At 36.0% G+C, this 144179-nt stretch overlaps 2 long non-coding RNA genes across 2 annotated transcripts; one reads left to right on the top strand and one right to left on the bottom strand.

Moving 5' to 3' along the window:
* Positions 1-95705: 95705 nt before the first annotated feature.
* LOC137476639 (uncharacterized) lies at positions 95706-97454 on the top strand. The gene is made up of 3 exons (XR_011000485.1): positions 95706-95964; positions 96662-96772; positions 96984-97454. It is a non-coding gene; the product is annotated as an uncharacterized lncRNA (long non-coding RNA).
* Positions 97455-97993: 539 nt separating this feature from the next.
* On the bottom strand, positions 97994-99530 carry LOC137476640 (uncharacterized). The gene is made up of 2 exons (XR_011000486.1): positions 98211-99530; positions 97994-98156 (listed from the first exon to the last, which is right to left on the bottom strand). It is a non-coding gene; the product is annotated as an uncharacterized lncRNA (long non-coding RNA).
* Positions 99531-144179: the final 44649 nt, after the last annotated feature.

Raw genomic sequence — 144179 nt, 5'->3', positions numbered from 1 at the left:
GCGCTGTGGTGATGACGAGGACCACGGCAACCAACGGGGATGCGACAGGAGCGGACCCCGGGCTCTGGGGCGAACGGGGTTGCGGAATCTGGATGACAGACACCAAAGTGTCCAGACAGGATGGGGAGTGGTTACAGGAGTGATGGGCTGAAGTTCCAACAGTGAGAGACTGGGAGCAGACTGACGCAGTGGGGGAAGCATCATGGGGGGTGCGTGTGGTTACACAGAGCTCAGCTAGCTAACACAGATTAGAACCCCTAATCTACACCCAAATCCGGGATGCCACAGATTCTTTTCATGGACAGTCTTTTAGGAACAGATTGCTCCAGAGTGGGTCCTCCATGGAGGACCATAATTCAAGTAAAAAAAGGTAATTCTGTGTGGCCTTCTCTCCACAGTCTGTAGTTTCTTCCAGGAGCCCCATGCAAAGTGGTCTCACCATGGTGTGCAGCTTCCTTCAGGCCACATCCATGTGCTGCATCATGGATTCCTTCCGGGGCTGCAGTGTAGATCTCTTCTCTGACATGGTCCTCTGGGGGGCTGCAGGCAGACAACCTGCCCATGGTCACCTCCACAGGCTACAGAGGAATCTCTGCTCCAGTGCTTGAAGCATGTCCTCCTTCTGCCTCCCTGACCTTGGTGTCCATGGGGTTGTTTCATTTTTTTCTTATTTGTCTCTTTTACAGATACTACAATGTGGTTTTTACCCTTTCTCAGATCTGTTTTCACAGAGGTGCCACTAACTTAATTGATAGGCTCAGCTTTAGCCAGGAGTGGGTACAATTTGGAGACAGGTGCAATTCACTTTGTCCAAGACTGGCTGTCTTCTCACAGAGGTCCCTCCTGCAGCCCTCCCTGCTATCAAAACCTTATAGCATAACCCCAATATAAATAGTTTCCAAAAAAAGTAAGTAAATTGAGGAATTCCTCAATCAAGAAGAGTACATTCCTGAAGTTCATCTTTAATTAATTAGTCAACAAAATACTAATTTATCCTTCAGCTTGAGATTTCAATTTCTGAGAAGACAAATCAGGCTGTTGAAGGATCACATAATGCAATGTGATATTCCAGTGAATAGGGTAAAGGAAAAATGGAAATCAAGGCTCTTATGCTATTTTTCTCTACCATTCAGAGTATGGTACTGCTTTATCTGGCAGTGATCTTTGATATTCTATGATCAAAGTATTAGAAGGGATTAAATTCTTCTCCTGCAGTTAATTTATAATTTTTACCAGCACTGTCTTTCAGAACAACCCTAAGTATGTTTTTCTTGGTTTTTATGCTGTGATCATGAACATTTCCCTTGAGATAAGTGCTTTATTCTGCTTGCACTCTTTTAAATTGCTTAGATTTCTATTGGCTTTCCTACCATCATGCTTCCAATTTATAATTCACAGATGTGACTTATTTTTGTTCCCGTTTCTTTCTCAGCTCTTAATGTAAAAAGATCTTGATGTACATGTAAATTACATATAAGTGCATATCGACGCCGCGCATATCAAAATCTCGATGATAACAGTCAAATAAATCTTTTACAAAAACTGGTCTCTGTCACAGAGATGTGAGTTCCTTATATACTTTTCTAGTTTAGCCAGAAATATGGTTTTGCTTCTATTTCTCTACTTCTCTTTCTTTCTTCGCCTTCCTACACCAAATTTGGACCAGATCTACTGGTAGTTCTTAAAAATACCCAGTAATTGCTGGATAGTTTCCAGTCATCTAACCCTCTAGCAGCTGCTCAAAAGGTTATAGGATTATATTTGTACAAATGTATTGATGTTACCAGTGGGGATCTAAAGAGTTCTTTTTCGAATATTGCCCATATCTGTTCCAGCCTTCCTCTGAAAAATGACTGTGAGATACCACTTGCAATTCTCTCTGTTGGATGTAATCTGCATTATAACTAATGTATCTTTATTAGAGTGACAACTCTCATCGGATATTTTGTGTGCTAGAATTTAGCTCCAAGGTAAGCAGTGATGAGGCTTGGAGTATGTCCCAAAACTGTGAGGTACACATATATTTTACTACTTTTTCAGCTGGCAACAGCCTATGTGAAGTTATTTATGCATTTACTTGAAATTATAATGCGAAGCTAAATAAATATATCTAGTTAAGTTCTTAACACATTTATTTTAAAATTAATTTTGGGCTCACATGGACTGCTGCCTTGTTCATAAAACTACTTTAATCTCTTTGTCAAATGTTTCATATTAACTAGGATCAATAATAGAAATATATTTTACAACAAGGACTTGGGACTCTTTTTCAAAGACCCTTGGATGTTCATGCAGTTCCAATACTACAAAGTATTGGCCTTGTTTTTTTTTTTTTTGTTTTTTTTTTTTTTTTTTTGTTTTTTTTTTCCCCTGGACCCAAATAAAATATCCAGAAACAGCTGTGTAAAAAGTAACATAATCCTGGTGTCAACCATCTTATACATTACTAGAATGGAGATACTTTGGACAAACCTACATTCCCACTGACTGCATTATGTTTGTCATTTAATTTTTTTGGTGAATAGGATGGAAAATTAATTGGAGCTTTTGATTCCTAGAAGGCAGACATTCTTAAACAACAGGAAATAAATTGTTAATTAATTTTTTTTAAATTCTAGACTGTATTTTCTGACCATGTGTAAAACAAAATAAACCATGTGTAATTTTCATTTTATGTGAATGAAAAAATATATCAGACATAGCTGCTGGCTTGTCCTTTAATATTATGTGAAGTTCAGACATGTTCTTGCAAAAAGTAAAAAAAAGAAGCATTAAAGACTACGTACCCTGAGGTTGACTTGCATCTCGAATGTTCATACTGCTAAGCAGTGTGATAAAGTTTATGTTCCATCACTGTGTGAATATGCTCTTTGGAAGTGTTTTTTCCTCATGCCTGAACAACTGGCAATAAAGAGACATAGCATGCGAAGCAGATCCCATCCATATGCTCCCTGATGTCTTTTCTCTGCACTAGGTCAGATAACGGACTGGATTGTTACCAGTGATTATCAACTTCAGTTTTGTGTTAAGTGGAAATGAAGGATTTAATTCTCCCCTCTCTTATGATAAAGACTTTCTCCTCTTTTTTTCACTTTTGTTTTTTTAAATAAGAAGAACCTAGAAGGCAGAAACTAGAGGCAGAACTTCAGTGTCAAGCAAAGCCAGAAAACATGACATAAACCACAAAGTGACTGAGCATGAACTTTGCTTACTGAAAATTCACAGATTATTTGAATACTGGATGCTAGCTGTTATGCCTAGCGCAACAGTTTTAACACTATCAGGATATGATTTCAATGTTTAAATTATAAGTTCAAATGAATGACAAAGTGGTACACTAAAGACTTAACCCCTGGGATCAATATGTGTTCCCAGCAAGTTCCAAAGGAGCAGGTTTTCATTAAACAGAACAACTAAAATTAGTTGAATTCCCACCCCAGCACTCCACAATAGGTCTATGGTCACAAGTCCTTGCCGGATGAAGTTAGTCAGAGAAGATGCCTATCCAAACAGCTTGCCTTGATCATGGATATTCAATGTAAATATCTAAACTTCTCTTTTGGGGGTTTTTTTTTGGGTGTTCTTTGGGAGCTTGTTTGTTTGTTTGTTTGTTTGTTTTTTGTTTGTGTTTTGGTTTTGTTTTGTTTTTTTTTTTTTAGGGGGCTGTAGTTTTATTTTGGGTTAGCTTGTTTGTTTGTGTTGTTGGTGGTGGGTTTTTTGTTTGTTTTGTTTGGGTTTTTTTGTTCTACATTCACAGAACACAGAAGATAACTCCACCTCTTCCTGCCTTCCCCCAAAACTAAATAAATAATTAGCTTTTTTGAAAGCAACACTGTGGTCTGCATCAAACCATAAGAGCTGATTATGATATTGGGGTATTCAGTTGTTGGGTGTTCTGAAGAAATGATCTTCTTGGTTGATATCTGATAATAAAGTAATTTTGAACCAACTGTCCTGCTTTTCCTATGTAAAAAGTTTTGGACAGAATTTCCTTCATGATATCTCCCTGCCCTTAACTCTAAGCACAAACTTGAGGGAAGAGTCATGCAGGGAATATCAGTTGCTTAAATTAACATTTTTGTCCCCTTTCTCAAAATGTCTTTCCTGGAATGGAATCTGGCAGAGGTTCTTGATTTTGGAGGATTTGCCTTTAATGATTCTAATAAATAAATATACAAATAATTTTTTTTCTCCCTTTTAGCAATAATAAACCATTTGGCTGTATTCATGATAAATTTTATGTAGAGGTTTGTGAGTTAGTCCTGAAACTTCAAGATTCACCCCATTTCTCCTAGCTGACCACTGCTTTTTGAAACAATCCTTTTTCAGGAGAAACAAGTGTCAATCCAGGCAACCAGCTGGAGAATTATGAACTACAGATAATCAGAAACCTGAAATTCTTGAAGGTAGGAAAGAGACCTTGGTCCTTAGAGTGTTCACTAAACATGAATAGTTATTATTAGATTGGACTACAGTTAAAATTCATACAACAAATTTAGGACTTATTGTAACTGGTACTATATATATGCTGTGTAAACCTGATTTCTCTTACATAAGTTACAGTAGTAGGGTGATATAGGTAGGATAAAATAAGAGGGAATAGGGTCATAAAAGTCATTGTACAAACTGTAATGCCTAGCACTTGCATAATTATGTTATTTCCAATCAGATTTGATCTGCAGTAAAAATAATTTAGTAAACCTAGCTATTCTTTGTAAAATTCTGACATTTGCAGGCATCATGATCTAGGAGCAGATCCTAAGAAAACTGGTTTGAAGAAAGTTTAGGCCCTGAATAATTAAAAATGCTTCTAAAGATGCATATGTAGCAGCTTTGCAAACATAAATAAAAGATTCTGTGGGTGAGGAATTGCAACAGGTAAAATACTGCATCCTCTTAATCTTTTGATTTTCCTGCTCATTCAACCATAGTGTCTTAAAAAATCCAGCCATGACTAGTGTCATACATAGATTCTTTTTCTCTAACAATCATCATCCATATTCATAAGGACCAATTGCTCTGAGGTGCATGACTACAGCTAGAACCCAATGGCTCTGCACATTTCACTCCCAGAAGAACAGTATCACATATCTTTAATTGATATAATGACATTGTGTTCTTTGATTCATCTCATGCTACCATGAAAGTTGGATGATTACCTAGTTAAACTATCTTAGCTTATAAAAAGAATTAGGTAAACACGGCTTTCTGGAAGAGCAATTGGTTAAGTGCCTATCTGGCAGATTTTTATTCCTCAAGTCATGGACTACACAGACAATAGAGGATAGCTTTCTAACTTTTTGTTCCCACTTTTTAAATGTACTGGGACTGGATTATAACAATCATTAGCAAAAATTCTCCTTGAAAATATATGAAGGTTTTCATCTAGAAAATTATGTGAAATAGCAACATAGAACAGCATTTGTCTTAGAAAGCTGATTTTTTAAAGTTTAGTGGTTTTTTTGTAGTCAGTCTTCAAGGCCTTTTGAACCTCTTCTGTTGTACATGCAATTCTACTTCTGCCAAACCTGTAGCCCTGTCACTTTCTCACTCTGATGGAAAAAATTTTCTGTAAATCCCTGTGAGATTAATATTTTTCTCCGTGTAAATATAAGAAATTAGATTTAACCTAACATAAGTAGTAGAGCTAGGTAATAAGGGTTTGGCCATCTCACAGTTTCCATTACAAGGCTTTTTCACATAAAGCTGCTTGAGTACTGAGTTGGTTGGGTTTTTTTAAATCTCATAGAGGACTATTCCAACCATATCTGAAAATAAATTAATGAAAACCTGTCTTTCTTTTCAATCTCAAATTAAAAGTGATTGCTAAAAATGTTGAAACAAGACATTGTAGCAGCCCCATAGTTAAAATTGGAATTTGAAATTTATCAAAACCCATACCCTTAGTGTTAGGGTTATAACTTATACCTTTTCTAACAACTAGAGACACAACACTAAGATGGAAATCTTTAAAGAGCCCCCATTTACATATGCCTGATAGAAACCTATTAGGCTGTAGCAAGTAAATTCACCTAAGACTTCATCTCTACTGAGCATGCTCTAATGTTAAAGAACATTTTGGTGTTCCCAGTTTAGTTATTTCAGATAGAATGAAGCATAATGCTGCCTGACTTCACTAGGTTTGTATGCACATTTAAGGTTATTACAGAGCTCAGCTTTTAAAAAGCATGTATGAAAAGTGAAAATAAATGTTTTGTAGTTTGAAGAAAAAAACCTCTGAATACCCCGACATGTGACATCACATGAAGAACCTGATATTTCCCAACTTCTGGAACAAGCTTAGCAAAAGTAATTAATTACAACTCTCTACACAATGAGCAAAAGACACCAAACTACAACTTTAATACTTAAAAATTATTTCTTTTAATTATATTTAACTTATGCCATTAATCAATTACTTAATTTTTAATCAACTGAAAACAGACAAAAGACACCATGATATGTGACTGTGGATGTGAATGCATAGGGGCAGAAAAGAACTTTTCTGATATTTATTTGGGAATATTCTGTAATGAAAAATATTATAAATTTCTTTCTCACAAGTTGCAACAATTCTATTGTATAGCCTTTAGATTAGCACAATGTTTGCATTAGGAAAAATTAGAAAACACACTCACAAATTTGCTATTAATTTCATTCCCAGTTTTTATTTTTTTGTTTGAGATATATATATAAATTATATTCTTGTTCAAGGAGCAAATAATTGTAAGTAATACAAGTGTCATTTTATTCTCCTTATAACAAAGTTCCCCTTCACAAATTCTACTAAAGATGTTTGACAGAATATATATTCTAGCTCAGTAACCTTGATTTTCTGTTGGTCTGGTCCTCTGCAGTTTGGAAGAGAGTGACAGCCCAAGGGCATAGTATAAAATGGGTTTCATATGGTTTGCATTTTTTTTTAGCTTTTATTACTTTACTGCAAATGTAATATTTTCCTAAGAAAAAGGAAAAGATTTTGCTCTATTCATTCTTTGCAGCCCTAACTTGCTTGGGATTTATTTGAAATAATGTTTTTTAAAATCAAATGCAGGGCTGTTCTAATTTCCTAAAGCAAAATCTTTTCAGATTTGGAAGATACATTTTTAAAAGCCCCTTGGGAACTGAGAGTTAAAAAAAATCTACCATCAACATTTATTTTCTGTCTGAAGAAGTATGATCTGTAACTTCTGCATATGTTAAAACTGCAGAATAATCTCTGGATTTTCAAAGGCATCACTTACACAATGATAAAAGTTTATTTTCCCATGAGAACAACATTCTTAACTCCTTCTGAAAACAGGCCTCAGAACAGGGAAAATGTAACTTTCTTCTGGAATTTTCATTTTCACCACTAAAGCACAGATAATACAGATATGTGTTGCAGAAAGGGAAGAGAAAAATTAAAGCAGTAATCATAAAGTAAAAATAAAGAGCAGCCTCAATTCATAACAGAGAATTGAATTATGCATTTTGAGAGTTAGTTTTCAAACTATAAAACTTTTTAAGGTTTTCATTAAAAATATATAGAAAGACACTAAATTTCTAAGAAGCATGTCTGTTGTATACAAAAGACAGGTATTTGGAGCAATTTTATCCTCCTTAATGTAGGCTTCCTCTCTAGGAACAGCATGTGAGCATCAGTTGAATTCATTTAAGCCCCACTGATGACACTAGCAATAAGAGGCAGAAATGTTTCCTCTACCTATAATGATGTGCACATAAACATGTTGATGGCTCTCTTATTTTGCAACCTCTTTCATTTTCCCATCTGCTATGACATCAAACCCATGACCCTTAGACACAGCACTACTGAAAACATTGCTCTCCACTGAAACTCCCCACATCTTCTTGCAGAGTACTTTTATCATCTGAGCTAAGGGCCTGTGACCAGGTCCCACATCATGGTTTTTTCCCACCTCTATGCATTCAGTTGTCTCCTCAAGCCACAGTCTTTTCTCTAAGGCTTCAGCTATGTGTTGTCTCTTACTGCAACATCAATTCTCTTACACCAGAACCCAGCTATGATCCACTCATTTGCAGATAAGTGTTCTCAACAAGCTTATCTTTCACATTCTGCTTCAGGGCTATGTGGAGCCTTGTCAGGACTCAGACTTTTCTGTAGATTGCTTTAGAATCACTTAACTGGGACCTTCACAATTATTTTTTTACTTAAGTATATACTGCCATATGTTCAAAACTCACCTGGACAAGCTCCTGTGTAACCTGGCTCTAGATGAACCTGCCTTGGCAGCAGGGTTGGACTGCGTGATCTCCAGAGGACCCTTCCATCCCTAGCAATTCTGTGATTCTGTGATTCATGAAATAAATTTGATTGATTTACACCATAGGCAAAATTCTATATTGTAAACTAGTTTAAGAGTCTTACAGTCTCTCTGTTTCCTATCTGCTTCCCTTGTTCCTCCCAAAGCAATTGACTATCCTGTCAGTTGTGTTGATACGGGTGTTTGAGATGACATGTTGCAAATTAGATTTGTGAAATCATCTAGATGAAAGAAAGAGTCAATCAGAGGAATCATCTACAAAATCTTAAATATTTTTTCATAAAGCAATTTTTCCATCCAATAATCTTTTTCCCTTGCTCTTCTTTAGATTGTCTACAGCTAATATAATTTCTTCTGCTATCAAGGGACCTGAAGGCTAGCATATTTATTTAAATTGTGAAACTATAGAAAGGTCTATTTTAAAGAATCTATGTGGTATATGTCCAACTAGTTTTTCAGATCACAGATGTCTGACTCCTATATTATGCAGCAAGACAGCATCAAAGTTGTTTACTGTGATCTTTGATTTCTAATAGAATCGTTGTAAGTTCAATACTGTTACAAAATGGACAGAGAATTATGCAGAACAATAGGCATAAACATACTTGGTGTCCTTAACTGCTACTAGAGTACTGCAAAAGGAAATTTATATATCTTACTGACAGCTGTAATGAGAATGGATATCTGTGCTGCTTAATGTCTTATATCCTTTTCACCTTGAACTGCATTTCATGTATAGTTAAAAGGTTAAAAGAATAGTTTTACATCTATTAAAGTATTTCTTTGAGTATTTTATTGCACCAAGGTGACTGTTCACTCATCTTCTGCTTAGATTTTAGCTAACCCAGCTCATGCAAAGGCCTGATGGATGCTGGAAGTTGCACAACTAGGTCAAATCAAGAGCACCAGGCAGGTAGGAAAGGTGGCCAGGAAGAGCTGAAGGGCTGTTATGCATCCATGGTCACATGCAAATTGATGTCTCCTGCAGCCACTATCTTTTTTCTTCCTGTTTCCTCAGAATTCACTAAGGTATGGCAATGGTCTAGATCAACCCTTCAAGCTTCAGGGTGCAAAACTGGTTTACCCAAAAAACTTTTGAAATGGATCTAATGGCAGCTGGATCACTGAGTCTTTCCTGCTTCCAAACGAGATACAGGGGGCACCCAGAATGAGATGGAGGAAGAAGGAGCACCTTCAACATCAACTAGCAAAAAAAAAAAAAAAAAACCAAAAAAAACCAAAAAAACTTTTGTTCATAGGTGCATGATATTAAGTTACAGGTTATAAATAATGAAATTTTATGACTTAAATGGATAATAAGTGAATTAATGTGACAGGCTGGTCTGGGCAAAAAGGGGACTGAGCCCTTGTTTGTCAAGTTTGTTCATTATGCTTCTTAATGAGCTCATTAACTAAGGTTAAATCATAGTGTACATTGTCCTGTAAATTTGAGAGATCCAAGCCCACTAATATATTTATCACATTTTTGTTTGTTTATTGTGTTGAATGTAGAAACTTTCCATTCTGTAAGCCCACATATGCTGAAGGTATCTTCTTTGTGTAAAAAAAAAAAAAAATTGTGGGTCCTAAAGCAGTTTCATAGAAGATGTTAAAGATATAATTTATAATGAACTATTAGGATGGTTCCCTACAAATGTGGCCTTTTCTCTGATGCTTTCACAGCTTCATTTTGATGTAGACACATGAATCTGGTCAAGTGGTTCCTCAGGAAGTTTTATGACTGTAACATTCTGTCTCTGAAGCGGCTTAGAGCAATCAACAGTGACAAGTGATACTTTGACTGTCAATTATCTTGCTTCTGCCCAACCATTCTACAGTTCATGCACCAAAGTACCCTTCTCACCTGAGACTGAAAGAAGTTGTTGCATTGTATTGCTTGCTAATGTATATCCAGTTTTAAAAATACGGAGAACTACCAATGTAACAGTTCTGGGTACTGAGAAAAGGAAAAAGATTGAAATTTGAATTCTTTGAATTCTTAAAGCTTAGCTAATTTTAAAATTTTATTAAATTATTTCTAGTTTACTTTAAGTGCTTTAGATGCACAATATAGAGGTACTTTAGTACTCTTTTATAGGGTACTTTAGGTGTATAGGTAGAATGGAACTGATTAATGATTAACTAATAAAGTTCTAGGGTGTAGATAGGTGGAGTTTTAATCTCTAGTCTTTACATGAGTGTTTTTTGTTGGTGTTTCAACTTCTTTGTTTGTACTTGCTCATTTGCAAGTTTATGTACACAGTGATTACGTGATGTATACATTTCACATGTTGAAGTTCAATTTAACTGGCAGATTATTTCTAAAATATTATAATAGCTATGTTTTCCCAATCACTACAGATAGACTTTTAGAGAAAGATTCCATGCACCATGCCAATATAGCTTGCTAAACTGATCTCTTGTTATTTTAAATAAGACAATGGAAGGTTGTTTCAGGCCTTACTGAATTGCATTAGACAATATTAAATAGCTACAGCCAGGTTGAAATTTCCATGTTTTGTGTTTTTTTCCCCTCCAGTTTATCTGGCCTATAGCCATTATCCCTGACAATTACACAGGCATTCTTATATTAAACACCGATTACATAATTTCTGTTACCATATCTTATGACTTAATCAAGAAGATATTTTCAGAGCCTTATTAATTCCAGAGTTTCAGCAGATACCCTTTGTGAGTAGAATATATAACTATATGTAGATATATTAACATGCAGATATACACTACAGGTTTCCCTGTGAAATAGTCTCACATAAGTATTTTCATTGGGAAAACATTGCTGTTTGGATGACTTTATGTGAACTCTGCAACTGCTAAAATGGCTGTCCCAACAAGCAATGTGGTAAATGTATGACTCACCTGGTTCATAAATTCTTATTGGATATTAAATGTTTGGGTCAGGTTTTCACTGGTCAGTAGTTTAGTGGCTTACAGTGAAAAATAGGTTTAGACATACTACTACTGGTCCCCATGTGTTAGAGGAAAAGAGTGTCAGAATGATAAAGTGCCCACCACAAATGCTATTGGAATTTCAGCAATTTACAGTACTGCTCAATTAGATTATGGCACCAGAAAAACTTAGGTTGTCACCCACTGACATTTGTTCAACATAAACCTGAAAGTAAGAGGGACTGGTCTCTCAGATGCTTATGCATCAATGATTTCTAGGTGTATAAAAAGAAAAAATACAGAGTAAGAATATACAAATGCATTTAATTCGAAGACCCCACCTTCAGAAGAAGATGGATATTCATAAAATTTCATAATTCTATGATTAGTTTTTTTAAGCTTGTTCTATACTCAGTGGATATCCTCAAGGGGATAACTGAGAACATGTAAGCTGGATGCTTTTGTACAGCATTTTAATGATTTTTTTAAAATTAAATTGTTTAAACCAGGCAACTAAGGGAGACCAATATTTGTACAGTAGAATATTTTGTATTTCTGTGATAGGAAACTGTAGTTGCAATGTTAGAGTATATAAAAATACATAATTGAAAGGAATAAGCATTGATTGGGTGATGACAGAGTGAAATGTTTATGACTTCTCAGAGAATGGGTTATGGGAACCCTTAATGCATTTGCATAGAAAGAATTTGAGTGTTTTTTCTTTGCAAATATTTCTCAAAAATTTAGGTAGCAAAAATGGGCATGTAGACCAAGAACATTCACTTCTATTCTTTAGAGATCTTAATCTTACAAATAAGTGAAAAATAAAACAAGTTTAACAGAAATAATTAAGTCTCAGTACTTTTTGTCAAGAATCCTCTAAGATCATTGAGTCCAACCATTAAATTAATATTATGACTGAATACTAACAAAAAAATGTGGGATCCAGGATTTACTAAATCATTGTCTGAATCCCTCACATAGACAAACAAAACAGAAAAACATCTAATCTTACACTCATTATATTAACTATCTTCAGGATGCTAAAGTAACAGTAAAAACAAAAGAGTAACAAATTTAGGACTTTCAGGTTCTGAGTCTGTTCTGCTTGCAAATATTTCTGTATTTTATTGAAGATTTAATACTTTTAAAGCACAGATTAATTTGATTGCTTCAGTTCAAGAAAACTTTCTAAGCTATACCTGAAAATTCTAGGAATTTAAATAAAAATAATTTTTTCTGATGCCTGCCTTGGTACAATTTCTTTCTCTTGGGATCCTTGGAACAACTTCCTTCTCAGCAGAGAATGATTCAAATCTGCATAAGTCAATGACTACTTGTCACTCTCACAGGATATGTTTGTTTACAGAATGCTTTAAAAATTTCATGCTTTGCATACTTCTTTAATTATGCAAGTTGGTTACTTTATCAACAGCAGTCATTATATTACAAATCACTGTATAAAAAAACTACCATAGAGGAAACTACTGAAGCTAAAATTAAACAGAGCTACTCAAGAAATTTTGTGGATCTTTCTGCTAAATTCTTATATCTCATTTGTTAAATTTAGTACTGTCATGGACACCTTGAATTTTTCACCTTCTTATTTTATGGCTTTCAAGCACCATCTCAGTTATTCTCAATGATTTAATCAGAAACACATGATTTATGAACTATTCTATCTTTTTGTCTTTCCCTATATTTTTGAGAGGCAGCCTCTTCATACTTTATTTATTAGTTCATAAATTCAGCTGAAATTATAGAACTTTCACTTACCTTTAGACAGAAAATAACTCATTTTCATGAGTTATTATGACTATAATTATTTCATTATTATTTGTATCAAATGATACAATATTTCTCTTTATACAGGTAACCTTGCTATTGACAATAAAAGTTAGTTATAGTGGAAACTGTGAAAATAAAGAGCCCTAACCACTATTACATTTGAAACAGAATGTCTTGATTATGAAGAATTTTATTCATTGAAATAGTAGCTATTTCTTTGAGTCTGCATAAATGTAATGTAAAGTTAAGTATAAGAAATAAAAATAAAGTTGACTTAAATTGTAAGGAAGTTACTTCAAAATGCCAGGTATATAATACCCCAACTTGGAACAAAACCACATGGAATTCATAAATGTAAAATATTTTTTGGGTAAACTCATTTCTGTACTTGATAAAAATGAGCCCATCTTGTGTACTCCACTGTGCTCATGAGAAGCTGAGAGTTTATGGCCATTCAATTTCATATGAGTTAGGTGTTGAATGAGTATCAAAAACTCAGGAGATTTCTCAATTTATATACAATACCAGAATCTCCGAATTTCATGGGCAAGGTTTATGCTATGAGAATTCTAATTTCATGAGTAACTGACTAAGAGGGGGACGATCAGACTAATTTGGTTTAATATTGGATTTTGTATTTAATGATGTTTCTTATACAGAATGCTGCAGATTATAAGGATATTTTTATCTTTTTTTTCTGGAAATAGCAATTTGCACTTTTTTCAGGAGTTAGTTCTTGGTGGAAAAACTTGATTTATAGTAGCAGAGGTTTCTATCCCTGTAGGCTTGACAGATTTGTTTCCTTCAAGGATGGATAGTTTGTTTTCAACAGGTAGAAAAGGAAAAAACCGTGGCATAGAAAATCTGAACCAACAGCTTAACTATAGGAAGAATTATGGTACAGAAATGCCCTCTCATGCTCACACTAACAAAATTTCAGTTCATTTCCACTATCTGGGAATGAGATTGTGGAGGAGTTTATGTGAACAGTAAATTGAGACTATTTCACACCTGCATCACCCACCTGTTGATGGATAGTGTCACTTAGGGCAGATTCATAGTACCTTTCGTAAGTGTGAAATCCTGTTTTAGGTTTTGTAAATGGAATTTTTTTAAATTCATACTAATGTCCATTTTTAATCTCAATACACATTATTTAACACAAAATAATTTTTTTAATTGATAAGTTTACGTCATTTATGTGGACTTTCCCTGGACCATGGGCTTCATTCAAACTTGAACAACAATAGTATAATCAAAGAAACTGAAAAATTTCTTAATAGGAAGTGAGAGGCACCCAGCATCCTCAATGACGCATTAGCTGGAGGTAGTTTTAAGCAGGAAAAAAAGTGATGGATAAACAAACATTCACAGATGAATGCAAGTCACCTATAGTGCCTTCTTTTTCTGATAAAACGGACAGTATATTACTATATTAAATTTATATTAGTATAAATTTATATTTATATTAGTATATAATTTATATTAGTATATATTAGTTTTATTAGTAGGATATAATTTATATTTATATTGGTATAAATTTACAGTATATTACTATATTAAAGTTACAACTTTAAAAACCCATGGAATAGCAGTAACCAGGAGTATAACAATAAATTTCTCATTATGTTCTGCACCCAATACAAAGCAAAACCAAAACAAAACAAATTTGGGTGGGCAGGGATTTTGGGGAGGGAGGCAATGTAATTCAGTGAGAGTTATATCTCAGTTTCATCAGAGGATTCTCAAACTGTCCAAATGTCTCAAATTAAAATTATCAGTATTGAAAATACATTAGAAAAATTTAAAAGTAGTAATCATCATTTGAAAAACTGAAATTAATCAAAGTAAGTTTAGAGAAACTATGGAGGAGAAGCTTTAGACTTTTTAAAATATGTGCTTGTTTCTTTGAATTTTCAATGTGATAAATCTTACCATGTTTTTATAACTATATTCTGACTATACTGTATAATACATATGTGCTGAGCAAGTAAATTCAAGCTTCCCTTCTCTTTTGACATAATCCAATTTTGCATTATGTGTCTGTCAGAAAAAATCATCTACTTTTAGAATGAGAAATGCTTCACACAGCTCTGAAATGCCTCTAGATGACCAGATTAAAGTATAGTTTGGCCTAAGAGTTTATCAAAGAAAACCACTTAATCATCCCTCTTTTTTATGATACAGTACATGAGATGTTTCTATTTTCTCACAAAATGTCCTAAATTGGGCAATTGACGAATCCACTGGAATTAAAAATTTTATTATATAGTTGAAGGAAAGAAAAATAGTAAGATTTAAACCAGTCTTCAAATTACCAAGTTTGTATTTTTCGCTACTAATTTTCTTCAAATGTATGTGGTAACAAAAGTCAAACTAGATAGCAAACTTTTTCTTGAAGTTCCAGATTCCATTCCGTCCAGCTGCATCCTTACTATCATCCCCACTGTTGACACTGCAGCAAAAAATAGGAGTTAGTGGACAGTCAGAGCTCTTCTAGTTTGGTTAAAATATTACCTATATAATACTCACTTTTCTGTATGGTGAGAGTATTATTTATAGTGCACTTCTCAGTTGAATTCTGTTTGAATTATATGTTTCTGGGCCAGTGATTCAAATGGCAGGGGAACAGTGAAGCTGAAATAGATCTAAAAAGATTTAGTGTTACTCAATGCATGGAGGGAAATCTATTCAACTGTTTAAAGATTCAATATTCTTCTCTCTAACAGACAGAAAGTTTACCCTCAAATTCACAAATTCCTCCAGAGATTCTGGGATCATTGGTTTGGGAAGGGCTGGTAGCCTCAGCCTCTCTCCATAACACTGCTGCAGAGGGTAAAATGATTGGGAATAAAGGTCTCCTTATAAAATTGCAAAGAATCTTTAGTGTCTTGTACTTATTAGAAGTAACTGAAAATTACCAGCTATATGAGTGTAACATAAATTGTGTAAAATTAGTAAGTAGTGAATGTTTCAAAACCAAAACATATGCAATAGGACATTCACATAGCATAAATATTTTTTCAAATTAATGTGAAATTTTCAGCCTATAGCTTTTGAATTATTCCATTGATACCCTCCTGCAGTAGTTTTGGCTGGGATAGAGGTAATTTTCTTCACAGTGAATAGCATGGGGCTGGGTTTGGATTTGCATTGGCCACAGTGATAATAATATAAATGTTTCTGTTTTTTGCTGATCAGGGCTTACATAGCTCCAAGGCCCTTTCTGTTATTATTACTGCCAAACTGGTGAGGAAGCTGGGGGTACATGGGAGGAGGAGACACAGCCAGGGCAGGTGACCCCAAATGATCAAAGGGATATTCCAGATTATATGACATTATGCTCGGTGCATAAAGTGAGGAGAAGGAGGAAGAAGTAGAGGGATGTTTGGAATTACGGAATTTGTCTTCCCAAGTAACCATTATCCACAATGGAGCCCTGATGTAGTGGAGATGACTGAACACCTGCCTGCCTGTGGGAAGTAGTGAATGAATTCTTTGTTTTGCTTTGCTTGCGTGCATGTCTTTTACTTTCCCTATTAAACTGTCTTTATCTCAATCTTCCAGTTCTCTCCCCAATCCTGTTGGTGGGGGAATGAACTAGTGCCTGTCTGGGACTTGGTTGCTGGCTGGAGTTATAACATGACACTTCTCTGTGTGCCCCTTCTTAAGAATGTATGTTAAAAAAATCAAAGTTATCTCTGTGATTTTAGTGCTCAACAATTTTATGGGTTTAGAAAATTTATCATTATTTTTTCTTTAATAATAAATGTATTAAAAATTATAGCAAAAAATAGGCAGTGTAATTTTTTTCAAGACTAAATAAGAGCCCTGCATGCTTTTTAGTGGCTTCCTTTGGACATGATTAAGATGTGTACATACTGTTGAAGGACAGTAAGGGTATGTGAAAGATATTCCACTGCATTGCTTACTCTGTAATCTTCATTGTATATCAGGTTTCCCAGTTTGATACAACATAACTTGTAATGAAGTAAATGTTTCACTTAAGACCTATGCAGCATTATATTGTTTTCACTCTTTGTCATCACAAAATGAACTTGAAGAAAGTGCTATGAATTAAAAATGCCAAGACCGGGCAAGTCTCTCTCTCAAAGTGTGGCCCACTATGAAAATATAAGATTGTTATCTATACAATTTCTATTTTTACATATTCTTGATTTTTTTTTCACAACTCAGGGTTCTTTTTTCCACCTTGACTTCACTGGAAGGTACAATCACAAAATATTTTTTCATCTGTTACAGCTACTACTATATTAGCACTTGCTGTGGCAGTACTGCTTGCCATTCCACACTAAAGACCTTTTAATGCAAAGCAAACATTTAAGGATCTTCTTTTGTAACAAAGCTATATTCTTCATTTTTTTCTGAAAATTGGAAAATAAGCTTTCATGGATGAGTTCTAAAATTTAACACAAATTACTTGGGCTTAGCATATGCTACTCCTTCATCTTCAATTATCCTTAGAATGAAAGAAGGGTAAAGATTTCCATGTCCCTTGGTTGAAACTCTTTTGTAGGATTCTTTGGTACAACCTGTCTTCATGTCACATAGAATAAAAGAATTTTTCATCTCATAGTCTCATTCCTGAAGTTGGTCCTTTCACAGGACTGATGAATACTTCAAAATATTCCACACAGTACTGTCTTCTTTCACCGCTTGCCAGCTTCTAGGTGATTATGCTGAAATAGTTATCTGCCCCCCATTGTTTTCAATTTGTTCTTAAGAAAGATGTCCACTGCCTTTTCTCTCTGGAAACAATCAGAATTTACAAAGAGAGCACTGCACCTTAACTAAATTTCATTAAGAATAATAGGAAATGGAACCATTTGAAAGGGAGCAATGGATGATCTTCTTTAAGGATTTTACCACTGATGAACATAGTGGTAGAAATAGTTATTTAACTTCTTCAAAAGCTTGAATAAACCCATCCATTATTTTTTTCTCCTAAGGCTTCTTTGAATAACCTCTCCTTTATAGGTTTATTGAATTTGGTTTTATATACTTCCAAGAAAAGACTTTACAAGCCTGCTCATTAACTGGTTGGTATATTTAACTATCCTTATAGTGATAAAGCCTTTCTGTAAACTAAGATCATTGTTTCTTGCCCTATCTAGTAGCATAGAAAGTGCTGCTGTCTTTACAGAAACTTTTTATTTGATACTAAAGAACTTTTATGCCTCTGAAATCTTCTGCAACCCCCAAAAATCAGTTCTTTCAACCTTTCTGTCAGTCAAATTTTATAAATAACTTGTCCTTGTAATTATTTTCTTCAGGACTGACCCCAGTTATTCTGTACCCAAAAGCATCATTGTCAAAACTGGTTGAAATTCTCTGTGAAAACTTATCAATGTCAAATAAAGCAGAATAATGATTTGTATGTATCAGTTCCATTGCCCCACAGTGAGTGAGCCTCCCTAAATGCATTGCAGAAGTAATTTATCCTTCCAGAATAATTTCCCATTTCCAGCTACTTATTTCCCATCTTTTGTGCAACTTAAATGCATCTGCTTTACTTTATCTAAGAACAATACTTTGTTATCCTCTGACTGAACTCCATTTTCTTGATTTTATATGTTTTCTCTTGTCTACCAAGATTACTCTGAATTCCAGTCTTCTTCTTAGTAGTGTGTCAGCTCTCCCAACCTGAGTGTCTGTAGTCCATGTGAACTTTTCACAGAATTGCTGTGAACCATGGAAAAGTTTGAGTGGGAAGGGACCCACAAGGATCATCATGTACAGCTCTTAAATGAGTGGCCCATGCTGAATGGGCCTTGGACTTAGTAGCATCATGCTCTAACCATCTGAAGTAATTATGGTTTTTTTCATCATACAAGCTAGTGATGAAAGTGATGACACACTTCAACAGACTCTCTAGTCAGACCATGGACTCATTCTAATTAATCTCTGGGTATGATTTTAAACAGGTTTTGTGCCTATATGGTAATTTCATCCCAACTTTTGCTTGCATAAATGTTAAGTGGAACTTTTCATTGCAACATCAAAATTTGCCACATCTATTGTCTTCTGTCTCATCTAGAGAGGTCATCCTTTAAGGAGAAGAAATTTGGCTGGTTTGACCTGATTTCTTTTTGACAAATCCATAATGTCTAGTTCTCACCTCATGTTTTCCTCTAGGTTTTTAAAAATTGATTGTTTACCACTTTGTTCTACTATCTTCTTGAGTATCATAGTTGGTCTGTCTGGTCCGCAAACTCCTACTCATTTTATTCTTTTAAATTAACATGATCAAATATTGGGCAATCCAACACTGCTTGTCGGGGCGAAAGTATATATTGCCAATAATTATTTTCAGATACCTGACTTTGCCATTTTAAATTGATGGAGAATAGTGTATTCTGTGGACATATTTTTAACAGGAAATTGCTTTCTACATCAGATCTATCCTAGATATATATCAGACGGAGGCTGAAGGGGAAAATCGGATTGGCCCAAAGCTTAGTCTAAACAGTAGAAAGCCTACCAGCTGAGGCTTCAGACTTTGGAAAAGGCTCTTAGTATGTGTCTGGCACTTGCATCAGTCTGGCACCTGCATCAGTTTGACAGACAGATCAATTTGTGAGCCTGGCTATGCAAACTGAAAAGTCTCTAGAAAGGCTTTGCTGCTATACAAAATGGGAAGCAATGACCAAATGGGAATGCTGACCACAATTTCATTGAAAAATGTAGCACTGCATGCTCTGTGGGAGTCCTCATACTAGTTTTCGTAATTAGAGATTTAATAATAAGTAGAAAACTACAATGTATTAAAGTAGAGAAAGAAAAGGTGAAGAATTTAAGAAATTCACTCTAACAAAATTCTCTAAGAATTCACAATGAAGAATAGACTCTAATAAAACCTGCAGCCAATAAAAATACCTGGAGACAATTTATGCACAATTTAGGCCCTGTTTCTTTTTTATTAAAAAAAAATAATAATACCCACTAAATATAAGCTAAACAAAATCAATCCACATTCAATTTGGTTTGTGTTTTATTTATACAATTGTAAGGCCGCCATCTGGTGGTTGCTTTAACATTAAAAAAAAAAAAAAGGGTTGTTTTTGAACAGTTGTTGCTATATAGAACATAGGATGACAAAAAAGATCAACCTGTAAGCAATGACCATCCTAACAAAATGTAGGGAATGGAGGTTACTATAATGACTTTAGCCAGGACACTTTATGGATTGCAGTGGTCATAGGTTTGGGTGCATATATAAAAACTCATATTCAGGAAAATTAATTTAATCAATTAAAATACTTGAAAATAATACATCTTAGATTCCAAAATCAGAGATGGGATCTGTCTGATCAACAACTGAAAAATTAAGTAAACTAGTGGTCTGGTGAAATAGAAATTCCTTGAAATAGAAATCCCTTTAAATAGCAATTTATCTTCACCTATTTAAGGCATGGGAGATATATATGATCACAGAATTACAGAATATGCTGAGTTGGAAGGTTGGACCCGCAAGGATCATCATGTCCAACTCCTGGCTTTGCACAGCAGCATCCCCAAGAGTCACATCATGTATTTGCAAGTGTTATAAACGCCAATCACTTGTTTTAAAAATTTATAAAAGTTTACTAAAAATAAAATGGAAAAAAATAATACAAGTATAGTAATAAAGATTAAACAATTAGAGTTAGGACAATTAAAGAGACAATAACAGCAAAAAGTTACAGCCCGGGCTGGGTACCTCTCTCTGGACAAAAGTGAGCCAGGAGAAGGACCCCGATAAAAAGAATTCCCTCCTTAAGAGGGGTAACCTGTTGCATACACAAATCACTTCATGAATATGCATATATTTATTTAAAACAAGAAGTTTGTCCGGTACTTGTTGAGGAATTCTTGTTAATCCCAGGCGCCTTGTAGTCTAAGTCGAGTTCGGAGAAGTTCGGTTTTTTGTTGATAAGGAGAGCCATAAATTCCTCTCCTCTGGAAGATTTAGGGGTTTTTGTAATTGTTATCTCTGTGTGAAGAATTCCTTGATTATCTTCTTCTTCTCTTGAGCAAAACGAATACCACACACACATATTTTCTATTTTAACTACTGAAGCTTAATTTCAATTACAAAACTACATTTACTATATTATTAAAATGTTACTACAGCATAACTTTCCAACCTAGCATAATACATATCGTAAATATCTGCGTAGAGCCATACATTCTGCATTTTTCACAATCCTTCCTCTTTCTTTTTATAATTATTTTGGCTCGAGCAATATTTACTGCTTTCTAGTCTTCACTTTTCGTTCATTTTCTTCATAAATCAATCTAGCCTCTTGAAAGGGGTCTTCTATATTATTTTGTTTCTTTAATACCATAATCTTTTGCACCGTTTTTGTTGTATCCAATTTTTGATCCATGGTCACTAATTGCATGCTTTGAACTACACTGGTGATGAGTCGAATGAAACAGGGGATCAAACAAGGAAGGAATATTAGACCAGCTGTAGCACATAACAGAAAGAAACCTAGCTTTTTCCACCATTCTATTCCCAACACGTTATCCCACCAGCTAGTATTTAGCATTGGTTCCCACCTTTGAACTGGTACATGGGCTATTTTTCTGATATCATTGACTATATCTAGGACAGCATCCCCGTTATCATCTATTTTCAAACAGCAATCTGATGTATTGAATTTTCCACAAACACCCCCTTCTTCCGCTAATAGATAATCCAAAGCCAACCTATTCTGATACACGGCTGCTCTGATTTGGGTCTGTTGTCTTGACATTAATGCCATTGCTCGACCAGTTTTGTTTGTTATTATTTCTACAGCGGCTTGGAGTCTTATAATGCGATTTAACATGTAAATTGGGGTTCGATATCCCCAACTCCCATCTTGTGCCCAGGTGGCTGGCCCATATGTTTCCAATATACGTTCAGGGGGCCATTCCTCGTCTCCCCATGTTTGGAACCCTCCAATTAAGTCTCTCTTGTTTCTTTTTAGATCCTCATAAACTGGTATCCCTAAGTGATCCCCTTCAGGCCCTGGCAAAAGAAAAAATCCTGGCTGTATGACTCCCAGAGTACAACTCCCTTTCCACTGAGAGGGAAGTTTTGGGTATGCCTTTTTTCCGCATATCCAGAATAAGCCATCTGGAGCTTTCCAATAGTCAAATGTTTGCTCATCTATATTCTCCCAAAATTTAGAAATCTCTGGGATGCCAACGTAAGGATTTTTTCCTGTATCATTACACTGAAAAAGCCTGATTTCATTATTATACTCACAATTTCCTTTTTTTACTTTTTCTTGGGTCCAATACATGGTAGGTTCTTCTGGGACCCACCATACAGAAGTTCCATTACTGACCTTATATCTTTTACAGGGAGTTTTTCCTACTTCATGAAGGAACTTTTTCCCATTGCGCCAAAGACATTCTTCCCCTATGACTACTGAACTCAAAACCCACCCCTCTGGTCGGTTTTCTCCCCTTATACTTGTCTGGTTCCACTTAAGGAGCTCAATTGGGCCTAAGCTGCTGCCTTTCCATGGCCATTCTTCTGACATCAGAGCCCCTCCACAGACCCAACAATTGGTTATGTTAAGTTCCTTACTTATTCTTTCTCCCAATTCTACAAACTGATTTTTACCCATCCTCGAAATATCTATCTCTTTTTCTAATTGTTGTTCCAGTTTTGTATACAAATTGTCAAGTGAGATTGGTACAGGTTTAGGTGGTGGTGCCAGCTTAGCTTTTTTGGTTATCAATTGCTCTTTTACTAAATCTTGTGCTTTATTCCCAATAGCGTATGTGAAACAAATCCATTTTTCCCCTTTTGGACATTCACTTCCCGCCCTGTTACCACTTATTCCTAGATTCTCAGTAATCCAGTACTTTTGTCCATTGTGCATGCAGTTTCCTAATTTGGATGGGTTATAACAGTGACTGTTGACATGAGTGTGAGAGATAAAGAAGGAACCTCGGTGTCTTTCCATATACAGCTTCTGGTAACACCTGTAGCATGGCTTTGTCAATATCCCAAAAGGGAAAAGACAGAAAATGAGTGACAGAAAAAGGAGAGGTCCAGTATGGCTTATACTCCCACCTCCCATGCCTATGGGGTTGCAACCCACAGCAGGTGTATGTGATCTTCTTGGTGGCGATTATAGCGGCCAATCTGGTCTTGCCCTCTCTTCTTTTGTCACTTTCTCTTAGCTAATTTCCAGGCAAATCGTTTTTGACACTCCTTAACGGTGGTCTCCCACTGTTCCTCAGCTATTTCCCATTCAACAGGCACTAATAATTCCCATCCACAAAACAAAGTTATTATTTCAGTTGTTTCAAGCTCTGCTTGGATGGGGGATCTAGTTGACACTCGACACTTCTTGCAATGGGGGCGTCACTTGTGTGAACTACAATACCAATTATTCCCACAATTCAAACATTTACATTTAACCCAACTAACATGCCCAGTATTTGGGTGAATCAAACAGGGTATATTACGTGGCACTGATTGAGGTTGTAATCCGCCCTCCTCTTTGTATAAATCACAGGCTAAGGCCAAAATACAGGAGTTTTTTTTTTTTTTGTCCGAAACAGTCCTGATCCTCCTGTCTGTGGTGGCAGTATTCCTTCCCAAGGAGGGTACCGGAGGCACCTCAAAGTTTGTCCAGGCAGTATTTGAAACTACTGATGTAACTCGGTCTTACTTCCCAGTTAGGTGTGATCCTGTGTATATTTCTTGGATCATTCAGGTCTTCCCAGTTCATTACCACCCATTCCCCGTTTAAGAGTCAATTTTGTATCACCCGGTTCAGAGGTTATCGTCCACTCTTTAGGTTCTTCCACAGGTCCTTTGATTCTGCTGGCGTGGATCCACCCTCGTTCCCTGGTCCGGATCGCAGCCTCGGTCGTCAGCAATACCTGAAAAGGACCTTCCCATTGTGGAGTTAAAGATTGTTCTTTCCATGTTTTTACCAACACCCATTCCCCTGGATGAATATTATGGATTTTAAAGTCTAAAGGTGTGGTTTGGGGGATTATTCCTTTTAACCTTAAATTTTCAAGAGTTTTGGCAATAGTGTTCACATATTTTTTAACATTTTCTTCCCCTACCTCATGGGTAGCATTTTCATGTAGAGTAGTCAAAAAAGGTAATCCAAACATCATTTCATAAGGTGACACTCCCAGGTCTGACCTGGGTTGTGTTCGAATCCTCAGTAAGGCTAAAGGTAGGCATTGTACCCATGACATTCGGGTTTCAACTATTAATTTAGTTAAAGTTCTTTTTAAAGTTTGGTTCATTCTCTCTACTCGGCCAGAACTCTGTGGATGCCATGGGGTGTGTAATTCCCATTTTATCCCCAAGGTCTGAATTAATTGTTGTAACACTTTTGACGTAAAATGTGTTCCTCTGTCTGAGTCTATCCTATTAACCATTCCATATCTTGGAATAATCTGTTCCAAAAGGGTTTTACTTACCACGTTGGCTGTGGCCGTGGCAGTGGGAATCGCTTCCACCCAATGAGTTAGATGGTCTGTTATTACTAATAGATACTTCCATCTTTGAACTTGAGGGAGTTCAGTAAAATCTACTTGAATACTTTGAAATGGCCTAAGAGCTAATTCCCGACCTCCCAATGTGGTTTTTCTCATTACCTTTTTATTTATCTTTTGGCAAGTTATACATTTTTCAGTAACCTTCTTTGCTATCCCAAAAATCCCAATATACCCATAGTTCCTTAGAAAGTGATCACACAGAGCCTGAGTACCCCAGTGAGTTTTTTGATGCATGTCTTCTAATATCCTTCTAGTAAGTATTTTATTAAGTAATTGTCTTCCATCAGGAAGTTTCCACTTCCCTGATTCATCTTGTAAACCTCCTATTTTTTTAAATTCTTTTTCCTCTGCTTCACTAAATTTTGGAATTTCCAATTTCTCCTCATTTGGAGTTAATATTAGCATAACTCTTTCAGTTCCATTTTCTGCCGCATCCTTAGCTTCCTGGTCTGCCAAATTATTTCCTCTTACTTCTGGAGTCACTCCCTTTTGGTGACTTTTAATATGTACTACAGCTATTTCTTCTGGTAATCTTAATGCTTCTAAAACCTCTAAAATGAGCCCCTCATGTACTAATCCTTTTCCCCTTGAATTAAGCAATCCTCTTTCTTCCCAAATTTTTCCAAAGGTATGTACTACTCCAAAGGCATACCTTGAATCAGTATATATAGTTCCCTTTTTGTGTGCTAAATATTCTAGTGCTCTTTTTAGAGCATATAATTCACAGGTTTGAGCTGACCAGTTTGAAGGTAATTTCCCCTTTTCAATGGTTTGCATGTTTTTCCCATCCACTACTGCATACCCTGACATTCTTTTTCCTTGTAGACACCTGGAGGAACCATCCACAAAAATTATCTCCCCTTCTGAAAGGGCTTGTTCTTCAAGATCTTCTCGAACCTTTGTTTGGTATTGAATAATTTCTAGACAATCATGTATTAGATTATCTGTTGGTTCCCCATATAAAAACTGAGCTGGATTTAAACTTCTGTTTACTTCTAGTGTTAAGTCATCACTGTCTATCAAGATTGCTTCATATTTTAACATCCTAGAGTCTGTCAACCATTTTTCAGCCTTTTGATTTAACACATTTCGTACTGCATGAGGTGTGCACACAATTAGTTTGCCCCCAAAAGTCAGTTTACGACTTTCTTCCACCAGGATTGCAGTAGCTGCTATAGCCTGAATACATACTGGCCAGCCATGACTCACTGGATCTAACATCTTTGATAAATAAGCCACTGGTCTCTTTACCCCCCCCCACTCCTGAACCAGAACTCCATGAGCCACCCCCTTTTCTGCATTCACATACAGATGAAAGGGTTTTTCTAGTGAAGGTAAGCTTAAAGCAGGTATTGAGGCCAGTTTTAACTTCAGTTCTCCTAATTTATCATCATCTTCCTTGGTCCATTTTATATCATCTCCCTCTGTTAATTTTTCATACAAAAACTTTACTGCCTGTGTGTATCCCTCAATCCATAATCTACAATATCCCAATAACCCAAGTAGTTTTCTGATCTCCCTCTTGGAAGAGGGAGGGGGAAGGGATAAAATTCCGGCAATTCTTTCTGGGTTAAGCTTCCGACTACCTTTACTTATTAAGTGTCCAAGATATTTTACCTCTGGTTCCACAAATTGCAGCTTTCCTTTTGACACCCTTAATCCTTTTTCTCCAAGAAAATTCAAAAGTTTTATAGTAGCCTCCCTGACTTCAGCTTCAACTTCCCCCGATAGTAAAAGATCATCCACATATTGGAGAATTTGTATCCCAGGGGGAGTGGGGAAAGCTTGTAATATTGTTTCTAAGGCTTGTCCAAATAAGTTTGGGGACTCTGTAAAGCCTTGTGGTAATTTCGTCCATCTTAATTGCTGCTTTCTTCCAGTTTGTGGATCCTCCCATTCAAAGGCAAAGATATCTCGGCTCTCTTTGGCTAATGGGCAAGCCCAAAAAGCATCTTTAAGATCCACCACACTAAACCACTGATGCTGGGGAGGGACCTTACTTAGGAGAGTATAGGGATTCGGTACCACTGGGTAGCGAGTCCGAGTTCTCTTGTTTACCTCCCTTAAATCTTGTACTAGTCTGTAACTCCCATCAGACTTCTTTACTGGGAGAATAGGGGTATTGTGAGGAGACATACAAGGTTCTAATGTCCCATCCTCTATTAGCCCTTCTATTACTGGCTTCAAACCTTCTCGTCCTTCTAATGAGATAGGATACTGACGCACACGTATGGGACAATCTTCTCTCTCAATTGTAACTTTTATAGGATCGATATTTAATCCTCCCCTATTTCCTTCACCAGCCCAAACTTCCTTTTTAATCTTCTTTTCATCCTCCTGGTCTAATTTTAGCACTTTAGCTGTCATCCTCCCATCTTCTGGTATAACTCCTATCCCTAATTTCACTTGAAAGTCTCGTCCCAATAAATTACTACCTGCTCCTGGGACTAACAAGACATCCCCCATCCAAAATCTAGTTTCTCCCTCCATTACCACATTTTTGATGACAGGAACAGTGAAACTCTCTCCTTTTGCTCCTGTTACTTTTACAGTATCTTTACTTACACTATAACCTTTTGGAATATTTAACAAACAGGTTCTTTCTGCTCCTGTATCTACTACAAATTCCAATTCTTCTTCTTGGGGACCTACTTTTAAAGTTATCACAGGCTCCAGATGGTATCTGTCCCCTAGAAAATAGAGCCTTTGACCCCCCTATTCTTCTTCTGTGCTCATCTCTTTGAAGATTTTCAGATCTTTTGCCCGCTTAGGACAGTCCTTCCTATAATGTCCTTCGCCCTGACAGTAAAAACAGACATTCCTAAAATGCTCCTGAGGTTTGGTTTGTATTGGGGTTTTATTCTTTTCTGTTCCTCTGTCTCTACGACCGTTAGGGGTAGAGTCTGTGTGGTTTTGATTTTTCTTGTACTTGTTTTCTCTCATGGTGACTGCCATAATTTTTGCCTTCAGTTTAGCTTTTTCTTCATCTCTCCGGACATAAACTTTCTGAGCTTCCTTTAATAAGTCATTTAATGGTTTATCATGCCAATCCTCAATTTTTTCTAATTTCTTTCTAATATCTGGCCAAGCATTCGTTACAAAGTTAATTCTTAACAAAGCTTTCCCCACATCAGTTTCAGGATCTATTCCTGAATATTGTTTTATATTTTTCCTAAGTCTGTCTAACCATTCAGTTGGGGTCTCTTCTTTCCCCTGCTGTGTCTCAAAAGCCTTTTTAGCATTTTGCCCTCGAGGTGACGCCCCTTTTATTCCCTTGATTATTGTATTGCGATAGTCATTCATAAGTTTTCTCCCTTCCTCACTATTTTGACTCCACCCCGGAGGTTCAGTTGGCATTATGTCTTCTCCAGAGGGCCCCTGTGGATGTTCTTTATTCCAGGCTTTAATGCCTGCAACTCTTATAATTTCCCTTTCTTCCTGAGAAAATAATATCTTCATTATAGACTGCATTTCTTCCCAGGTATAAACGTTTGGACCTAAAAATTGGTCAAGTTGTTCAGCTGTGCCGATGGGATCCTCTAAAATCCCTTTGATTTCCTTTTTAAAATTTCTGACTTCGGAAGAAGTCAGGGGAGCATTCACAAATCCAATCCCACCCCCTCCCATCGGGACCTCTCTTAGTGGAAATAGACCAATTTCTTTATTCCAATGTTTTTCTGCAGCTTTATTTTCGTGTGGTGAGGAAAAATCAGGAGAAAGCTGCCTCCTAACTGCACCTCTAGTATTTCTATAAGGAGCATCTTCCAGGGACAGGGATTTCCTTGGAGCCGGAGCTGCGGTTTCCAAGGGAACGGAGCTCCGGGCAGGAAGGGCGGTGTGAGGAGGACATACCATAGAGGCCAGGTCCTCCAGAGGCGGAGCACGGGCGGGGTTTGCTGCCGGAGCTGCTGAAGGGGGCAGCATGTCCGGGGGATACCGGATGGGAGTGCGGTCAGCCTCCACGTGGCTCATGGCGGCTGAGCCGGCCGCTCCCGGCAGAGGCAAGGCAGCGGCAGCAGCGCCCAGTGTAGCCGGAACGGGCAAAGCCGCGGGGGATGGGGCCGAGAAAACCGCTGCGGGAGAAGCGGCCAGAGACGGGACAGCCGGGACCAACGGGAGCCCGCCGGGCGCGGCCAGCGGACCAGCCGCGGACAAACTGGGCAGGATGGGGGAGGGGGCCGGCCGGGCAGCCGCGAGCAGCGAGGCGGGGGCCGGTACCGACGCGGCAGGCGGCGAAACAGGGACCGGGAGGGCCGCCGCAGGCAGCGGGGCGGGAGCCTGCAGAGCCGCCGCCGCGGGCACGGGAACCGGGGCAGGAACACGCGGCGAGCCAGAGCCCGGGGTGGGCGCAGGCACCGGGACAGGCACTGGCACCGGGGCCGGCGGAGCTGAGGGGAGCAGCTCGCTGGGACCCGAAACCGGTGCTGGGGCCGCAGGCGGTGCAGGCGCGAATGGGAAGGGAGGAGGTAACATTTCTAAAGGATCCCATTCTTTTTCTTTTCCTTTTTTTTTCCTTTCTTGTTTTGTTTCGGGGATTTCTGATACCTTAAAGATTTTTACTTTCCTAAAATCCCCTGTCCAACACGTGGCATATTCTCTTTCTTCTGAATTAAACGGTTCCTTTGAGTTTACAAATACATTTAAAGCCTGACAAATCCATTTCTCAAAAGAACCATATCTAGGCCAATAAACGTGGTCAGATCTTATTTCCTTTTTTGGCCATTCAAGCATACAAAATTGTATCATCTTTACTTTGTCTTTATTTCTTGTACAAGGGTTTTTTTCCCAGTTGGCTAACATAACTCCTAGGGGACTATCTTGGGGTATCTCTGTTGATAATTTCTTACTGGATTTCTGTCCCATTTTTCAAGATTTTATCTACTCACCCCCTGCCTCTGTTCCACCTTCCTCTCCCTACTTAAATACCACTTTTCCCTCGACTACACTCTCAAAAAAAAAAAAAAAAAAAGAACAACTCCTTTTTCTCTCACCACCCTTCAACACAACACACTTTCCTCCAAGGAACTACAACAAAGCTTAAAATAAACAATCTGCATTGCGTATACTTTCATTTGTCCCCATTCACTCAAGTTTATTTTTCACTTACTCACACACACAACAAAACAACCACAACAACAAGGTACCTTTTATTTTTCAACACACCTATTACACTTTTAGGTGTCCCTGGCCAGTCCCGGTGTTCTTGGATACCCCTCAATCCGGCTGCATTGTTACCAACCCCAGATTCTCTTGGGTGTACCCTCACTCCGGCAAAATTTTACTCAGTCCTGGGTGCTCTTGAATATTAATATCTCAACCCAGCAACAACCCTGGGTGTTCTTGAAGATTAATATCTCAACCCAGCAGACTTTTAATTCAACCCTGGGTGCTCTTGAAGATTAATATCTCAACCCAGCAGCAACCCTGGGTGCTCTTGAATATTAACCCCTCAACCCAGCCCATTCAATTCAACCTCCCTGGGGGGGATTCTCTCACTCTTTTATCATTCGCTTCGTCTCTGTACTGGCCGCTTTTCTCGCGAAAAAGACGGAAACGCAGCATAGGAGACTACCGCTCTCACTTAGCAGGTCTGGGGTAACCAGCCCGCCTCTCATTCACACACATTCATCCCCCCCTTATCCACTCCATTCACACATTCATCCCAACAAATACTTACCTATCCGTTGTCCTTGGGTCTTTGTTCTTCGTGTACACTTTGGTCTTAGGGGCTAATTACCGCGGTTTAGGAATTCTTTCCCTTTTCTTTGCTTTATTGTCTCTTTTTGTCCATCGGATCGTAACCTGCGGTCTGTGGTCACACCAGGGGAACAGAGCGAGACTGCCTAATCAGGGCAGGACGCGCCTTCTCACTCTAATTCTCCTACAGCACCCACAGCGAGGTATTAGGAACCATCCTCTGCTACCATTTGTTATAAACGCCAATCACTTGTTTTAAAAATTTATAAAAGTTTACTAAAAATAAAATGGAAAAAAATAATACAAGTATAGTAATAAAGATTAAACAATTAGAGTTAGGACAATTAAAGAGACAATAACAGCAAAAAGTTACAGCCCGGGCTGGGTACCTCTCTCTGGACAAAAGTGAGCCAGGAGAAGGACCCCGATAAAAAGAATTCCCTCCTTAAGAGGGGTAACCTGTTGCATACACAAATCACTTCATGAATATGCATATATTTATTTAAAACAAGAAGTTTGTCCGGTACTTGTTGAGGAATTCTTGTTAATCCCAGGCGCCTTGTAGTCTAAGTCGAGTTCGGAGAAGTTCGGTTTTTTGTTGATAAGGAGAGCCATAAATTCCTCTCCTCTGGAAGATTTAGGGGTTTTTGTAATTGTTATCTCTGTGTGAAGAATTCCTTGATTATCTTCTTCTTCTCTTGAGCAAAACGAATACCACACACACATATTTTCTATTTTAACTACTGAAGCTTAATTTCAATTACAAAACTACATTTACTATATTATTAAAATGTTACTACAGCATAACTTTCCAACCTAGCATAATACATATCGTAAATATCTGCGTAGAGCCATACATTCTGCATTTTTCACACAAGCATTATCCAATGCTTCTTGAAGTCTGTCAGTCTGGTGCTGACCCCTTCCCTGGGGAACCTGTTCCAGTGCCCAGCCACCCTCTGGGTGAAGAACCTTTCCCTAATATCCAACCTAAACCCCTCCTGACACAGCTTCAGGCCATTCCCTCAAGTTCTGTCCCTGTGACCCCAGAGAAGAGATTAGTGCCTGCCCCTCCTCTTCCCCTGACAAGGAAGATGTAACTGCAGTGAGGTCTCCCCTCAGTCGCCTCCAGGCTGCACAGACCAAGTGACCTCAACCACTTCGTTTACATCTTCCCCCCAAGGCTCTTCACCCTCTTCACTGCCCTCCTTTGGACACTAACAGCTTAATAGCTTTCCTATATTGATGAAACACTTTCTGGAAGGGTTTATCTTTGCCTCTCATTTACTAGCTTTATGACTGTACTCTTTGGAAAAGTTAAGAAAATGGAATCCTTTTTAAGATCAAGTACTGGAAATTCCCTGTCACTTAGGAGAGCTCTGCAGAGGGAGCTGGAAAGGCTGGATGGATAGGCTGAATCCAGCAACCTTTTATGCTTTTAACTGTGTATTGACTGCAAAATAGAGATCATGTAACAAATTATCTGGATACATGACACCAGTCTTTCAGCCTGTTTTAAACTGTAACTCTTCCCTACACACCCACATATATATATATAGATCTGTTGTTAGAGGATCTTTTTGACTGGCAAAACATTGTTTCAAAAATTTGCTTGAGTAAGGTCTCAGTTATTCTAGCCATTAGTAACCATACTGAAATATCATCTTCCATTAAAAATATTTATGTAATTTGTACTTGACATATTGGCAAACTACTGGAATAGGGCCTTCAAAGGTGCCATGAAAATGCTGAGTTTGGTCAGGTCTTCCTTGTTCTAGTGCAGAAATCTAGTGCATTGTTAAACTTTTCCTTTTAAAGGAAAAGTTTAACAATGAAGACTACTGTGCTGCAACTATGACTTTATGCTTTGGTTTTAAAAGAAGATAATTTTTTTTTGTTAAGAGAGAAGAAACCAAAACTCAAAAAATATAATATTTTACCTCTTTTGGTAATCTCTCCATTGTTACCCCAACAAGTGGGAAGAGAAAAGAAAGAATCAAATTCTCTCCAGAAAAATAAATATATAGCTATTTTGCTTATTAGAAATGTGTAAATAAGACAATCACTACTTTAGCCAATTTAATCTTTAGACTTTACACATTGGCAGTCTTATTTTTTGATGAATTTTAGTAGATCATAATTTGAAGCTATTCACATTCCAAAACCTTAGAAATATTTCCTTTATACTTCTTTATACTTTGGTTTTTTTTTTTTTTTTTTTGCTTTTCAGAAATGCCTTTTTGTTGAATATTTCCTGTCAGGAAAAAAAAAAAAAAAGTTAAGCAAATAAAAAAGCAAACAGAGAATGAATTAAAATATTTCATCTCAGGCTGGTCAGCATGCTTCTGAATTCTTTGTTTGTACCACTAAAAGAAATATTTGAATATTTTCAATGGTTTTCAAGTTTACCCGAGAAGATATTTTTTCAAGTTTTCCATTAAATCAAAAGTTCTTTGGTTTAGGGTTATGGAATTTCTGTCCATGTGCGTACCATATGAAAATTATACCTGTGCCACTGTAAAGAATTACATTATATAAGAGGATTTGTATACATATTATTTAATTACACCATGGAAACAGACTGTAAGATTTGAAAAGTCCTCTTACAACAAAGGACCACTGCACAAAAAGAAAGATGATGCTGAAATTTGAAAAACTAATGAAGAAATTACTTCAAAATCTGTATACATAATATCACATAGTAATTATTTTTTCAGCTCATTTCTTTTTGAGAATAGCTCAAGCCTTCAATATAAGGATGAAATTTTGTGTGAATCATCCTATAAGATAATGGCACTATATCATTTAATAACAGGGAAATAACATTTCCTCAGAATTATTGCTTTGTTTTCCCTTCACAGCCAGCTTCTGCCTTTTTAAAGCTTTCCTATACTCTCTCTGTATTACTAGGAAGTAATATGAGCAGTGTACTTCCTCTGTAAATAGGATGTATGCAGAGAAAGATTATATCATACCAAGTATCTTCATGGGAGGAGAACTAGTTTTCAATTTTGCTTCCAAAATATTTGTTGCAAAACTCATTTTAGAAGAATGACTTCAATATTTTGAAATTTGTTGCATCCCGGGTTTTGGGTTCAGATTAGGGGTTCTGATATGTACTACTTAGCCAGTTTTGTGTACCCCTTTGTACACCCCTGTTCCCCCTGCGGTGTTCAGCTCCAGTCAACTCCAGCAACCACCCCCCGCTCCTTCCTGAGACTTCCCTGTCGGTTACCCTGTCCCTGCAACTCCATTCACCCTGGAGCCCCGTGTCTGTCCCTATTGCGTCCCCGTTGGTCACCCCGGTCCATGTCACTCCCTCGTAGCCTGCCCCCATTGGGCGAGGGGGGCTTTCGCCTCCTTCGGCCCGCCCCCAATAGAACCTCACTCCGTTCTTTGCTCGCTGCCATTTTGTCCATGCGGTGCTAGGGAGCAAGCCGCGCTTCTCCATCACAGCTCCATGCGCCAATAAAAGCCTTCCAGCCAACCATGCGGACAGAGTGGACAGTTCTTTCTCTCTTTGCCTCGTCCCTCGCACACAGCAGTAGAATGTGACCAGCCCACCCTGGTGCACAGAACACCACAGAGCCCAGACCACGCAGCGCCCTGGGTCCTGCCGAGAGAAACAGTGCCTTTAGCCGGGCTCTCTGGAGCTGTGCGGGACCGGGAAAAAGAATGCAACGTCACAGAAATTATCTTTGAAAATATTTTTCAATTCACTTTTAATTTTTAATTTAGGTTTACACAATGTGATTTTTTAGACAAATAGTTGAATTTTTAATATGAATATAAATGAAAATATTAAAGATAAGTAAATAAAAATCATAGCCTTTTTTTTTCTTTTTTTGTGAAACACTGGGTAAAAGGAGCTCTTCAGTAACTTTTTAAAGTGCTAAAATGGTCCTAAAGACATGAGGACTTATGCCTTCCAGGAATCATAACTTCCTTTATTCTGTTGCTCATAAACTCTATTACCAGAAAATCATATTGGAGTTCTGAAATTACTCTGAAATACCACTTTTAATAGAAGTCACGGTTTATTCAGTCCTGAAAGAAGGAGTATTAATGTTCCATCATGTAAATATTGCATTTTATTTTGATACCAAAAAAAAAATTCATGATACTTGCAGACTCCAACTAACCTTGGAGTTTCATATACATGATTCTATTGCATTAAAACATCTAATATTTTACTATATTTGTATATTTTTTAAAAATAAACTTATGCCAGCCACTTTAAAATGTAAAATGTTCAGTCTTTTCTGTAGCTTTAGCCTATTGTTTACATTGAATTGCATCTCCCTTTTTGTACCTCTCCTGGTTTTGGAAAACAGAACAAATTTGAATTACACAGAAAATATCATATTTGCATTTACTGTAAATCTGTATCAGAACAACCAGCATTGTTTACATAGGAATAAAGTGCAATACAGTAAAAGATTACAGAAATGAAATGTATACAAATAAACCACAAATAAACTAAATGCTATCCTAAAGTATAATGAGCTATTTATTAATAATGCATTAGAAGTTAACACTGAAATCAAATTAGTCAACTCAGGAAGTTTGTATGCAATTTTTTTTCCTTGTCACTGATGTTGTGGTAATAGTTTTTTAAGCAAGTGTGTTTCTACGATGAGTTAATTTAGTATTCAGCATAATAGCACTGATAATAATGAGCTCAATTTGGCTTCCATTACATAAGCATTAGATAATGGATACCTATATTAAAGTGTTGCTGTTATGGTAGTGCTTTTTCTCTTCATTTGGTACACAGTGCTAAATCTTTAAAGGAAAGCTTTTATGCAAATTGTTGATGTTTTTATCTTTGAATCATGACTAATTTTATGGACTCTGGAATCCCATTATTGTCAAAGTTGCTCTTGATATGAGACTCTCAGTAATTTGACTTGCCAAGAGTTTTATTATCATTAGTTATATCCTAGCTTTTTGCTTTCATCTTTTCTCCCTTTGTCAGCTTTTTGCATACTGCAACTTGTAGTATCATCTAACAAAAGTATACAGACACACTCCTGGCAATGCTCTGCTAATTTTAACACTGTTGAAGTCTCACAGCCCAATACATTGGCTTGTCCTTCAGTGAATGACTTGTTTGGCTTTCTGTGTACTACAATTTCTCTTGACAACTGCTGATGCAGTGTTCCTGTGTTTTTAGTGGAGAAGACATTTATATTAAAGATTAGGAGATTTAAGTATAAGGAAAGCAGAGGCTGGAGTCTTTATTTTATTTAAGGATCATCATACTCCATAATCATTCAGAGTAGCTGCTGTGGAAGTTTATTCACAGTTATTTTACTATGAAGTTGTTTTAAGACATTTAAGACATTGAAGATGCAGAGTATTATTCGATCACTTTCAGTTTTTACTTTATGCAAGTGTCATAGGAAAAAATAGTAGTAACAGTCCTAGATGGCTCAGCTTTCTGTATGCATTCTGATTAATTTTTTGCATCTACACTGCAGGGTAGATAGTTGTTCCTAAGGCAGGACAAAACACTGACTGCTTTCTGACCTGTGTTTGGCCACTTGGCCATCACCCTAAGGCAGTAGATAATACTTTTTCCAATAAATCAAAACTCAACAAGATGATAGTGTTACTCTTTAGAACCTACTAGAAAAGACCTCATATCTAATCTTCCTAGCTAGATGGGAATGGTTTCCTGGTGCTTAACATTAAGCTGTTGATCTAGTGTCCTAAGAAAAAGATGAACTCATCTTTTCTATGCTTCCTTCTCCTGAAGTATGCAGCTATGTTCTAAAAGGGAACTTTGACTAATAAAACTAAAAGTAAGAAAAAGAGCTTAAATGTAACAGATAAGACCTCATAAGAGTCATATGAAGGACACTGGTAGGCATCTTTTGAATGGGGAAATAAAAATACCTGTCTGAAGCTTACCTTTCAGGATTATTGTTCTGTTTAATTAGTTTTTGGTCTCATTTTTTTGTTGGTGTATAGGTTCATCAGATTGCTTTCACCTTAGCTGAACATGAAAACAATGTACAGCTCTCAAGAAACTTCCTATGATAACTTTTTTAATTTTCCAACTTCATACATAAAAACTGAATTGATGAAAGTGCATTTCAGCATAAATGGTATTCTAGGTTCATTCTTTAATTACTTTTTAATGGAGAACTTCACCAATTTGATCTGAAAGTACCTTGTCATAACAGCTTCATCTTCTTAAGCAGGCTACATGTTGTTTCAATTTAATCTTCCTGTCTTGAGAGAAAAGTCAAGATTCAACTGAGGAAAGAAGAGCTCGTCAGTGTTAGAGTGGTCCCTAATAACCGATAGAAGACTCTGGAAGTTTTAGACTAAGTGAAACTCAGAGATTAGAGGGTGCCTAGATCACATATGATGAGATAAATAGTTCATCTGAGTTCTGCACAAGAGAGCATGGTTAGGGATTGATACTAATTTCAGGGCAAGACTGTAAATTTCATCTCTCTTTTCTCTTGGAAAAGAGAGATGAAATATCTTCTCTCCTTCTCACAATTTTGAGAAACACTGATTAAACTAGAAGTCTCTGAAAATCATGATTTTTTTTTTTCCTTTTGGTCTGGAATGGCACCACAGATTAATAAGGAGGAAGACAAAAGTACGTGTCCCTCACTGACACTTGCCTGCCACAGTGACACTGTGACTCCTCATGTGCAATTTCCTTAACTGATCTCCATGGCCCATTGAAGCTTTGAACTCTCATCTGTGCACATCTTAAGGCCTAAATAGCAACTGATTATCCAGCCAGTCTGAAGGAGAACAGGATCGTTTTCACACCCTTTCTAGATGAAAGTCAAAGGAAATGGAAACTTTTAAATCTTTCTGGCTCTTTATAAAATCGTTTTTGAGTTCAGTGGTCTTTGAATAAGGGAAACAGTTAAGGTTTATTGACAGGACTTTCTTTCCTTGAAATACATTAGAGACTGCTAAATCCATAAGAATGTTAGAATTGACTCCTCCTCTTCACTAAATAATATTGGAATGTTTCCCTGATTTAGTGTTAATACTAAATCCCAAAGTATCATGGGTTGTTTTTATTTTGAACTGCAGAAGAACACTTTGAAGTTACATAGAAACACAGACATGGGTCCAGGAATCATCAAATCAAGTTTCCTCCTTGTCTGTTAGTTTGACCATTTCTGGGGACTTCTAAGGTGTTTAGACCTCACAGTATGTTTTAAAATATTCTGACATTTTATGTTAACAAGGTTCGTAAATTTTGCCTTAGAACAACATTAAAATCTCTGTGATCAAATAAAATTTAATTACTTGAGATGCTCTTCTTTTTCTTTTTTTTTTAAAGTAACTTGCTGTCCAATATTAAGGAAAAAATGTCTTAGGTATTATATCTGTATTTTTTATTAAAGCCCTAACACTAAATGATAAATATAATTGATTTAAGACTAACAATTAATCAAGAATCAGTAATTAAGTACTTCTGTCCTAGTACATATTGTTGAATCACAGAATCACAGAATATGCTGAGTTGGAAAGGACCTGCAAGGATCATCAAGTCCAACTCCTGGCTCTGCACAGGACACCCCAAGAGTCACACCATGTGCCCAAGAGGTTTTTCCAAATGCTTTGTGAACTCTGTCAGGCTTTGTGCTGTGACCACTTCCCTGGAGAGCCTGTGTAATATCCAACCTAAACCTCCTCTGAACAGCTTCAGGTCATTCCCTTGGGTCCTGTCACTGGTCACCACAGAAAAGAGATCAGCATCTGTCTTTAGAGGATAATCCAGTTTTTGTATATGAGTTGTATCATTATTACATGTCCAACATGCAAGAGCATGTCTAGTACATGATGAAGTATTTCAGTATTTCAGTATTTTGCCATATTTTCCTATCATATTACAGAGCAATAATCAGGGCTGCAATTTTCCAGTGCCTCTAAGAGAAATCATGTCATTACCTCAACCCAAAGTCTCTGTTACATGAGGGAGGGGGTCACATATGTTTGAGTACATACTTTGTGTGTACATAGTTTTTTATTTCTTTGTTATTTTATGGCTTTAGGCAGGTGTGTGCATTTGTGTGTGTGCGTTTGTGGTTTGGGTTTGTTGGTTTTTTTTAAAGGGTCCATTTCAAGAAATATTTTCTACTTTTGAAGTTTTAATAAGACGGTGTTTCAGAGAGATAACTAGGGTTTGGGTAGTGATGACATTAGTCTTGCATCTTGTAATTAATTTTTGGACAGGGAGTACTAGCTTGAAGGCTCCAGAAATAGACCAGTATTGTGCCAAAAGTGAAACCTTCAATAATGAACACCAAACTGAAAACCCTGTCCCAGAGATGGAAACCAGGACCAAAGTGTATACTGATTTAGGAACTTAAAAGGACATTGATGCAGGATGTATTTGTAAGAAATAGAAACTTGGTCTGTAGCAGAAGGGTTAATAATTTTCACTACTTTTTTGTAAGTTACAGTAGATGATAACTTTCCACACATGCAGCTATGGCAGCAGCTTTGAAGTCACAGTACAGCAACAGGGTTTCCTAGGATCAAACAGCATAGTGAATGATGCAGTGGTGGTGGGAGTTCAAGTTATCACAGTGGTGGCTCAAGTAATGCTGACAGGAGTGACAGCTGTACTGAGAAGCTCTTCAGAACCATTCCATCCCCACCCTCCACAAAAAATCATGTCAGGATGCTCGAGCCAAGCTACTTACAACTGCTTGCTTTTTAACTGTAGTTTGCAGGGCTTCTGAAACAGACCACCCTGTGTCCCCTCACATCTGCCAGTGCTAGATGCAAAGCAGTATTCTTTGTGTATACAGAGTTTAGTGCTCAGGATACATTTAGGCAGTCTGCAAGTCCCTTGGCAATTGGAATTTTTCTGACCTGCTAAATCATGACTCTTCTTCATGTAAATACTTGTTTGGAGAGAAAGTTTCCTTAACATAATCTAGTTCTCATCATTAACTTCAAAGCACACTGAACAAACTGCTTCCCTGCTGCTTGGTGGAATGCAGAACTAAAACTAGAGTGTAAACAAACTAACTGACAGACAGTGTCAGTTCAGCTCAGCCTTTACTAGATATGTGGGTATGAGTCATGGAAGGAAATATCCTACCATCCCCATTCCCACCTCCCCTCTTTCTAGGCAGGGTGAAAATTCCAGGTCTAATCTGTTTTTCCACAATAAAATTTTAATGTATTGGGGTTTGTTTTTCCCTTTTGTCCTTACCATCTTTATAGTCTGAAGCATATAGTATAAGATTTCTCTAAAAATACACAGATTATGTGGTTAACTTTTCAGTAGACCAGAAAAAGTTGTATTATAAATATGATGCAGGAGTGCCTTTCAGATGATTCTTTCCTTAGATCAGGAAGTGTTGTGGAACTAGATTCTTTAAATGTTGAGAAAATCCAGAGCTTGATACTATGAACAATATATCAAATTCAGATATCTAATAAAATATATCAAACACAATCCCATTTGCTAAAATGAGTCAAAATAATTTCCAATTATACCAGCATAATTTACGGGTTTTTGAAAACACCTAACTTATTTGTAGTAAGAACAAAATTTATGTCCTGTAAAGATAGCAAGGTAATGATAAACCAGTCTTACTAGTCTAATTAACAGTCAGCGCTAGCATTCTCTGCCACTATGCACTATGTCACATGACAAGATTAAGAGTACTGGGCAACATACATTCATGCTCTCCTCACTACTGAAGACAGTCTGGCAGGTCTAGCTACATGATTTGTTTTAGCACAAGCCAGTTTTGTGTTTCTCTTTTACTATTACTTCCCTCCCTATTTTTGTTTTTACAAAAACTGTTAGCCCTTTTTTCAAGTCATTTGCTGGTATGATAGCTTTAGTGAGCTATCAAAAGCTGCTTCTATGTGCTATGGCAGATGCCTAGAGCTATAGTGTGAAATCAAAGGAAATAAACTCTGTTGACGTGATTTGTAGATTATACTCTGTATATCATAGTAGGTTTCAAAGGTTGTCTTTGCAAAGCTCCAAAAGAAATTTCTTTTATTTCATAGTTATCTAAAATTCCCCATATTAGAGGAAAAAAATCAAACCAAGAGTAGCTGAAATTAGGTGCAAATAAGTATGATATTCAAAGTAGATTCTCAGATGGTGTAACATGTAGTAACTTCCTAGTGTAGTTATGGCAGCTTATGCTAGATAACAATCTGTTCCCTAATGATTATACCAAGGTACATAATCTTAAGACCAAAAGAATTTATTCACTTCTGCTACTAAAAGTAGTCATACTTCATTACTTGTATATGGGCTTGATGTTGTCAGCTTTGTCATTTTAATTGAAAATAAGTTTGATCCATTTTTTAAAGTATTATGAATGATTTCTTCAATTTAGGTATTTGAATTTGATGTATTGTCTATTTTACCATGCACTGAATCCCTTTGCTACTTAAAAGTCTCAGATTCCCTGTGCTTACTGACTGTTCTAAAGAGAGAAATTAATGAAACAAACACACTAATCTTAGTTAGAAGATAACTGGTATGATCAGTGACATACTAACTAGAAATTTTTTTTATTAACTTGGAGAAGAAAATAAAAATCTTTTAAGTTTTTAATTTCATTTTGTCCAGAAATAAGGAAATGTAGGAAATGAGAATTTTTGAGGAGGAAGTCTCACAATCTCACCTGCAATGAGAAGAGCTTGTGAATTGCTGAAAGAAGATCTCAGATAAATCAGATCATGAATTTCTGAATTAAATTTAATTATAAGACAGTACCTTTCATATAATCATAAAATTTTATCTCATTTGACCTAGAAATAGGATGCTGCAAAAAAAGGAAATCCTTGAGTAGGCAGTTTCAGAATCAACTGTACTTCTATGAGACTAACTCAAAACGCAATAAATATATTTTTTAAAAATAGAAAATGAAGTGGAAGGTCTCATATTTTCCCAAACCTGTTTCCATTTTAAAAGGACATAAAATATAATTTATTATTGTTTATCCCAAAGAGATTTTTACTGCAAATGGTATCAAATACTTATATTTTTTTTTCCCTAGTCTTATTGTTCTTTGTTGTGCCTCTTATTTCCTGAATTTTGATATATCCAGATCAAGACACAGGTCACTTCTAAACCTGTAAACATGCTGAACTGTTTATGACTTCATGAGAAGCTTTGCCTAGAGATAGGGGAAGAATCTAGGATGCCTGTGTCACAGGAGGGCATTCCTACAAAAATAATTATCCTTCCTTTCTGGTGAGGTGGTAGCACAGATAGTGCAAAGCTTCTAAGTACTGTAAGCAAAATTGAATTTTATCACCCTAAGGATAATGACAAAATTAATTCAGTCTTGTAGAAGAGCCAGAAGTATACCTTCAGGTACCATTTCCCTTCCTGGCTCAAAACACTGAAACTGAACACATTCCTAATTCTGATAATGGATAGTCACAACGTGGTTTCCTGAGCACCCTTACAAGTTGTTTCTCTCTGACTCCCATTAATGTTGTGTATATGACTCAGAAGAAAAACCCAAAATTATTGGAAAAAAAGGATGGTGAGGAAAAACAATCCTTGTCTCTTCCTTTCCCACACACAGTCAAGTAGTGTTACAACTCTATTTTAGGGAGGACTGCAGTCACCCTTCATCCCTTACAGCCATCTGGGCTAAAATGCTGGCTTTGGGGTCCATGATGAAGAGCCACAAACAAAGGATGTGGAGCACTAGTCACACATTACTGAAAGTAGGTATTTCACTTTTATTTGATTTATAGCTTCCTATCTAGAATAATGTTCCCTGAGATATGGCACTTGACTACAGCAAGTATAGATACAAAAAATCTTGATTTCCCTTCATTTTCCATGAGGTAAACTGTATGAATACAGTTATAAAGCGGTGAAACCACTCAGCCACAAAAAAATATTTCTGTAAGAAATTTGCACACAAATGCAGGGGTTCTTTTTTCCTAGAAGTTCACAAACACAATATAAATAAAGTTTTTCTTATAATTAATTAAAAAATAATTAATATACCCTGAAAAGCCAGGACACATCACCATAGTGCATGTGGCAATGGTTTTGTTGAGATTCTTGATTATCCTCTGCAGGGAGCAAAATGGGTAGAGATTAAAAGCTATTTTATTCTGTTAGTGCTTTTTTGTGCAGTAAGCTTCTACTGCATCTTTTGCCAGAAATTGACTTTGTCATGGGAAAATATGCCTCTTTTGATCATTGATTCAAATAACTTGATGTACTTTACTTCACTAAGTTGGTGCTCAGAAAAAGTAAGAATCACTTTTAAAAAGACTTCAGTAGCTTTTCCATTCAGCTCAAGAAAAAAAATATAGGTGTCGATATCAGTGCTCAAGCACAGCAACCACATTCATATGAGGTAAAAGTGGTACAGCTACTATTCACTAAACACTGAAAAGATACTTCAAGCCTAGTGTGGGATACTACTTTTTCTGAAGAGTGATAGTGTCCGCTGCACTAAATAACTAATTCTTAGTTTGATGAATTACCTCATTTAGGAATGACCATTCTGATTTGTAATTCCTTGCCCCTTATTTTACTGCTTTTCTTGGTAAGTCACCTTGGCTAATGTTGTCCAAAGGCTGCTTACCTTTTGAACTCAGTTTTGGGATTCGGTAACATTTGAATGATTGAAAATTCAGACAGGGCATGATTTTTAGCATGATGCATTGTACTGCAGTACAAAATAAAGTTGATCAGGTCATAACACCTACATGATACATTCCAGAACACAGGAGAAAGTATCTAGGCTTTGTCTTTATCCTACTGTTTCCAAATGCCTATCACCTGACCAAAGAAGTGTCTGATACATTTGTACCACTTGTTTTCAAGTGTCAGGGACAGCAGCAATCTTATTGGTTGGACCAGGGACAGTTGGACCAGAGTAATTTATAAGAAGTCTGTGACTTCAAAAGTCATATTTTAAATGTTTGGAGGCTTTGCTCTGAACTTCTGACATAAATCTGTTTCTTGTTGAGTTTTGGGTGATTTTGCGTGCCAACAGCATTCAGTATATATTCTGCCATGGGGAAAATTTTAAATCTGATTGTTTGTCTATTTGTTTTAAAATAGCCTATCCTACCTATTATTTACTTTGGACTGAATGGACTTGGCCTACCCATCTTCTGTTTGAGTCCACTTTCTTTTAGGCAACTTTTTCACTCTTGCTGGGAGCTTTCATTTTATAATGAGTATAAATTTATTTCAATTTAAATACCTCTGCAGTATCTACACAAAATTTAAGAAATGTTTTTATAACATTCAAGACCGCGGCTGCTCGTTACTTTTCTCGGTCCCGGTCAGCTCTTGAACGCCCGGCTTGGGCGTCTCAGCTTTTCGTCGGCGCCGGGGCTCGCCACAGTTTTCAGGCGCTTTTGCTGCCGCGCTCTGGGGTGGGCAGTTGGCCGCGCTTCGCCGTCGGCGCGAGGGAAGAAACAAAGAGGCAGGGAATTCGTCCAAATCCGTCCGCATGGCGGCTGGATGCTTTATTGGCTGTGAGAGCTGCGGTGGAAAAGCTGCAGCTGCTCCCAGCTTCGCACGGACGCAAATGGCCTCAAGCATGCCGAGGAGTGGGATGATATAGGGGAGGGACAGGGCGGATGGGAAGCCCTCCCGCCCAATGGGTACAGACATCGTGGTGATGATGTGTACTACAGCGACCAATGGGAACACGGCAGGGGCGAACACGGGGCTTTGGGGTGAGTGGGACCACGAGAACGGGGAGACAGGCACGGAAACCACAGGAGTAGGGAAAAACTCGGGGGATGCACGAGGGTACAGAGAACTGGAAAACTAACAAAGAAAAAACCCATAATTTGAACCCAAACCTAGGACGCAACACAAGACTTTTTATTTCCTATTTTAAAGCCTTTCAGTGTTTGGGAGAAAAAAATGTCCAGGTTTGGGCTTTTGAGTTCAGCATGTCTTTCATTCAAAACTCAGACCATCAGTAAGAAAAATACCAGCTGATGTTTAAGGAGAAACACTAGAATCTTTGACTACAAGATAAAATAGAACATCAAATAGAATGATGCTCTCAGAATTTTGTCATGTTTTTTCACATGTCCACAAACCACTGTGGGATAAAGACAGAGTAAAGCCATGACATCGTACTTCATTCAAATATGGCTGGTAATAACATTTTAGCTAACCAGTCTTATCTTCAGGGTGGTAACAAACAGAGTAATGTACTCTACTCTCAGTCAGGCTTCTAATATCTTTTGCTTCTTTATGGCATATGACAGGAAACAGAGCACCATTTGTGTGACTGCTGAGCAGCTTAAATTAATGTTAGCATAAAAAGATACAGGGACAAACCAAATACCAGTTATTTTTCTTAGCTCTTGTACATAGCTACGAGCTATGTTACCTTCATTCCTTCACAAGCCCCCATCTGGGAATGCTGTAACATAAGATGCTTTCCTACACTCAGGTGCTAGGTTTAGATTTTGTACTTTCATTTATTTAATATGAACTAAATTGCTCTTGGTGAAAAATGATTTGGAATTAGGAGGAAGAAAACGGGTTTACTATTTAAATTGATTGTATTCTTTTCAAAATAATTTTGCTGGCATTCTCCTCTTTGTCGGAACAGCAAGGTTTCTGAAGTTATGTGTGTTTTAGAACAACATCTCTAAGCTTTGTCAGGGACTCAGTCACTAAAACACAAATCTTTTAAAAACCAAGAAAAAACACTGGTGTGTTCTAGCTTAAATTCCATCTTTTGGTTCTGAAAGCATTATTTTAAAAATTGTTGTTCTTTCCAGCATGCAGAAAAAACTTTTAGGAGCCTTGCTGTTTCATTTTGGAGTAGGATTTGAGTCCCTTTGGTCAACCTCTAAACTGCTGTTTAGGCTTGCAAAATTCCTAGATAGACTGAGATGTGCAAAGTTCTTCAGGGTCTCCCACTATGTACCTTCAGCCAATGAAATTTTGACAGTGGAGTTTCACAGGACATTGTGAAAGAAATCACCCAGAAGCTAAGCACACAAAGTGAAGATAAAAGCTTGAATATATCATTCTACTGTAGGTCTTTCAGCCTCAAGTGCATTTGCTTAATAGTTCTACTAGTGTTTCAAGTTTGAAGAAAAGCAGTAAAGCGCTTTGCAATTGTGAAACTGGAAAATCTGTGAAGTCTGGACTTATTTCATTCCCTTTTTGAGATTAATTTCATAAGCCTATCTTTTGCTATGCTGAACCACATCATCCTATGAGTCTCATTAATTTCAGGATTATTTTGTCAAAAGTACTACACAACTACAAAGAGACACAAGATGTGGGCAGCTGGACAATACATTGAAAATTTGGCCTCAGAATTCCCAGGAGTTTTCCAAAGCTATTAGGCATAGGAGATAATGAAAACAATAAAGAGGAATAATATCTATGAAGGCTTAAGTGAAAGAGAGATACAGTTAAGCTCTCAGCTGCCTCTCTGATCACACAAGCAAAATGCAGGAAGCCCAGCTCTTGATAAAGTGGAAAGTATGATTACTTGGTGATAAGCCATATTTGACACCCTGACACCCTCTTCTCCACTTTTCCTTGCATTTCTCTTTTTTTTTTTTTTTTTTTTTTTTTTTTTTTTTTTTTTTTTGTGGCCAGTGTAGGAGTTATACTGTTTAAATTGTGTACCATGTGTCTGCCATTGCCTGAAAATTTATGTAGCTGTTGCTATGGCTGCAGCTTCATCCACTGCATATTCTCAGTTCTCTACAGCTAAAATGCCCTGTGGAGTACAAATTTCCACTGCAGTGGTGCAAAAGAAACAGCATAAAATATTCAGCTCTTTGATCCAACTTATATTTCCATGTGTAGAATATCATATGTATTTTGAAAACCTGAGCATTGTCAGTCACCAAAAAGCCATTTCCTTTTCTGCTAATGCTAGAGTAATTTGCTACTGTCTCTTTTCTCCTTGGTAATTGCAGAGGCCAATATGCTCACATGTGTTTATAGAGCCTAACCTGTTTCATCAATCTGGGTATGGGTTTGTTTCATTTGCATTTGGTTTATAAAGCCCTCTGTTTTTTGCAGTTTAAGCACAATTGTTGAAACTTTTCTTTCAGTACTGCTAAGAGGTAAGTGCCAGGATTTAGCATGTATAACATGGTCTGAGGCATTTGTTCAGCTGTCTGTTGAATCCCCTGAAACTAATGCTCAGTCTCTATTAAAGTCTCAGTCCCTGGAAAGCAGAGCCCATTCTCTCCTATAATTAATCTTGCAGGTACTGCCTTGACATTATTGGTTCACCAGCAGAGCAGAACTGCCCCAGCCATCAATAATAATTCAGCGCATTAGGACAAGACCTGTACACAGCCCACAGATGTAGCCGAGCTGTGTGCAGGCTCCAGCATGCCTTGCTGACAGGGAAAAGAAGGAAAAAAATCTCTGCAGTCAAAAGTGTTTTGGTTGCTGGATAATTTTGCAATACAAAGGTCGTGGTGTTACTCATGCTTTGGCTTTATGTTTTTTCTTCAAATGTTGGTACAGTTTGGCACAATGCTTGTGATTGTCTGTTTACTGAATCTTTATACTAAAGCTGTTACAAATTGGCTTTCACAGATGGTGGGAGCTTCTCAGATCAGGAGAGGCAGGGAATTTATTACTCAATATTTCTGTATTACTGATTGGGACGTGAGAAGCATAAGCAATCTGTTCTACTGCAGGGTTTGAGCTCTCCCTCCTCCTTCCCCCACCCCAAAAATTATGGCTAGCTGGAGAAGGATTTTTTTTTCTCATTTTGTGTAGATAGCAGCTGTGCAATTTCAAGCAGAATGTTTGCTTTGATCTTCCTTTCTTTAATTGAAATCCACAATTATGAGATTTGTTTCTTTTATGTTTGCTAGTTTATTGGTTTAATCTACAAAATGTGCTGTCTCGCTGTCTTACACAGTTAAAGGCAACAACACAGTTGGGATTTAAATGGCAAACTTGGAGGGGGGTTGCAGTCTCTCAGGTATTGGGGGATAAAACTTCTTTCATCTGAATTCAGATTGTTATACATATAGGGTAGCAACAAGAACCCAAACAATATGTCAACTAATTGTAAAGAATATCCCTAGGTAGCCTCTTAATGCAAACTAACCACATGAAAGGAAATTTTAATGTGGAGGCAAAAAATCCTGCTCAGATGGCTTATTTTGAGATTTCCTTTATTTGGAAGCCTTTGTTTTCATTATAGAATGCTTTCCTGGCCTCTCCAGTACCAATTCCTACCTACCTGAGTTTAGCAAAACATTTTAGAACAGTCAGGGTATTTACAGTTTGAGGGAGGCATTGCCAAACTGTCAGGTTCAGAAGATACGGCAAGGCATCTACAAACTAAATGAACAGAGAGAACACTGGAAACAAATTCACAAAGTATTTTACCTTGTTAGGAATAATTGGGGTGAAAGAACATTAATACTTGGTCCATGGTCTATGGATTTTTAAATTGTTTTTTTAGGTAGAAAATGTCAAAAAACTCTTACAAAAAACTTGAGGAAGATAAAATTCCTTTCCCTTAGTGTCTTTGCCAAGAACTGTTTCCTGACAATAGTTTTGACCAGAAAAACAATCAGTACATAAATTTTGAAAAATACTTTGTACATTTTTGTACAAAAGTTCCTTCTCTTTTAAGACAAATGCCTCAGAATTAGATGGTTCTAGCTCTGTGATTACCACATAGTATGGACTGCATATCAGATTACCCATCAGTATTCCACACTGTTTCTCCAATTAAGGAAAAAAAACCCTCTGTGAAATCAAGTTCAATTGCATCTCTTTTGTTAGATTACTAAAAATGGTTGAGAATTTGTTCTCAAACACATGAAGATACCAAAATAAAGTCATTAATGAAACTGTATTGCAAGTCATGGATCCATTCTGGAGTGTTCCTAGTTTATGTCATCTAATAAGCTTTCATTTAAAAGAAATTTTTTGCTCATGTATAGAGATACTTTTTGGTGATAATCTCAAATGGGAAATCTTATATAATTAATGTTGAGCAGAGCTACATCAAACATGGACCTGACTGATACCCTGTCCTAAGGCTTAGTATGGTCCTCATTTAATTCAATAAAAAAGGACTCATAGCAGATGCAAAGACAGAAATCTGAGAAGTGAGGAGGCTAAGTCATATGAACATAGGCACTTTACTGGCTTGCAGCTCTAATGTGTAGGATCACCAAGATAAGTTCTTTTTCAGTTACAAAAAGCCCATCATGCTTTACAAGAATCACTAATAATAATGAAGACCTGTCTCTTGCTAAGATGGATAAATAAATAAATGATCCCATGTAGGTTTTTTTGCAGTGCTGATGATGGTTTGGAGAGTGAGTGCAACGTGGTTGTTAACGCAGCCTGTAGTCCCACACTGCTGTACTGCCATTGCTAAGAGCAGCCTGCAAGCTTTGCATTGAGTTTGCAAGGCCTCAGCTCTGAGGTGTACTATTTCTGAGCTCGTGTTTACCTGCCTGTTGCTTTCAATGGCCTTTCAATGGGTCTGCTTTATCTGTAACAAGCATTTTTATTCTGTTCTTCTTTTCCTTTACTTGCCATGGTACAACCACAGTTTCATAACAGAGAGTAATAACAAGTAGCTCAAGAAATAAAAGGCTTGTGAGTTTAATGGCTATGGAGCTCTTGTAGTTCTGTGCACACAGGGCAAACTACAACATTTGTAACACTGAGAAGAATAAGATGATAGGACTCCTAAGGACTAAAGAAGGATCAGGAATGACACAATGTCTGCCCTCTCAGGTCTGACCACAAAGAATTCTTGTCACAGGTCTCTGCCTCTGATGTCTTGCAGAGCTCTGTGTTACAGATATTTTCTGCTACACTGGGCACATGATGAATACAAAAAGTATTGAGAAAAAATACCATTTCTGTATCGGTTTTATAGTTTACCATAAGTTTAGCATTGATTTTTTCATTAGAAGCATAGCCATTTCATCTTGAGACCTTTCTGGAATAATCATAGCTATCCGCTATAAATTCATGAATACTACAAGCATAAGAAATAGAATATATATTTTGACTATAAAATACTGTGTTATTTCAATGTTTGTAATAACAAGCAAGAAACATCTCAATATTAAACTTCAGCTATCACAGTAACTCAGCCTGGTGGGTTTGAGGGTATCAAATCAGAAGTCCAACCAAAGTGTCAGAAAAGAAACTAACATTAGATCACTTAATTGCTTGATGTGAATCACACAACTTGGCATACAAATCTGTAAGGCTAAGCAATAGCATCTTAGATTTGCTGGATTAAAGACTTGGTCTAGCTACTGAAAAATGAAAGTCAATTTAACAGTCAGATAAACATCCAAAGACTGTTAGAATTCTGTGTTAGATGTAATATATATGTATTAAATTTTGGCAGTTATTTATAGAATCATAGAATAATTTAATTTGGAAAAGACCTCTCAGATCCCCTAGTCCAACTGTTAACCCAAGACTGCCATATCCCCCACTAAACAAAGTTCCTAACTGCTCTGTCTACAGGTCTTTAAAACACCTCCAGGGATAGTGATTCAACTACTTCTCTGGGCAGTCTGTTCCAATGCTTGGCAGTTCTTTTGATGAAGATTTTTTTTTTTTCTAATCTAAGCTGCCCCTGTCACATCTCGAGGCCATTTCCTCTCTTCCTATCTCTTGCTGCTTTGGAGAAGATTCTGATCCCTACCTCGCCATTGGCTTTGAAAAGAAACAAGAAATCCTAATGAAGGCTTAGAAATGAGGATTTACCTTCTTAACTTGAGATGAGTTCAACTTTATTTGGAGATTGTTGGTATCATTTTTGTCCTTTCACAATTTTATCAGCCTAACCCTTGCACAGTTGGCATTGTGTCACTGCTACAAATTTCAACAGCTGTAAATCTCATTAGACTAGATTAAAATACAGAGAACACATTTTCCTAAAATTCATGCTAGAGAAAGCTAAATAGGAACACTTACTCAAGCACTTTTTCTGCTCTATTAGTTTGGATGAAGGAGTCCATATTTTACTCACATATCTTACTATATAAATAATAATGGTAAACTTATAGAATTGAAGAAAAGGGTGGGAGGAAAAAAGACTAGAGGAAAAAATGTAATTATGTAAAACTAATTAACATAATTTTGTGTGTGACTGTGGAGCAATTTAACAATAGAGCAATTCAAAAGATACCAGGATCTAAAGGACATTAATATGTCCTAGAATCTCTCTTTTTTTCATATCAAAACCACACATAGTTTACAGTGAGGATATAATCACAAATACTGAGAGCAGACTTCCAGGAATATTGCAGGAGAATATAACCAAATAGAAAGAAAAAATTTGGTCTCCCTTTCTTTGTATTCCCTTTTCTATAAATTTCTTGTCCCATTCTCCACAGTAAAATGGGATACAGTGAAGAAAAGTCTGTGAAATAAAAATGTACATTTCGCATTCTGTGAAGAAAATACTCAAACAGGTTAATCTTGGATGAATCCAAAATGTACAGTCTCAGAAGGTTTTATTCCTCCTATGACTTCTTTCAAGTAAATGGTCTCAGGCTTAGCCTGCCAGAATTGAAGTTTGTATATGTCAGTAGTGCAAAAAGAAGTGCAACTGAAATCTCTGCATGTTTTGCCACTAAATTAAACTCAGTTTCTATGGCCATAAATATAGACAGGCCCTATACATTGAGCATAAAAAAAGTCTGATATTTAAAAAAAATAATTTCTACAGCCAGCCAGCAGTAATTAGGATCACAGGCATGCTTGTAAGGTTTCTCCTGAAGCTTATGAGTCTATACTTTCACCTAACTAACTTATATTTATTAAATGATATCTTGGCTCCTTAAATGAATCTGCCTGAAATGATACTATATCTCTGCATTATAGTGTAAAACTTGACATGCTGGTTCATGGTCAAGAAGATATTGCATATGAAGCTACGATGGAAAGAATATTAAGTGAAAATAAAGAATATTTATGAAGGGAAGTAATTTGGTAATATACATTGGATACAGCTATCTGAGGAAAGAGAAACCAAACCAATCTTGGAAGTGTAAGCGAGCTATTAGAAATTATTGACTCTGTCTGTTATTGAAGAGAACAGAAAGTGAAAAGCAAAACAAGGACGTGAATAAATTTGAAAAAAGTAGGCAGACTTTAGCTTTTTTAATTCTCCTTGTCATCTATAGAAAAAGAGGCAGTGGAATTGACCAGTAATCATAAATACAGCTTTTAAAGATATCGCTCAAGTGAGTAAAAAAAAATATTCGGCACTCTAGAGGGAAAATTGTAAAAAGAAGAAAAGTACTTTAGTGATTTTTTTTTACCACTTTTATATCAACGCAAGTGTTGCAAGTTTTATTTTTACCCCGAGTTTTAGGTACAAAATTTAATTTTTCTATGTATAATATTACCCCACATCCTTCTCTTCCTCTCTTTTTTTTCCTTCCTTCCTTCCTTCCTTCCTTCCTTCCTTCCTTCCTTCCTTCCTTCCTTCCTTCCTTCCTTCCTTCCTTCCTTCCTTCCTTCCTTCCTTCCTTCCTTCCTTCCTTCCTTCCTTCCTTTCTTTTATTTGCTAAGTAAAACAGGACAAGAGAGCTAGGAAGAAAATGAAAGGAAAAATTACAAGGGAGCAAACAAAAATTATGAAACAAAAAGAAAGTTTCGAGAATTTCTTTTTATGTCAATGTGGATATTTTGCCAGCTCTCTTCTGAGTTCAGAAGAAAGAATATATCATTATCAGTCTTTGTGCTTGCCACTTTTTGACGGTGATCTAGAAATGCACTGGCAAGAGTAAAACAGGATATATCTCAACAGTGTTTCTCTTTTTTTCTGATTTGCATGTCTCTCTGGTAGGTGCATCAGATACATGTAGCTCAGTGTAAATGTAAATCTGTCATTTGGTACGCATAGTGGTAGGTCACTTGACTGGGGAGAGCATGAAGCACCTCTATTTTATACACACGTACTACAGATTTTCTCAGAATTCTGTCTGACAAAATATTTACATTCTTGTGAACTGATTTGCTTTCTCAGTCTTAATGATCTGATGCAGACTGTAAACTTCTTGGGATGTTCTTTCAAACTCTTCTATGTATTGCACTGCGCTATGTTTTTATGTTGCTATTCGGAGGGAATGAAGTTGCAACTGTGTAACTCCACATACTCTGATGAGAGAGTGCTTGCTGCATTCTTTTCTGAGATGAATTACAATGGTTCAGGTTAGCTGTCTCTTCAGTACACTAAACTGCAGTAAAAAATACTCTTTTAGAGTATGTCTACATTTATTAGACTCCTACAGTTATGTCATCCTGAAAATGATGTTCAAAACATTGCATTCTGAATCAGTCAGAAAATGAATAGCTGATACAAAGAAGCACTCACTATAATATCACTCTCTGGGGCAGCATTTCCTGAAATGCTGCAATGCAGTTTTATGATATGAAAAAGGTAATATATGCAAGTACTGAAGGTATATGTATCAAGTTCTAGCTCAATTGTAAATTAAATTCACTCTAGTGGGTAAAGAAAGGAAATGTTTTGATTGCAAAATGCAACAATGTCTGTGCATTTTAATTTATATTATTAAAGACTGGACATCAGGCCTAATTCTCAGACTGATTTTGACCAGATTAAAATAGTTCTTATGAGTGGTATGCCAGGGAAGAACTGAGTAAAGTACAACCTTTTTAATCCCACAAAGGATCTTGAAATTTGTGAAAGTCACTTAACATGAGGGCAAATTTTATAGTTTATATGAGAGAAACATATAATTATCCATGGTCATTTGAACATTAATTATCCTTCAAAAACAGATTGATAAAACTCCTAAAACTACTGTGGATATTTCAGAAATAAGGGACCAAAACAGATAAAACCCATATGTAAGACAGTGACAAACAGATTTGTAAAATCACTGTTAGGAATACACAAATTCATCTACTTTTACACTAAGAGAAATTATCACATGATATTCTCAAAATTATCTGTTACATTGTCAGACCTAGAAAAAAGCAATTTAACCAAAAGTTGGATAGATTTTTCTAACTATATCACCTGGCCTACTAAAAATTCAGCCTAAGTAATTTAGCCTTTGCAGATGCTACATCCCTTCTAAACACATTTGTGGATCAGAGCACCTATTTCATTGAGACCTTGCTTACAGTGTTTAAATAATGAACAATAAATATAACTCATTTTGGTAACCAGAAAAATATAAAATTCAAAAATACTCCTCTACCATCAAAGAAGCAGGATGTCCAGTAGTGACATCTCATGGGAGAAGAAAAAAATGCTGTGCTGGTGTCATTTAGAGTTTGTTTATGAAAAGCTGAATACTGCATTTAGATAGGCAGAATTAAGAAAAGTCAGAAAACCTCCCTGCATGGAATTCCTTTGCAATGATATTCTTGTAAATATTTGGGAATTTTAAAGAAAGGTGGGAGAGGTGCTTCATGAGAGAGAGAAACAGCAATAAAATAGGCTATCAGTCTGTGCAGTAAAACAGTGCTTTTAAAATCAAAGATGAACATTGAGAAAAAAAATGGCTCATTCTTGATGATTGGTTTCCTTTGTTTAAACATAATTTAAAACTGACTTCCCTGAGATGAGTATATTTATTGATTATTCACTGATATGGGGAGCGTCTAATCTCTCTCAAATGTAGCACTGTAGGATTGTTTGAACATTCCTTATATTTTGGTGACTTTCAGCTCATCCTTCCTTTGATCCCATGGGGAGGGCTAAGAAATGTAAGATATGCCCTTGTATTTGAAAACTGGCATATTCAGATGTAAGAAAACAAAACCAAGAGGGCAATATATAAGCAGCCAAACTATAGTTTGAAACCATCGCTCTTTGCCTCCAGATTTTTTATAAATACATAATTCAAAATTTAGAGACTAGAAAGGGGAATAATTTGGCTTTGAAGTAGACAAAAAAGATGCTATTTGCCACCAAACAATAGAAGGTTTTCAGATGGAGGGGAAAGCAATATCTCTTGTAGAAATCATCAGTTTTATATTTTTTTTTAATTTAAAATGTGCATTTTCTGTGTATTTAAAAAAATTGCAAAGTGTAGTATGTGCAGTTTATTGAAGGAAAAGGCAAAAAGCGTGAAGGACAACAATTTAAGATGACTCCTGAATTTGCTTAGGGTATTCAGGACCTCTGAGTTCAGTAAAAGATGGAAGAATCCATATCAAACTGACAAAGATGCTTTTTTTGGGCAAAAAATTCCATCTTCAGCAATCATACTGACCATTTCTGTTACAAAGGAATTTTTGAATTCATACTGCAGTTAGAGCAAAACAGAACAGGTTCTACTCATTGAGTATGTAAACAGAAAATATGAACACACTATTTAACTTCATTATCTCCTTACTGGTTGATAAAGAAGAGCAATCTCCATTAAAAAGGAACCCCAAAAGCAGAAAATTCAAAAGAATCTTTTAATTGAGACAGTGATTTTCCCTTTTGATATGCCAATTATCTGTTTTGCTCTGCTCTCTTACTATCCCTCAGTGTTTTGACAACCATCTCATTGGTTTTCCACTTAAATAAAATATCATTTTTTTTCCTATTCAAATTAAATGTCACTAAATGTAATTTATTTAAATGGTGACTGAGATCAATTGACAGGTCAAGAACTTGCACAGAAGCTGATGGCTGACCATTCTATTACCCTTGTCTCATGTTTGCTATTATTTATCCACAGCCCATACACACACACAGAAAGAATCATCACAGAGAACAACGTTTCCACGTGAAAAAATATCAAATTATGAAACCACAAGGACATTATCTATCAGAAAATGTTATTACTTAAAGGTTTATGAGTTCATGGATTCACAATAACCTGTAAATCATACAACACAGACAGTTCTTTTATCTGTACTTCATATAAGAAAAAAAACCCCAGTCATTCATTTATATACATATGTGTATAAATATATAACCACATATATCTGCCTATCTTTGTTTTAGTATATGTCCATATCCAATGAAAATATCTATAGAAGGTTGACAGGTGAATAAGCCTTTTGGTTAAAGAGTTTGCACAGATGCCTGAAAATTAAATTCCTAGAGTTTGACTCCTGAACTGCAAAATAGGCATAACAATGCTTGGAAATTTGAAAGGAAAAATATATTTTTATGGACTTATCTATGTGAATAGATTTTATGGACTTATTTATTATGTTTTTAGAGATCTAAATGCATATATATACATCTCATTTTTGTGGTAGTATCTTTTTGAAGTATTCAAATATAATTTAAAATTAAAATATTTTGCACCTGAATACAACTAAATTCCTTAGTCATGAGAGATACAAAGTTTACAGAACTTGACATAAGTGGCTTAAAATTTCTCATACAGGTCAAGAACAGACAAACATGTAAAATATTTTCAAAATCCCCTGTGAAATATTAATTAATAATAAAAAGATATGTATCATAAATAGCTACTGACATCATGAGTTTGATTACTTTTAAAGATGATATTTACTTTACACAATGTTTTTTCCCACTAGTAACTTTTATGTGTTACTGAAAAAATAAAATTGTGGAGATTAGTCAAGTATGAATGCTAAACTTATGAATGAACTGCCTCTGACAGTTTGCTTCCTTTCACCATTCTTCTTTCCTAATTTTTTTTTTAAATACAAAACTAGACTTGGTTTCACTCTGGTAGTAAAATTAATGTATTTGGCATCAGTTGTGTTAACAGCAAGCATGACTTGGAAATTTAAGTTGCAATTGAGAAGAATCTTAACTTACTGTAGAAATACCTCATATTTCCTAAGAAATAATGAAAAATTATGCCACATTGTACATCCTTCACAGCCACTTCTGGAATTCTGTGTGCAGGTCAGACCTCTCTGTCTAAAAGGAAATGACAGAATAAATAAAAAAATATATAGAGAGAAGACATATAAGGAAAATCAAGATTTTAATGTAAGGAATATTGAAACTGATTTTTATATATAACAAAGAATATGGCATTGTTTTATAGACTTATAAGTGGCATAGAGACACCAAATGTGGATTTACTGATTGTTATGTCCTCGCAGTAGAAGGACATGGGGAAACGCATGACATTAACTTCTAAAGGGCAGTTCTAAATCAATCAGCCAACGCACAAGAAAAAAGAAGCTGTAGAATACCTTACTGCAATTTAGTGTAGTAATACCTCCATGATTTTAGGAAGTGACTGGATAAATTTCTGAAAGAGCAATAATTCTATGACTGCTATGGACACACGCTGTAATTCTGGTCTTATCACCTTCATGCTGTCAGTTTCTCAGTTAAGTATTCTAAAATGTATCCTGATGATAGACATTGAGACATTGATAAGGTCTGGGAACCCAGCAGTTTACAGCCTTGGAAGAATATACATAGCAATTCATAAAATCAGAGAGTATCCTCAGTTGGAAGGGTAACACAAGGATCATTAAAGTCCAGCTCCTGGCCCTGCAAGCCAAAGCCAAGAATCACACCATCTGGCAGGCTTGGTGCTGTGACCACTTTCCTGAGGGGCCTGTCCCAGCACCCAGCCACCCTCTGGAGTAAGAACTTCTTTCTATTATCCAACCTAAACCTCCCCTGACACAGTTTCATGACATTTTTTTAGGTCCTGTCACTGGTCACCACAGAGAAGAGATCGGTGCCTGCCCCTCCACTTCCCCTCATGAAGAAGTTGCAACTGCAGTGAGGTCTCCCTTCAGTTCCCTCCAGGCTGAACAGACCAAGTGACCTCAGCTGCTTCTCATATGGCTTCCCCTCAAGGCTCTTAGCTGTCTTTATACACTTTGGACAATTTCTAAGAGCTTTATATCCTTATATTGTTGAGCCCAAAACCGCATGCAGGACTTGAAGTGAGGCCACAGAAGACCAGAATAGAGCGGGATTAATTATTGCATTAATTCTCTAATACTTGAATTATTGCATGCCCTAATGTCTTCCAAGAATGGTCATCCACCTTACTATTTCCCTTGAATTATAACTATCAACATGCCAAAAAACAGCAAATGTCAAAATAGTTTAATGTTCTCTCAAGAGCAATGCTGCAGTAAAGACATGCCAGGTTGGATGCTGCTATACTTAATTACAAACACTAAACAATCCACAGTAGATATGAGTTCATTCATGTTATAAATGAAAAATGATCCAGCCAAAGGAAAAAAAAAAATAAAAAGAATTTATTTTAGCAATAGAGATCTAACTTAGCCAGCCACACAGAAAGGGACAGTGCCGAGCCCAGGATCGGCGCTGGGTGCAAGACACAGAGATCAGCCTCAGCAGAGGTTTCACTCTATGCTCCCACACCACCATCCTGGTACAAGCGATTTTTATAGGGAAAATTTTGCCTGAAGCCAGGATTTTGGCATTCAGTCCTTTGTTTCATTCAAAGTCCCGTAAGTTGATGAGATTTCCTTCTCGGCGACAAGGCAGAACAATTCAAAGTCCGGCATCGTTGAAACTCTTGATGAAATTTATGGGAACAGAGTATTCACGTGTATCGGCCCAGGGGGATGTTCCTGATGTCCATCTCGGGTTGTTTACGCGATGATCAGCACCTGGGTGTCTCCATATCGCCTCAGAGCCACATCCCCTTGCTTGTAAATCAGGTTTCAACACACACCTGGTTTTGCCTGAGAAGGGGGGCTTCTAATGGGTACATTCTAACAACTATTTAATATTATATATATATCATGCAAAAAATGGCACGAATTATACCTGTTACATATAACAATTCATACAGCCAGAATAAAATATACTGTGTCTAAGCAAAGCCTGCAGTATACACTCTTGATTTTCAGCTGTTCTGTAAAAATTCTGTACAACTATATTTAATAATCATTGTACTTGATACTTACTACAGTTTGGTTCAAATGTGTTTCATAGAGTATCAAATGAAAGTTACTTTAAAATACACAGTGAATAACAACCACAGAATCAACAAAGCATTAACAAATGGAGACTGTTATTGTTAGAAACTTCCTGTATTGTTTTTCATATTCAAACTGCTGAAAAACAACTTGCTAGACAGTTATTGAATTAAAGATTTGTGATGCTACAGTCTTACACTGACCTGAGCAAAACTACTGACTTATTTAGGTCAATTCACTTTGGGGGGGCCATTGCAAACATTTCTTTAACAGGAAAAAAAAAGGCTTGTTAGTAAAGGGAACATATGTGTTCCAGAAGAACTTCCACACATTCTTTTCAAAATTTGTATTCATAAGTAACCTGTAGGAAAACAGATGGAAGATGGCAGGGATGGACTCTAGAACAACACAGAAACAACCAAAGGAAAAACAAAAAAAATTGTCTGTTGTTCCATGGTGAATGTTGCAGACAGCTCCTAGGTGAAAAATTAATTATCAGTCATCTAGAAATAAAGTACCTGTTTCTCCAAAACACACTGCAAATTTTTTCTGCACAGTGGGAAGACCTGTGCTTGAAGATGGGCTATTTTAATATGGTGGATATAATTGTCTTCAAACTTCAAATAATTTTTCCAATATAAGCCATAATTCTCAATCTACTGCATTTAGCTTTTTTAAAAAAGGATAAAGAAGAAGAAAAGTAACCTTATGTAAACTCAGAGTAAATGTTTAACAATTATGAAAGAGGGGAAAAGCCATTTATTTTATATTTTTTTTAAATACAAGATTAATTAGAATTTAAATAATTTATTTTACATTTGCATATTAAACTATTATTTTACTCATAATTTCATTACGAGAAATTTAATTTTGGTGATATATTGTGGTGCAGGAATGTAGCAAGTCACTACTGACGTACTTTCACATTTCCCTGAGATGACGCCTGGTAATGCAAGTTAGTAAATGTACCTTTTACACAAGATAATATTCTCCTTAAAAACTGCCTCCATATCAAAAACTCGAATGAATGTATTGTCTTCCAGGCTCATGACAGGCAAATCAAAGGTAGGTCATTGAATCCAAATTATTTAATGTTTATGAGAGACCCAATCAGGTTAACACTCAAAACAAGTATGGTGTGATCAAAGTGAAAGACTCTGTAGGACTCCTAAGGTTCATAGCTGTTCAAGCTTTGGCACACAAAAATGGAATAACTATTTTTTATTGTTTATAAAATACAGGTCAGTGAAAACAGAGATAAAAATCAATATTTCTTGAGCTTGGGCATGAGCTGAAAATTTTGAGAAACCTGAATCTGGATATTATTTTGTCGTGGTTTGACATGGAAGTGATTTTTTTCAGGAAGTTGAGTCAAACCAATCAGTGGTCAAGTTTGGATATTGGCACCTGGAGTGACCACTGAAGATAGGGATACGCCTCTGAGAACACAGGGGGTTAAAAGCAAGAACTCCCAAGAGCTCGCTCTTTTTTGGTTCTGGTCAAGGTGCAGCGCAGACCTCCCCTGCCCAGCCATGGGGCTGGGTGGGGGAGGGGAAGCCATGCGGCCGGTCGAGGTGAGCTGAGGGGTAGAAGGACTGGAACTGAGCCAGCTCCTGTGGACGGAAGGGTGGAGAGAAGCGGAGATGTCTTTGTCATTCCCCCCTCAGAGGGAAGAGACAGAGAGTCTGGACGGCACCTGTAACTTTGCCGGCGCGGAGGAGAAGGTGGGGGGGAAGGTGCCCAGCCTTGGCCTTGGGAATCAGCTGCTGGGCAGAGATATCAGCCATCCAGGGAGTCTGAGCTTTTAACCCTTTCCTGAGAAATGAAAGCTTTGTAAAATATTACTCCTCCTTGATTTGAAGTAGAAGAGAGACAGTCTGGGATCCGAAATGATGGAAGAAGAAATTCTCAAGTAAGAAGGAGATGATGGAGTGGCCTGTGGCTGGACTTTTCTTGTTAGCCATAGACTGAACCAAATTCTCCTAACAGAAGATGCACTTAGGGGGGTGCGTTGGTGTGCCAAGAGACTTGTTTCAGTGATTACCAGCAGAGGAGTAGAGACAACAGAGGAGAGTTGGAGAAGGTGTGCAGAAGCCCTCTATCTTCAAGGAAGAAGAAGAGGAGAAGAAGACCTCTGTTCTTGGACCCTCAGCCCCAGGGGAAAATGGGGGGGACTGTAGTCCCAAGATGAAATGCTGAACTGTTGTCTCTTTTGGTCCATGGCAAAGCATCCTTAAAGGAGCCCTATGAGCAGTCTGTCCATGCACGGTGGTGAGAGCACTGTGACATGGAAAGGAGAGTGTCACCATGGCAGATTTTCTCCGGGCAGTTGCCATGTGTGACATGGAAACACAAAGGTGGCAATTGTGTTTCCTGAGGAGTCTGTGGCACAGGAGAGACTCCTGTCTCCCTTGAAAGATTGAGTATTTGAATATCTGAAGGGTAGCGACTTGATCAGGATCCTGGGTGGTGTCTCACCGTTGAGTTTGTTTGGAAATTAGCTGGGAGGAGGAGGGGTGTTTTGGAAAGTCTTCATCCAGGATTTAGTGTTTGTAGTTTTTATAGTAGTAGTAATTTAATAAAGTTCTTTTCTTTGTTACTAAGCTTGGGCCTGCTCTGCTCTGTTCCTTATCACATCTCACAGCAATTATTTGGAAAAGTACATTTTCATGGAGGCGCTGGCATCACGCCAGCATCAAACCATGACATATTTGAATATAGACATCTCAGTTCCAATTATTCAGAAGTCAGACTCTTAAACTGAATAAAGATGCATGTCGTTTCTAAAGAATAAAAGAATGATAGTGTTCATGAACTTAGGTTCTCTCACACAAACTCACAGTATTTTGAATGTAGTTTAGTTAGACATACATTTTTGTCATGTTGGGCATCAGAACAAACAAAAATCCATCTGTTAAACTGTGCCAGTGGAAGTTTAGGCTAGTCATTAGAAAAAAATTTTTACAGAAAGAGTGGTTAGGCATTGGAATGGGCTGTCCAGGGAAGCAGTGGAGTCACTATCCCTGGATAGATTTAAAAAAACACGGGATATGGCACTCAGTGCTGTGGTTTAGTTGATAAGATGATGGTAGCTCATAGGTTGGACTTGATGATCTCCAAGTTCTTTTCCAACCTAGTTGATTCTGTGATTGTGTGAAATAAGAAGACAGGAAATACATAGATGAACAATCACTTGACATTATAAATTCGCATAGTTAATTTTCATATCCACATTTTGTTCATTAAAACTATTTCTAGCAGGGGGCATTTCAAAATCTAATGGAAAAAGAACCTGATTTAATGCCAGGCTTTCAGTACTGTTTCCCCTAAAGTTGCAGTCTGATTCAGCTGACTGCCTGAATGAACATAGTCCTTATTCCCTCTGAGCAAGTAAGTGACCTGTGTCTAATAGCAATGTTATTAGGCAAAGAGCCTACTTGATGTAGAGTGCTATGTGTTCTACTTTTCTAGCCTAAATCTTTGCATTTTTTCACCTCTGCAGTACTCCCTTTGTCAAGTAGTACAAATCTAAAATAGTACGATATTTAGTGACTTTTTTCATATGCTTGGCTGGGAAGGTGAACATCTTTTAGTCTGTCATACAGCAAAAAATATCCTGGAATCAAAGCAGTTTATCCTACTTGAAGTGCATGCCAAAATATCTGAGGTTATAAAACTCCAAGGCAATAGGTGAATGTGGGCAGCTGAAATATACCTACAACTCAGTATTTGAGAATAAAGTACTGTAGATGTTTTAAATAAATGCCATTTTGAAATCAATGGCTCCTGACATTTCACCATTCTAATGGTGATTTCTAAATGTCCTTTGTTCTAGAGTGATATTTCCATTTCTGTAATTTGATGCATTTACACAGGTTTAAATGATAGCTGTCTATTGTTTTTAGGGAACTTAGGCATAGAAAACAGGCCACTTTCAGCTCATCACACAGCTTACTACTGTACCATCACAATTTGATAAGCAATGCTAGATACCTAAACCAATTGCTCTGCCAGTAAGTGTTAGCATCTGTTTTTCTGAACAGACTGAAAGGCCTTACATGAGGTTTTCCTGATGTTCCTAAACTTGCAATTGGGCAAATTTCTGTTGATTTTGTCCAATACATTACTGAGTGTTCTAAACAAGAACAGAAAATTTCAATTTCATTTTATTATAAAGTGATTAACCAACAAACACCATACTTTAGGTTCTTCAAGCAAAACATAAATAGGTGTTTAATATTTCTTTTTTATAACTAGCTAGCATTGTAATACAAATTAAACAAGTAATAGTGATATTTTTACTTATGGAAAATCAAAATGAGATATATCATCCAAATCAAGAAAAACCTTCAATTTTTTGAACCTGAGTATCGTTCAGTATTTAATGAAAATTTTGCCTAACTTCATTCCTGTTGACATATCGTGTGTATACACTGGCTTTCCTTCTTATCACTTTAATGTACAGTTATCCATATTTCATGCATAATCACAGTTCATGCAAGTATAAAACAAGCATGTTTTTTCATATTCATATTTGTATATTAAAAACTTGTTAGTAACATAATTTTTATACCTTTTCAACATACTATCTTATGGAATATGTTTTCTCTATAAAAATGTTTTAAATAAATATATGTACTTTAAGTTACACTAATAGACCATAAAGAGGGGCTGAAGTTTTTGCTAGTTTCATTATACTACAGTATTCACAATGACCTATACAATTAGCATCAAATTAAGAATCCAAATTAGTTGTGTTGTCATCTTTATTTTCAGGCAAATAGGGAAAAAACTGTGCAGGTATTTAATAAAATAATACTTAAATATCTTCTCTGGCAATTAATCTTTGAAGTGAATTATTAAAAATATTATTTCTTCCTTTTCAAAGAAAAAATACAATTAGAGTCTAAAGTTGTGAAATGCTTTGTTTCATCAAAATAATATTCCAGGCATCAAAAGAGGAATCTGTCAGGCAACACCAAGAGTCAAGCTGCAACTTGGAAGGTCTCTCCATCTTATAAAAAAACCTCATTTCTGTTTATTTACAAAGCATCAGATGTATTTTTCTTTCAGCCATACATAAGCCAGATGTGCCAGCAATGTAATCTATTTTGTTGAGCTTAAAAGAGAGAAATTCCAGTGTTCAAAATCAAAATATAGAGAGCTATCACAGAAAATCTTTTGCTGAAGGAAACAAACTTTGATTGAGTAGGAGTACTTCTGGAATCAACCTCAAGATGCACAAACTGGTGAAAGTGTCTGTAAGAACTTGAATGCCCTTGCAAAAGTCATAGTATCTGGTTCAAACAAGATTAATCCAAAGGCAAATAGTGATGATATATAAAGTATATTAATGCTTTAAACAAAGAACTTCCTTTACATAAGAAGATATCCAGATCTTAAGGTGATTCAGTAGCAAATACCAACAAAATAAAATTAAATGCCTTCCAAAGAAGACCTGCTTCAAGATCTTCTTATCATTAATGAATCCAGAGGATTTTGAACTCAACATTAACACAATGATCGATAACATGAGTGGAGTTTTATGAATTGTTGTTATTTACAATGTATCTTGGTAGATATTACTGTGTCTATATATTTTTATTGTAATACACAAGTCTCTGTTGTCTATGTAAAGTACCATCATGGTCTAAATGTCTTATCAGACCTTGCAAATTATTTTCTTTGGAAGAAAAAGAAATCAGAAAGAATTTTACTGTGTATGAAGTCTGCATGTTTTGGGTGAGATATGTGAGACTTTTCCTGTTCCCATATTCAAATTTGCCTTTACTCAACTTAAAATATATATGTTTACGTGCATGATTTCAGAGGATATTGGACAAAACAGTTCTCTTTCACTGGGATTGGCTTAATCTCTCTTTAATATTATCTATTTATACAATTTACATTTAGAAAGAATTCATCCTTTCTTAGAGGTCTTTGTGTCCCACTACATCTCACTCAAACATAAATTTCTCCAATCTCTCCACACTTATCCTTTAACCAGGTAAAACAACAAGAATTTTGCCTGAAAATATTTCAGGACCTGGCTCAATAACTGAAAGCTAAACCATGAGAGGATAGTTCACCCTTGTTATTTTGTGTCCCCATCCTCCCTAGTTTAAAGAAAAGGAGTAAGGAATATGTAAATATTTAAATTTTAGGAGCATTTCAATGTGTTCTGTATGTTTCTATGGTTTTTAAAAACAGAATATCTCATATTTGCTGTTGCCTGAGAATTTTGTCAAAAGCACATTTATAAGAAACACAGCAGTCATTAATCTAGATCTATGTAACTGCAGAAATTAATTTGTGTATTTGCATGTCACTGCTATCACCTTGCAAATGTCTGAATCATTGATGCAGACTTGTAAACTGACAAATGATGAAAATGAGGCAGAAAGTGCAAATCAAATTTAGAACAGGCATAAAATACATGTAGAAATGTTTCTCTTTTAAGCCTTACTAGAATCAAAGGAGTTTACATTCATGAAATTTGTATCAAGCAAGTTTTACAAACAACTGATCTTCTGTAGCATTCACAAAACTCTTTGGAATTAGTATCCAAAATACATTCTGTAAGACACTAAAAGCAGTGAAGTATTTAAAGAGTTTTGAGTGTAGAATTTTCTCCCCTGTAAAGAGGCTCAGTCAGTTTCTAGGCAACGTAGCTCTTCTAAATCCCTTTCATGCTCTTTCTAGTATCCCATACAGTGACCCTGCTAGAAGAGCCTGGTTAGAGCAGCCACAGGCAGCACAATCATTTCTGCCTGCCAGGCTTCTTTGTTATTCAATGTTTTTGCAGAATGTCTGCTGTATAACCTAACAAGCCCCCATAGGAGACAATATCTTAGCTGATTCCCCTGGCAGCCAATCACTTTGCTACCACTGCAGACAGAGACTTACTGGCAACTGGCTGCCTCTCTTCTTTCACACCACTGCTTGCATTTACGTGCACACACTCAAACCCTGACAGAGACCAGACACCCTGATCTGCTCTTTGAACCTCTTCCTTCAGTGCCTAATGCTGGTTTACTGTCATTACTAGGGGATTTAGCTGACAGCTGTAAGTAGGGTGCCTAATCTACAAAGATAAAGAAAGAAATTTTACTTTAATTAATTTCTTATTGCAATTCACCAGACCTGTTGACACCTGTGAAATTGCTTTGGTCACTATAATGGCTCTTCAGAAATGGTGTTATTTTATAAACACAAACTGTAGCATAACTGAAAATTTGATTTATGGCATGCATCAATCCTACCTAATGGCCTTATTGGTATATTGTACACCGTTGACAAGCAATTATATGTTTATGAAAACACTTGTTGCTTATAATTATAATCCTGCTAATTTCCTCATTCCCAAAAGCAACATTAGTGTTTGCTAATGAACTGCAGATTAATTCACTCTGAATTAGTCTCTACCCCCAGTCTGCCCCCTGTGCATACTAGATGGCACTAATTTTGCTTTGGGGATCTTAAAAGGATTTGTTGTTTGAGTGTAGATACAAATGGCCTGCTCTATTACTTAAGACTTTGGTTCACTTTAACCTGAATTCATTTATTCAACAATGTACTGAATTTCAGCTGAGAGATAATGCATTACTAAAGAAATATAGACAAATTATACAGATCAATACAAATAAATTGAACATATAAACAGTAAGAGTAGCTCAAGGCATTGTCGTTTTCTCTGGGGCATCTAATGGCATGAAGCTGGTAAACTGAAACAAGCTTGCGGGTCTAAGATCAGTCCATAATGATTTAATAGCCACAGCATTTAAGTGCCAAACACAACACATTTTCTCACATAAGACTAATTTTGTGCTTGCTGATTTCAGTCACCTCTGTAATCTTTTTAAAAATTGAATTATGTTAACAGCAGTGATCCTCCTTTTGCTTTGCACTTACCCCCCCCGCTTTTCCTTTTCATCTAAGTTTGTGTAATATCTGACCTAACTATAAGTGACTAGGCTTCCCTAAGTTATGCAAACAACTCTCAGAATTCATGATTTTAAACAACAAATTATTGCTTCCAAACTTTGTATCAGCTGCCAACCTCACACTATAATCCTTGATTCACGCTGCATGAAACCTTTCATTCTCTGCCAGCAGCTGCTTGCTAAGCTATTCCTGCCCTCCCTTTCTTTCCTTGGCAGATGATGTGTTAAAAAAAGCACTAAGTGGTATATGTGCAAGCTTGCAGGTGTACCAAATGGGGCAAGCAGAGACTCAGAGGACTGAGAAAGGATGAAGTTCTGCTTCCTCTGTGGTGTTACTTTTAAATAGGATAATGAAAGTCATGTACATACTGCTTTGATGCAAGCACTAGGCATGTGGATACCGTCTGCTCCCATTGATACTGGCTGGTTTTTAAATCAGACAGGGTTTTTGCTGTTTAGTTCCATTAATTAGAGAAAGGTGGATTAAACGTGTTTTTAAAAAACCAAATACATGAATAGTGAGCTTATATTAGACCTGAGAGAATTCATATATATTCTACTAAATTAAAATAATTAAACAAAAACATTTGTCTAAGTGATTGCTAATTCCGGTTCTGCCACACTAAACTTAAAATTCAAGTTACAGCGTGACTGGGGCTTTTTCTTGAGTAATTACCAGACTAGGACTTCAAGAATTTGGCTCATAAGGGCCAGATTTTCAAAACAATTCAGCTTTCACTTATGAGCTAAGTCAAGAGGCCAGATTTTCAAGTGCTCACTATGCAGTGGAATGACAAGCACTGAGTTCTACCAAAAATGCAGCTGCTATACAGAGACTCCAAAAAGTGTATTGAGAATAAGGGAGCAGAAGATTGTTTATTAGAGTATTTGTTATAAATCAGGCATCAGGTGTTAATTTTCATGATTTAGTTATTTGTGCATCATGAAATTGAATGTTTTGATGATATTGACATTAGCCAAGAAAAAAAAGAAAAATTAGTGCTTACTATTGATATATTTTAAAGCTCAAGTACATGATACCCATAACCTTTTTTAAGATTGCTTTTAACCTTAATTTTTTTAAAAAATTGAATTTGAAATTTGATTACAATATAATAAAATTTAATTATTGTTATCTGATATAATTGGTTGCATTTTTGTGCTTTACCTCTAAAATGATCCAGACAGTACTTTTTAATATATTTTAATGGGAAACAATATATTATGTGCTGGTCTGAAATTTAATCCATCCTGACAGATTTAGGTTCTTTGCAGCTACACTTTTTTACTTGAAATGTCTTCTTATGTAGAAACAAAGGTTTATCAAAGGCACAAGGTATATTGACATATGTTTAAACAAAAGTTTAACACAAGTTTAAACAAAAATAGCTGTACAATGCTATTCATTGATAGTGGCTTATTTTGTGAAAAGAAAAAATATAAACATTAAACATTCAAAACATTCTGGGAAATTATCATTTTTGTGTAACTTTTAAGCTTTTTGAAATTCACATGAAATAATTTAAAATAAGTCAATTAAATTGAATCTTAAATAAGTCAAGATCCAATCAAATGGAGAATATAATTTAACCTACCGGTAAATTCAGAAGAAAAATCTGAATTATGTTCTTTATCTGCTTTGAAAACATACCAAAACCCATGATAGTGCTTATTTGTGTTGCTTTGTTGCTGTTGTATTTTGGATTCTTTTAATTTTTTTCTTTTTTTTTTCCTGAAATCGGGGGAAAATTAAAATAAACAAAAATTTGGATCTTTGTAGGAGACCTATCTTTCTCTGTAACCACTGATAGAAATGCTACTGCATCTGGGAAAAATGTGTGAGGCATCTTGTATATAAGCTAAGCTATCTTTGCAGCGTATGCTTCTGACAGGGCTGCTTTTTCCTCTGTGAGTTTCTTTTAAGGAGTTTTGCCTGCAGTGAGTATAACCACCCTCATGATGCAGGAGGTGAAGATTTTACTATGTGTCTGAAATTTGAAAGAGGTGAGTCATCACCCTTTGCCAGTTTTTATAGCATAGTTGCTCAGTGGCAAGTGTATGGAAAGAGCACAAAAAACAGTATTGAAGTGTTAAGGATATTCTGTATTTGCACACAAGAAAACAAAGGAAAATATTTTCTCGTTGCTACCAGTTGTTTGAAGGGGAAAGTTCAGAAGGAACCAGAATTCCTTCTGAGTAAGTTAGTAAATTTATAGAATTCTCTCAATCTTCAGAGGATGCTGTAACCCTAATTATATCAAATTCTGAAATTTTTATAGAAATGTATTTCTTTCCAAAGATTCATGGTGTTAGGCTATGAAGTAGATGTCATATCCATAGTTATTTTCAGATCACTGAATAATACTAAGTCTCTAACCTGTTGCATCACAGTTTGGGGTTTAGGTTAGGCGTTCTGATCTGTTAGCTAGCTGTGATCTGTGTACCCCCGCGCACCCCCTGTGTTTGTTCCCCTTTCTCCCGCCCCGCGGCGGTTCACTCCGGGTCCCTGGCTGTTGGAGCTTCCGCTGTGACCACTCCCCGTCCTGCCCGGAGGGTTCAGTACCCATCACTCTGATCTCCCAACCCCCATCTGCCCCAGAGCCCAGGGTCTGGCCTGGTCGTGTCCCCGTTGGGTGTCGTGGTCCACGTCATCGCCACAGTGCCTGCCAGCATTGGTTGGGAAGGCCCCTGCTCTCCTTGCTCTCTCCCTGATATAATCCTGCGCCTCGGAGTGCCCGAGGCCATTTTTCCTCATGCGCAAGCTGGGAGCGGGTCACGGTGCCTCACGCAGCTCCCCGCAGCAATAAAAGACTTTCAGCCTTCCACACGTGGGGAATCTGGACGTTCCTTCGCTCTTTACTGGTGTCTCTTGCTCGTAGTGGCGAGGAATCCGCTGGCACCCCCACCCAGACATCGGCACAAAGCCGAGTCCGGAAACACGCGGGGATCCCGGGTCCCGGAGAGAGGCGGTACCACTCTAGGTGTTGGAGCTGCCGGGGGATCAGGAAAATACAGCGAGACGCCGTGCTAACCAGTAGTTACATAGGTAACAATTTACACTAAAAACACAAGTATTAATTCAACTTTTCCTTTTACAGATGTGAACAGAGACTGGTCTTATCTATAGGTAAATATTCAACAGTTTTCCATTTTATCTGTTTTAACTTAAGGACATGGACTAGTTTTGGACTGAGAATTGCTGCATGTACCTGAAACGAAAAAGCATGTTCTGGCTTCCCAAGGAACAAATTGGTGTATTCATTGTTATACATTTTGTTGTTAATCCTTAGTTTATAGCTTATGGATGTTTTAGTTCCAAATGTCCTCTTTGGAAATCTCCTTAAACATATTGTATTTAATAAAACAAGAAGCAAATAAGCAAAGGATCAATGGGCATTTTTGCAGCTACTCTGTATCTCACTTTTCAAGGAGTAGCCATATAAAAAACCTTTTCGCCAATGCACAAAAGACAGCAACACTTATTTTAGTAGGTTCTTCAAATTCAATGTAGATTTACCAAAAATAATTTACAAACATTATAGTGAGTTACACTGTGTTGCTCAACAGAGGCAGAGATTCTTCTATTTTATTTAGGGACAGCACAAAGAAATTATATGTTACACCATCATAGGTGTGTTTAAAAGGGCATTCCAGTATTTCTGGCTGCAGATTTCTCCTGGGAAGAACCAAGTCTGAAATCTTTACCACAACAATTTAACATGATGAATTGTAGTAATGACAAACTATACTTCAAATTCATGGATTATAATTAGTCAGTTGTGGCGCATAAGACTGAGTGTAGCTACTAAAAGGATCAAGTGACTCAGGCATTAGAGTGTCTCTGGTTTAGATGTCTTAACTCTTAATAGTGTCTGCAGCCCTAAAGGAGATTTTTAGGTATTTCCGCAAAATATATGGAAAACTTACAGAAGACAACAATTTAAATGGAAAATTCTCTAAGATGGCTTCAAGGACTTAGCTCTTCAACTGCTTAGAAAATCAGAAGACTCAGCCTGGCCTCACATTTTATGTGTGGAGAACACCCTTATGCATGTCATCCCTTTAGCACATAACAATAGAAAAGAAATTCCTAGTATTGTCTTTTTAATTACACATTGACACATATAAGTATGGATTTTGGAAAGACTATATAATTTTTGGCTCCTAGCGTTGGTTTCTAAAGTTGGCTGAAGTTTAAATTAATAAAATACCGATTTTTTTTAACAAATGTACATTAAATAAAGGTAAGATCTTTCGAAGTAATGAAATCTTTAATAAGATCCAAAAGGAAGATTGTCAAATAAATATTTTGTCAGCTTTACAAGTTATTTAAAACTGTAACAAAAAATATTAACGTCCAGGGAAGGGGTAAGCCAAATAAGAATACACTTTTAACAAGTATTGCAGATGAAACTGGTATCTGAACAAACGTTTTATGACTCAGACAGCAGCATATTGTGTTTTTTGGATAGTAGGCATGTTCAAATCATGTCTTCCAAAAGAGGATATATAGCAATAACAGTACAATTAAATTCAAAGTTTTGAGAACAAATTAACTTGAATTATCAACCCTTCTAAACAAGTAATATTCATAAAACATTATTCTTGGGCATAATTTAAGTACTGTAGAGAAGTCGCTTCTTTTTTCATGGGGTTTGCTTATTTTCTTTGTTTGAAAGATATTTCCATTATTTTAAAATTTTGCATTTAATGAATAATGGATACAAGAGTTATAAATAATGGACAATTAAATTATGAATATAAGAAATGTGATATTAACAAAACACAACACACTCATTCTAAAGAAATGCCAAAATCCCATTAAGATTGCAGTCATAGTACTGATTAGACTCACAGAAAAAAAACAGCGCAAAACCAGCCATCTTTTTGTTTTTCTAGTACCTCTTGCTTGAGACCTAGCCCAAGCCTATAGAAAGTAAGACTATTCGGGATCTAGCAACTTTTCCCCTCCCATCCTTGGAATTGTTCCTTTTTTGTTTGTAGACAATTGCGACATTACGCTTTTCTTCACCCGGTCCCGGGCAGCAGGGGTGTCCAGCTAGCGCGCTGCTTCTGGGCCAGACTGGGGCTGCCACGTGTGTGCAGAGCTCTAGGGCTGTGCTTCCGCATGGGTCTGCTGCACTGTAGCCAGACGCTGAGACAAGACATAGGGTGAGGGAAGATGGCACACCCTGCTCACGTGATTGAGAACCCTTTATTCCCCCATGGCCGCAGTGGTGGATAATGCAGCTGTTCCCAAGCCAGCATGGGCAGAAATGGCAGCAGGGTACTGGGAGCAGGGGGTTAAATAGAGGGTGGGCCAACAGAGGCGAAAGCCCCCCTCGCCTAATGGGGACAGACGACAGGGGAGTGACGTGGAACACGACAATCTATGGGAACATAATAGGGGTGTGTACAGAGTTCTGGGACGAATGGGATTACAGAGGTGGGGTGATTGATACAGAACATTCTGAGGGGAAGGGGAGTGGTTACAAGATAGACATGACCGAGCTCCTGTGATACAGCTTGGAGCAAACCATTATGAGGGGGAAATAGGGGTACATAGAACTGGTCTAACTAACATTTATTAAATTCCCTAACTGTACCAACTTGGGATGCAACAAACAATGATAACTTTTCTAAAAGCTGTAATAATTAGAATGCATTCTCTGCCTCTATCTGCTAACATCCACATGTATTAAGGCCAATCAAGACTATTCTGACCAACATTCTGGTACAGGTTTATAAAGGAGGAAAATATTAAAATCTGTGTTTTCTAGGACAAATAAATCCATTTTAACCAACTTTCATTACTAGCCCAATATCTGGCCTAGCTCACTAAATTTAAACAAAGAAGAATTGCAAAATATAAATAGCTTATAACTAAGTAGCACTTACTTCTTCTAATAGACTATTACAAATATTAATTTGTATAAAGGGCTCCAAATGGGAAAAGGACTGTCACACAACACAAATGTTTGTGAGGTCACTCAAATTTAATAGAGTAAATAGAAAGAGAAAGCTTTCATCCAGATTTTTCTTCGTCTACCTGAGTCAATTATCTCCCTTAACCCACCTGCAATGCTACCTTTAAAACTTTATCAACACTTTCTGTTAAAAAAAAACAAAAAAAACCCCCAAAAAATACCATCATGAATACAAAAGCATCACAATTCCCTTTTCACATCACTTTTTCTCAGTTATTTAGACACAAACCTATATGTAAATAAACACCAAAGTCATTGCTATGACACTAGCTTTTGCTCTAAGCCCTCATGGATGATTTGCTTTCATCAAGCACTGCATGTTGTAGTGTGGGGGCTATTATGGGGTCTACAGAGCAGGGCATTGCCCAGCAACCATAAGCATGGCAGGCTAGAGATCTTCTGGAGCAGCCAGGAAGCATGGCTTATCAGGCAGACTTATAGCCATGACACACCTCTCATACATCAAGTCAGGATCAGATACAAAAAACAACAAGGAAAGTAAGGGCATACTTGACCAGCACTGTTAACAGCTACTGTGTTGATGCAGAACAGCTTTAGTTAGGACCCACGTGTGAGAACTCACCTCAAAAAGGGTGTTACTCTCAGCATCTTGTTAATGGACAAGGGAAATATGCCACACACATATATACGTAAGCAAAGGTAAAAAAGGTTAGAAAAACACATTTGGCCAATTAGAGAAATCTCTGTCATAAAACAAGTAAAACAAAGATACAGGTCAAAAAATATTAAGACAAAACTAGTCTGACATGTCTCAATCTAGAGGCTTTGCAAACTCATAAAAGCTTGCTGCCTGTTACTAGCAACAGCAGTGCCAAGCTGCAGCAGCTCCTAAGTGAAAAGGGGCATGCTTATAGAGTAGTGCTGGGGACCCTCTGCACAGCAAGGAGCTGCCTCCACCTGGGGCCGGTCAGCCAGATTAGCAGGATGGAGAGGAGGAAGATGTATTCAGAGCTCTGACACCGGTGGGTTTGTTTCTGGTTTTAGGTGATCTGGATCACATAGGTAAATTTGGTCTTAAAATTTAAGCCAGTGGAAAAGAGAATGCAGAAATATTTACTAATCAGCCCATTCCAGGGAGAGTAGGAGAGAAGAAAAACACTTTAAACAAAGGACTAAATAACCAGCTTCTAGTACCTAGGAGATGTTGAAAGATAGACAAAACCTGGCATTAGTACAATCAAGATACTTGTAACAAGTCTTATTTCCTTTTACTGGTGAGATTATTGCTCTTGTAGGAAGGTTGTATGCGTATTTTTTAAAGAAGTCTTTAGCATAGTCTTGTATAACATTCTCATATGCAAAATAATGAAAAATAGTGAAGATGAAATCATGTGTGACTGAGTCCCTAACTGAACAAAAAGGGGAGAATATTAAAAGGAGGTCTATTTGTGGAATATGGGGTTGTATTTGTTAAAGTTATAATGCCTCTGGGTTTTGGATCTAGGAAATGGACCAGATAAATAATAAATCATACATGTGATACCTGATTAGTAAGGGTAGCATGTTCCTTTGGAATGGATCATGGTCTGAATAGAATCATGGAATCACTAAGATCAGAAAAAACCCAAAACGTTACAGTGTCCAACCTTTGAATGAACACCATCATGTCAATTAGACCATAGTACTAGATGCCACATTCAGTTGTTTCTTGAAAAAAAGTTTTGTTTACCCCCATCCTTACTTCACCAAGAATTGAAAATGCCATCATTTCGTGGTTGCTATGTCCAAGACAGCCTCCGACCACCACGTCTCCCACCAGCCCTTATAAATTCATAAGGTTCAATGGTGTCCCAACCCTTGTAGGTTCACTTGACAACTGTGTCAGGGAGTTACCTTCTACACCCTCCAGGAGCCTCCTTCACTACCTGCTCTCCACTGTGTTGGGTTTCCAGCAGACATCCAGCAAGTTAAAGTCTCTGACAAGAACAAGCAACCATAAAACATCAGCCAAAATGACACAGAAATGACACAGCAATGTAAAATCAGTGTAAAATATTTTTTCCAAAAATTTCTCCTACAACTAAGTATAAAATAGCATGACCTGACAAGCATCACACTTTAAATGCTACTCTGCTGAGAAAAAAGCATAACTGTTTTAAAATATGTACTTCTGATTGTTTAGCAAGAGTAGGATTTAAGTAGTAAGCTTAAAGTCTAAGATGTCGTACATGTATGTCCAATTATGCTGAGAATAGAAGGCAATCAGGTTTTCCATAAATAAATGCACTTAAAGACAGGAATACAAAACTGTAGGGGTGTGGGAGGCAAAACAAAATAAATGGACTTCAGGTAGTCATTCTTTTCCCAGTGCTTTTCATGATTCTTATCAGGAAGCATGGCTTTAAATCTTGCTGCAACAGCTTTTTTTTCAAATGATAATGTTGTCTTCATTTCAATTTAATGGCATCTGGGTGCAATAATTCTTCTGGTAATCTTTCCTGAAATGTCTTTTGTTTTTACTTGTAACACAAACTGTGGTGTAGAGAGTGTGAGTTTGTTCACGTTTTTGTACAATAAGATAAAATTAATTTTGGATTTCAATAATTTCAGAGAATGTGAAACTGCCTTAGCTGTGGAAAAACCTAAGCTAAATTGAGCTAGGAGTTCAGGGGAAAACCTGATTGAAATGCTTCTATCTTTTGCTTGGTAGCAGTGAGTATAGTTTGCTCTAACTATAGGTTAGGGAATGCTGGAATAAATCTGCCTGCAGCCTTCCACTGAATTTAGTGAAACATTGATTGAATTCACTGTCAGGGATTTTTTCTTACTGACTTTATTATGAAGAGTTAGCCCATAATATACTGGAAAATGCTGTCATTGATGTGTATTGCACATGTAATAATTCTGTGAAATTGTCTTGTTAATATATTAAATTACTGAGAGAACCTGCAGAAAGCATGCTGTGGGGAACTTAGTTCTGATTCCCATCTCAACAATCTAGAGAGGTTTTTCCCAGCAAGCAAACTTTTATAGGGAAGAGTCCAAATACTTTGTAGAGAGTGACTTTGGAATACATAGAAAACAAATGTTGAACTTGCTTGCACTTTTTCTAAATTATTTATTTATTTTGGATATTGGAATTATCTAGGACTTATACAATATATTGAGTTGTATAAAACAAGGATTCTACCTGGAGAAGAAATCTTCCCAGAAACTGGTCTTCAGCTGTCCTCTTGACTTCACAACTATATTTGTCCTCAGAAACAAAATTTCCAAGATTAGGCACCAAATCAAAGTTGACTGTAACTGGGTAGCACATGCAAATGTGTCATTACTTATAAACATGTAAATTACTGGCACCAAATTTAAAAATCCTCAATTACCTTCACCTATCAGTGTTTGTTCTCAATAAAAAACTAAATTTTAAAAAAAATCAAAACAGATAGGGTTTAAAAGACTGGGATGGAAAATAAAACAACATAATCAGATTTCAAAATCATAAACTCTAGAGATAATAATTTCATGGATCATAGTAATTCATCTCTTCTTGAATTCATCTCAATCTCATACAATTCATTTCTTGTTCTTTAACAGAATTTTGCTATCAACCATTTTCTTTCTCCCAGTCTGATTAGTGTACCTTGTAACATCACAGCATTTATTCTAAAACTTGTATGTTTTCTTCTTTTTCTCATGGCAGGATAGCTTATGGATCCAAAAGCTTCCCTCTTTTCTCAAGCTATACCAATTGATCTAAATAAAGATACTATATCTTCCTACAAGCTTTACGTAATTTGTATCCTTACACTGTCACAGCTGCAATCAATATAATCGACTTAACACCTAAGTTATGGTAACATTAAGTGAGTGGTCATAATGTCTTTTTAATGCATTTAGCTAAAGTTTAAACACTTTTTGTTTTTCTGATTATATCTGTCTCCATTCCTATTATATTAACCATAGTAGTCAGTCTTTTCAATGGTCTTCCCCAAACCCTTCTCAGATGAAGAAGTTTTTATGAGTTTAGATCAATGATAGATAAGAGGTGTCAGGTTTACCTAAAATGCCTCTGGACAAAAGCACAGTGCAAAGCTCTTAAACCTTGACTGCTCCTCTAACCTTTAGAAATATCCTTTTGCTCGCTTAAAAATATGTATAAAAAGAGACCAAAAAAAAAATCAATCTTATGTTCAAAAAATGTTTTTTTAGTGTAGTCGATATTCTGACTCAGACCTACAGTTCATTTTAAATTCTATCTAGATCACACTTTAGGTTGAAATAAGGTGGCACAATTATACTGCAGGAATTCCTTGGGGATACCTGGCCATGATTCTTCTAGTTATGGTACCTAGCCTATTTTTCTAGTAGGAGAATTATATCAAGGATTCAGTTTTCCTCACAGAACTTCAGTTGCTTTGTTTGACTTTGGGCCAAATCTGGGAAGCAAGACATATGCAAATGGTTCAACTTTGCTCTTGTATACAAATGTGAAGTTCCTTGCAGTTCACATTTCTCAGTCAAAACTGAAAATCTTTTGCAATTTAAAACTACACTAAAGAGATTTTGTTTCTTGAATATATATGAAGGGCATTCGTCTGTGAGGAGTCTAGCAATTAAAACATAGTAAGACATAAAAACTGGAAAACTAATGAATTTAGTTAAATAAAGTAAAAATTTCAATAAAGTAAAAATTTGCAAGTTTCAAATCCCAATTTTCAAGCCATGTTTCTACAGAGGGTGTATATTAGAAATAGCAACTACTCCAGAATTAAAAATTCTTTCAAAGAATTAGCATGGTAAGTCTATTTTTTTAAACCCCTCAGCCTAGGCTCCTTATTGGTTCATAATCTTGATGAGCCTTGTAAATGTTCTAATATTTTCATTAATTGTGACTGTACTGACAGCAAAATTATTCATTTTGACCAGAAGATGACTATAAAACAGTGTAAGGATGATGCAGAGAAGTAAAAAATAAAAGCAAGTATCTGTAGGACTTATCTATATGCACTGTACGGCTCTGCAGTTCACAACAGCCCTATGGAAGTATCAGTTTAAAATAATAATAAATAGAAAAAGGCCATTCATTACTCTCAAGTAGATAGAAACTCTGAATCTGATTTTTTTCACTCATGTTTTAGTCAACTAATGAAATAAAGATGAAGCTTGTAATTTATTTCTTAGGTCAACATGTAGGATAACATTTCCTGAGTTTTTCAACTAAAGGAGAAATAATATAAATCTGAGTGGTTGAGCGATTTTTTTTTAATACATTATCTAGCACTTTTTGGTTTGATTTTTTTGCAATTCAATGGTTGTTACTTTTCATCAGACTAATAAGGGTACTATAAATAGTTTCAAAACAGCATAGATTAAGTAATGTTGCTGGAAGATGCAAGTTTTATAAATAATCCAGAAAAATCACAAAAACTGATTGATAGTCCTTGCTTTCCTCCTTCCATATCTCAGAACCCACTGCTGCAAACCTCTGGGCAACTCATTACCATGTTGCTAAACAGAAGCAAAGTAACCAAGCCAATAGTATGTGTTTTTTCTACTTCAATATTCCTGGAATACAAAGTTATCCAAAGACTGCTACTCAGAGAAGTTATTCTCCTTAAAAAGGACCTTAATGGGTTGAAATACTGGTCTAATTAGTTAGGATTTCTGTCTGAAACTTGAAACTGTTTTCAGTAAAATTCTAACTTCTTTATTCCAGATTGTCAGTTATAGAAGTTAATTTACAAAAACAGTTTGGTTGCCATGTTAATTAAGATTATAAAGTGGTCTTTAAATTGAGATGTTGTTCTGGTTTTCTCCCTATCTTATAGTTTTGAGCCCTATAGTGATTAAAAAAAAAAAAATAAAACCAAAGAAAAAAAATTAAGCCAGTAAAATTGTTTCCGTTGCAATCAATCAGTGAGATTTTGAACCAGGGCCATTTATGCAAATGATAAAAAACCGAGTGAGCCATTTGCAATGCATAATTTAGCTAAAAATGTTAACCTCTCCTTCTGTTCAAGGCTTATCCACAAGCAGATCACACATTCCTTGAATTTATTTCTATTTAGACATGCTTTCTGGGAAGAAAAAAGAAATTAAACTGGTAGTTTTATAATCACAATTATTCATGAGTATTTGGCCATGTTTATTTATAGTTGCGTCTGGTAGTAAGTACAGATTTATTTATTATTTGTATTTCTAATTCAAATCATGGGGTTAAAAATATTTGTGGCTAAAATTCTGTAGCATTTTCTTCAAAGAGAATGTAGGACCTCTTTGTCTTATTCTTAATATTCTTAAAATTTTCAGAACCAGTTCCAAATAGTTGCTCTGTCTGATATCTTAAAGAGCATTCGGAAAGGGGATTTTTCAAACTGCATGTACTTTAAGCCTTCCTATTTTGACACCATATGATCCTATGAACATATGATCTAACTTTGTTTAGAATCTTATATCTGGCTTGCCTTTGTGAGAGGTCATACAGAGAGAATTGCAAACTCTATATGGGTGCTTTGCAGACAGAGGAAAACTTGCTGACCATGCACAGACCCTACTGTGACCATGTACGCACATTGTAAATATTAATGTCATAAAGCCCTTCTCTCAGCTTTTATCTCTAACAGACTGGGCAGCACAGTGGTGCAGCCTCCTGCTCTTGGGTTTGTAAGACTTGGTGAGTTTACATCTGGTCACGTCATGAAGAAAGTGTAGCATACCTGCGAAAAAGGCACCGCTTACACTATCTAGACTTACTATCCAGTTGCTGATAGAACAGACTATGTGGATTGAATAACAAGATACGGAAGCATCATTTTCATAGTTTGCTTCCATAAATGCAGAAAACAGGAAGTGCAACCCCGTAGGTAGGATTCTGTTTTATTAGAAGGGCACTACTTTCCTATCATAATGACAACTGCAGAAAGTTAAAAACAACCATTCTTAGTCAATTATAAACATATTCTGCCATGGAATGTTTGTAATTAGCTGATATTGTGATTTAGAATAAGCAATGTCTTAAATTTAGGAGAATTTTACTGCAAGAAAGAAATGTAGCTATTCTAATGTTTATTGGAATTAAAATTGTACTGCTAATACAGCAAAAAGTTTATAAAAGAAATAGAAAACAAAATAATAGAAACACCAATTACAGCTAGAAAATTATGTCAATTTTTCTTAACATAATTAACTAAGCACCACAAGACATGGATTGGCTGTTACCCACAAGCAAGAAAATATTATCATAAAAAGTTTAAAATAGAAGAAATGCCCATACATGTTAAGCATCCATTTTAGATTTAGTTCCTGTAAGGGCAAAATATTTCCACTGCAGTTAATTCAGCATCCCCATTCCCTGAACAGTATTCTCTTGGGTTCCAATCTATATCACACCATAAAGTCTTAAATAAGTGAAAATATGAATACACTAAAATCAAAAAGATCCCAAATGAAGCATATTTTATTCTTGTTAGACTAAGCCCTTTGGATTTATTGTATTTCACTGAAATCTTTCAAATCTCAAAAATTTCTTCTATATTCATCCTGAATGGAGTTAGACAAACAAGAGTCATTGCCAAATTATCTTATTGTATAGTAATTAATTGCTTAGTTTGCCACAGGTATATTTTCTCTTGTTGTCTAAGGCAGGAACAGGAGTGTTTCTTAGTAAATATCACATCCTTATCATCAGAGAAAGCAAAAGTTTTGTTGATTTGGTGTCACCTTTGTTCCTGAACTACGACAGATTCTAATAGCATATGTCACAAAGTATAAAGATTTTAGTCCTCAGTTTTGGTTTTCTTATAGTTTTATATATGATATCTGGCATTTTCTTTAATATATATGTATAATTGTATTTATTCAGCTTTCCTTCCCAAAAGAAATAATCTCCATCCCTTGGGAAGGAACTAAGAATAATTTCCAGGCACTGGGAATATAAGGATTTTCTCTGGTAAACCATAGCAATGCTTTCCCTTTTAATGTTTGTGTGAACTGTCAGACAAACAAGTTTACCCCTGCAAGAAAACATGTATGATCAGTTGCCTCCTATGGTTGCAGGATTGCAGAACAAAGACTGAACAGAAATAAGAAGAAATGGAGGAGAGAAAGGGTGTTCTGTACAGAGTGGCATTTCAGGAAAAAAAACGAACCTCCATCTGACCTCAGGACTGATCATTAATGAATTTGGATTTTTATATTAAGGCAAATGTAAAAGATTACTTCTACTGGGGATAGGAAACAAAACAAACTAATTCAGTTCCTGTAGTGAAACTTCTAAGAATTGAATGCATCCTGTCTCAATTATTTGATTGCCAAATGCATTAATTGGATGGCCTGTGATTTAATTCGCTGCCACATCTAAGCTTCATTTTCTAATTATAATATCTAAATTTATTTGCATTTAAAATTGACACTGGTTAGAATTTATGGCAATGGCCTTGACTTTTTTGTTTGTTCATTTGTTTTATAGTTCTTTATAAAATCTACAAAGGTGCATATAAAGCAGATTAAATGAGAGATTAATAACTTGCACTGACAGTCTTAAAAACTTCCTGAAGTACATTCTTTTGCCTCATCAAGTAATTGATTCTCTCTCTGAAAATGATAAACAGATTTCCCAGCAGAAAAACAAGAGGAAAAGAGGAGAGGTGCCTTTGCTTTCCCAGGTGCAAAGAGAACTCAATGGTTTTGCCAGGCCGTCTCTGACTCAAGGCTGCAAGGTTCTTTCTACCCCATTATATGATGCCACTTCCACTTCCTGTGTAGACTAGTGGATTTTTAAATAAGAATGCCCTATGTGTATATGAACTCCAGCACACTGGTCATAAAGGGTATGAAAAGAAAGAACTCAGTTCCCACAAATAGAAAAGCCATGATTTTAAACAGTTGTAACTCGTAAACACAACAACATTTTGAATATAGTAGAAACAATCTATAAAATTTGTATATAAATAAAATAATTTGTAAATTATTTGCCAGATGCAACTAGCATGAAGATCATGTAAAAAGGAGAACCTCAATTATGCAAGCTTTCTACTTTGTTAGAATAAGTTGTCAATATTCAAATAACATGAAAGTTTGTATTTGAGCTTTTTGAGAAGTTCTCATTTTTGCTATAAAATCTAATATGGTAGTAAAAAAATGTCAGAGCTAAAAACACTGGAAAAAGCTTCATGCTTGAATTGTCATTTTATTATTTTGTGCAGAGATTGAATGTAAGGGTCCATACTTTTAGTCAGTGATATCAACAAAACTGTCATATAAATGAACAACTTATACCTGAGGATTTTTGTGCATTTGACAAGTTATAATGGAATTGTTTGCAAAGTTTTATTGAAGTTGCTACTTCCATTTATCTTTGTTAGCATAGCTACAGAAATCTGCTTTATAATATTCCTGTATAAATTCAACTAACTATAAGAGAATTAGACAAGGAGAGGAAAAGACTATAGCGTATTTTATGCTCAAGTAAAAATGTTTTTTTCGGAAAGTATTTATAGATTTTTACTTTGATTTTTGTAACAATTAGATTTGTTTTATTTAACAATGCCTAAAACAATGCCTAAAACTTGCAAGGACCTCTGTTCAAGGATTTTGAATAATTTGCTTTCTTTCTTTTATCAAGGGGGGAATTTCAAAGCATTCATCTACTTTAACCCAAATGCTTCTTCATAACTACTGGCAGGGTAGATTATTATTCCTAAATGGTTTTTTATTTTTTTGCCTTTGTTATATGATGCATGATCAAAAAGTGAAGAGCGGTCTAAACTCTTTGCTTGATGAGCCACTAAGTTCTTACAAGATGCAAAGCACTAATTCTCAGTCCACTGCAATGTTTAGCTTGTATATATAGGTAAAAATGTGATAGGCCTCCAAAGTCAATTAAAATAAAATACTTCCATTCATATTTTCCCTCCAAATAAGGTAACAGGAAATTATCAGGACTAAAAGTCCTACCTTGAATTCAATTATATTTTCATATCCATATTTTATATCAACTTTTATAAGACTCCAAAGTTCCTGTGACATTGCAGCTAGTGGCCAACTTTAAAAAAATACCATAAAACAGGAAATTCATTATAATAATGATTTTACTGTGTAGGTACAGCAAAAATAGCCAGAAGAAAAAAATCTTGGAGAATTATAAAAGTTTTCTAAGAAATAGGAAACTAATTGTTTCTGTTCATTTGAAGTCCAACCATAAGAATATTTATGTAGCTGCCTTTCAAAATGACACAAATTAAATGATATAGTAAAACAGAATATCCAAAATATGCCAGTACATTTTAAATGATAAGTTTCTAAGTTTCTGATTAATGTAGAAGGTTAAGACAACTATAGGTGAAAAATACATTGCAGAAGTGAATTGAACATTCTTTTAAAGAGTGAACAGCCTCAATCACTTAACATTTCATACCTCCTTACTGACTGCTGTCCATTGCCCTATACAACCTTCTCCGCATATTTAAATCTCTGAATGCCTGAAGAAAAGGACTCACACCTTGACTCCAGAAATTAGACTAAAATATTTAAGTAACTGAAATTGACTTACTTAAAATACATTTAATATTTGTTCCACTCTTTTTGTGAAAATTGTCTTCTTTATCGTTATATGAAAATCATACAGGGGTGTGGAATGCTCATCACTAGACCCTATAGTGTGGATAAGACCTTACCTAAATGTCAGGAAAGCCAAAGGAAGATAGTCAAAACATAATCAATATTCCAGAAAGAAACCACAACTTATTTTCAAGATGAATGTTTTAAGGACTCACTTTGCCCTGTCAGTGTCAAACTAGATAAAAAATACCTATGTTAAAGAAAATCAAAGTGTATATTTTATAAGGCAAAGAGTTTTAAAGCTCTATTCAAAATGTTAGCCAAACATATTTGATTGTTTTTTAATACAGAAGAACAAATTATAATTCCTGCTTTAATTTTCAAGCCATTTAATATTATTTCTCTATGATTAAGTCTGCCTGTTGTTGATAACAGAATGTGCTAATTCCTATTCTCTTTTACGGTTAGTTGACTGCATGCTGAATATTTTCCTTTGAATATTTTTTAGTTCTCTAGTTTCTAGTTTCTCTCCAGTCTTGCCTCACAAGGTTGTGTTTTATAACAAAACGTCCTTCCTAAGTAAAAATACAGCACCTTCTACAGAGGAAGCTACAGCAGCTAAGAGGAAGTAGAAATAGTCGGATGTCCTTTTGTAAAAAACTTCTAAATTCAGAACTGTTCATCTGAGTTTGGGTGAAAGACCTCCACTGGGTGGGGAAAGAAGAAGCTTTCCTTTCTTTTTTCATTTGTTAAAATTAATTAGCGTTTTTAAAATAATTTTGGACAAATTAGGTTAAAATGAAAATACAGAAGCCTGAAAACAAAGCAAAACATTCAGGAAATGTTCATAAACACAAAACCACAGCAAAAAGGGTATTAAAAATATTTTGTCATTTCTCCACAGTCATTCTAGTCCTGCAGTCTGTTTTGGCTACATCACTGCTGGTAAAAAGAAAATTTTAAAGAATATAAGCACAGATCTTTATCCCTTTATCTTACTTTAAATATATCAGAAGTAAAAAATATATGTTTCTTCTCCTTCCTGGGATTTCCACAATAGTTACTGTTTTAAAAAATGAATCAGTATGAATTCATCATTGGAAAAGCTTTTGGTAACATATATACTAAAAATTCCCTGTACCTTGCTCTCCCTTACTGCTGGTATAGACCTGTCAGGTGTTGAAACAATCCTGGTTACTGGAAACTCAGTTCCTTTGTAGCCAAAGGGAATTTTTCCACAAGCATTCACAAGGCCAAAATTCCACCTTATAAATGAAGTCAAACATTTATGAAAGCCTTTAGAAATTTCAGCTGTTTGTCATGCTTTTGGTATCCTGAAAATGCCAGAATGTGAACAGCAGGAATGCAACTCTATTAGAAAGAACTTGAATCTGTTTACTTTTACAAAATGCCAGCTATACCTGAATTTTCTTTTAGATATCTGCTTTTTCTGATTGCTATTTTCTCCTGTTGTGTTATGCTTTTCTTCAGAACACACTTACTAGTGAATAACTTTAGTATTTGAATATCAGCTTGACATGAACTTTATATTTCAAGACACATTTTCTATAAAATTTATAAATGTGTTCATCAAGACAGCAGTGTTCCATTGCAGGGGATAACTCATTATTATGTGCACAAATAATGTATAAAAGATTTATCTGAGGGTTGTTACATCCAGTTGGGAGTCTGGAAAACCAAATTTCTCCTGCTGTGAGACATAGAGCAGGGCAACTTAGACACTGTTTGCAATCTTAAATGGGTTGCGGTGCTGGTTGCCCACCCATCTTGTCTGAATTTTTTGAGTGATTATACTCCTATGGGTGCATTTCCAACAGTCACACATGCTGCAGAGGCAGGAAAAAGAAATGCTTCAGATTTGTTACAGTGATAAGCCTGATACTTTAAATTGGTACACATTCTCATACCACTTTTCACCCACTTACTACTCTATTTCAAACTGCAGCAATGGCTGTGCTAACTAGTCCTTCTCCTCAAAGTTTGTTCACAATCATGATCAGATATGAAAATTATTTAAAATTATTTTCAGGTTTCCCTCAGTATCATATTATTCCTAACACATGCTAGATGTGTATTTCCTCTTCAAATACTTGTATTCAATAAAATGCAATGTAATATAAAGTAGGATTTTTTTAAACTGTATTTGTTATTGACATCAAAATTATGCTTTTAAAGATGATACCCATCATCTAGCCCATGCATCATTGTTAAAATTATAACTTATGTTTCAACTCTGTGCAAATTTTCTATTTATTATGCAAGTTGTCTTACAAGACAATAATTCTTTGTACTTAAAGATCACTTAGAAAGTTCCTTGTTAATATATACATAATTAAAATTTTGCTTTTAATAAATGCTTGATAATAAATTAAATATAGGTTTTAATGGGTTAATTGTTCAAAGTTAAATTTTATCTTTAGGAAAACTGTCTCTATGGCAATTGGTGTCATGAGTAACAAACCAAAAAGCTACTTTGAGCAGTTTTCATCTAAAGTAAGGTTCATGTTTCTGAAGCTATTACTCTCAGATTTATTTAAAATATTGACCACTGAATTTATAATTTATTCCTTAACAAACTGCTACTTAAAGCTTTTTCTTCCCATTACCAAGAGCAATACTGAATCTTTTTCTTTCATTGTTGTTATTTTTTATAACATTTTAGCTGACTAATCAAATTACAGCATAACACCACCCTCAACTTTGGCAGTACAGTAGGGAATGTAGTCTGACTGAGCAGAGATTTAGCTTCTGAACCCTGTGATTCCTACTATCTTATTTTCATTGGCATTAGGCAAAAGGTACCTCTCAGTAAAACTAATTCAAGCAGTTAAGAATTGAATATTTGCCAGTATTCTATTTCAGTTTACATTCACTGATACAATCATTGTCCTAGAGATATTACTTTCATCTTCTTCAAAATCTTTGGCAAGATTATCATCACCTTTATTAATACCAAAAGCTAAATTTTAGATGTTTTTAATGAGGTGCATGAAAGATTACAGACAATCTGCAAGATAACTTGTATTATTGTCTGAAGCACTAAAATGTCAACAAAAATTGAGTATCATGTTTAACAGGGAAAATTCTACTTTAGCTCTTTATCAGCACTTTACTTGAAGTTCCCATTAACCTTAACAGTGCCGTCAGAAAATTTTTGATTGAATGAAATATTCTTCTAACAGAAAAGGCTAGATTTGGATATGATGAATCCCATGAGTAGTGTTAGCAGGTTCAAAAGGTCTGACAGAACTAATACATCAACAGATTCTACACAGCAGACAGAGTGCCTGATTGGCATACAAAATACAGAGAGACTTTTGTCAACATTATATCCTCTCCCAACGTCTTCCCTTACATATTTTCTTCTCTCTCTCCAGAAATTTTCTCTTATTCTTGTCTCTCTCAAGAGACCTGCATAAACCCACTATAAATCCAGAATATGTCAAAATTCCTGAGGAAAATTTTGTCAAGATTGGGCTTTACTTTTGCATGCAGACACCTGCGATGTCAAGCAGACACATTGAAGGGTACTGGGATAGGAATTTTTCATAAATTTTCCATAAATTTTCATAATTTTCTGTGGACAAGTTTTTAGGGGATGAGGTACTTTTTTATTTTGGTTAGTGTTCTTATCCTTTGGGAAGTTGTTTCCATGAATATTGGCTGTTAGTTATGTGGCTATTCAGAGACAGAACAGGTGTGGTTTGCCCTTCTGTTATAGGACAACTACACGCTGAATTTTTTGTGATATTTATGAAGTGAAGGCCACCCTCAACACAGAATAATCTCATACAGAAACAAGGAAATTACTTTAGTCATGGTTGTAGCTGAAATGGAATGACAGAAGAAAAGTCAAAGTTGAGCATTAGGGAAGCAGAAATACAGCAGCCTCCAAACTGTTCAGAAATTATGAAGGCAATTTAAAAAGAAAAAACACAGACTGTCTGCAATGTGAACTGAACTTCAGTTTAGTAGCTTGAATTCATACCTTAAGAGGATGAATTTAGGAGGCTGGATCAAAGCCGAAATTTCCTGGAGAGATTAAAAAAAAGGGTATAATTAAGAATTAAAATCCCTCATTTGGATGTCATAGAACATAATTAAGAATTTATGTTTAGAGATGTGTCAGTGGAGAATTACATTATGTTTTATCAATGTGCAGAGTTCAAACAATTGACCATACTGACGCATACTGTCTTAAAGACACATTTTCTCCCTTGAAATTCCAAGGTTTTTTTCCAGATAGATTTTCAGTGGTTAACAGATATGTAGGGGTTATAGTCTGCATCGTCTCTTAAGTAATATTTTTTTTTGAATCCCAGACAGTAAGAATTATAACTCCACTGTAATTCCTACAGATATTCTGTATCAGTCAAACTATTTTTTAAGATTGAAAAAAAATTTCAAAGCAAACATCAGAAAGAAAGATTTATTTTCAAATGTGGATCATCCATATTCTTATGAGAAGAGTCATGAAAAATAAAAAATTGAACTTAATTATACTTTTCTCATGAATTACCAGTGAAGAAAAATCTCCCTGAGGGAAGAAAATATTAAAACGTACAGTTAGTTTTCAAGTTAGCTTTTATTTCTGTTTTATTTGAATTCTCTGCATCATGTCCTATTTATGATAATGGCACTTCAAGCTAAACAAGGGCTATTTTCTGCAGGGTTTCTGCCACAACAACAGTTTAGCATGCATATCCCCTCTGATTAATTTGGTGTTTTGCATATGTACATAAAAGATTGATACAATTTTGCCAAATATCAGCATACAAAGTTTTAGGAATACTTCCTTTTTAAGTTATTTTTCATCCTGAATTTGTCTTTATTGGCTGAATGCTGAGCTGTTGTACAACTGCACACAGTAAAAATCAAGATGGCAGAGACAGTGGCTGTGACTGTTTATAACCCAATAGTGGGGAAAACAGCACAAGTATTGTTACTGAAGTCCTTATTATACTTTCATTAAAAGAAATAATAAGGTTTAGGGCACTCAAACAGAGATAACAACTGAAAAATTCACAAGGTGTTTTATGAAGGTTTTTATTTCTAAATATTTTTCCCTGCTATCTTTGCCTATCATTCTATTGCAGAGATTTTAGCTGTGACTCCCTTTATTTTGTTAGACATGAAAAACCATATTCATTAATGTATTCAGGTGCAAAAGGTTGTGAAATTTAATTAGGTCCAATTGGTTTAAAAATGGGATAGAGAAATGAACGTGATAATGACTGTCATAAGCAAACTTTCCTTTTATGCATTAAAGCACAGTTTTTCTGTTCTGTCCCCTTCTCTATAACTTTATTTGATTAAGTGGTTCTATTCTGATCTTGTACTAAAAATTACAAACAATTGAAATTTAGTCTGTGTTTGTATGAGGGGCTTTCAGTCTGCCATAGGGCAAATTCTGCTCAGTGTGAAAGGCAGAGAATCAGATCATTTCACGTTCCAGTTCCATGAAAAAATCAAAGTTGTTCAGTAGTCAATACCTTTTCTACCCAAATATCCTAATAATTAAAGAACTGTGTTCTATTCTTTTCCTCCAGGACCCCAAACCTCATAAATTTTGGTTCTTTGGGTTAAAAGTGATCTCAAATTGATTTCTCCCTAATCAGTTAGCTCATTAAGCAACTTTAACCACCTTATGTAACAGCTTTTATGTTAAAAAAATTATAATGAGGAATCAATAGTAAAGCAAGCCTGATCATGAAGAGGATCAAAGCTTTATACAAAGATTATTTGCTGTATGTCCTTGGAGTGTGATCTCTATGAAATTAAGGGCAGATGCTTTACAGTCTACAAATTTTTATATTACAAGAACAGATACATGACCAGTCTCATGTGCATATGGGTTTTCAAACAGCCACCAAAACTGGTAAAAACTCAAATATGTACAGGTAAAAACTCAAAACACTTCAACTTACTTAAATATTTTTTGGATGTTCAAATTTGTAAATATTTTTTAAACACTAGCATAAACAAAACACTTTTAATCTTATTTTTCTTAAATAACTGTCTTTTTAAATGTTGTATAACCTTTCACATAGTTACTCCTTCATCATTTAGATGCTCTAACATGTAATTAAGTAATATAAAGTTTCTAATTTTCCAGCACTATATAAAATAAGGTTTCTTTTTTGGGAAATTAGGCAATGTTTTTGCTGGTTTTAATATTTAATGAATGCCACAAATATGCCAATTCACCACTTCTTGTACTAAAGCAATGGGAAAAAAGAAGCAGGAGGAAAAAAAGTTAAGGTTCATTTGTAGAAAAAAAATCACCCAGAACACAAACAATTCTTGCTGAAAGTTCTACTCTTCTCTGGAGTGCCACTTTCTAAAGTGGCAGGGGTGGGGGGGGGAGGGGGTACAGCTTTTATTATCTCAGTGATTTGCAGGTAATATCTGCCTTGTGGAAGGACAGTTTATTCTAACTGCCAGCTCCACTCAACTTGTGGCCTACAAGTGAAGAAGGCAAGTTTTGGTTTGGTGTGGTGTGACTTTATTTGGCTTGGATTTTTTAATCAGGTATCACCAGTAATAAAGTTTCTGTAACGGAAAATTGATTTCTAACTTGGTTGATGACATGGGAGACAGAATAGAATTAACATCCTTTTCTTCCATAGTCTTCTTTACAGCAAATAAATCTACTAAAAGCAACAGATTCTGAATGCCTAGGGTAAATATCTTCAGAGGGGAACTGACCCTAGAGGGCTGCAAGAAGTATTCAACCCTCACAACTCCCAGCCTTAGACACCCTTTCTTCCTTGCAGCACCTGATATTATTTGTCTCTGTCTCAAAATGAGAAAATAGCTCATGGGAATTGTTTCTTTGCTGTACCCAAATAATCAAGCTTCAGAAACAAATGAATACAACAGAACAAGTGGAAACAGAACAGCTTACTTTTTCTGTAAGTTTATATTTTACTGTCACAGCAAACCCTTGTCTCATTACCTGCTATTTTCAGTCATCTGGTGGAGAAAGGGCATTTCCTGTTCAGTCTTTCTGGTATACACAGGGACTGGAGCCGGTATACAGAGGGAACCGATACTCTGATTTCCTTCTCTTACAAAAACTTCCTTAATAATAGTTGTAATTTTCATTTGGAGTGCAAGTGTTTTCCATTTTTGAATGTTTCAAACTGATTCTAATATGAATATGTTTAAATATTTTTTATGTGGTTCAAAAAATAACAGCTTTGTCTTTAGAATGAGAAGATTAAATACTGTTCTCTTAACTGGCCACCGTGGCTAGCCATCACAATTTTTATAATCCTGCACCTTCTGTGTTTCTCTAAGTTGTTGGTCCACTCTATAGTTGCTGAAAGTTATGGTTAAAGATCTCTGCTGTTCAAAACATGTCTCCAAAGACTGTTCATTACTCACATATACACAGAAAGCTATTGCTGCATACATGATGCCAGGAAGTCAGGATAGAGATTTTCAAATACCATTATAAAGATGAGGCTATTTCCAAGTGTCTAATCTAGCATGTCCAGGTCAGTGCTATTCAACTTCTAAATTATCATCTATGCCATAATAATAGTCAGCCCTGAGGCTGATCTGCAATCTTAATTAAACTGTTGTGAAATCAGTTCAAAATAATAAATTAATTATCTGTGGTAGTGTCCCTAAATTTCAGAGAAATAGATCCACTTCATAATTGGCATGGACTCAGCAGAAGTACATTAATGATTATCATGGCTGAGCTGACAGCTAAATAGTTTTTAGTGTTGCATGAACCCAGTCAGGCCCAGTTGCTGCTGCTCTAAATCCAATGCTTTTATTGTCTCTGTGAAGTGAGTTTATGAAGATTCAGAGAGCAGGTGTTCATTAAAAGTTCTCAAACACTGTCACCTTGTACAGAAGATTCCCATTGGAACTTAAGATTTTACATGTTCTCAATATCTTTACAAAATAAGCATGTTATGGTTGGAGATTTTAAAAATTATTTTTGTTTCATTTCTTAAAGTTTTATTGTAGTGGGTGAATCTGGGAAATAGAAAAATAATATCTAAGTATGATCTATACTACTCTGTAAACATCAGTTTTCAGATGAGCATCTGGAGAGAGAGAAATGCTTGACAGATACAAAATTATCTTCTCGCACATATAATTCTGCAAGAAACATTTTTTTTAAGCTGCTGGTAATTAGAAATATAGGTCATAAGAATATTTCCCAAATACTGCCACCACCATAATGTCTTGTGTAGCAATGTTTCTCTTCCCATATTTATAGCTTCTTCTTCCACTTAGCCTCAGTCTCAAAATTTGTTGCACAGCAAAAGTTTATACAGTATATTAAGGGAAATAGAACACACTAAATGTCTTGTTCTGAGTTTGATTAGCCTCCCCCTAAACAGATGGCAAAATCAAGTACCATGTGAGACAGAACCTTCCCTTACAGAGTTATCCTACTCAATGCTTTACACACCCGTCACCCAACAAGAAGTACTGCCTTGTTCTCCTGTGTTGCCTGAGCTCTGTCTCACATTTCTAATTATAGTCCAGGATAGGTTGGGCTCTCTCTTTCATCTAGACCGTTTGGGTTAAGAGGTGCCCCACTGATCTACATTAGGAATTGTATGCCCAGTCTTCATTTTACACTTTTCAGCTTCTTTGCCTTGGTGACTTAATATTTTCATAAAGAACTACATTCTTTTATTTACTTCAAGTCTTCTATCATTTAATTATATTTTTGCTCTTATATCATAGAACCAGGACAGGAAATTTCTTTGTTTTATTTTTTCATATATGCTTATTTGATCATTCATTATTTCATATACATCCCTGGTTTCCATTTTTTCCTTTCAGAAAAAAACTGCAGTCCTTTCACACTCCTATTAGTTCTTCAGTGCCCTTGAACATTCTTATTTTGTACGAATTCCCTGTATTTCTTCCTTTATTTATTTGTTACAGTGGTTAAAAAATTAATTTTGCATTTAACAAATTATTTACAAGTATTTGGCCTCCTCTGTATTCCCAATTCTAAATTTTTTTCACTTTTTTTATTATACTGAGCAGATTATTTTTCTGAAACTGCATAATCGATTTATTAATCATTTACATTTTGATATTTATCATTAGAGTCCTTGTAAAACTGCCGTCAAACACCTGAAAAGCAGATCTCCTGTGTGAATAGTTAAAATATGACTAGATCAAATGCATTCTATGGATAATATTACAGCCAAATGGTAACTTTAAATAGGACAAACTATTCCTGATCAGGAAATTTTGAAAATAAGGCTCTATGACTCAAGTAATTTAAAAATTTGTCAAAATTAAGATTTTTAAATTCTTAGATTGTAAAGAATAATACATCTCTTCATCTCTTCTCATTCAATAGCTGTATAAATTCAATGTGAATGGTTTCAATGCCGAAGGACAGGAACACATTGAACATGACATTCATAAGGGGCAAACCTTTAAAATTAGATTCTTATATTAAACTTCTTAATGTTTGTTGTATATCAAGAGCAGAGGGAGGAAACTAAAAAAATTACATGGCTATCTAAGCTATTTCCAAGGATTTTAGACAATTCCTATAAAGCATCTAATATCTTTCAGGTTCAAAGTGAGACCTTTATCCATCTTTAGAAATGTTACTCCTAAAAAATGGCCTATTATGCAAAGATGCAGATCCTTTTACTGAAACGGAAACAATAGGCATAAGAGTGTAATTTTAAGCAGTAATTTAAAAGATGGAATGTTAAACAACAATAACTCAACCAGCTTTAGCCACAAAATAACCTTTCCTGCCTCTTCTTTCCTTTTCCTTTTTTTTCTTCAGCATTTCCTCATAAAACTGTAAGTCTCCTCAAAAAAAATGAAATGGGGCAGCAGGTTTTCAAAGGTATTACTAATGTTCCTGTCAGAGTAGTTTCTTGTCCGCTGGGAAATTGCTCATTTATGGTGAACCAGACCTCGACTATAGATGGAACTTTGTATGTTAAATAAAGTTCCCTTCTCAATAACAAAGACAGAACTTCGAAATAATACATTAAAAATGTCACTGAGGGCACTGTAGATGACTAATGAGTGACTTGAAAAGGATGAGTGCAATGTTTAGTCTTATAAGATTATTTATTGACTGTACTTTTACCTTTTATCTATTTTTTGATTGACCTTTTTGAAATATAAGAATTACTCTGTGTCTGTCACCATGTTTATGAGGTTTTGGTGCTAGAGATTAATGGATGAAGATATACCACAGAAGATTTTTTCTCTTTTATTATTATATTTTAAAGGGCAAATAAGTCACTGCTACCAGCGCTTCATCTATGCTAATGGCAGCCTGCATACTTGCAGGAATCAGTTTTCCTTTTTTATCACAAACTTGGTATCTACAAACTTATTTTAAAGAGAAAATTCCAAAATTGCAAAAATTTGATTTATTAACTTCTACAATGAAGGAGAATTTTATGAACAGTTACAGTGTCCCAGCTGACACAGAATGGATTTTTAACTCTAGCAATTTGTTTATGTGTCTAAGTCTTCTAAATTAAGCCTATTTATTTTTAAGCTTTTTTCAAATATTTTAAAAGTCTAGTGGAGTACATATGTTGTAATATGTCTCTTATTGGAGGTATCAAACCACACACTTTAGTTTCTTCATCAGTAGTGTCATTGAAACTATCAGAACAGTTTACATACCTGAGCTTCAACAAGAGCGTTATAAATCTTATTTCTCAGAGAGGTATCAAAACCACTTATTACTTTTCAGTCTCTGAACTGCCACATTGCTCTCTGTCTGCCTCAGTTTCCATGCTTTCATTTTTCTTCCTTTCTCAGGGGACATCTACAAGACTATATAGCCGTCACAACTACCACTAGACCTATGCTAACTGATCTAAGATGAAGGATTCTCAGAGATAGAGCTGTGCCTATTGCATGCAAGAATATTAGTGTGGGAGAGAGGAGAGAAAAAAAGACTAACTCTGTAGGTTGCTCTTCAAGCATTTGTCAGGGATATGCAACACAGACGTTCATGGAGATTCTAGTGCCAGGAAATTTGAGATAAATACACAAAAGTGATACAGTTTTCAGTGGAATCACTGGGGAAAAAAAAAAAAAAAAACAACTCTCAAATTGTTCCAGAATATCTGGGTTTTGCATATACACAGGGAAATTAAATTCAAGTTCTGGCTCCAAATCTCTTTCATGTGAACAAGTAACTCTATTCATTGCAAGTGGTGCAGCTGGGGGTTGATCTTATTTTTAATGGAAAAAGGAGACTATGAAAATGTCTTAATGTAATAAAATTAAAACCTCAAATACATGGATCAGAGCAGACAGGAAGGTACATACCTCTGCATAGAACAGAAATTTAAGAACCTGAGTCATACTCTATTTTTTTCTGTTTTATACCCAGAACATTTGTGAGTCTTTGCACAACCTCTTAGTTCTAACCATGAGATCTGTGGGAGAAGCTTGGTTTGATGGATGTCCCCTCTAATTAGGTTATGCAGTGCTGATTTTACCCTGCCTTAATACTTTTTTTTGGGAAATACTCCAATGAAATGTAGATCAACACAGCCTAAGATACTATAGATCAGAAGAACCACCAACCTCTTCAACTGTGCTCTTCTAGTGCTCCGTAAATGTGATGTCATTAAACAGCTATGTTGGAATGTAAAGAAGGGTAAGCAGTGTTGCAGACCCGAATTTGGCCATATGGCACTTTTGGGGACTGTTACCATCGCTCAGCTGATACACAATAATTAAACTGAATTTCATTGTTTGTAAATCCCTTCCTAAATCTCTCAGAAAGCTCCTGACAGAATGATATGTACTACTGTACTGCATTCCTGCCTCTACAACACTTTTACAATTATAACCAGATTTCTTCTTTGGTTCAGTACTGCCCTTAACATTCTTATTGTTTTCCATATCTACAAGTCATGATCTGTATTCTCTTCCTATTGTGAAACCTGTCAGAGTATGAGTGTGTCTGATTAGCAACATCAGACTCATGTCTTATCTTTCTACAGTTGAACATACTCCATTGTGAGGATGCAGGGGAATTGAGTTTGTGATGTCTTGTACAACACTGTGAAGATTAATGTACACTGCTGAACCTCTGACTACAGGAGTTCCCACTGGACAACATGATGGGAACAGTAGGATATTTTGTTATTTATGGCTATGACATTATGTACTAGTTTCACGCACCACAGTACAAAGCAGTTGATCTACTCAGAGAAGTTACTTACAAAAATGATGTAGGTGGAATAGCAGAAAGGCAAAAAGTATTTGATTAAAATTAAGCATCCCACGACTCTTCCTAAGAAAGCATGTTGTTTGGCAATTACATAAAAAAACTTCCCAAAAACTTACACCTTGCAGATATGTGCTACTCTGCATGATTCTGAATGTCAGGTGCTTTCAGTGGTTCTCACCTCCACCTAGCTCCAGACATTCTATAAAATCCTCAATATGGCTGTGTAATATATTTCTGCTGTGATTCCTGGTATTTGTCATGATCAGACACTGAGCTGGGTTAAAAGGCAGTAAGTACAATGCTTGCACGAATAGTTTCTCTTAGATGTCAGGCTGCATCCTTCACACCCTTTTATCTCCCTTGCTCTGCTATTTTCTTTCTGTGGTGAAAGATTTTTCCAATGGCTCTACTTTGCTCTTCGTCTTTACTGTCATAGGGCTTTTTAACATGCAGGTTAAAGCTCTTGTTTCCATAACTAGAGCCAACAAAGGAGGTTTCACCCTGAAGTTGCTTTAATGATAAAGCAATGTCTTCTCAGCAATTCAGCGGTATTTCAGAAAGGCATCAGAAATTTTAAAAAAATGGCCTGTTGAATATGCTGCACTGGATTTTAGAGACACTCCTTCTAGATTTCACCTTTCATATATTGGGGGAGGGCTATTATTGATCTAGTTTTAAGTGAAATTTTAGTAATTTAAAATAAAAGTATTTTCTGAGATAAAAACTCTTTTGAAACTAATGCATGAGACAGAGCACAAGATGAATAGAGAGGATTTTTTTCCACAAAAGCCCTATAAAAACAATCTTTATATCTTTGCACACTCAAATCAAAAAGAAAAAAAAAGGAAAAGAAAAATAAAAAGCCTTGGATGCAGTGTAGTTAGCTATAGAGTCTCTATCACAATATCAATTTTGATCTGTCAGAAGGCTGCTCTATTTTATTCTTTTTTTTTCTCTCTCTGTGTGACACATTTTAGCTTTCTAGAAAAAGGGAATAAAGGGGAAGCAGCTCTGGCTAGCCTTGGAAAAGCTATTTAGCTTGCGTATTGTGGAACTGTCTTCCCTAGCTAGTTACTGCCATTTTATAACACTGCAGCATATTGGATCAAAGACTAGAACTGCCACCTCCTGTTTACAGTGGGCTGGAGCAGTCACAGAATTGTCAGGGCTACTTTCTGTCTCGGTGTGATTGGAAATAAGACTGAAAACGGTAGGTTGCTACCAAAAGGTTAATTTCTTTTTTTATTATTTAATTTTTGGTTTTCACCTGCAATGTCAATGCAAGTAAAGCTAAAACATTTAACCCAGAAGGGCAAGTGTCTTTTTTAATCCTTTCAAATATTCTTGAGTATACCTTGGATAACAGGCACAAATATGCATGCAATACTATTGTTTCAGAGATAATTTCAAAGGCAAACCCATAGATCCAGGAAAAAAAAAAAGCTAAAAATAATCCTTAAAATGTGTTCTAGATTTTTAATATACATTATGCTGAGACAAGAGCTGTTGTTAGACTGCATAAACACTATGTCCCAAGGCTTAACACTTAGAAAGATTATTTTTGTAGCTCTGCCAGTACCAAATTTTTGTGAGAGTCATCAGTGATTTTCATTTTGCAGTGACAATATGGTGTTTAAAAATATCAATTGACTGATAAGAATACTTCATTTTAAAGGTGAAATTGTATTCCAAGTATCCGAAGGGTGTTATTTGGGGGCTCAGGTAGAATAAGAAGCATTTGGCAGGTAAATTTCTAGTTTATATATCTGATTTACCTTTCCTGCTTTAAAAAACTAATTTTGTTGCTTATACTCACAGAAAAGAGACACAGAGTAGACAGACAACAGACTGCAATTTTCACACTGGAGTAAAATAAAACTTTTAGATTCCCATCACTGTTAATGCAGGTACCTTAACAAGAAGATGTGCACAAGCCTCTAAAGTTAGGTTTTCAAGAGACAAAAGAAACACGAACAAGAAACATGGGTACTCACCATGTTCTTATAACACCAGCTAAGGTAAGAGACCTGTGTCTTTCTTCTGTGTCACTTCTTATATCTCTTAAACAAACAATCTCATTCCTTTTCCTGCATGTGCCTTGTGCAAGACCTAGGAATTTCATAATTGCTTTCATTTAGTGTTGCTAGTTGGTTATATTAGGGGTGCACACTGTAATGTGAAAAATAATGGGATAAAGATGAAGCTGATCAGCTGTTATCTTTCTTACAGTGGGCTTTGACGTATGCTGAGATCAGAGAGCAAGATGCATGCTGCATCATGGGATCAAGGATCTTATGAGGATATTTGGTATCTATAATATACCATCTGTATGTGATTTAAGTCCCTCTCAAAAGTGCAATCCTTTTACTTTCTTATTCTGTGTTTTTTATTGAAAGGCTGACTTGTATGTGCAAGCATCAATTTGTGGACTCAGTGATGACTTAAGGACTATTGCCTAGAAACTTCTAAGGGGTTTTTGCAGTCTGTACAGATGCCCTTTTTCCTTCATGGTCTTCTACATCCAACTAGAGCCGCTTATATTTTTAGTTCCAGAAGTTTCTGCTTTGATTATGATGGTGACTGTGTATTCATCACCATCATGCATACTGGGTGTGTAATATTTAAAGGGACTAAACTTTGACAATACTGTTTCCTTAGGTCTCACAACACTGTATGTAAAATAAAGGAGTATGAACTATTTGGTACCTTACTTATATACCAAACTATTCAGTGCACTTACTTACTTATATGGTTTGGTATATTGAAAAATTTTTTTGACACACTGATAAGTACATATTTTGTAGAAATTTTACAAAATGGGATCAAAAGTTGTATTTGCATCTCCCTTTTTTTTTGTGCTTTTGTGAATGAAAGTATATATATATATATATATATATATATATATATATACACATATATATATATTTGCAAAGTATTTGGGACTGAAAAGTACAGAATTTTTTCCTCAAATATTTTCTGCTTTCTGCATTGAGAGATCCTTAGGTTACTGAAATTTCTTCGGCATCTTTTCTAAACTCTTCTTCAAAAATGAAGAGACACAAGGCTTTGAATTTTTGGTCTGTTAATTCAAAGAAGAAATTATGTCAATGGAAACTAATTTGAGAAAAAAACCTGGTGCTCAGAACATAAATGGGACTTAGAAATGCAGCTCCTAGAATTTCCAGCATGGTTCAGTTAGACTATCATGATAAAACAGAGTAACTATAATTACTACCTAGTTATAACTGTATTTTTTCATTAATTACCTTTTCTCACAGACATGTAGGCTCACACATTTATTCATTAAGATTCAAGCCGTGTTTTTTATTATTCTTTTTCAAACCTTAGTATCCTTGTGTGTATTTGCTCAAAAGAGAAGCTAAGATGAGCCATTTACTTTCTCTGTATTTACCAAAATTTATTAAATTAGTGGTGCAAAGAGCACTTACTTCACACCTGCACATCAGACCCACTGCAAATAATATTCTAGTACCATTCCTGCTACTCCTTCTTGCCTTATATATTAATTTTAAATATCTTCTAGTTCCTCTCTATGCGAAACTGTTTAAAATAAAGAAAGGAAAGAACTCTGGTGGTTACAGGAGCCCTCCAGAACAGCTTTCTCTGACTCAAGTCCCCTTTTGGAGAAATTATTTCTCATCATTTACTCAACTCTCATTGAATTTTGGAAATATTTCACCTTGGAACTGAAAAGAACTGCTTTACAAGGAGAGGAACTATGTTCTTGCCATGTAGTGGACAGGCAATTACATTCAGCCATTTCTTTCCTCTTTCCTTTTAGCTGCAATCTCCAACTCCTGTTTTAGTATTATTATCCCAGAGGAGGGAAAAAAAAATCCCTGAAATGTTTGTTAGATAGAAGGCATTATTTTAAAAAAGAAAATATATTAATTTGAATACTGTTACTTAGGCAACATCAGAGATTCATCATAGCTTATCAATTACTAAGAAGGAAAATATCTCCAGGTACATGTAAATGTAGTTTATGTAATTTCTTTATGCTTTTGGAAAGCAACCAGTTAATCTCAGACCACCTGGTCAGGCTCTCTCTTGTTTTTGCATCTAAATATTTAGTTTCTATTCTGCTACAGTCGAGGAAAAAATAAGGAAAAAGGGTCTACCTGGGTTGCTTTCCCTCTTCATACATAAAAGTAAAGTCAGGCATTCCTAAACTATTTCACCTGTGATTTGGATTTCATTTTTCTTTTCAGAGAACAGACTTGTTGGGATGATGACTTTAAAATCCCTTCCCTATGTTGATATTTATAAACCATAGAGGGCAGAGGTTAAGCTCTGGCCCTGTTTTCAATGGCTTCTCTCATCAGCCAAGGTCAGGAGCTGAGCTCCTGAGGGACCTTGGGTTCACAGTTTTATTGCCAATGAGTAATGCCTTAAAACTGCATCCAGTTCTGCACTTCAGAAGTTTATGTGGTGCTGTTTTTAGTATCTTGATTAAAACTTAGTAGTAAACATAAAGTAACTCACCTGTCACTATATATTTTCAAGTTTTACTATTTTTTCACCACTCCTCTTTATGATCAGCGTAATAAATGCTCCTATACAGGTTTTTCCCTGACATTTTATGCTTCTGACTCCATGAATAAAATCTGCTATAGAAATGCCAAAACAATGTCTCAGACAGTTAAATAAGCAGAATGACCTTATTAAATAGGTGTTTTTCAGTATTTAAAAGTAAGACCTTTTTAGGTAAAATATGCAATTCACCAGTTTTTTGATCACATTCTTTTTTCTTTTTTAATTCAGTAAAAGACAATCCAGAATTGCTCACTTCCACCTGCAAATAAATGTGGAAAGAAGCAACCTGGACAGATTTATCCTTACAGAACAAAATTATAATAATTACTACATACATATTTATTTAAGATTATCCCTATTCTTGGCATTTTCTTAAAGATTTGTGGAACTCTTAGCTTTTCCCTTTCCTTATTTTTTTTCTCCTGGTAGTGCAGTGTGATGATCAGGTTCAGTGTCTAATGAGGCAGCCATTCTGAACACGTAGAGACAAAGAAGAGGTTTCCCTGGCAACGAGGACCATGCCAGAGCTCTCAGAACAGTTATTTCCCCTGCATTCAGGTTCCTTTTCTGTTTAGGATGCCTATTAGTGTGAGTTCACAGGCAATGCCTGGCAAGCTTTTCAGAGATTACAGCTCCTAAATATACATAACAAAATACAGCTAAGGCTATGATTTATGAGTAAATTAAAAGTGGTGAGCTGACATATATTTTTTTTAGTTTTGATTTTTTTTTGTAGAATCTTAAAACAATGATGACTACAAGTTCATTATATATGTCTAAAGCTATTAAATACACTGCCCATACCTCTTTAGAACTTCACTGATCTCAACAAGATTTGTGTGAGTTCACTGAATTCTGAGCCATATTTCTGCTATCACTAGAATAAGCACTGATTGAGGTTTCAGATCTAAAACATACATTAATTTAAGCACATGCAGATGTGATGAAATATTTAAAACTGTATGTAATATAACTTGAAATTAAATCTAAGTTTAAATGTAGAGAAAAATTGCAGTAATAAAGTATTGGCATGTTAGATTTTTTTTTACTATTTAAAAGTAAAATGAATTTACAATGAAATTAAATTCTTTAGTTCAAATTTTACTTGCATCTGAAATGTATAAGCCTTTTGTGATGAAGACTTCTGAAATCAGATTAAGAGATGAGCTTTTCCACAGTTCTTGAGAGAACTGAGAAGATTACTACACCACCCAGCCCAAAGTTTGGTCAGTATCCTGAAATCATTCATGCAGAGTTCCAACTCAGCTGAGAGTTTTGATCTGGAAAGTGTTTCCAAAATGAACCTGCTCACACACCTTAAACATACAACAGCAGTTTCTACTTCATGTAAATCAGAAGCATTAATCTCATGTCCATGAAATCCACTGGAGATATGGAATAAACTAGTCCAGGTTGGACTATTTATCCAGCCCATTTAAAAAAAAAAAAAAATATATATATACACACACACACACATATATATACATATATATAGATATATACATATATACACATATATATACATATATATATATCCTGAGTACTTTAAAGTTCTCCAAGTTAAAATTCAAGAATTAGGATCCTAAAAGGCAAAAACCTCCCTACAGCCTAAAGAACCTAAAAGGTAGAATTTAATCTCTCTCTCTTCATTATTTACTATTGGTGATCTGTAGGAAGCTACATAGCATCTATGCATACTGAGTGGAGTCCTGCTTATTTAGAGAAAACCCTAGCTAGGTGCTTCCACTGGGATGTTAACCAAATGGCAACTTGTGTCTGTGAGACAGGAAGGTTTTCTGACTATCCTGGAACAAATAGGAGCTTTAAGAACAAGCTCTGCAAAGTTCCTTGTATCTGGTTCTCATACATTAATCAAATCACTTGTCACAAGTTCAGCTGGGATTGGTAGGCCTGGGAAGATATTGCTTGGCTCTTCTTTACATTTTGTCTCTTATCAATTCCCTCGCAATATGTAAAGTTAAGGGAGTTGCAAAATAGTGAGAAACTAAGGAAGAAAAATAAAAATGAGAATAGGAGTAAAAATGAATTAAAAAGTGGGATCTTGCTTTGAGCCTGTAAGGAAGATATTTTCATTTTTTTTCTGCTGTGAAGATTGCAAAGGAAACTCATTTCAGCTTTGTAAGACCACAACGATTGCTTCAGACACAAAATGAATCAAGCCTCTTGTTGGATTATGTGGGTGGTATTTCCACTCTTCCCTAGTGGGATAATTCACAGCCTGCAGCTGTGGCATGAAAACTTAAAATATGTTTTCTCTTTCTGTCTGGATTTAAAAGGAAGGACCTGCATTCATTTGCTGTTTTAAAGAAAAAGGAAAAAGAAATTGAAGGCCCATTAAAGATTAGTAGTGTGAAACAGAGCAGTCATAAAACAAAACTGCATAAACAAAGAAGGAATTAATTTGCATATTTTTAAGCAGCTATAGTCTAGTATTTGAAAGTGAATGAGAAGATATGTACTTGCCCACATGTATTTATGACAAGATAATTGTTGTAAACAACTCCTTTTGTACTGTTAAGAATCATGACTCTTTACTTACCTCCTGTTAAAGAATTGTTTTCCTTACAACAAAATTTTTAGTATTATTATTACCTATTAAAACAAATTTCTTGGATTCTTTGTGTGCAATTCAATCAAATTAAATAATACATAAAATATAAGTTTGCTATTCTATATCATTAAAAACACTTTGTAAATTCCCAGCTGAACTTCACTTCCAAGTACATTTTTATTAGTCTAGGAATATCTTCTCCAAGGGAAAAAAAAAACAACAAACCAAAACAAACAAAATCCAGAGCAACAAAAAACAACCCCAAACAAGTAAAACTTGAATTCAATGTTTCTCTTCTTGCTAATACAACATAAAGTTGATTTTCCATGACACATTTCTTAAAAGCTGCTTTAAAGTTTTTCTATACCCTGTAAATTATTTTCTTTCCTTAATAGCTTGTTGTACTGTTTGCCAGTACAATGACTAGGAAATCACTATTAACACTTAAGCCAAATAAGATTTTCAGAAAACATTGGTTACGTTGTTCTCATTAGCAGACTTAAAAAAATACTATTCAGATATATGAAAAAGAAGATTGCTTTTAATTCTCAATAAATGAATGTAAGTGTTCATATTCTGGTACATTAACAGTTTGTTCCAGTACATTGGTATTTTATGTGGAAATCCTGCTCTGCAATTAATATGCCTCATGCAAATTGAAAAACCCATAATCCATCCTTTTCTGTTGTAATGCAAAAGCATACTATTTTTGAGAAGCTACAGGGTATCAGAACTATTTTTTAAAGTCGAATGCCCATTACCTTAAATCTGCATATAAAATAGTTTGCTTTCAGAGTAGGTAATATATAACTGACTTTATCATGGCACACGTGAAAATATAACAAAAAACAATAATAACAATAATAACAATTAATCCAGAGTGTTTCACCTCCACAAAGACAACTACATCTTTTAGCATTAGTAAATAAAAATAGTTTAAAATTAAACACGAAAACTTAATGAAATACCTGGCTGTTCTAGACAATGAGATATCTGCAATATTTGCATGACCACCTAATGTATTAAGTTTGAAAATAATGTGGTTATTATTATCTTTTTGGAAATTTCCTAAATCTACTCAGAAAGCAAAAGTTATATTTTTGAACATATAATGTAAGTTAATAATTGTGTAAATGTAAATAAAATATGTCAATGCCACTTACTATCCCCTGGAGACATTTTCAGTTGAGGTGATTGCTAATGATTGATTGATACTGATATCCCCTTTCCTTATCAGCTGTGGATCATATATTATGAAAGAGCAGGGTGGGCTGACCCTGGCTGGATGACAGATGCCCAAAAAAGCCATTCTCTCCGTCCCCTCCTCTGCTGGACACAGGGAGAGGAAATATTAGGAAAGATTCACGGGATGAGATAAGAAAAGAAAAGATCACTCACAAATTATTGTCACAGGTAAAACGGTTTCAGTGTGGGGAAATTAGTTTGATTTAGTGCAAATGAAATCAGAGAAAGACAACAAGAACTAAAAATACATATTAAAGAACATCTCTCCCCCACCCCTCCCTTCTTTCCAGGCTCAACTTAATTTCTAAATTCTCTGTCCTTCTCAACAGCAGTGCAGGCAGATGGGGAATGTTGTTGTCAGTTCAACACACATTTCTGTCACTCCTTTCTCCTCAGAAGAAGGACTCCTTCACAAACTTCTCCACAGGAGTCCTTCCCACAGGCTGCAATTCTTCGCAACCTGCTCCCGCATGGGTCCCTTCCACAGGATATAGTCCTTCAGTACCAGTTCCAGCAGTGGGTTTCTCAAAGGGTCACAAACCCTGTCACCGAACATCCTCCAGCATAGTCTCCTCTCTCCATGGGGCCACACTGCCCTGCAAGGAACCTGATCCAGCTTGGGCTTCCCACAGTCACAGCTTCCTTTGGGCAGATCCACTCAGTCTGACATGGGGTTCTCCACAGGCTGCAGGTGGATCTCTGCTTCCCCATGGGCCTCCATGGGGTGCAGAGGCACATTCTGCCTCACAGTGGGCTGCACCATGGGCTGCAGAGGAATCTCTGGTGCCTGGAGCATATTCTCCTCCTCCTCCTCCTTCTTCCCTCACCTTGGTGTCAGCAGAGTTTTTTCTCAAACATATTCTCACTCATCTCTCTGGCTGAAGTTGTCCATACACAGTTCACCACCCATCCCCACCTTCTTCCTAATGGTTACACCCAAAGTTGCCATTGGACTCTGCCTTGGCCAGCAATGGGTCTGCCTTGAAGACCACTGGCATTGGCTCTGTCAAATATAAGGGAACCTTCTGGCAGTTTCTTATAGAAGCCACTCCTGTAGCTCCCTGCTACAAACACCTTGACATGCAAACACATATTCCACACCTTGCCACTGTCGATCACATATTTAAAATTTATCATAAAAATCCACATTCATCATACAATGTTCACAAACTTCAATCACATCATTCACATCTACAAAAAAATTCCCCTCACCAAAATCAAAACAGCATCACAACACTGAACAAGTTGCTGGTCTAGCAATTTTCTCATTAACAATGATGACAAGGTCTCCTTGCAACAAGCAGCATGGCAACTTCCTGCAGATTTATACGGACTGCTGGATACTCCACTGCTAGTACTCTTACTTTAGGTGAAGGGAAATTAAGACCTCATGTACCAAATACCCTGAAAACTCTTTTAAAGACAGAAAAAGGTTTAATACAAGGAAATAAATAATGTGCAATAATACATTTATTCCATGTAGAGACACCACCTTTATGTCTGCCATAGAACTCAAGAGATTTTGCTATCTGATTCATGCAGAAAAAGTAGTTGGGATACTGCACAAGACTGTGAAATCAAAATCTTCTTTCAAAGGATTGCTCTCTGAACAGAATACCCTTTCTGGAGACACAGGCAGCTTTCTGGAAACAGAATATTTGTGAGACAATATTCAGAATTCATTCTATCCTTCCCCAGGTGGTAGCTTTTAATTTTCTTCCTTCTACAGAAATGTGGAATGCCAGACTTAAAAAGTACTACCGTCATTTGTACATTACAGACCTATCTTGAGCTGGTCTGTATACAGAATATTTAAACCACTGCTCCAGCACTTACCTGGCAACAAATAGCTCATACTTCATTTTTTTTATTTCTTCATACTCTGAAAACAAGGTTTCTTATAAGCATATGTAATAATAACCCAATCTTGCAGTAGTAATTAAAAAAAATGAATCAGTGTGCTGGTTTGGGCTGGAGTGGAGTTTACTTTCTCCAGAGTAGCTAGTGTAGGGCTCTGTTTTGGATTTGTATAGAGCACAAAATTGATTTAGTTATTGCTGAGCATGCTTTACACAGAGATAAGCCCTTTTCTGCTTTTTTTACGGCCATGCTGGCATGGAAGTTGGAGGTACATGGGAGGTTGGAGGTACATGGGAGGTTGGAGCCTTTCACAGCCAGGACAGGTGGCCTCAACTGACCAAAGGGGTATTCCAGACCATGTGATGTCATGCTCAGTATATAAAGTGATGGGAAGGAGGAAGAGGGGGATGTATGGAGTGACGGTGTTTGTCTTCCCAAGGTACACGTGATGGGGCCCTGAGATGTCTGAACAGCTGCCTGCCAATGGGAAGTAGTGAATTAATTCCTTGTTCTGCTTTGTTTGTGTGTGCAGCCTTTGCTATTAAATTGCCTTTGACTCAACCCATCTTTTTCAGTTTTTACAGCTTTTACCACTCCAATTCCCTCCCTGATCTTGCTAGTGCAATAGTGAGTGAGGGGCTGCTTGGGGCTTGCTTACTGCTTGGGCTTAAACCATGACAATCACTCAAAACAGACATCACAAGAACAAAACCATCTTGAGGTGGTAATGAACGGGAAGTGAAGTTTAAGGCTTTGAAGGATGCTTGGTTGTAGTAACCAAGCAGGAGACTCTAAAATTCTGTCTAAGTTGTCAAATATCATAACTTTTTAAGAAAGCACTTTGAAATTCACTATAATGACTTCTACAGATAGTTTCTTATTCTCTGGAAGTTGTCATCACATCTGGATATATGTGTGAATAGAGACGTGTATGGAGATGGTTCATTTCAACCCAGTCCTACATTTCAAATTATGTAGAGATGTAAGAACATTATTTTTATAGCTAATGCTAATCTAATCCAAATTTTCCCTTTCCTCTGATTGCAACTTATTCCTGCAGCTCATCTAGCACTGCTTATCTGTGCTTGCTCCTGGTGTATAAGTCTATTGGAAAAGATTATAATCCTGAGCATACAATAGACATGTTCAACTCCATTGTCCTCAGGAGTCAGTTATGTCTATTAGCCACAACTTTACCCTTGGATTGGTTTAAAGTTAGGAAAATGCATATCAAATTGGGAAGGCATTTTATGTTTTAGGTTCTTTATTCCCAGCCTCTGAATGACTACTGAATAGAACATTCATGTAGGATGCTATAATATGATGTAGCATAGAGTACTACCATGGCTTACTATTCAACAGCAAAACCCTGAGAGACACCATGACACCTGTGATGGACAGAGCAGGTGGAGAATAGAAGAGATCTGCACACTGTAAGGCAGACAGTCACATCCTTATGGCTGAACATCCAATCTGGTGGCAACAGGCTGATAACGTTCTCACTGGTTGTGACCTGTGGCAGAATTGCATTAATTACATTCTTCACACTTAATAAAATCCCAAAATATGAGCCTTAAAATTAGAAGTACTCAAAGCAAAAATGTGAACAAAATTTATTAAAGTTATATATAATTTTAAATGAGATTTTATATAGGAAGTGGTTTCCTTTGTATTCTACTTGCAATTATACATATACAGACTATTTTTCTATAAGTTTTTCTTCTCCACTCTTCTTCCCCTAACTGGCTGCTGTTTTTTTTTCTCTCTCCTTTTTCCTTTTTTTTTTTTAAAGTCCTTCACTCTATCATAGTACTTGTTCCACTTTGTTCCTCTTCCACCATGACACTTCAAAGACTTCCAGGAATCAGACAAAGTTCTTTCAACAAGGTAACACTTTCCTTCACAGAAAGGAAAACCTCTTCTCTGTATAAGACAGGAGCAGTAGGAGCAGTATAGGTACCCTTACCAGCCCCTTTTTTTTTAATTTAACATATCCTATACCCATCACTGTTGGAAAAGTATGAGACAAACGCAGTGAGCTACAGTTGTTAAGGGAGACCACATGATTTATTTATTCTCCACACATCATAGAGGGACTCTCAGTCTCAGACTGGAATAGAATCCAGATCTATCTATCTATCTATCTATCTTTCTTTTAAAGTTTTATATCATTGTTCCCAAATTAAATACTCTGCTTTAAGATAAAGAAAATTACTTGCTTTAGAAAATAATTTTTCAAATTATTTATTTTAATAATTCAATATTTTTAAAAGCCCATATAATTTCAGATTGCTTTTGCAGAGAGGAATTTGAGATTTTTTATTTAATTGTATAGAGAAAGCCATCTCAGACTCTCTGCTGAATTTATTTGATTTTTTTTAAAATTATTGAATTGAGTATTTAGCTACACTGGGTTTTTTTGTGTGATTGTAGATTCTGATATCCACAAATATTAAAAGACAGCACATGATGACAGATATTTTATTTTAATTGTACAGTAACTACCTGTAAAGACATTGTGATGCAAAAATGATAATGAAGGCTGTCTCAGAGCCAAGCTATGGAAAACACTGATGTTGAGGCTTTAAAATCTTACCAAGCTATTGACATATTAAGTTTGACATTGACAGTTCCTGATGACATTTTATTTACCTAATGGGCTGAATATATTTTATTTATAAACAGACAATAACATTAATAAACAGTTCTATTTTGCTTGTTTGATTGGATTTTTTTTAATTTTAGTACATGCTGTATTTTTTTACAAACTTAGATAAAGCTAATAAATTACATGATAGCTCTGAACATATGCACCTTGAAAAGTCAAACAAACCAGTTTTGACACTCTCCATAGGAAATTGCAACTGCAGCATACAGTAAGAAGATTTTACAGATAGCGTGTGTTTCAATAAATAATTGTTTAAGGTTGGTTTTGGGTGGCAAGGTTGTTTTGGTTTGTTTTTTTTTTGGGGAGGTGAGGTGGGGTGACATTGATGGCTTCTGTGAGGAGGACTCCATGTCAAAATTGGTCAGGTGGATGCCCGAGGGAGGCTGTGACCCAGTGGGAAGCAGGGTCCTGGCAGGACCTGTGGACCTGTGGAGAGAGGAACCCACACTGGAGAAGGAGAAGAGTCTGAGTAGTTCTTACACTGAGGAGGAAGGAGACACAGGGAAAAAGTGTGATGAACCGATCAAATTCCCTATTGCCCCTCTTTGGTGTGCCGCTGGCAGGGAGGAAGTAGAGAAAATTGGGAGTGAAGTTGAGCCTGGGGAGAAGGGAAGGGTGAGGGCAAGGGTTTTTAAGATTTGATTTTATTTCTTGTTGTTCTACTCTGATTTGATTGGCAGTAATTGAAACTAATTTTCTCAAGTTGAGTCTATTTTGCCTGTAACTATAATTGTGTGAGTGATCTCTTCCTGTCCTTACCTCAACCTGCAAGCCTTTGGTTTTATACTGTCTACCCTGTAAAGATGAGGAGTGCAGCTTTGTTGGGTAGCAGGTGTCCAGCCAGGATCAACTCACTACAAAGTTGCAGCTGTCATTATTATGGTATTTTAAAGACTGGTAGGATAATTGTGATTTTTTAAAAAAATGTTATTCCAAAAGAAGTATAAATACAACTAATCTGAAGCATGAACTATTACAGACATTCTCACAGACTTCCATTAGGTGAATGTTAGTTTCTCCTGTCTTTCTGACAACACACATTTTCTCTTCCCTTTAAATTAATTTTACAGCAGATTACAATTCCTAAAACCTCCCCAGAGACTTGAGGTGACTGAAAAAGGAGCGCTGCTGAAACACTATATGAAAGGTGAATACTTTTCACAACTGATACAAACATCTTAGAGACCTTTCCAAATAATTTCAGTTAGTGCAACATGTTCTTTATCTTGAAGAATGTTTTGAACTACACTTCGACCCAAGCACTCTTTAAAGATCTGCAAAATCATCTGCTGAGCCAGACTGATTTTTGACAACTAGCTTCACCTTTAAATTTCATATTTTTGCAAAATGGATTACCTCTGTTGGCCAAAATTTTCTTATGTTTTCTGTCTGATCTAATTAGACCATTGCAATAGTTTCCCAGTAATCTATAAGGTTTTTATTCTGCTTCTTTTGGATTTTTTGTGAGTTTTTTTTGGCCAGGGTTTTTAAAGACTTTCTGTTGTTTTCTTTATATGTAAGACCCTCCCAATCCTCCTCACATTGTTCAGTCTCCCATAGGTGATAAATAAATTGATTACAACTGTGAAAGTTTCACTGGACCAGAATAGGCAAGTCCTCTGATCAAACAGAGCTGAGGGGACAAAATTGCTCAGGCATTTTCTAGAATCTGGGATTCTAGTAAGTCCTGGCCAACTCTGAGGTACAGACTCAATGTACTGGAAGGCTTTACAAAGGATAAGGTTATTTTTCTCAGCTATTTTTTCATGCTACCATCCCCCTGACAACTAGGAGCCTCTCTTTTATGTGGATTAAGTCTGTGCCAGCTGCTGTTTTTTTCTCAAATTCCCATTCAATAAACTCTGCCTTATTAACAAGACCATATTACTCACAATCATTAAAAAGGAAAATCAAAAATATTGTTTTGTAGTTAATTATGATTGTATATTGATGCTATAAAATCCTTATTTACCCTTATTTTATGGAGTTCTGTATGTTTGTTTGCTAACAGCATGGTAATTTTAATAAATGAGGAAAGATAAAGCCACAAACATATACAGCCTCTTATTTCTGTTTTTGACCTATTTACATTAAGCACAGGCTAATACACTTTATAATTCACAGAAGGCTAAGCCAAAGTCATCAATATGGGAGAACAAACCCATGTTTTGAAGTCTAGCTCTCGCTGGTACTCTAAGGTGGATATGCACAAGATCATTATGTATTCTTCACCACAGGTCAGTTGCTTAGCTACCAGAGAAGTAGAGAACTACTAATTGAAAGTATTCAGTATTGCTGGCAGCATCTGTTGCAGGACACCGGTCTTGAAAACACTCAGATATAAATGGTGCAAGGGGAAGAATGAAAGCAAAATCCACACAATATAATCTTGCTGAAAGTTGAAAATGTCTTTCTTCTGTATTCCAATATATGAATTATTATCAGTGAAATGACATTGATTCTGATGACCATCAAATGCTCCCGTGATTAATTTTGTTGTAGATATTAGTTATTCACAACAATTTTACATGCTGTGGTTATATTTTAGATGCAGTTGTTGCAAATACTGGAATAATTTCTTATTTATATAGCTCCATCACATTTCCAAGTTATTCATTACATTCAGGGGCCTCTAGCTAATAGCAGAGTCATTAAAATTTTAAAAAATACAGTCAAGAACTGGCAAGAATATTATCTTCTCATGAGATCCCTAATTGCTAAAACTCCTGCATTTAGTTCACATGAAACTTGAAACTTTGTAGGGCAACAAGCACTCCCTTTTAGCTCAGAGAAGAATTTGACAATATATTACTAACTTTTCACAGTATTCTCCAGTGTATTTGTTCTCTTTTTTTTTATTTTATTGTTTTTCTTTTGCATTCAGTGTTTTATAACTTCATTTTCTGCTACTGTCAATGTCTGGAATAAAAAAGTTAAGGCCATCCTGTTGGGATAAATGAGAGGCTCTCTGTAATCTATGTCCTCATATCCAACTTTTCAAATGAGACATTTTCAACCCTTACCTTTCAGCTGTCAGATTGGAAAAAATAAATTTGGACCAGAATTACGTTCTACTGCAGTTTTGCATATAAAGTATTAGGAAAAAAATTCCTTGAAACAAAATCTCAGCAGTTTTATTGAGAAAGTTCAGTAAATTTCTTCCATAGAGAAATGTCTCACAGATAACTTCACATGAATTCAAAAAATTGATATTTCCACAGATAGATAGCTTTTAAAGTTAGGGTTGCTCATAATGATGACTCTATTTACCATTTTGTATATTTGACAGCCCTGTACGTGAATGAAAGACACAAGTTTGTTATATTTATCTGATTTCTAGAGACTTTAAAACTAAAGATAAATTTTCAGACTTTCTGGGCATACTTAAAATACATTGTCCCAAGGTTATTATCTGTTCAGATAACAGGATTTCATATTCTCTTACCTGGGAGGAGAATCCAGAACGTGAAGAAATAAAATACATTTAATTGACAGACTTCCATGTTAATTTATTAATGGATCAAGTGTGCTATTGCAGGGCTCCAGTAATATAACTTGCAACACAGTAAATTCTTCTTTTAAATTTCATTGTGATTCTGAAAAAGAATCTCACCCTACTTTTTGCTTAAATTGTACAGTTCACTACAGAATAGGCCTAGAACTGTCCCTTGGATGCCTTTATAGAAGTATCCCTAAACCAAATAACCAGGGAAAGTAACAGGTGCAGCTTGTTGCAGACAACTTCAGCCCACACAATTGTACATTCTAAGACATCCAGTTGAATATTAATATATTTATAATTGCAACACCTTGCAGTCAGGAAAAGGTCCACAAGGTAGCTGACACATTCCTTCTCAGAAGCAGTACATGACCCTCAAGGAGCACAGCAAACCACCCAAAGTGCAGAGCTATGTTTAATACACCAAGACTACCTTAATTATAATCTATGAATTCAACCAAAATTTCAATTTCCTCAGCCAAATGAATTCTTCTACTCTTGTAAAACAGTTATAGTTCTAAAACACGAAAACATCACTCATTAGTCTCAGCTAATATCTGACATCCCACATCCTAGGGAATACTGGCAATGTCACAGCTTCCTTGCCATCCCATGGGTCTTTCCTGAGATGATTTTACTGTATTTAAGCTGTGCACTTCTCCTGGTTTTCCTTTCTATAACTTCCTCTTTCAAAACTCAGTTTTCTGTTACATGGAGTAAGTAGATTTAACTTCATAAGTTAACATAATTTTAAGAGAGCAGCTGCTTAGTGCTTACTTGCCAGCTGTGCTTAAACCATGATGCTGACTAGTGCTTTTCATCCCTTCTTATCTTTTTTAATTCCCTGAAGTCCATATAGACTATTCAGGGCTTAATGAATCTTTAGTCCTTTCTTAGGTATTCTCATGAGATGTAAATAATAAAGCTGCCAACATAGAGGACTACAGTTTTTCAGTAAAACCTATTTTAAGTTTGGGAAATAAGTGGTGATTAAAGGAAAAAAATACTTTTCATCCAAGTAGATATTAGGCAGAACTTAAACAAGAACTAATAAAGTTGCACTTTTGAAATCACAAGTTATAGATAATTTACAAACAGTAATTGGAAAAGGCTCAGCTAATGAGGTCTCTGGATCATTAATAATCTATTTCAATAACTGAGGATCTCAAAAGACTGGTAAGAAACTGTCACCGTATATCTGGTTTAATAAGGTAAAACCAATGGCCCAAATAACTGCATATTTTTCAGTCTGACCATTTTCACATATTAAAAAGGATAAATGCTGATGGAAATTCAATAGAGATATTTTAAAAAAAGCTAAATTAATTAATGATTTTTAAATCTTTGCATGATTGGAATATAAATAATCACAGAGGGCATGGGGCAAGGGAGGTTATATAATATGACACTAGGCCATTGTGTCTTCTCCATTTCCCAATTAAACTAATACATCAATGTATGGAAAAGGAAAAAAACAACCAAACAAATAAATGCCCCACAGCTGATAGAACTCGGTAAGGTTCCAGATGGATGAAAAGATTTTGGCTCAGTTAGGTGGAAAAATAAAGTGTACAAAGGTTGGTTGTGGAATTTAGACATTTGAATAAGAAATAAAGCATACATTTGTGATATCAGTATGCTATATTTTAAAATCAAGAATGAGATCAGACTACTTGATCAGGACTAGTTTTACAGACTAAAAAAATAGCATCTGTCCATTTGATTCTCACAAATCAATCTGCAACAAGGACCAGCAACAAACCCTTACAACTGAGAAGGTCAGCAGCATCCTGGACTGTATTAGGAAGAGCACCATGAGCAAGCAGATTTACGTAGTTGATCCTCCCCTTCTATTCAGCACTGGTGAGATCTGGAGTGTTGTTCTCTTTGCTGGGCTCCACAGTACAAGAGGCATGAAAGCATTGGACAGAGCATAGTGAAGGACCACTAACATGATTCAAGGATTGCAGCATCTGTTAAACTGGGAAAGACTGAGAGTTGGGAGTTTTTGCCAGGAGAAGAAAGGGCTCAGCAGGATCTTCTTAATGTGTATCAATTAATGTCAGAAAATAAAGATGTAGACGCAAGACTCTTCTCAGTAACACCTAACAAAAAGACAGAAGGTAGCACGCACAAATTAAAAAGCAGGAAAATCCTGTTAAATAGAAGGAAAGGTATAATTTCTGCAGAATCATTAAAGAGTTTGGGTTGGAAGGGATGTCTTAAAGATCATCTAGTCAAACTCTCTGCCATGGGCTGGGACATCTTTTACTTAGGTTACTCTTTTAACCAGATTGCTCAAGGCTGTAAGGTGAACACTGTAATGGGTTGCCTGGAGAGGCTGTAGAGTCTCAATCCTTGGAGGAAAAAAGAGCCAAATCAATGCATGACTGAGCAATCTGCTCTAGATCATCTTGTTTTGAGCAGTGGGATTGTGCAAGATAACCTCTGGAGGTCCATTCCAACCTTAATGATTCTGTGATTCTATGATAAAAAAACCAAGAGGTGACCATTACGTTACTGATGTATATGATGTTTGAAATGGAGCTTCCCACAAAGCTTTATTATTAGATACTGAAATATTTCAGGTATTATAATTTATATACAAATTGTTAAACTAAGGTATGGACACTTACCTTATGAACTTTCCCTTTCTTTCTCCTACTCCTCAGTACACACAGAGGCATACAAATAAATTTTACATTCTCTCTTTATCCACTAAACTTGTCCCACAATCACTGACAATTTTGAGACACTCTTAAAGTCACTGTGAGTTTTAGTAATATTTCTTGTTTTCAGTTCTTATGAACCTCTCTTTCTAACAAATAGCCATAACTGTGAGATATCTAAATTCTATGCACTAATAATAGACTTCAAGATTTCAGTTTCAGACATGTGTGAGAGGTGGGAAGCATTCAATGAAATAAAAATTGTGAAGTTTTCCAACAAAAAATATGCTAGCATTATGAAATAAATAGTTTTCAGTATTTTTCTTTTTTTTCAGAGGAGTTTTATGGCTTTCTGTGTCTTCCTTTACTAATTTTCAGACCTTTCTAAGGATAAAAACATTCTCGCTGGGTCTATTACAAATAATTATTTCATATAATTTCTATATTGGGAAATTAAACCAAAAGCAAGCACTTATACACAACTGTTCTTTCCTGTAAGAGTTTTTTCTATTAAATATATGGGGAGGAAAAAACCCTTGAATAACAGAAAAGTAGTGTTCAGAATAAAGAAAAGCTGTCTAAGATTTACTATATTGCATGCTTCTTAACCCAGCATCTAATTTCCTCTTCAGTTATATATCAATGACTTTGACATACAGAATTATACAGTATTGTCCTAATTAACTGGTGGCTTATATAAAGGAATGGTTTCCCACTCATTTTCTGACTCTAAGCTAGAATTTGAAAATGTCATTCCTCGATAATTACCTCCTATCCAAAAAAAAATAAAAATCAATATTTGTTTATATCCAAGTTTATGCATCCTTTTAATGGCATGAACAGAAACTGGGTGCTTAGGCTGAGCTTGCAATAATAAGTCAAGCGTGCTGCTTTCTGAAATTTATTGTGATTATGTTGCTTTTGACTTGCTGATGTGGTTACTAAATGTGCAAACTGAATTGGTCTACACAGTCCAACTGATAGGAGTGTTAGAGTTAGGTTGGCCAGAGTAATTATTGTTCTGGAGATGATAGTAAGCGCTTCCCACCTTTCCCTCTGCTTTTCATACTAGGAGGAAGAAACAAGTTGGAATAGCCTACATTAAGAACAGTACTACAACAATTTGTTAAAACCTATCAATTTTCTGTTAGTCTGTTGTCTCTCCTGCCACATTCCTTTAGAATCCTGGAAAACTGGAAAAGAGAAAAGAGGAAGCATCCTTAAACTTTTCTTGGCATTTCATTCTTACAGTGAAACCAAAAAGAACTCTCACAATTTCTACTGCAAATATATCTATTGATAATACAGCCAATAAGACATGCACAAGCAATTCAGTCACTAGAATGAACACAAAATTTAAACTTTTTATTTAAGTATGTAAATTCTCATATTACTTATTACAGCTATACTAGGTTTTTTCATATTTTTTCATTCCTCATACTCTCACAGTGTTTTTCTGACACCATGCCAGGAGTCTTTTTTGCTCCTTTTTATGTTCTTCAGTCCAAATTATAAATGCACTCTGCCTTCTTTAATCCAGTAGATACCTTGATAATCAAAACCTAACAATTTTCCTTTTACCCCTGTTTCCTCATCTCCTCAGCCTGCTTTCCAGACCTCTCTACTTAAAATTGTTTGTCCTTTGAGAGTCATAAGCTGAAATAAGCGTGGAGTTTTCCTAACCTGTGGGTTTATGTCCAGTAATGTTTTAAGACTGTAGAATCATAGAAGTAAAAATCCAGAAAGCCAATAATCATCTAAATTCCTACCTGTACTCTTTAAGTCACCCAAAATGCCAGCTCATTGAATTGTGACTTATATTCCAGTGTGTATTCCCTAGTTCAAAAATATAAGAAGTGCTCATTCTCTTATCCATATAGATTCAGCTTATGCTCAATTTGTATGCAAAGCAAATAATTTGCTCATACTTGTAGAGGATATGCATTATCAGAGCACAACACCTGCAGGACAAAGGATAGGTTAATTTCATTGTTGCCATGAAGCAAAGGAGATCATTACAGAGCCTGCAGTAACCAAGCTCTGTGAAATAACTACATTAGTCATTAACTTTCTAGCACTAAATTTCATATCAGACTCAATTAACTACTACATAGCTTTTAATGACAATATTTTTCAGATGCAGCTTTGTTTACTAATATGATTTCCCATCACAACCAACTTTGTGATTCCTTTGGTGGCATTAATATTCAAGTCTTGCATTTCTTTGAAGAAAATGGAGCAAAGAAAATCACATTTGCTGAAAGTACTCCTTGAATTATTCTTCTAAATTTTAAAGCATTTATGTTGTACTTTTGCACTAAATGGCAATAAGTATGTAAATATTATATCTACAGAACATGTGGAGTAGTTTATAGAGTATGGAAATTGTTTATAGATCTTCCATATATTTGAACATCCAGAACATTTCTGTTGCGTTTGAGACTTTAATGAACAAAGGCTTTATTATTTTCTCATCATACTGAAATTCAAAGCTCAGAATAAATGAAGTCACAAATTTAATATAACCAGAAAATAGTAATTAGCACAATATGCACAAAGAGCAGTTGGATTAAGCTATCATATCACCCACAACCTACAGAAGAAAGCATTTCAGAAATAATCTTTGAGATTTCAGAAATATTTTCATGTCTATGAAGTAAAACCAATGAGCCAATATTAGTTTTTTGTCTTTACTTTTCAAAGGTAAAGCCTTAAAATGGCACCTATTTAGAGCAAAAAGAAGAAAAATATTTCTTTACTGTATTTTGCTTTACAATAAAAGAGAGCATCTTTAGCTGTTACTGGCCTTATTTTTGCACCTGAAAATAGTTGTTTTGTATTCTTACATTAGAAAAACAGAAGCTAAACCTCACCATTTGCTTTCAAAATTCCTTTTCCTATGCTATTACCATGTTAGTCTTCAGCCCACTTAGAACTGCATTCCATTTTATGTACCTTGTCATTTTTAGTCATATAATCTGAGCTTCTCATTTCAATGCTGATAATCTTTGATTCATTCATCTGCTCCTGGGTTTTGAAATACTCACTATGCACTTATCTCTGCAGTATTGTTTTAGATCTTTTTCTCGTTTCTGCTGGTTTTGCCCTTTTGAATTTGTCATAGGAATAGGCAAATTTTTTGTATAAACACATATGTCATTTAGTACTTTTTTATCCATATGTTTTTATCATCAGTTTCTTGGGAATTCTTCAGTGACTTCTAAGTATTCTGCTAGACTAATCTAACAAAGTAGGGAATTCCCAAGTCTGCTTTTGCACCACTAAGGAGTATTTAATTTATCAATAAACAGCATAGAAACAGTAATGTACCAGGTTGCATTCAGAACCAAAGAGATCCTTTCTCCTAATTTCAGCATTCAGATTAGTGTAAAAGCACTAAAGCACACATCACTTTAATTACCACTCCTCTGGACAAGGAAATCAGACAGAAGTAAAATCTATATTGGACATTGGTTTTCTTTTTAATCTTATAATAGCAGCTGCCTATGAATAGGATTTATAGAACCCTTTCATAGGTGATCTTAAAGGTCAGCATTACCCCAAGAATATGCAGAACAATATGCAGAAAATAACTGATTCTGGGATGGCTGCTTGCTGTCTTACTTTCTGCTACATGAGAAGCCATACAAATGCTAAGTTCTGAGGACATAAGCCTGAATATTTACCTTCACAGCTTTTAAAGAATTTTGAAGTGTTCCTTTTTTGAAAAAAAAATTAAAATTTGAAAAAAAATTAAAATATGAAAAATCAGGCAGGCAGAGGCATTACACAAATTTATTTTTTATTATAAAATAAACCCCCCCAAATGTTCACCTCTTAATTATATTTGCTCAGCCTTAACTGCTGCCTTTACTAATGGCTGAAATATTATACTTAAAAAGCTTTACCTGCCCAGAGAAGCCTTGCAGTTATAATCATACCCTAACTGGTAGAAAAGGACTTGAAAGTGTCTCATAAGTTTACTCTCCTAATAGTGAACATTTATAAAATATTTCATGTTTCCAGAATGATCTTGTACTTTAATGCCTGCTTAAATAACACTTGTTGTGAAAAAGCATGGCTCCAAGACCCTGTGTAACAGGTTTGTCTTCTGCTAGTCCTTATAATTTCTGCACAGTCACCAGACATTGAAACAATTGAAGCAATTTAATTAGAAGTGCCCTCTTCCAAATCTAGTTTCCACTGATAAATTTCCAATGATTTTTCCATATAACTCCTAATCTCTCAAGTGGTGAAAACCTCCTAATAATGACTCATCTATATTGACTCAAGGATGTTGCAGATATATAAGTTCCAGAGTTCAGAAACCAATTTTTTCCAGTCAGTTATTCTGATACAAATGAATCTCAAGGACAACACAAACTTTAGAGGATATCTTGAGAAAAGGTCTTCATATCTACCACATTAATATCAATAAATATGAGGAAAACACTAAACTGAGGAAACTGGGAAGAATTCTCACAGTCTTATTACAGAAATGTTTTTACGATGGACCTGGGCAAACCTGAAGACTGCTAAAGAGGAATGGAAGCCCAAAGAAGAGCAGTGACACAGTTCACTTGTTGAAAAAACAGATTCATAATGGGCCAGCACACCTCTTCATCAAAATAATCATTTTAAAGATTGAAAAGTAACAATGCACAGAGAAAAACTGAATAGCAACATCTACAATCAGGGTTCTTAATTAATCTGAATTTTAAACTCACTTGAGTTTCCAAAAAACCACCTTGTTTATGTTATCAGACTGGTGTCATCCTCTAGCAATACTTTTAAGATTCTGCCTTCTGCTTCCTTCAGGCAGCAATATTAGACCATAGTTGCTTACAATAAACACACTGTGATCACTTAACTACCAGCTACCAAACTTCCATCAGATTTACACTGGCTTTCTCATCTCCCACATTTATAAAGTTAATTGTTGTGGTTTGGGTTGGTTTAGTTAGGGATTTTAATAAATGTTAGTTAGGTTGGTTCTCTGTACCCCTATTTTCCCCTCACAACGATTTGCCACAAGCTGTGTACCACGGGAGCTCTTACATGTCAATCTTGTAACCATTCCCTGCTTCCTCACAGAAAGTTCTGTGTCAATCACCCCACCTTTGCATTCCCATTTGTCCCAGAACATTGTACCTACCTCTGTTATGTTCCCATAGGTTGTTATGTTCTATGTCACTCCCCTGTTGTTTGTCCCTATTGGGCGAGGGGGTTTTCCGCCCCTGTCTGCCCGCCCCCTATTTAACCCAATACTTTCTCTGTCCCAGTGCCATTTTGACCTGCACCAGCACTGGGAACGGCTGCTGCGACCACCGCTGCGGCCACAAGAGAAATAAAAGTTCTCAGCCTTGCCGGTAAAATGCGCCTCTCTCATCCCTTTGTTTCCTCTCTGCGAGAAGCTACAAAGCTGCGTACCCACGCCGGAGCACTCAGCACTAGCAGGGAGGTGAACACCATAGCCCTGGGAACGCCTGTCCACGTGGCAGCCACGGTCTCTGCAAGGACAGCTCTAGCCAGGCGTTTCTGCTGCCTGAGGACGTGGAGGGTGAAAAGCCAGCAGTTAATATTAGACTCAATATCACTTCCGTGATTGTCATATTCACTCTGATAAGAAAGAGGGGTTTTATAGTTACGTATACTAAAGTAACTTATACTTACCTCACTTTTGATTTATTAAAACAGTTTTAGCAGGTAAGGAGGGAAATCTCCAAAACTGATATGGGAAAGAGAAGCCAATGCAGGCATTGAAATATTTATATGTTCCATTTTTCTTGCTGTTTATACAAAAGAAGTCAGAATTTCCTTGCTGTGCTAGCAGTCTTCTGAAAATGTGTCAGATAATACAAATTAGATGTGATTTCTTAAACCTAGGACAAATTAGAACTGTTGAATACAAAAGAATATTTAAGCTGAAAGATCCCATTAAACTCCATAATGAAAACAAACTTCAAAATTCACTAAGAAGGAACATTTTTAATTACTTTCTCTTGGATAAATCTTCAGTGCCATTGCTTCACCACAGCTCAGGTTTCATGGATCCTAAAGATATCATTATAGCTTCTTAAGAGACCTTTTACGATCAAAGTACATTATATTCCCTATACAAGCAATTTTAAATTTTTTTGTGAAATTTTTACCAGCTTTTACAATTAAGACTTGTGAATCAATAACATTCATTGTCTTGCAATATAACTAATGTGTAAAATATATTCTAGATATAAAATATTGTAATAAAAATTAGTTATTTCTTTTTCTAAGAAAGATTATCAGCTAACATGGAAAAATAAGGCATAATTAGTTAAACTAAGAAACTAACAGAATGACCTGGGGGTTAAAAAACAATTGTATATTTTCAAATACATGTTCTATATCATGCACTTAGCAACTATTCTCCTCAGTTCTAATTTCTCTGAAGTTTATCATAATTTTGATAGTTACCTGACTATTCAGGTATTTCTTGAGATTTAGAGAATGGTCCCAAGTTTTTTCAAACTCTGTTAGCCTAGTCTGGACTGAAAGGGCTGGTTCATTTTGTTCTGACTACAAGCACCTTTGCAGAACTGAAACCTTACAGACATGTTCCAACAGAGAGAGCTGAAAACTGCCTGTAAGATGTGTGAACAACATTACCATTTCTTTCTGTACCTAATATGAAAGGCACTGACAATTAGCATTTGCTGAAGAGCTTAGCTCTGTCTTATCTGTGATAAGAGTTTCAGCTCTGTTCTCATCCTCTAAATTAAGGAGGGAGTGTTTTACTCTATTTGAATTACTCTCCAGTCCATTCAACCTGTGAGGGCTCTATTTATCAGAACATACACAAGTAAGTTTATTAGCCTCTGAGAAGTCAATAACCCCTTTTTTTCTTACTTGTTTAGCTGATTACCATTAACACTAATCACATACTTGTTAAAGTTAAGTTTTTTGGCAGTTAAGAATACACCCCAACTGATACAAGAAGTTTTAAAATTGAATGCATGAAGGAGGTTATAGTGGTGCGTTTTTACAATATGCAATAATGCATTGATAAAATTCATTTAGTAGTGAAACCACATTTTCAAAAATTGAAAAAGACCCCTCTGTGAAGCCAGTTTAACTCTGATATTTATTAAAAACAACTCACGAGCTCACTGCAAAAAGTCCTCACATTCTTTTCACAAGGGTTGTTAATTTTAACCCTCATTATTATGACATGCCCTTACTGCCCAAGCTGCAAGACATATTACCATTTTCATATGGTTTCTATCACATATATTGATACAAAATGGTCAGAAAAAAATGCTAATCGCCTCATTCCTCACATATTCCTACCTGAAGGTTCCATCCAAGCAACCCAAAGGTAGTGGCTTTGGATTACTGCTTTATTAGCATCTTGTCTCAAGAAGGAAAGACAAAAAGGTTCAAACCAGACATGTAGAGATATATGTTTTTCTAAAATCTACAACCAACCACAACAAAATTTCATTTTAGTTCTTGAAAATAAAAATCTCCAGGGCAGTCTTGTAACCAGCCTTTGATGACATGAAATCCAAGGCTATTAATCAGACTAATTCCAAAATATTTTGTTCATTACAATATTTTCATTACTGAATTTTCATGCAGAGGCACAAGAAACACCTTTTAAATTAACTACAAATTTCAAAACTAGTTAATACAATTTTAACTTTGTCAAGCTGAAATATCACTATGATGTAGTTGGGTTGCCCTTATAAAAGTGTATATTCTAAATTTAGGTTGTAAATGTACTCTTTTCTCAATTATGAAGTGCTGAATGACAGACATAATGCTCCTAATATCTGTTTGACTTGAGTCCTTGTTGTATTAATTTGCTAGGGCCTCCTTCCTCATTCCTACTTCTTAAATTATACAAAATATAGGGATAGGTCACAGAGAATATTTTAAATATGAACTATTTGAATCTCTGAGTTTCAAAGGAGAGGATTTAGGGCAAAATTAAATTCAATACATTGAACTCAAGTTCAAAGCAATTCCCTGAGTTTCTGTTGTTCTGCGTTTTTGGTTTTGTGTTTGTTTGCTGGCTGCTGGATTTTTATCAAATTGGTTCCAAGAATCGGAAAATTAAGCTGAAAAAAGGAAGCTCTGTTTATGAAAATTTTCATAGAGCAAACACCCATTTTCAAGAAAAAATGATGCATGGGAGCTACCTTACTTTTTTATTCAAGATTATTCACAAGTGCCTGTCATGGTCTGACACTGGCGCGATGCCAGCGCCTCCATGAAAATTTACTTTTTTAAATAATTGCTGTGAGATGTGATCAGGAACAGAGCAGAGCAGGCTCAAACTTAGTAACAAAGGAAAGAACTTTATTAAACTACTACTACTCTAAAAACTACAAACACTAAATTCTAGATGAAGACTTTCCAAAACACCCCTCCTCCTCCCAGCTAATTTCTAAACAAACTCAACGGTGAGACACCACCCAGGATCCTGATCAAGTCGCTACCCTTCAAATATTCAAATACTCAATCTTTCAAGGGAGACAGGAGTCTCTCTTGTGCCACAGACTCCCCAGGAAACACAATTGCCACCCTTGTGTTTCCATGTCACACATGGCAACCGCCCGGAGAAAATCTGCCATGGTGACACTCTCCTTTCCATGTCACAGTGTTCTCACCACTGTGCATGGACAGAGTGCTCATAGGGCTCCTTTAAGGATGCTTTGCCATGGACCAAAAGAAACAACAGTTCAGTTTCTCATTTTGGGACTACAGTCCCCCCCATTTTCCCCTGGGGCTGAGGGTTCAAGAACAGAGGTCTTCTTCTCCTCTTCTTCTTCCTTGAAGATAGAGGGCTTCTCCACACCTTCTCCAACTCTCCTCTGTTCTCTCTACTCCTCTGATGGTAATCACTGAAACAAGTCTCTTGACCCACCAACGCACCCCCCTAAGTGCATCTTCTGTTAGGAGAATTTGGTTCAGTCTATGGCTAACAAGAGAAGTCCAGCCACAGGCCACTCCATCATCTCCTTCTAACTTGAGAATTTCTTCTTCCATCATTTCGGATCCCAGACTGTCTCTCTTCTACTTCAAATCAAGGAGGAGTAATATTTTACAAAGCTTTCATTTCTCAGGAAAGGGTTAAAAGCTCAGACTCCCTGGATGGCTGATATCTCTGCCCAGCAGCCGATTCCCAAGGCCAAGGCTGGGTGCCTTTCCCCCCCCCCCTTCTCCTCCGCGCCGGCAAAGTTACAGGTGCGGTCCGGACTCTCTATCTCTTCCCTCTGGGGGGGGAATGACAAAGACATCTCCGCTTCTTTCCACCCTTCCGTCCACAGGAGCTGGCTCGGTTCCAGTCCTTCTACCCCTTGGCTCACCTCGACCAGGCCTCATGGCTTCCCCTCCCCCACCCAGCCCCATGGCTGGGCAGGGGAGGTCTGCGCTGCACCCTGAACGGAACAAAAAAGAGCAAGCTCTTAGGAGTTCTTGCTTTTAACCCCGTGTTCTCAGAGGCTTATCCCTATCTTCAGTGGTCACTTCAGGTGCCACTATCCAAACTTGACCACTGATTGGTTTGACTCAACTTCCTGAAAAAAATCACTTCCATGTCAAACCATGACACTGCCTTAGAAAAAACAGAATTTGAAAATCACTTCCAACCTGTTGTTAAATAAAAAATTCAATAGGTAGTTTAATCATAATTCAATCCAAATAGTATCTCTAACAGAAACAGAAAACTAGTACATTTTCACTCTAAACCAAACAATATTTTGTAGAATGAACAATAATGTATTAACTACTGCAACACCAATTCACCAAAATGCTGTAAATATACTTCTCTGCATTACTATTACTACCTGTGGTGGGTTAACTTCTTCTGGTTGCCAGTAGCCTACCAAACTACTCTCTCACTCCTCTTCCTCAGCAGGGCATAGAGTGAAAACAAGATGAACAAACTCACAGATCAAGGCAAAGACAGCGAGATCACATCACAGGCAAAACAGACAACTTTAGGAAGACTCATTTAAAAGTCTTCAATAAAAAAAGTCTATAATCAAAGTAGAATAAGACAGTAACAAAAAACATAACTAAAAATGTCTTCTTTCTCTGTATCCCCACTTCACAAGTTCAATTTTATTCCTTCACTCCCAACTGTTCTACCTCCTCCCAACCCCAAACAGCATGAAAAGGGTGGGGAATGGGGTTTATGGTCATTTCAGAACACTTCATCCCTGCCACTGCTTCCTCCTTACACTTTTCCCCTTCTTCCTCATGGGTCTTTTCCATGGGCTACAGTCCTTTAGAAACAAACTGCCCTAGCATGGGTCCCCATGGGCCACCATGCCTTCCAGAAAGCCTCCTGCTGCATGAATTCATCCCCTTGCTCCAGCTGAAGCTCTCTACAGGCTGTAGGGTGGTTCACCACAGGGAAACAGGGTACTTCACTATAGCCTCCTCTGTGGACTATGTAGGATTCTACAATTTCCCTTACTTAGGGTCTTCAGGGTCTCTCACATTCGTCTCACTTTTCTCTCTCGTTGCTGCACAGCACTTTTTACCCTGCCCTAAATATCCTTTCACAGAATGATAGTGATCGGGATCAGCTTTGGCCAGCACTGGGTCCATTTTGGAGCCTGCTGAAACTGTGCCCAAAACAGAGAGAGTCCCTAGTCTCTTCACACAGCAGCCACCTCTAAAGCTCCCTTGCTACCAAAACTTTGTCACATAAACAAATTATACTATCTGAAACTATTTTAAATTGCTTAACACCCTGAAAGAACACTAATATCTCAGCTTTAAATGCTTCCTAGGCTTTTCTGTAAGACTGTGCTAATGATTTCTTACAAGGGTCCAAATCCAAGCTGTTAATCTCATTTTTAATGCAAAGAATATTTCAGCCATAGACCTAGAAGGCAACTTCCATCACTGCTGACAAGTTCTTTAACAAAGCTAATAAGAGCTGAAGAAAAAAGTTTTTAAAATGGAGTTCCTTAAGTTTCTGAGAGGATCTTTATAAAGTACTTGCTGATGTCATGAGACTGAACATCTTTTCCTTGTGTATTATACTATAATGTATCTTTACTGTGAATAATACAGTTTACATATATACCTTTTGATTATAGATGGCAGGGGTTGCTGGGAAGGTTCACTAGTTATTCTGGGAAAAAACTCTGGTTAATCAAAAGTTAGATCAAGAAGTTAAGCTCAAACAGAAGATTTCAAATTTCTATACATATGAACAGCAATAATGAGATACAATAGGTTTAGAGACACAGTTTAAGATAGTATTTATGTTACATGAATTGGCATTTCAACATTCCTTTCTCACAGGCCAGCAGCCTTCTCCTGCTCATTCAATCCTGTGGTGAACCAAATTGAGAATCTGATCTAAGTTAAAATTAATTGAGGAAAAAAAAGGCAGTTTTAGCTCTGATTGGCTCCCTGACCTAGTTCAATGAGCAGCAGCACAAACATTTCTGCTAGCCCAAGGGAGGAAGAAAAGCAGGGTGAGAATAAGCTGTCAGGTAGAGGAGGTCAGGACTGCTGCTCGAGGCAGCAGTGCTAGCTGACAGAGTACTTGAAACTGCAGCTTGAGGTGTCTTCATATTTGCATTTTTTTTCATCAAAACCAAATCTTTATGTTCTGCTCTTGATTAATTCTGGTGTTCCCAGAGAAAGGACTACAGCGTGCATCTTTACTTTTAAATACTTTAAAAGTATTAGCCATTTCTGTTTTTTTCAAAATGAATAACAAGGTTTATTAGTGAAAACAAAGGTGAGGTCACCATTACAACTGTGGGGCAATAAAAATACTGCCCAAACCAAAAATAAATTAAATGACGTAAATGAAATTATGTTGCTCCATCACTTCAGACTAACAGTGTTTATAGACTAGTTTCTAGGTTTTAGCAGCTCCTGTAATTGAATGTTATGGAAAACTGCCTCTCCTGGAGCGTCCTATTTTTAAGGATATTACAATGGTATTTGAACAATTTTGCTGAACACTGTACATATGTAGCTGTCTGACATGAACACTAGATGTGCAGGAGTGAATCAGTATTCCAATCTGCACTGGTTATAACTTTTAAAGCAGTGATGCTTGCACATAAGACTAAGATTCAATTTATGTACCCATATACAGGGAAGACTCAAACAAACCAGCTTTCTGTGGAAAAAGCAGTCAGTTAAATTTACAGCCTTGTATTTACAGAATGACTGCAGCAGAGCAGATTACATTAATTTAGAGATGAAAATCAGTAGATATACAGCAACTATTGCATTTCATTTGTACAGTTGCTGACTGGAAATGAGGTAAAAATGCAGCCACATGTCATGTAGCTAGTATTTGCTGCCCTGTGACAAAAGATTACTTACATGGCAAAGAAATCACCTAATTTTTCACATATTCATAGATCATAGCCCAAATTAAATACAAAGATCTTCAAATATTTTTCAGGTAAGGAAACTTCATAGGTATTGCTTAAGAAAGCAAACTGAGGAAAGCAATTCCAGGCGACCAGCTGATAGGATTGTTTTGACTGATAGTATTAAACAGAAATAACGTTTGCTTGTCTGTGCAGCAACAGAGAGCATTTTAGCATCGTGGGCTCACAAGGCAGATGTGATGCTTTGTTATAGCTGTCAACAATTTGCTGCATTGCAGGCTAATGGTAGTGGTGTAGGACAGCAGTGCTATGGTAATGTTCAAAGACTCATCATTATCCATCACACTCAGATTCTAAAATAAGACATTAATTGAACTCACAGGAGTGTTAAAATTGTAAATAACATTGTCTGTTAAGTTTGAACATTAGTAGATTTCTGCTAGATCTTTAATTCTGCAATTGCAGCAAACTTACAAAATCAGAAGAAGAATTTTAATACAACAGCCTCCTCAGAGAATTGCTTATACAGTCGGACAGAAGAATGCAACAAAGGAATGGTAGATATCTATTCCTACTCTGCCCTTTGAACACACATATAGAAACACTCATCCAAAAGCACATATATATATTAATTTAATTAACTAAAATATCCCTGGCAGCTGATACCTACTTGCTTTTTAATATTTTACATTTACTTCATTAGAAGAGAATAGAAAAAAACCCATAAATTATAATAAAAATTAATAGATGCTGCAAAATTCCATAAAAAGTTATAAATAACTGATTTTGTCTCCTGACTGAAAACATCAAATGTCTGATTCTTCCAGACAGTGATAATCAGAAATATATTTTCTCCTTCCTTTGTCTGTTTTTTGACAGCTATCCTGTGCATAAAGGTTTCAAGGACAAATTCACATAACTACAGAAAATCACCTAATCATCTAATTTTATATGACTAAGACAGAAAAGAATCCTGTTTAAAAGGCATTTTCACATAGATCCCATATGGATTTTCCTTAGACTGTTTTTGTAATTTGGATTTTAGGTGTACCAAAATTAGCCTTTATAATTCGATGTTCACAAAATTACACCAAAATTTCCATAAACCCAACAAGCCCTTTTAAAAATTGTAGTGTTACATGATCCCAAACTGTGTATTAATGGTTCCATCACTAAACTGAGTTACTCATTTTTCCACAGATGGAGCACAATGCCTATAGCCCTCAGAACACAAACTTGAAATGTCATTCATATAAGATTTTTGTCTCATGTACATTCAACAAAGTGATGGGAAGGGTCATGTACAGAAAGGGTGAAAACAAAAGCTTTGTAGTCAGTCAGTTACTGAATAGTTTGTTGGGTTAGAAGGACATACTGTCATCACAAAGGGACAATCCTGGAGCATTGAACTGAACCCTTCCTATCAGAAGTGTCGTATAACTTTTAGGTGGTTTGCTACCATCCATTTCTGTCAAGGTGAATATTATATGGGAGAAAATGAGTCTTGCCAATTTGCACATACAACTTAAAAAGAATTATTAGTGTATAGGTCATTGCAGAGTATGATGCTGTTTTTCTTCCTGTGTGATTAAACTGGAAGATAACAGTAATCAGGCAGCATTGATTAACTGGATGATGAAAGATTTTTTTTTTCTCAAATCCTGAAATTAAGGCCAAGCGGTTTCAGTATGATATTATTTGTGATATTTGGATATTTTGTTACTTGGATTGTTTTGATAGAAAGCAGAGATTAGTAGGGAAGGGTCTACAATAGGGATTGGTGGAAAAGCCTGGAGACTGATTCTGAGGTGATGACTTATGTGAAAAGGATGGACTATGACTGGGATGGTATAGTACTAAAGGGACACTTTAGTGGTGGGGTGCGAGAATCAGAGATGAAAGTAATACATCTACTTTTTTTTTTCATGTTGAAATTTCCCACACCATCACAGATGCCAGATGTTTGCAATGGATGTAAGCCAATACCCAGGGAAATCTTGGCTTTCAAATATAAGTTAAGTTTTTGATTTACTTTTCCAAACTGGTTAAATGAAACAGCATTAGGAGGACTGAGCATCTCTCCCGAAATTCTTGAGCAAACAAGATCAAGAGAAGAGGATCATTTCTTCTCATGCATTCCCTAAAAATAAGGGTAGGGTCCACACTGGTAGCAACATGGGATATGTCTCCCCATCTGTTCTTTGACCCAGAACTGGAAACAGCCTGGTCTAGATACTCTTACTTTAAGTTGTGCCAGAAATGAGTAACAGATGGGTTAGATGGTTTTTCTCTGAGCCAATATTTCAGGAATACCTGATTCTCTAGCAGAGTTTATGGTCTCTGGATTACAAATTATTGATGAAGCTTTTAAAAAGAAACATGAAAAGTTAAAATGATTACCCCTAAAACATTTCTATGATTTGTTTTCTTGAACTTCCAACTCCACAGCAGTATCATCTCCTAATATTCAATAGGATTTAGCATCCTCTCTGTTAGCAATACCTTTCCTTTAAATCTGTGTGAAAACTCCAATTACCAAAATAGATATCAAATTCTAGATGTAGAACTTCTGTACTTCTTTTCAAAAGGAGAGTTGCAACAAAGAAAAAAAGAGAGAAACCTCTGAGCACTGAAGTAGGAAGCAGCATGGCATAGCAGATAGACCTTCAGTCTAGCTCTTCAAACAGTGACTAAACACATCTTGGTATTACATACTCATCCTTTATCTTTGCAGATAACTCAGCATTCACAGTAAAAGATGAACAGCAGAGGAGAAACTATTTCTCACTTTCTTCAAGGAAGACAGTCATTCCAATGAAAAATTTATTCTTGGATTAGTCAGAAAGCCTTCTCCATATTCTAGTATCTGCATTGTTATTGCTCTGCTAAAGTTGAATTCAGTCAACATGCTTACAGGTGAATTAGCTTAATAGCATAGGTTTGACATGGATGTCACCAGAGGACACAAGGAAAAATGACGCACCACAGCTTTGGTCACCATGAAGAGACTAATTTATTTTTTCTGACTCCAATCATTTATAGTTCTCAAAAGGTGCCAGTGGATTGGAAGGTGAACGTGCCACCTCTCCAACGACACTGGACAAACTACCAGTCTATCAAATTTTTCCGCCTCTATGAAAGAATGCAAAACAATAGGTTGCTTACAGAAAGTTACATGAGAAAGTTCTCTACAAGAATGTAAATTCAGAAGGCTTTAGAAAATCCTAAGAAATCAGGGCGACACATGGAAAAAAAGAAAAAAAAAGTCTGCCTTTCAAGGTAATTTTTCAAGGTTATTTCATTCAATTTTTTTTCTTTCATGTATTTTTTTCAAGATTACTCAAGAGCTGAAAGAAGAAAATTTATATTGATATATAAAACTTAGCCTTTTTTTCTTACTGCACACTATATTATGTGCTGCTTCTTTTGGGAGAAGAAACACAAAATATGGACAATTTTAGAATATTTTGCTCATATAAGGAAAAATACCAACTGATTCTAGTCCCATACTTATTGCACTCCCTCTCCCACGTTTGAGTTCTTGGAGATTTTTCTCATTAAATAATAAAGGATTAACATTAGCATAATTGATGTGAGTTCATAACACCAAGAAGGATGGCTCAGAAAGGCAACAAGAGAGTTAGTGTTTGTTGGATTATTTTGCACTTACTCACATGTGTATAGAAATAGCTCCTTGGGAAAAATACAGTGGAAGGATTTAATAGCTAGTATCTATTCAGCTCTTAAAGGTGATCCCATAGAGTAAATTCCAAACAGAAATCCAGCAACACAATTTCTGAGATGTGACATAAATCACCACTACTAGACTCTTCAAGACATACTGTAAAGAATTAAACTTCAGAACCTATAAAGGCTATCACCACAATTTGCCATTTGTTACCTTGAATAGATTTTTTTTTTCTAAATGTCTTTTTTTTCCTCAAGTCCTGCTTTCTTCCTGAATTTTATGACAGTGTTTAATGAAGGCAATTTTAATATTAAATCTTTTATGAATGATGCAATTTTTTTCTAGCTTGTATTCCCAAATTACTTTTGCAAAGTGAAAAAAGGAAGAAGGAAATCAGCATACATAGTTTAATTCAAAACTCATGCCATTAATAGAGATACGGTATTCAACACAATCTTTACCCTGAAGGCATTCTTAGGCCTTCTTTCCTCCTCTAAAGCAAAAGGAAAGCACATGTATGGCACAAGTTTTTGCTGCAAGTGAATATGCAGTAAATGTGTGAACTCCTGGATCCTGGGGACTTTTTTAAAAATTCATTATATAAAAAAAACATTGAAAATGAAAGATGTGCTTCTTTCCATTGTTACTAAGCCTGATCTTTTTGTTAAATTCCTCTTGAGCTGTGGCCTTAAGGATGCTGCTCTAAGGTAACTCCATAAGCCTTCCCTAGACCAGATTTCAGACTTTCAAACATCAATGTCTTTGCAAGAGTTGGTATATATTTGGAGAACTCATGTTAAATTTTAGGAGATAGATTTCTTAATCAGATCTGGAAGCTGACATGGCCAATTTAAATTTCTTACTGTGAGAGCTCAAAGAGAAAAGGAAAGCTTTCATCATACTTTTGATAATTTTTGAAATGCAACCTCATGTCTTTAGCTGATTATGATACTGCTATCATCTGGAAAAAGTCTATGTAAATCTGTGTTTTGTAAGCTTACAGCTTCACCCTATTGAGCTACGTCAAAAACTCTCAAGCTTTGAATTTGTAGAAATAAACATCAAAAATATATTTGAATAAGATATTATGAAAGCAATGCTGTAGATTTTCAGTAGCCATTTCACAAAGTAGAACAAGGGCAGAAGTATTTTAGTGTCAGTAATAAATACGCATATTTGAATACTGATATCATAAGCCCTAATTAAAAGTTCTCAATTACCTTGTACAATTTATGATAGGACTAAAAATAAAAAACATAGAAAGAAATTAAATTTGGAGAAAAATCTAATTTGCTCAAATAATTTCTTTTCTGCTTTAGAATCTATGAAAGTATAAATTATTATTAACTTCCTATTTCATTTGAGAATTCTGCAGCTAACTTGATAAAGGACATGGGGACTTAATTTGTCCAGTGAGGAGCTATCTTCACTCAACAGGGGGTAGTAAAGGTTCAGGGACACATTTCCTGGCTGCTCGTCCAGACTAGATGGTGTCAAGGGAAAAAAGATCTCCCGCAAATTCTTGAAGGCATATGGATATCCAAATTTGTTCCTGAACGCCTCTATTCATAACCTCAATACAGGGGACGTTTCAAGGATAGGGGATTAGGAACACAGGAAAAGCCAGATGACATGCTTCAGGGATATTTCAATGATGTACATTCCCTGGTGATCTGAAAGGATTCAAATGTAAGTTTATTTGAATTTGTTAAAAATTGACCTTAGAAACTGAAATAAATTGTAGAACATTTCCCATTAGATTTACTTCTTCAATTTCTTATTGTTAATTATTATGCATTTCAAAACATTGTCGACATCCATTGCTCATGATCCTGCTATATAAAGGAAAGTGTTTCTCCTTTTACTATAGATGGCATGCCCTTCAATTCTGCTAGTTAATTCTCATGAATGTCAACATTGTGAAGTTCAGGAGAACTCCAACTAAAATGTTTAGATTATTAATTTTTTTTTGTCTCCAAAGTAAATGAATTATGCCTAGGTTAACAGAAAATCATATGGATATAAAAAACAAAAAACAAAAATTAGTACCTTACTCTCTTGCTCCTTAAACAAATTGTTTTGTTTAATTTACTCACAAAAATGATTTTTTTCTCAATTATGTACATGTCATTTTTGAAAACAGAAGGTATTCCATAGAAAGTATTTGTGAACAAGATGGTTAATGATCAGCTGAATTTGGCCTCAGGTAAGCACTTAAAAATATATTTCAGTCTTAAAACCCATTCAAAGTGTTCCTTAAGTCTCTGATTAGATTCTGATTTGATCTTTAGTGCATAAATCAAGATCTACTGGGAAAAAGATCAAGTATACACTGTTTATCATCACAAACCTAATACAGAATTCAAAATCTTCACATCAGCCACCAGATATAAAACTACACAGCGGCTACTTTTGACAGAGCTAAGAAAAGAACATTCCCAGTTTTAAAATACTGGTAGGACCTCATATAACAACTATTTCCCCTTATCTACTATAGAAGGCTCAGGGCTGAGTTTCTTTTTAAGATTTTGAAATCAAGCACAAACATTATTTATGGAAATATCTTCATCGGTGGCATAGAAAGTGAGTGCACCCTCAGCAAGTTGCAGACAACATGAAGCTGAGCATTGCAGCTGACACAGCAGAGGAAAGAGATGTCGTACAGGGGAACCTGGACAAACTTGAGAAGTGGGCCCATGAGAACCTCATGAAATTCAACTAGTCTAAGTACAGGGTTCTGCAGCTGAGTCAGGACAATCCCAGACATGAGTAGAGACTGAAAGAAAAACTCACAAAGTGCACTCCTGTAGAGAAGGACTTGTGGGTTCTAGTGGATGAAAACCTGAACATGAGCCAACAGTGCGCACTTGCAGCCCAGAAGGCAACTGTATCCTGGGCTGCATAAAAAGCAGCATGGTCAGTAGGGTGGAGGTGTTTCTGCCCCTCTGGCCTGATCTCAGGAGACTCCATCTGGAGTACTACATACAGGTCTGGGATCCTCAACATTAGAAGGATGTGGACCTGTTAGAGCAAATCCATTGGAGGGCCATAAAGATGAGCCAAGGTCTGGAGTGCTTCTCCTGTGAAGGCTGGCTGAGAGAATTGGGGTTGCTTAGCCTGGAGAAGAGAAGACTCTGGGAAGACTTCCTTGCAGCCTTCCAATACCTAAAGGGTGCTTTTGAGAAAGAGGAGAGCAACTTTTTTGCACAGCCTAACTGTGAAAGAATAAAGCAGAATAGTTTTAAAACAAAAGAGGAGAGATTTCTATTAGGTATAAAGAACAAATTCTTTATTCAGAGTGGGGTGAGGCACTGGAACAGGTTGCCCAGTGAAGATGTGGATGCCCCATTACTGGAAGTGTTTAAGGCCAGGCTGGATGGGACCTCAAGGAATCTGCTGTAGTGAATGGCATCCCTGAGCAGGGTGTGGGGTCGGAACTAGATGGTTTTTAAGATTCTTTTCAACCCAAACCATTCTATCACTATATGAAATGGAGCTAATATGAAAATTAAAAGGATCTCATTTTATTTTCAGGGTAGGACATCCATACTATTCTCAAACTGGGTATGTATTTTGGAAGTATAAGACAAAGACATAAACCCAAAAAAAAAACCTACAACAATAGTAACTATATAAACAAAATAAAAACATCATTGTGGTGAGTTGGGGGATATTTCTTTTTTCAACACCCCCCTTTACCTTCATATACACAGAAGGTAGGACAAACTCCCTAGCAAAAATCCAGAGGTGTAGATTTTTAACATGGTGGAGTTTGCTCTTCAGAAAGTGGAAATCATTAAGATGATCTGCATAGTTTCCAGATGAGTTAATAAAGATATAATCTCATTAAGTCACAGTCCTTGTATCTTGTCTTGTATCTTCTTTCATGTCTGGAACAAAACCTAGTCCTTCAACACTTTGTACACTCCACCAAAAAGAAAGAGTTTCATTACATTTTAATGGCTACTTTCTGGGTAGCCATTGAGTTTTTGTAAATGTGTCGTTCCTCTTTTACTGAGCCAGTCAAAAGCTATGTACCTTGTAATGAGAGATGTGCCCTTTGAGTGCTTTCACAAGAGCACCATCCTCTCTATCATGGTGTTGTGTTAGGGCACAGCTGTGGGCAAGATGGAGCACAGTCATACTGATTCCAGTGTCCTTGCTACCCAGGGTTGCTTTCAGAGTCCAAAAAAGATGAAAGAGGCAATCAAGAAAGAGAATCCATTTCATTTTCTAGTGAGGAACATTCAGTTTGTTTTTGTGCAGTGTGGTTCTGATGACTGCTGACATATGAAGAGAGACCTTAAAGCAAGTTCACATTCTAAGGCAAGTCCACATCCTCTTATAAAATGTAATGAAGGCCACAAGGCTGACTCACTTTTTTTCTTACCATCTGACTTCATTCCACTGGCATTCTAAGTAAAACATCTCAAAAGAACAAAATTTGTTGCAAAGTAGAACTAAGCCAGGAGGGAAAACACTTCACAAAAGAGGTAGGGGAACTTGGCAAGGATATGCACAGCTGCATTTTAGTCTTGCTTGCTTAAAGTGTAAACAACTTTTGTTGCTTAGCTTTGTATGTGACCATTCAGGAAACCCTCTGTGTAGACAATGTATCTTGTCAACTATTTCCTCTGTGTGTAAAATGTAATTCGTCACCCTATGCTGCCTTGGCAGCAGCCTTGTAAAGAACTCACTGAATTAATGAATATTTCATAAAGATGTGATTTATTAGCACTCCTCCCCCTCAGCTTTGAAAAAGATCCATCCTTCAAAAGCTGAGTGTACAAAAGCTATCTGCAGGTATGGAAAGGAGACTGAAACCCCTGAAGACAAAACCAGGATTTCTTAATAACCTCTGGGCTCTACAGACAATAGAAGTGATATTTAGTCAGTCTTGTATTAATATTTTAGATGGTAAAGAAAAGCCATACTAAGATATTATATTGAATTTGGCTGTCAGAACCATGGGCTATCACAACAAAAAAATATATTACCAACACAGAACCTTTTATTTTTCTATATTTTAACAAACATATAAAAAATAGGTCATGGCCTAATGCAAATACTTCTAGGCCTTCTGAGCTGCCCAGATTTTCATACTGCTACAGAGTACTTTCCTTCCAGAAGTACCAGCAAATTCATCTCAGGCACAAATTATGAAGTTGTAGGTACCTACAACTAAGCACCTACCTGTGCTTTTATCCTCACCGCTACTATCCTTGAGTACAATAACTACTATAAGAATAAGCATTATTTTCTGTGATTGCAAATATTTATGGTGGGCAATTCATATGTATAGCCTTGTTTCTAATATATAAACATTCATTTTTGGAGAATTTGCAGATTCTGACAGACATTGAAATACAAACACAAAATAAACTAAGAAATCCAATGCGATTGTGATATGTCAAACAGCTAGTACTATTTATCAGTGGCAAAAACAAACTTACAGATGTATTTTTCCTTTTTTTTAACAGGCATCCCTTATTTGCAGTTCTAGTGCAATCCCAGTAGTAATTGTCCTCTGTGTATTTGATCCACAGCACCTGTTGCATTCACACAATTATTACAGCTGGATTGCTAAGCTCTTATCTTCAGCTGTAGGAATTTATGCTTTCAAGTCAGGAATCCTCTTATTCTGTAAAGATGGCAAATGCTGCATAATGTCAGACCATGGCAAAATAACACAGAACTACTTCACAACAAGAATTATCTATTATGGTTGAGTTTAAATCTCCTTGACTAAAACTTCCTTGTGTCTCTTTCTCTGAGAGAAGATGAATAGCTCCAATGCACAGCTTTGGGATGTGAGGTCAAAGGGGAAAAATGTGTGTGGCAAGTTATAAGGACAGAGCCGTTTTCCCAGGTGATAGATGATACTTTTTGCAGTTATTTTTTTTAAATCTGTCTTAATTAGTTAATCAGAATTTTTTTTTAGTGAAAGAAGTACCCATTGTGTGTCTTTACACTTCAGAGAGACAATATATATGAGGGGAAAGAGGCTTATGCTACAGGAATAACATTACAAATAGGAAAAAGAAAACTAAAGAGCACTTCAGTTACATTCAAGCATAATATGAAATACATGAGACAAGGACAGCATGAACCTAACATCTGTATAAAAATAATTCCTGCATTTTGCTTCAGAACCCAGAAAAACCTTCTGACTAAGATGATAAGCCCAAAATACTAAGGGAAAATAGGGAGATATACTTCCTAGAAGTTTGTTCTTGCACAGGAGCATTCATCTAGGAAAATGTACCTATAATCCATCAAGAGGGTGTATGAGATATCATACATAGCTCAGATAAAGCTTATAAAATGCTCAATCAAATATTGGTATTATGGACATAGAGAAATGAAAAACTATATCAGAAGTTAATGTTCTCAGACACATCAGAAGGAAAACAAGAGATTTTCTTGACATTGCTGTCATCTCCTTGCAGGAGCCATTCCCTGGAGTCTTGCTGCATATTGTTGGTTTATTCTGTGATTACCACAGAATAAACTGTGGTGTGGTTTTGGTTGTGACTTTGGTTGTGGTTTGCTCTGTAAATTCAATCCTTTTCCTAATGCAGAGGTTGAAACAGTATCAAGATTTATATTTCATTAATTATCAAAGTTAGAGAAACATAGTGTCAGAAAAGTTTTTAAGGATTTATGGAACTAAATGGTGTAAAACAAATAGTTAGACTAAGAGAGTCCCATGAACACTTTTGAAGCAGAAAGTGATTAAGTTACAGTTTTGCAGTGCTTGCACTCCCTAGATAAACTGGCATACAAGCTGATTTAATCACCTATCTAAATGGAAAAAAAAAAAAAAAATTGGATGGCATTAGAGATTTTGGAGAGAATAGAACTGAACCGGAGGCTGAAGCAAGCATTATATTTATTCAGTGGGTCAATACTAATTTACCTTACATGATAGGTTTATAAAGCTGTACCTTGGCAAGGAATTTACAATAAAAACTTGGGTAAACACATAGGCCTTGAAGTCCAACATTTAGCTCTTGTTAAATATCAGCAGTTTCAGAATTGTTGGGAAAATCTATTGATGTCGTGAAAAGGTTTAATAACATTTCTAATAAAGTAAAAAAACCCTTTTTGTTGCCTTTTCTGTTACAAGGTCACACAACAACTGCACATATGAGTAGGCTAGAATCCTATCATAGCAGGGAGGTGGCTGTGAGCTTCAGATGCAGCAGGGAGAAGAGAATTCAAAGTGAGCACAACTTAAAAAGTAAAGCTTGAAGAATCAGTTCTAATTGATTTTGCGACTTTTGGCATCATCCCCAAAGAGAGTTAGAGTCAAACATGGTGGCCTTGTAATAATTTGTGAAGTGCATACCTAAGTAGAAAAATGTCAGAATAGGAATTTGTAACTAAATCTTTGTAACTGTCAGATCAGGTGCAAAGCTCTGTGTATGAATACTGTGAGGAAGTAGCAAAATGAGGTTGCATGGAAATCTCTGGAAAGCCAACATGTCACTGCCATCAATGCATTTCTTTTTCGTATGGCCCCCCAGATTTCATAGAAAATAGAATGCTAGCACAGTGGATTTAAATAGACAGCCCTCTTTCCACAGAGGAAAAACAAAACCTATTGTCATCACTGATGAGAGACAAGATCATGCCAAAAGGCTGACTAGTCCTTCAACTGTATATTGAAGCATGTCATCTAAATGCTGGCTGTATTACATAGTCATGACAAACTCACCTTTCTGCCATCCCCTCCTTCTGAAATTGGAAACAGAAAAAATTGAAGCATAGAATTATTTGGGGATCCTACCTACAGACATCACACTGTTCAAATCATCTAATGTAGTTAAAAAATAACTTGGAAGATAAAGGAAAAATCTATCCCAATCCTTTAAATGTGGAGACCTTTATGGATTGACACAGATGCCTAAAATCAGACCTTCAGCAGACCTTTCAGATATTACAGAAGTTCTGTGGAAAATTTCAGTGACATTGTTCTACTGTTACTGCACTGTGTGAAAAACAAAAGGTTTACAAGGTAACTGGTCAAAACTTTTCAGAGAGGCTTGAACTAGATAAAGGCATTTTTGTCTTTATCTTTCTTTATCTTTCTATCCCAAACTTTGCAAAAATATTTGAGCATGTCTCCAAGATTTGAGATGTGAGTAGGAAATTTGGAAAAGACAAAGGGGAAAAAACCCTACCTTCTTTGTCTTCTCAAGGAAAAAAAATGTAAGCAAAATTTTTCCATTATGGAGAAATTATACTCTCTAACAGCAGAACCATTATCTGATCGATTGTAAATGTAGGTATCTCTCATACTAGTCCCCTTTAATCTGGTTTGACAGAATAAAAGGAACATATACTAAATTGCTGTAATAGCGCTTTCTGCTTCAGGAATTTAATATGAGACTTGTTCATACCAAAGGCAAAATGTGCACATCAAAGTCATAGATTTTTTTATCACTTTCCAAAACAGTAAATGAGATGTTTACATTTAAATTATGAAAATATATATTTTTTTTCCTGTCTGCTTTAACCTTTGGTTTGTGTCAAGAGACACTTCAGGTTAGCTGGCAAACATCAAAGCACTTTAGTCCCTACCTCTGTCATTTTCACAATAATTGCATTAGACCACTTAAAAATGTTCAGTTTCTTGTATAGGTCTCACAGCTACAGAAAGGGCAAGGAAATTAGGAGGGTGAAAAGTTTAGAGACCTGTAGAGGTTTCCACAGAAACTGTTAATGTTTGAGTGCACTGGTGTGATAGAAGCATTTCCTAGTGTCTCTCTCTAGCCACAGAATCACTTACAAAGCAACCAAAGAGAGGGAAGACTGATTGAACTTTGGGGATCTGTACTAATTCATTATAAAGACAAAATAATTTTTATTTAATAATAAATATATTAGTTTGATTTTCTAATTTTTACTATTTTTGCATTATTAAAAATATACCAATTGCCTCAATTATTACCATAAAAGTTATTCCCAAACACATCTCAAAGATGTCAGATAGTACTGCCTACACAGAAGATGTTTTTTAATTTCTAATTTTTTTCACTCTGCAGTTACTACAGTTTCTACATGTGAGTTTTATTGCCACATTATGACTAATTCCACAGATACAGGGGGTTTTCTGTGACTTCACGAGTTTGTCACAGTACAAATGTATATGGTTTAGCATATTGACTTTTACAATTAAAAAAGCAACCTTTTTCATACATAGCGTAAAATGTATGGCTTCTCATATAACTTGGGAGTGTCAGTCAAAGCATTTGGAGAATCAGATCTAGTTCTTTATGGTACTACACAGTGTTTACTAGGGAAACTTCTATGGGCTTGAGGGGTTTGATTCCTATTGGGAGGGCATTGTCTGCCTAATTCTAGCATAGTGACTAAGCTGGAGTGGCAAAACGCTCAAAAGAATCCAAGCAAGAAGAATGCCTCAAATGCCGTGAATAGAATTATTGTGTATCATAAGCCTTTTTGGATGGTTGGGGTATGATGGCCTTGGAATGTGTCAGCTCATATGACATCTCATCATTACTGCAGTGTGACTGGGGCTCTGCAAGTGGGCCTAGGGTCAGGAGCCAGGAGGAGATGTAGTGAAACCATATGGTTAGTCCTGGAGTAGTGACTAGGGCAGTGGTGCCATGAAGACTGGTCAGGGACTTGGGTCTACTATGTTAGGAATGTGCTTCATAGGCCATTAGATATTTTAAAATATTTTCTTATAGGTGTAAGTTTGATAAAAGAAAAAATATGTAGACTGAGACTATGGCCACTGTTACACCTAGAACAGTTAGTGGGAGTAGGATTGACACTGTTGCCCTGTTCTTGTTCTGGAGAGTTATCTACATATTGTCTGGACAGCTGATCCTCTGTTCCAGAGTCCCTACATGTAGAGATACAGATCTAGGTCAGCTGGATTATATCAACTGGACTCATCAACATTCATCCTGAGATACAAGCCTGCAAAATATGGCTGCTGAAAGTCAGACCCATTCCCTGTCTTGTCACTTTTGTTAAAGAGGTAGAAATTTCCATGGAGGATCATAGTGAATGTATTATGGAATAGTCACATCTTCAGTTGTCTCCACTGACTATACCACACCTTTCTTCTTAGTTACACTGGTTATGCAACATGAACACAGGAGGGAAAGAAGAAATACAGCGGTTTGGTTTTAGGTTTATTTTCCTTTTGTGTCACTATTCCAAAGGTTTGCACTATTTGCCTTTCTAATTTGAGTGAATGGAAATTCATTCCTCTATATTTTGAGCTTCTTAGGTCATCTGAAAACCTAAGCACAGCAGGCTCACTGAGAAGTGACATTTTAGATTTAATGCCCAATTTTCTGGATCCCAGTGATTTAATCCTTTTTGTATGGCTTTTAAAGAACGTTACTCTGGAATCTATTAGCATTAATAGTAGCTTTAGTAGTTGAATAAAAAATGGACTGCAGAAATTTATCTTTGGATGTTAATTTCATGTTTTCTTTTTGTATGTGTGGAGATCATGGTATTAACATAATAATTAATATGCTATAAAGTGAAGAACACAGAATTGTTTAGCAAGCAGTCTGAAAACTTTTGTATATTGTAATTTATAAAAATATATTGCAGAAAAAGGGAATAAATACAAGGATAATGTACATCATTTATGAGTGTATAAAACTTCTATTGTGAAATGACAGTTGCTGATTTATGGTGTGTCATCTGCTATACAATTCATAATATATATGTTAGATCTAAATTCTCTTTTTAAATGCATGTTATGGTGAATTTGCATGTACGTGAAGTTCAAAGGATTTTTAATTATTCTAAATTTCATAATAATGTGTTTATTTATCCTTACTTATTCAGTAACATGTTTATCGTTTAGATGTATAGATCTCCAAACTACAAAATTTCCACAGGGCTCCAGGTAGGCACATGCCTTTGAAATTGCTTACAAATATCTTTACCCTGTAAATTGAATATATTGAAGAAACCTGATTTGAAGGCAGTCCTGACCTTTTTTTTTTTTTTCTTTTTTACAAAGAAATAGAAGTAATGCCTCTGAAACAATGGATAGCTAATTCTTGAAACTAGTGGTCGCTTGAGTTATACAGTAAGGAAAGCATAGAAAATGACAGAAAATATCACAGGCAGATCGTTCATAGAAGTAAAAACTAGTGACCCATCAAAAAGCTCTGAACCATATCTTTCTTTTTATTGCAGATATGACAGATGCAATTCATTTTGGTTCTTGTTGAATATCTGAAATCTGATTCTCTAGAGCTGAGAAAAATATAAGGTTAGTGTAATGGTTATTTATGAAGCTTCATCTGCTATACACTTCTTAATGCATATATTACATCTAAATATTCTCTTTCAAAACACGTCATGGTGACATGTCAAGGTTTATGGGGCCAGTGATGTTTAACATCTTGATCAATGATCTGCAGGAGGGAATGCAGTGCAGCCTCAATGAGTTCACAGACAGCATTGAATTGGTGGGAGTGTTGGTCTGCTGAAGGATAGGAGGGTTCTGCAGAGGGATCTCTACAGGCTGGATTGATGGGCTGAGGCCATTTGTATAGAGTTCAACAAGGCCATGTGCCAGGTCCTGCACTTGGCTCACAACAATCCCAGGCAGAAGTGGCTGGAAAGTTGCCTGGTGGAAAAGGACCTGGGTTGCTGGTCAACAGGCAGCTGGACACGATCCAGCATGTGTCCAGGTGCCCAAGAATGCCAACAGCATCCTGGCCTGTATTAGCAGTCATGTGGCCAACAGGACCAGGGCTGTGATTGTCCATCTGTACTTGGCACTGGTGAGACCACACCTCAAACCCTCTGTCCAGTTCTGAGCAACAGAGTTGGTGAAGGGTCTGAAGAAAAAGTCTTATGAAGAACAGCTGAGGGAGCTGGGATTGTTTAGCCTGGAGAAGAGGATGCTCAGGGGAGACCTTATCCTCTACAACTGCCTGAAAGGAGGTTGTAGAGAGATGCAGGTTGGTCTCTTCTCCCAGTCAACTAGCAATGGGACAAGAAGAAATGGCCTTAAACTGTGCCAGGGGAAGTTCAGGCTGGACATAAGGAAAAATTTCTTCACTGAAGGAGTAGTTAAGCATTGGAACAGGGCTGCCCAGGGAAGTGGTGGAGTTACCATCCCTGGAAGAGTTCAGGGATATGGCATTTAGATCTGTGATTTAGTTAGACATGGTGGTTTTTGGTCAAAGGTTGGGCTTGGTGATCTTGGACACCTCTTCCAGCCTTAATGATAATATGACTCTAACTCCATTTTATTTTGAATTAAGAGAAATATACTTTTTTTCCTAGGAAATGAATCATTAAGCTTTTTAGAAAATATTTGAGGATTATTTTCCATTAATTCTTTTATATCTATTTATGTCTATTTATGTCTATTTATGTCTATTTTATCTATTTATATCTATTTATGTCTATATATATTTTTATTCTCAATAAAAGACTGCCTGTGGTAATTACCAAGAAGAAGAGCCCTTAAAAGCCTAGTCAAGAATCTTACTCTTTGGTATATTTTTGTTATTGTTCAAATATATGAGAAATTAGAGATTTAAAAAAGGGTTACAACATCGAAATTTCACAAGAAATTTTATGTGGCCAAATTCTCCAACTGATTATAGCGTTTTTAGGACCAGAACAAACTTAGAAGGAATAACAGCGCAATATTTGCCTCAAAATTATTTTGTTATCTCTCTTATGTTAGTGCACCAAGTTGCAAACACATTTCTGAAATTTGACCATTATGTTACAAAGTTTGGCTAACACAGAGAGAAAATATAGTATAAATTGTACCAGAAGAGATACTTGGGAACATGATGAACGCAGAAAAAGAAAACATGGATCATAACTAGAATAAAATTTTCAGAGCTGGGTTCAGTCACAGAGGGTAAATTTTTTCATGGGAGTGCAGAACAGCGCAGGTGGAAATTACCAAGCTATTATCAAACTGTCATCAAGCTTCAGCACAATGTTTTGACCTTTCAGAAAACCAGAATACAGTCTTTCACAACACACAGCTAAGCGACATCATCCCTGTGGGTGAGGCATTTCCCACATCATGAGAGTGAGCTGTTAACAATAACAAAACAAAAGGAAAACCATTCTTGGAGTCCACAGATACAGGGAATCAGAGGGGTCAGAACACCAGTAATAGTGGCCAATTCATATTACCAGAATTAAGGACTCAGAAAGTTTAATGGCCCCAGATATTCGGGTTACCAGAAAACAAGAGGTGCATCCAGACACTAAAGTTTTTTCTGCATTTTGGGGAGCACAAACTTCAGTTCTCATTCCAATTTCATTGAACGCTAAAAGCAAGGCAAGGAAGAAAAACATACTGACAAATAAAAAATTGAAAGGACAAAGTCAGTCAAATGCTCAAATAAGTACCCCTTGGGTAAAATGTATATCCATTCTTACATTAGATATATTTTAAATAATCTCTGATGCAATTGTTCTTTTCATTTCAATAGAATTATAGAATTTATTGAAGTTTGCTTTAAAATTCTAAAAATGTATTTCCACTCTGCAACATCAATATAAATCTGGATTGATTGCCTGTGAAATCATTTTATACCTCTGGAGTGAACTGCTCTATGATATTTGACTATGATATCACACTCAAAGAACTATATATATAATTTTGTCTATTATGTCCTTCTTTCCACATAGACATGAATCCCTTTAATTTGGAAAATTTTATACTCTATTAAAAAGAGTCAGTGCTTTTGAACTGTAAGTAGGATTAAAAAGGTAACAGCTTTGAGCAGATCTCTTTTCTTTACCAGTTTTAATTTGCAAAAATGCCAGTTTTGATGTCGTTATCAAAGGAAACAATTTTGCTTATTTGTTTACTAAATCATATTTACACTGAGAAATGTATTACTCCATTAGTGAATTGCTTTGCAAATACTCATGTGCATTTGTATGAAGAAAGCGACAGCTGTTCTTGATAATTTACCAATTTGCAGAATATTCCTTGACTCTCCAATATGCATGTCACAGCTGAATAAAATATTGCAAAATATTTTTTCAGACATGACCTCCAAAGATGGTTTTCTTTGTGTGACATGTTAACTGTTAGAGATCATAAGAAAGACAATATTAACCCAACTTTTTTTTCTTTTCTTTCTTTTCCTTGTGAGGCATCACTAAAAATATAGTAAGCTCTAGGGACCAAGGACCTAAGATAAACATTTTTCTTAAGGTACCACAATCAAGTCAGAAAATCCCAGACAATGACCATGTCATACACAATAGCAAAGATATCTATTTTAAAAGAGGTTTGAAAATGCTGAGC

This window comes from Anomalospiza imberbis, chromosome 6, assembly GCF_031753505.1.
Source record: "Anomalospiza imberbis isolate Cuckoo-Finch-1a 21T00152 chromosome 6, ASM3175350v1, whole genome shotgun sequence".
Taxonomy (NCBI): domain Eukaryota; kingdom Metazoa; phylum Chordata; class Aves; order Passeriformes; family Viduidae; genus Anomalospiza; species Anomalospiza imberbis.
This window is presented reverse-complemented; position numbering and strand designations above follow the sequence as displayed.